General features: G+C 48.6%; 7 protein-coding genes and 1 long non-coding RNA gene across 8 annotated transcripts in view; 4 read left to right on the top strand and 4 right to left on the bottom strand.

Annotated features, from left to right (window-relative positions):
* Nucleotides 1-10,720: 10,720 nt before the first annotated feature.
* DKKL1 (dickkopf like acrosomal protein 1) lies at nt 10,721-110,151 on the bottom strand. Its single transcript, XM_030197938.1, has 5 exons — nt 109,918-110,151; nt 13,309-13,464; nt 12,628-12,765; nt 12,172-12,264; nt 10,721-11,110 (listed from the first exon to the last, which is right to left on the bottom strand). Exons 2-5 carry the CDS (start codon nt 13,438-13,440, stop codon nt 10,802-10,804), a joined length of 672 nt encoding a protein of 223 aa, XP_030053798.1. The 5' UTR covers nt 13,441-13,464; nt 109,918-110,151; the 3' UTR covers nt 10,721-10,801.
* TEAD2 (TEA domain transcription factor 2) lies at nt 19,656-29,686 on the top strand. Its single transcript, XM_030197926.1, has 11 exons — nt 19,656-20,003; nt 24,519-24,583; nt 25,288-25,350; nt 25,966-26,100; nt 26,337-26,395; nt 26,597-26,661; nt 26,838-26,971; nt 27,498-27,659; nt 27,827-27,967; nt 28,219-28,371; nt 28,921-29,686. The coding sequence occupies exons 1-11, from the start codon at nt 19,811-19,813 to the stop codon at nt 29,032-29,034; spliced, it is 1,284 nt and encodes a 427-aa protein (XP_030053786.1). The 5' UTR covers nt 19,656-19,810; the 3' UTR covers nt 29,035-29,686.
* On the top strand, nt 47,207-78,067 carry LOC115466601 (myosin-binding protein C, fast-type-like). Its single transcript, XM_030197947.1, is given in 33 exon segments — nt 47,207-47,269; nt 55,105-55,155; nt 59,719-59,796; nt 60,085-60,233; nt 60,592-60,709; nt 61,248-61,296; nt 61,556-61,615; nt 62,761-62,945; nt 63,950-64,082; nt 64,257-64,381; nt 64,510-64,615; nt 64,802-64,968; nt 65,470-65,635; nt 65,798-65,904; nt 66,559-66,588; nt 67,348-67,487; nt 67,735-67,894; nt 68,103-68,208; nt 68,497-68,597; nt 68,600-68,683; nt 69,520-69,654; nt 71,699-71,866; nt 72,120-72,208; nt 73,627-73,651; nt 73,654-73,821; nt 74,280-74,419; nt 75,320-75,341; nt 75,344-75,419; nt 75,421-75,476; nt 75,795-75,931; nt 76,844-77,030; nt 77,158-77,200; nt 77,345-78,067. Coding segments are annotated over 32 exon segments (3,357 nt in total). The 5' UTR covers nt 47,207-47,241; the 3' UTR covers nt 77,169-77,200; nt 77,345-78,067.
* LOC115464608 (ferritin heavy chain B-like) lies at nt 77,607-84,026 on the bottom strand. Its single transcript, XM_030194967.1, has 6 exons — nt 83,925-84,026; nt 83,244-83,390; nt 82,734-82,859; nt 81,912-82,063; nt 79,918-79,972; nt 77,607-77,684 (listed from the first exon to the last, which is right to left on the bottom strand). The coding sequence occupies exons 1-6, from the start codon at nt 84,024-84,026 to the stop codon at nt 77,607-77,609; spliced, it is 660 nt and encodes a 219-aa protein (XP_030050827.1).
* On the top strand, nt 99,914-102,508 carry LOC115466599 (ferritin heavy chain A). The gene is made up of 4 exons (XM_030197945.1): nt 99,914-100,174; nt 100,978-101,124; nt 101,606-101,731; nt 102,298-102,508. The coding sequence occupies exons 1-4, from the start codon at nt 100,073-100,075 to the stop codon at nt 102,451-102,453; spliced, it is 531 nt and encodes a 176-aa protein (XP_030053805.1). The 5' UTR covers nt 99,914-100,072; the 3' UTR covers nt 102,454-102,508.
* A 122-nt stretch (nt 110,152-110,273) lies between the features above and the next one.
* On the top strand, nt 110,274-112,232 carry LOC115466598 (ferritin light chain, oocyte isoform-like). The gene is made up of 4 exons (XM_030197943.1): nt 110,274-110,474; nt 111,345-111,491; nt 111,662-111,787; nt 111,961-112,232. The coding sequence occupies exons 1-4, from the start codon at nt 110,373-110,375 to the stop codon at nt 112,117-112,119; spliced, it is 534 nt and encodes a 177-aa protein (XP_030053803.1). The 5' UTR covers nt 110,274-110,372; the 3' UTR covers nt 112,120-112,232.
* Nucleotides 112,233-114,590: 2,358 nt separating this feature from the next.
* LOC115466603 lies at nt 114,591-115,493 on the bottom strand. Its single transcript, XR_003941562.1, has 3 exons — nt 115,403-115,493; nt 115,242-115,298; nt 114,591-114,792 (listed from the first exon to the last, which is right to left on the bottom strand). It is a non-coding gene; the product is annotated as an uncharacterized LOC115466603 (long non-coding RNA).
* An 8,628-nt stretch (nt 115,494-124,121) lies between these two features.
* Nucleotides 124,122-141,006, bottom strand: part of GYS1 (glycogen synthase 1) — a 19,106-nt gene continuing 2,221 nt past the window's right edge. The window contains 21 exon segments of the mRNA XM_030197918.1: nt 124,122-126,620; nt 127,994-128,074; nt 128,782-128,945; nt 133,931-134,026; nt 134,145-134,271; nt 134,347-134,460; nt 135,205-135,283; nt 135,827-135,845; nt 135,848-135,885; nt 136,344-136,450; nt 137,067-137,187; nt 137,316-137,413; nt 137,415-137,434; nt 138,363-138,440; nt 138,443-138,506; nt 139,019-139,032; nt 139,035-139,098; nt 139,101-139,208; nt 140,873-140,942; nt 140,944-140,983; nt 140,986-141,006. The exon segment at nt 140,986-141,006 is cut by the window's right edge and continues 55 nt beyond it. Of these exon segments, the coding sequence (XP_030053778.1) occupies nt 126,291-126,620; nt 127,994-128,074; nt 128,782-128,945; nt 133,931-134,026; nt 134,145-134,271; nt 134,347-134,460; nt 135,205-135,283; nt 135,827-135,845; nt 135,848-135,885; nt 136,344-136,450; nt 137,067-137,187; nt 137,316-137,413; nt 137,415-137,434; nt 138,363-138,440; nt 138,443-138,506; nt 139,019-139,032; nt 139,035-139,098; nt 139,101-139,208; nt 140,873-140,942; nt 140,944-140,983; nt 140,986-141,006 (1,853 nt within the window). The 3' untranslated portion in view covers nt 124,122-126,290.

Genomic DNA, 141,006 nt, shown 5'->3' on the forward strand with positions numbered 1-141,006 from the left:
ACTTGGCCCAGACATAAAATGAAGTCTGTCCCAAGCTGACACCCCCTTATGCACCTTTTGCCTTTCATACTTGTGCGGTTATTTAGTTATTGAGTTTCCTGTCAGTCGCTCCAACTTCCGGTCGCCATTACTCACCGTTTCCCGCCCACAACCGTCACCTCGTCCTCTTCAGGCCCCCGCCTGATGGACAAGGCTCGGCGGCCTATCACGGAGCGAGCGAGGAGGAAATGCGCTCCTACTGCAGCCAGTCACAGGGGGTGGGGCTTGAGCACGTGCGTGTGCCCGCCTCCCGACAACTCATCCAATGAGAGGGCAAGTATTTGGCAGGGGGAGAGAAAGTTGCGCGAGGACCAATTGCCGGGACAGGGGGGAGGAGCTTCAACTTCCGCGTCTGCGGTGGGATGGTCTAGGTGGGGGTGCGGCGCAGTGTTGCCACTAGGTGGGCGGTTTTTCCGCGACCCGCCGCGGGAAATTTTTGGGCTAGAAAAAAATTTTCCACGCGGCGGACAGGAGGTAGTCGGTGCAGCGTGTTGGGGTTGGAGGGGGTCTGTTTTTCTGGGAGGGGATGAGGGAGGGTGTTGAGGTTGAGTTTGGGGATAGAAGGGCAGTGTTGGGGTTTCATATAGGAGATTGGGGGAGAGTATTGGGATTGGTTTGGGGGATGGAGGGGAAAGTGGGGTGGGATTGGGGGAGAGTTGGTGTTGAGTTTGGAGCTAGATGGGCAGTGTTGGGGTTTGATATAGAGGATTGGGGGAGAGTTGTGATTCGATTTTGAGGAACGGAGGGGAAGTGGGGGTTGGATTTAGGGATTGGGGAGACTTGGGGTTGAGTTTGGGGATGGAGGGAGTTTGTTGAGATTTAGGGGATTGGTGGAGAGTTTTGGGTTTAGGGGATGGGGAGAGTGTTGGGGTTGGATTTAGGGATGAAGGAGTTGGGAAAGAAGGGGAGATTGTTGAGGCTGGGGATTGAAATGAATGTTGGGGTTGGGTTTAGGGATGAAGAGGGAGAGTGCTGTGAGAGGGAAAGAATGCTGGTGTCATTCCTGTTGGGAGAGGATGGGGAGCAGATAAGGGAAGATGGGTAGAAGAGAGCAAATTGATGAGTTCAAATCAGCAAACCTTCCACAGGTGTTAAAGGAGGTGATGTGGTGTGTGTCCCATATATTCATAAACCCTAATATTTCCATGAGCTCATCACACACACACACTCCTCCCCCCTCTCCCCTCAATCCTGGTTCTTCTGCATTCAAACTGGTGTTGGGTTTCCTCACCCCAGGTCAGCTTTCAGTCTTGGTGTTGCCTCATGGCATGACCAGATCAGTAGCTTTGATCTCACATAGAGAAGATAACTCTCGAAAGCTTGTCAAAGATGCTTCAAGTTAGTCTCACCTGCAACTTTGTTGTCCAAGTGGACTAACATGGCAATCACAGTTCTTTGCCTAAGAAAATCAGAACTACAGTTCCCTAGATGCCATGGAGCAAAACCAGGATCAGCCTGTACATCAGCGAGTATATATAAATGTAACTGCCATGTGCGAATCTTTCCTATAACCAACCACTACCTCTGCTTTATTGATTTATTGCAGATGTTTCTGAAGATGCCGTGACACTACACACTGGAATATCAGCACCTCTTTTCCCACCCCAAGGGTTGGTGTACAAATCGATGCCCTGGGTTAAGGTTTCCATTAGCCACTTCTCCCACGCTAGCTGGATGGATCTTATACTCCAAGATTGTCCCAAACGGGTAACACAGCACCTCCTAGCTTGCTGTCCTGGGCAGTTGTCATTCCTACCTACCCACTGCTGCAGCCCTGCCTAACCCCATCCCTCGGCTTCACCCCATTTTCCACTGAACTCCTCTCTTCTCCCATGTACCCTGCTACTGAGCTGTTTCAAATGTGTTTTTCAAAATGTCAGTTCCTGGAATCCAGCTATGTAGTCACACAAAATGCAGCTTATTGTGGAGGTGGTGGGTGGGGGGGAAGTTGAGGATCAAAATGTTGATGCACCTAGTGACCTGTACAGTCTGCTTGCATTTTTTAATGTAAGCTTAAAGCACGATTGTAGGACAGGAGCTTGAGATGCTTCTTTCCTGGTGCTCCAGTCTGTACTCTCTTGCCCAAGAGGAACTTCACGCATGCTGGAGTGAAACTGGCTGTGACTGAAAAATTCCCAAATGTGAAAACAAACGACATTCTCTGCTCACAAAAGCAAACGATCTATTGTGACATTCAGTGCGCACAAGACACAGTAATGAGACAATATGTGCCAAGAGGTGAAAACAATTCTAATAAGCGGGTTTGATGAGAAGAGACGCATTCACAGAAAATGAGACGTATGTTTTCAACAGCAAGGTAGTAAAAGAACGGAAAAACAGTGAAAACACCAAAAATGGCACAAACTGAAGGTGAACATGACCAAGGGGTGTCTTGGTATTTGGAAGAGGGCGTTGAAGACTTTTAACTTAAATCCAGGCTCAAAATATTGACCCATCTGACTGGCCAACTCCTTGAGTTGCCAGAAATCTAGCTGGGAAGAACCATTTTGGTCTCCTGCACTGTCATCCATTGAGAGGCTCTCGTCATCCCAGCCATCTACCAGCTTCGTGATCAGCCCTTGGCCAAAATCCCCAGTGTTGCTTTCACATTCTTCAGCAGCTCTGGGGAGATCTAGCATTGCAGGTGGCCATCTGCCAGTTGGCTAGGCAGTGAGTCGGGATCGTAGTCCAACTCCATGACTCTGCGCAGGATGGGTTGCAGAAAAGATGTTCGCTCAACCTCGGCAAAGTCCGGCCTCTGGCATGTGGAGACTGGATGAAACCTGGTTTAAAATGAAGACAAAATGCAAACGTGTCTCAGTAAAGGTTCAATGGCAGCAGTTCTCTGATAAATTAAAGGATGGCCTCCATAGAAACAGAAATATGGTGGCAGCTGAGACTGTAAGACTTAGTTCATCCTGATTAACTTCTTTTGTAATGCAACAGATCCCAACATTGATGCCTCAGAAGTACATGAGTCTGACCTATGGTTCATTGAGCCCAGCATCCTGTCTCCACTAATGGCCAATCAATTATTTGGAAGGGTCCAGCAGATCCCAATAGGGCATCCATTCCGTGACTGATACTAAATATTGAGTAACCCGATCCAGTCTAACTGCAGATCTGCTTTATTGCCTGTTTGAGAGTGTCTGCATTTTCATCTCGTAAGAATATAAGACCAACCAAAGGTCTATCAAGCCCAGTATCCTGTTTCCAACAGTGGTCAATCCAGGTCACAAATACCTGGCAAGATCCCAGAACAGTAAAACAGATTTTATGCTGCTTATCCTAGAAATAAGCAATGGATTTTCCCCAAGCTCAAATTAATAATGGCTTATGGACTTTTCTTTTAGGAAATTATCCTAGCCTTTTTAAAACCCTGCTAAGCTAACTGCTTTTATCACATACTCACCGAGTGGAGAAATATTTTCTCCAATTTTTTTTAAATTTACTACTTAGTAGCTTCATTGCATGCCCCCTAGTCCTAGTATTTTTGGAAAGAGTAAACAAGCGATTCATGTCTACCCGTTCCACTCCAATCATTATTTTATAGACCTCTATCATATCTCCCCTCAGCTGTCTTTTCTCCAATCTGAAGAGCCCTAGTTGCTTTAGCCTTTCCTCATAGGGAAGTCGTCCCATCCTCTTTATCATTTTCATTGCCCTTCTCTGTACCTTTTCTAATTCCACTATATCTTTTTTAGAGATGCAGTGGCCAGAATTGAACACAATATTCAAGGTGTGGTCACACCATGGACTGATACAAAGGCATTATAATGTCCTCATTTTTGTTTTCCATTTCTTTCCTAATAATACCTAACATTCTATTTGCTTTCTTAGCTGCCACCACAAACTGAGCTGAGGTTTTCAAAGTATCATCAACAATGACACCTAGATCCCTTTCCTGATCAGTGATTCCTAATGTGGAACCTTGCATTACGTAGCTATAGTTCGGGTTCCTCTTTCCCACATGCATCACTTTGCAATTGCTTGCATTAAACGTCATCTGTCATTGAGATGCCCAGTCTCCCAAGGTCCGCTTGTAATTTTTCACAATCCTCTTGCGATTTACAAACTTTGAATAACTTTGTGTCATCAGTAATTTAATTACCTCACTAGTTACTCCCATCTCTAGATCATTTATAAATGTTAAAAAGCAGCAGTCCCAGCACAGACCCCTGGGGAACCCCACTAACTACCCTTCTCCATTGAGAATACTGACCATTTAACCCTGCTCTCTGTTTTCTATCTTTTAACCAGTTTTTAATCCACAATAGGATCCTACCTCCTATCCCATGACTTTCCAATTTCCTCTGGAGTCTTTCATGAAGTATTTTGTCAAACGCCTTTTGAGACTCCAGGTACACAGTACACGGTCCCCTGTATTCCCTGGAGATTTCCCTTTCTGTATCTCTCAGCCTCTCCTTACCTGTTCTATGCACACACCATGCCTGCAGCACAATGAGAAGACTGCCACTATGCCCCTGCCACTGGTGCCCTGATGATCATTTCCAGCAGTCTAGAGCTCAGGCTCATGCACTCTTGTCCCTCTTCTACAGACTGGACGTGAAAGGACTGGGTGTGAACAAGCACAGAAGAGGAGAGTTTAAGAATTCAGCTCCCAATTCTGTCCCTTCCCTGGAAATAATCCCATACTGTCAATTCCCCCTTCCCATCCCCTCTAGATATTACATGAGTCCCGTCCTGTCCTGTCCCTCATGTGTATTCCCTGGAGATTTCCCTTTCTGTATCTCTTAGCCCCTCTCTCTATAAGGATGTTACAGGGGGCCTCTGTCCTGTCCTGTCCTGCACTGTCCCAGTCCCCGTGTGTGTATTCCCTGGAGGTTTCCTTTTCTATCCCTCTGTCTATAATGACATTTTAGAATCCTTCACTAATCTGGTAAAGGTGTTTTTTTCCCCCTGTGCCAATATGTACACAACATTAATAAAGACAGCACACAAAGGTGAGGAATGGATGGAAACTCACAGTTCCAGCTAGAACAGCAGAGTCCCTGAACATAAGTGTCTTGCAGCTCATCCTGTTCTCACCACGCCTCATGCCATCAGAGCACTTTCCCCATATGCACAGGGACCCCAGGCAACACTCCACATCAGTCCGGCACTCCTAATGCAAACAGCAGTACTGTTCTGTCTGATACAGGAAGGACGAGGCTGATTCTTGCCAGAGAGGGAAGCCTCATCAAAAATTGCTCCCACTCTGTCAAGAAGCAATGTTTCTAAGTAGCTGAAAGTGAGGATCCCGAATCCCCAAAGCCACTGGTTCCCCAACCTGGTCCTGGAGGTACCCCTGCGTCAGGTTTTCAGGATGTACACAATGAATATTCATGGGAGAGATTTGCATGCACCACCTCCACTGCATGCATATCCCTCCTATGAATATTCATTGTGGATATTCTGAAAACCTGCCCAAAGACAATGTCAGACTATTTCAGCAGAAATGAGCAGAATCCTGGGCTTTGTATCCTGATACCATCCCTGTGTCCTCTACCCAGAAAGACGTCTTGGACCAAAAGTGATTCATCTAAGATGTGGGTGAGGATCGCTGTCCAGCAATCTGGTATTGCAGGTTTCATTCTGACTCACCCCTTATCACCAAGGAGTTTATTTGACCCCCTGTCCTACACCCTCACCCTCCCCAAACTGGACAAAATTTGGGAAACAGCCCTGGTCCATTTTCTTCTCTCTGCTCATTGTTCTCATTGATCATCTACTGGTTTCTTAGCTCCAGAACTGTACACTGGACTCTAAAATGAGGTCTCACCAGACTTCTACTGAGACATCATCACCTCTTGTTTCCTCCTGGCCATTCTTCTCCCTTTGCACCCAAGCAACCTTCTAGCATGTGCCGTCACCTGTTCTACCTGTTTGATGGTCACATCAAGAGGCTATAGAAATGTGAGGAGAGCTCTTGTAACTTTACAGAAGGGTGAGTTGCTCTGTTGCTATTAGTGAGAAGAGAAACACCATCACTACTCCAACCCCAGAACTCTGGGAAGTGATACTAACTAGTCATGGCCCTTTTTCTGCTGCTGTACAATTGAAAGGGGTAACTAGTCTTGCCCCATTCTCTGCACTCCATACGAGAGCAAAAACCTGGTCCCCTCCTACACACACTCACCATGCTCTTGACTTTGCAATCTCGGCACTCGGAAGTGAAGAGGGAGGAATAGCAGTACTGGTTCCTCTCACAGTCATCAACATCCTGGCACCCCTGGAATGGGGAGGGTTGGGGTGAGGTTGGGAGGAGAGGACGGAGCATCATTGACAATGACATCACCCTGTTGACAGCACATGGTGCAAGTTTTGCTTCATGGGATGAGGAGTGGATCTAGGCATTCCGTGGAACCTTAAGCACCGCAAGGCTATTGTACAAAGCGGTGAGAGGTGATGCTGGCTGAATCGCAGTGTTAGACAAAAACCTGCTGAACACAACGGGTATCACAGAAAATATGTAAGCTGACACAATAAGAAGTGTTTTGTCCCTGGCTTATACTGTCTTGGATTGCAGTTCTCTAAAACCTGGTCTCAGCAAATTCCCTGGTTAGAATTAGGAGGCTGAGGGATTCTCTCTTGGAGGTGAGGACTGGTTTGGAAGAATTTCAGTGGCTCATGTGAAGATGAGGACTAACTTGGATGAATATCGGTGTGTTAGGTGATAATTTTGGTTAAGATGAAAGCTGTTTTGGGTGAAAATGGAGTTGCTGACCTGTAACGGAGAATCTCTGTAGACAGCAGAGGAATGCAGAGAAAGAGTATCTGCATCTCCTATGATTGTCTCTGGAGGACATCTATGTGTCTGATGATGGTTTTGGAGAAGATGAGGGCTGGTTTAGATGAATGATGTATTTCCTTTCATATTTTCTGTGTGATTTGGTTGATACTATTGTGAACAGCCCAGAAAGGCCTTTCTCAATGGGTGGTATATCAAGCCTTAAAAAACTTCAAACTTTTGAAGAAGATGAGGGCTGGTTTGGATGAATGTCTATGTGTGTGATGATGGTTTTGTTGAAGATGAGGGTTGGTTTTGATGAATGGCTACATGTTGATGATGGTTTTGGAGAAGGCGAGAGCTGGTTTTGATGAATGTCTACCTAGGTGTTGATGATGGTTTTACTGAAGATGAGGGCTGGTTTGGATGAATGTCTATGTGTGTGATGATGGTTTTTTTGAAGATGAGAGCTGGTTTGGATGAATGTCTTTGTGTCTGATGGTGGTTTTGTTGAAGATGAGGGTTGGTTTGGATGAATGTCTACATTTTGATGATGGTTTTATTGAAGACTAGTAAAAAAGGCCCGTTTCTGGCACAAATGAAATGGGTGCTAGCAAGGTTTTCCTCGGAGTGTGTATGTTTGAGAGAGAGTGTGTGTGTGTGTGAGAGAGAGAGAGAGAGTGAATGTGTGAGTGTGTGTGTGTGACAGAGAGTGAGTGTGGGTGCGATTGTGTCTGTGAGAGACAGAGTGTGTGAGAGACAGAGTGTGAGAGTATGTGTGCGATACACAGACTCTCTGTGAGACCGAGAGAGTGTATGAGATCGAGAGAGTGTTTGAGAGTGACTGTGTGACACATAGTGAGTGTGATACAGTGTGAGAGACAGTGTGTGAGAGTGAGAGAAAGACACTGACTGTGAGAGAGAGTGTGTGTGTGTGTGACAGATACCTCCCCCCCCTCCCTCTCTGGTCTCAGGACCCCCTCTCCCCCTCTCAGGTCTCTGGACCCCCTCCACTCTGGTCTCAGGCCCCTCTCCCCCTCTCTGATCTCAGGACCTCCTCCCCCTCTCTGTTCTCAGGACCCCCTCCCAATGTCTCTCCTCTTCATCCTTTTTTTCCGTACCCTTCCATCCAGCGTCTTCCCTCTTTCTCTCCCCATCCTTCCACCCATCTACCCTCTCTCCTGATCCTTCCATCTAATGTCTCTCTCCCCCTCCTTCTATCCAGTGTCTCTCTATCTCTCTACCCTTTTCTGTTCAGTGTCCCTTCTCTCTCCACATCCTTCCAGTCTCTCCCCTTTCTCTCTGCATCCATTCATCTCACGTCACTGTGCTCCTCCGGGGTCTGCTCCAGGGGCAGTGACGTGAGAGGCAAGAGGAGCGGCTGCAGAGCCGACAGCCAATGCCTGATGGCTGCCTGCATGCCGTGCTTGCTTTTTAAAAGCATTTTTGGTGCTTTAAATAGCTCGTTTTTTGTAGCAGCCGCTGCTGCTCAACAAGAGAAGCAGCAGTGGCCGGAAATGGGAGCTGGTGCCACGTGTTTCATGGGAGACTTGGCAGGTCTGTGTTGGGTGGGAGGGCCTGGATGGAAAGAAGGGGATAGAGAGAGAGACACGAGATGGAAGAATCGGGAGAGGGGGTAGATGGATGGAAGGATGGGGAGAGAAAGAGGGAAAACAGATGGAAGGATGGGGAGAGAAAGACACAATGGAAGGATGGGGACAGAAAGGGAGAGCTGGATGAATGGATGCAGAATGGATGTTTCGCGGGAGACTTGGCAGGTCTGTGTTGGGTGGGCGGGCCTGGAGGGAAAGTGGGTTGGGCCTGGGCAGTGACCTTGGGGGGGGGGGGGGTAGAGGGGGGAAGCAGTGGATGCGGCGACCTCGTGGAGGGGGGAGCGGTGGCGACCTCGGGGGGTGGTGGAGGGGGGAGCGATGGCAACCTTGGGGGGGGGGGGTAGAGGGGGGAGCGGCAACGGCGACCTTGGGGGAGGGGCATGGCGGCGAAAGTGGCAGGGGCGGGGCCTCATGCTGCTGTCATGCTGTTGGTCAGTGCTGCGTGTGACATCAGCCTGGGCTTCGGAGCCTAGCAGACCAACTCTGAAGAAAGCTACAGACACAGGCAGCCAGACGCATAGAACGTTGGAGGTGTGAATTATTATATAGGACTAGTAAAAAAAGGCCCGTTTCTAAAATAAATGAAATGGGCGCTAGCAAGGTTTTCCTCGGAGTGTGTATGTTTGAGAGAGTGACTGTGTGAGAGAGAGAGAGAGAGAGAGTGAATGTGTAAGTGTGTGTGTGTGTGACAGAGTGAGTGAGACTGGGTGCGAGTGTGTCTGTGAGAGAGAGAGTGTGTGTGTGTGAGATTGAGAGTGGGTGCCAGGGGCGCCCCCCTCCCTCCCAGTTCCAGGATCACCCCCTCCCTCCCTCCAAGTTCCAGGGTTGTCCCTCCCCCCCTCCTGCAGTTCCAGGGTCGTTCCCTCCCTCCCAGTTCCAGAGTCGTCCCCTCCCTCCGAGTTTCAGGGTCCCTCCCTCCCTCCGAGTTTCAGAGTCCATCCCCTCCCTCCAAGTTTCAGGGTCCCTCCCTCCCTCCGAGTTTCAGGGTCCCCCCCTCCGTCCGAGTTTCAGGCTCCCCCTCCCTTCCTCCCAGTTCCAGGGTCGTCATCGTCCCTCCCTCCCTTCCAGTTCCAGGCCCCCTCCCTACGAATTTTAAAAGTCATATTCACTTACCAAGTCAGGGTTACGGCGGATGGCAGCAGCGGTAAAAGGCGTGCAGGCTCGGCCCTTCTCTCTCTCTCAGCTGTGGTCCCGCCCTCATTTCCTGTTTCCGCAAGGGCGGGACCACAGCTGAGAGAGAGAGAAGGACCGAGCCTGCACGCCTTTTACTGCTGCTGCTGCCGTCCGCCGTAACCCTGACTTGGTAAGTGAAGATGACTTTTAAAAATCGGAGGGAGGGGGCCTGGAACTGGAAGGGAGGGAAGGATGGACAACGACACCCTTATGAATGTGACTTCGCATGTGACGAACCAGGAAGCACGCTAACGTAAGGACAGGAGATGGATAGCAGCATGAACCCTACAAACCCTTCACTGCCACGGAGTCAGCTACAGAACGTTGGAGGTGCTTTTTATTATAGTAGATGAGGGATGGTTTCGATGAATATCAGCGAGGCTGATGATAGTTTTGATGAAAATTAGGGCTGGTTTAAATGAATGTATGTGATGATGGTTTTGGTGAGGATGAGAGCTGGTTTGGATGAATGTCTTTTTGTCTGATGGTGGTTGTGGAGAAGATGAAGGTTGATTTTGATGAATATCTATGTGTCTGATGATGCTTTTGGTGAAGATGAGGGCTGGATTTGGATGAATGTCTATGTGTCTGATGATGGCTTTGATGAAGATGAGGACAGGTTTTCATGGTTTTCTCTTTCTTCCCACTCCTCAGTTGAGTTGCTTTATTTGCATGCCTTTTGAACCCTACACCAATACTTTGGAGTGCCTTGTGATTCTTCTGTGTTACTTGAGAGTAGAGTAGGTGTTGACGGATAGACGCAGTGTAACAATCATCTCTGTTTACAAAATCAGGCTTAAAGAGAATTTTTCCTATAGATGAAAGAAGATCGATGTGCTTCAGTTTAAATGGCCTGGACTGTAGTCTTCACCTTGTCTATGGATGTTGAGTTGCCTCCTTTCACTGCAATGTCATGGTGCAGTACTAGTTTTAATAAGGATTGAGGGTGCCTCCCTCGTTTTATCTTTAGAATTAAGCCACAGCCCTCTCGGAATACTCTCTACATTGAAAAATAGTTGTGTTTAATGGGAGACTCTCCTTCCAGGCCTAAATCTCTCTCTTACAGGATCCGAGATTAGGTTTAGTCTGTGGTTGGGTAAAATATGGTGTGTGTTTGTGTCTTTTAATCTGTGCTCCATGGTTCATATAATTTCAACTCATTGGCTCTCAGCCATTAACATCTTTATTTCAAGACCCCACTGTACTGTGTCACCTCATAGAAGAAAATACATACAATATAACTAGTTTATCTATCAAAGGTAAATGCTCTCCTGAGTAGGCCTATGAGACTTGGCCAACTTCTTTGGTATTCGTGCTGTGCTGGGGCTTGTGGGACCAGCCTTTGCTGGACCGGCTCTGCTGCCATACTTTGCCGGTGAAGTTCCCGCTTCAGCTCCAGGAACATGTCAGTATTGGGCAACTTGGCTCTTGTGGTTCGGGGGATCTGCATCATGACAAAAGCGAGTCGTGGGTGCACCAACCCTTGATGGGGCCTCAGAGGTCTTCTCAGAGCCTGAAGTCTATCGGAGCGGTTCCTCTCTCTCTCTTGACTCTTCTGGAAAACACACAAGCGTGTCCGGTGAAACGACCTGGCATCTCTGCTATCACTACCCACTATAATTTAACATAACTAAGCTGAGGTTGGCCAGTGAGAGGTCAGATGGTGGGATTATGGGAACCAAAGTGTTCAATTCTAAAATAGCTGTAGAAGGGAGTGTTACAACTCGGTTGGGTGGCCACCTGCCTGAGTATTTCTTTCTTTTCAAGGACACTTAGCCAACTGCCACTCCATCGTACAGGCTAATCTACCTGATTTCCTCTCACTGATGATGGGGTTTTTCTTCCACAGGGTGGCAGATGGTTGTGTTGACATTGGTAGACATGGAGTGACACGTTACTCTAGCTTCCTTTCTCTGTTGAACAGCCTGACTTATGTTCATTTCATGCCAGGTCAAGGTGCACCAGCTGGTATCTAGAGCAAATGGGTGAGGGCCACGTTGGGGAGGGGGGGGAGGGAGGCACATTTCCAGTGTAACATCTGAGGTGAAAGAGGTGAGATGGAAAAGGAGGGGCATGTGACTGTGGGTGAGTGAGTGAGATATCGCATGCTCTCTCTCCTGCCTCTTCTGCATATGCTGTTCCTCCTGGATCCTGGTTGCCAGGTGCTGTGTAAATCTTAGAAAGCTAAGTGATATGGAAACAGAGAGGCCTAAGCATAAAATATGACATTTCCATCACCTTCAGAGAAAAATATCTGCTTACGATGGACCAGGATATAATACTGAACACTGTTCTAAATGTCTGCTATCATTAGGAAATTTTTCTCATCCCTTCCGCTACTTCTTGTCGCTATCTCTGTCTGTCTGTTCCCTTACTGTAATACTGTCTAGTAGATCCATTTCCCCGCTTTATTAAATCCCCATCAGTGAAATGTAAACAGCCTTCAAGGACATTTCCACATCAAAAAATGAATTACATTACAAAAAGCTCGGAGAAGTGGAAAAGTGCAGTGTGTTAGATTCCACTTTTCCTTTCCTTTTCCAGAAGAAGGGACTCTCTAAACATCTGGAGGGGATGTAAGAGGTAAGGAAGGTCTCTCCGGCTCTCTGTACTAACCTTCCAGTGGTCCATCAGGCCTCGGTCCCCCTCTTCTATAGAGGTGAATGTCTTTTGGGAAATCACCATCTCCCCTGTCCTGTTATTAGTGACCTGCCGGACAAGAGAATGAAACGGTGGTCGTGGCAGTACTGTACAGACTTTATTCAAAAATTAAATTTCCTAATTCAGTGCCAGTGGTAGAAAAGTATTGCTTGAACGAGACCCTATGTAATAAAATCTTGGAACAAAGACATAACTGTTCCATATTTCTGGAGCAACTAGGGAAAGTGGGGGGTAGAGAACAGATAGGTCATTTTTACCCTTCACCTTCTCCATCTTTCAGCAACTAACTCTTTCTCTACCCATTCCATGTGTTGTCCATCTTCCTGCAGCCTTATCTGTTCCTTCCTCTGTCCCTCACCTTCTGCAGCTTCCTTCAACTCTATTCTCTCTCTCCCCCCCCCCCCCCCTCACCTTGTCAATCTTCCTGCGGCTGAAAATAGAGGCATTGCCCACTTTTCTCTCGTTCTGCTCCTCGTTGTGGTAGTTGGGGGGCAGCTGGCCAAAGTCCACTGAATAATCAAAGGTTTGCCCATTGTTGTCTGGTCCTTCCTGTAGACATTGAAAGGGGAAAGAGAACAGGCTGTAGCATCTTTCAGTAGCAATGCTCACTTCCCTTCCAGACAGATGTGATCCCCCACCCCCACCATCAAAGTGCTTCAGGATTTCTATTCACGTTTAGATTTATGCAAATAAAGCAGAGACTGTAATAGAAAACCTTTTCCTTTCCTGGGGGGCAAAGAGAACAGAGTGAACCCAGCAGAGCTGCCAGGCAGCAATTGAACAGGCCCCAGACTGGAAAACTGGAAGCATCGGCTTGGGTGTGGTGAGGGGGGAGGGGGGAAGAAGGGCTGCAGTCCGGGCTTAGGAGATGCAGGGGCATGGGCTCTCCCCCTCCCGGATTGCAGAGATGGAGCTGGGGGGGGGGGGGGTGCATGGGATGCCTTCCAGGTTGCAGAGTTTGAAAGGGGAGCGGGGCCTCCGATTTCCCTCAGGGGGTGCAGAGCTCATGCATGCATTGGTTCCTAGAGATTGAACTGGGGGTGCTTCACTTTCCTCAGGGCAGTGATCGGGGTCCAGGTCTGCCATCCTTACTTGTTCATCCTCCAGGAACTGTCCGAGGTCCCGAAACAGGTTCTCCATGTCCTGAATGGGCCGCGGCAGGAAAGCCGGGGAGCAGGACCGGGACAGGAGCAGCAGGAGCCCCAACGACGGCAGCGACAGCATCCCGGGAGGTGAGGGAGCCCAGAGCTGAGGAGAGGAGAGGAGTGAATGAGTGTATGGAGGAGCAGCAGGAGAACAATCCAGGGACGTCTGAGAGCAGCAACCTGCCTCCCTGCCGGGGGGGGCGGGGAATCACTCAGCCCCTCCCACCATGGGGTACCTCCTAGAGCCCTGCCGGGGGTTGGGGGATACTGAGTCCGTCCTTGACTGTAGCACTAGGATCCCCCTCCTCTCCTTGCTGGAGTACTTTTCACAGCCCCCTCCCCTTCTCTTTGCCGGGGAACCCCTCACAGCCCCCTCCCCTCTCTCCTTCTCGGGATACCCCTCAAAGCTCCCCTGCTCCCTTTACCCGATCACTCCCTGACTGGTTCAGCAGCTCCTCTGCCTCCTGCGCTCTCGCTGTTTTCTTTCAAGCCTCAACTGCCTCAGTTCTGACTCCAGAACCAGAACCCTGGACCGGGCATCACAGAGAGAGACCCACGTGGGTTCCCACCACGGGGGGGGGGGGGGGGGGGGAAGGAAGTCCCAGGGTCTTCCCCACTCTCTTCACCTGCCCCTCGCCCCTACATGTCTTTCTTGTCTCCCCTTCCTGTTTGCCAGTAAATATCCCCTGCCCCCTTCCCCGTCCTTTTCATCTGACCCCCCCCCCCCCCACCCACCCACCTTAACCCCATGGCAAGAGGGCCGAGGGGCTCCTTCCCTCCTTTTAGGGACTCGGGAGGGTGCCACAAATGGGGTCAGAGATGCAGTACTGCAATGTGCCGCATGAAGGCAGCATAAGACAAAATATCTACATTGGGACTGGGGCAGTTTCCTGGAGGGGACAAAGACTCCCGCATTTATCTGACCCAGCGAACCTTTGCAGCCTTCGGAAACGAAAGATTTTCCTCTTTTTGCCACACAGGGAGATTTCAGACATTGGGGTACAATGGGCCAGGGCACATTTTAAGATTTTTAAAGATCTGTGTCTAGTGTCTTATTAATTGAGCTTCCTCCCAGCGGTGCCCTGGGGGGGGGGGGGGGGCGGTGCTGATAGTGGCTCCAGCAGCATGAATTTCCTCCCAATTGTGTCCTAGTGGTGAGAGGGGGGATTTGGGGGGGCAATAGTGACCAACCCGTGTGAGCCCTAGTGGTGGGACAGGAGAGACCCTGATAGTGACTCCGGCCGTGTGAGCTTCCTCCTAGCAGTGGGTGGGGGAGGGAGCTGATAGCTCCACTCACGGGAACATTTGTTCTTGGAGGCGCCAGACAAAACTGCCCCCCCCCCCAAATATAGCTCAGCCCCTATCCTCTTGGCTCCGCCCCTGCGGGAGTGCCCCGCCCCTCAGTCACTGAATTCATTCCCATGGACGCTATCTCTCTCCATTCCTGGGATTCCTCGGAAAAGTTTTCACCTCTCCAAAATACCAGGCAGGAGCCGAGCACCCCCCACCCCTCCCCGATCCCCAGCAGAGAGCAGGGCGGACCCCTCCCTCACACCCTCTGCTGTCCTTCCACAGACATGTGAGCCCCCAAAGTGCAGCCCCCCCAACGCCAACCTCATTGTTGCTGCCCTCTCCTATCCCCCCCAAGGTAAGGCCAAAAATTTCTCATCTCTCTGAGCATCTCTTTCCCCCTCTCCTTTGGCACTGGGGGGGGGGGGGGGGATAGTGGGAACATTTTATCATTTTCCTGCTCTCCTCTGTCTTTCTCTGTGTTCGCGACCTCCAGCCTCTTTCCGGGGGGGGGGGGGGGGGGTCAGCCTCCGGACGTGGCTGGGAGAGGGAGGGAGTAGGGTGGCAGAGGAAGGACCTCCTGGCCTTTGTTGGCAGAGTACGAGCGAAGGGGGAGGGGAATGGTCTTCTTCCTGTTCTCCTTCTGCACAAGCCCGACCCGACCATGCTGCTGCCTCCTCTTCCCAGGGGGCAGATTCTGTCCTGCCCCAGACTGGAGCCTGCCAGAATCCTAAGGAGAAGGAAGGTTGCTCCCCCCCCCCCCCCCCCACCCGATCCAGGGGCAGAAAGTTGGGATCCAGCTGTAAGTAACTCACCCCCCCCCCCCCCCAGGTTCAGATATTATGGTATAGGTAATGTGTTTTAAGAAGACCCTCCTCCCCTTTCTAAAGGAGTTTTTAACCGGGGCTGGAATTTGATTTCTTTGGAAAAACTTTCCTTTGGGTTGCGGTCAGTGAATCTCATTTAAACCGTTTCCCTGTGTCGTGTTGAATTTATTTGCACGTTTTTAAAAGATGGAGTGTTAATACAACTTTCCCCGGCTGGTGTTGGGGGTGGGGAGATGGTCCTTTTTCCCTAAATCTTCCTCCTGTGGGGGAGGGGATGTCTTCCTGGATCCTTTCTTTGTCTCCTCTCTGAGAAGTGTGCAGCGGTGTCTGTCCTTTACGCGTGTACAGTCTGTCCCTGGGCTGAGAACTTGTACGTTTACAAATATTTCAAGTTTTGTTTATTCTTGAGATACTGCATCATGTCTGAGAGGTTTACAATGGCCAAAACTTTTAAATTAGAAAGGAACTACAATGGCAATAGGATAGAAAAAGAGGAAGAAAACGGGACAAAGAAACAAAGACCCCCCCCCCCCCCCCAGCTGGAGGTCACTCAGGGTCCGGATTGAGGCGAGAGATCCAAAAGCCAGCCTTACCGATCCGGATTCGTGTGTGTGTGTGTGTGGGGGGGGGGGGGGGGGGATAAAGTTTATTGTGCCTGAGAGAACCCCATGAAATAGAAACTTTCTCGTTTTACTGCTGATTCAAAATACCACTTCAAGACTAATCCTGGTCCACTCCAAGCTTAATTTTTTTTTTATCATTACTTAAAGCCTAGTTCTTTAGAAATTACGTTTGTTAATTAATGAATTAATGTATTTTTAATAACTCTTGCTGCTGTGTCTGTATTTTCTAAATCATGTAGAGCTGATATAAAAATTATGCATTTCTATTATTATTTCTACCTCCCTCCTTCCCTATTAATGGATAATTAATTGATGCTAATGAGAATTTCACAATCCCCACTGGGAGGACAACCCGGAGCCTGGCTGTCCGGATCGGTGTGTGGGGGTGAGGATCCCCCTGCACCCACCTAGACCCCAATTCACCTTTGGAGGAGACTGTGAGGGATTTAAACCGCTGGAGAAGGGGCAGGTGGGGTTCAAATGTCATAAATCCTCACGGAGGGGGAGGGAGGGGAGGGATTTTAGACTAAGCTCAGGCCTTTATCAGAATTTCAGGATGAGTTATATTCAGGGATGGGGGGGGGGGTTAATTTTGTACCTGTGGCAATGCAGCATTACAGATCATGGGAACCCCACATCTGGATTAAAGGGGCCAAATCCCCCCCCCCCCCCCGCATGAGAAACATGTTTATATGTCATTACCCCAAAGAGTTCCTAATCGCTCACTTGCCCAAGGTCACAAGACTGTTAATCTCAGGGGTACAGTTTGAACCCTGAACCCCTGTCATGTCACATGAGAACACTGTGACCCTCACTTGGAGGTTCTGCAACTGTCACAGGGAGATTCTGTCAAGTGTCACTGGGAAAAAAAAGGCTTTTAGTTTCCCTTTAAACTGTTTCAAAGAAGCCTCCGTATGCAAGTCCACTGGAAAGCGAGTCCACAAAACTGGCACCTGCCGAAAAAAAAGCCCTTTCTCTGGTAACCACCATTGGAATTATTGGGAACTACCTGATCTGAAAGTCCTCTGTGGGGCATTTCACTGAATCATAGAGGCTGGAGATCAATTTTATGATAGAAAGATACAGGAAGCTGATAATTCCTGTAAATATTTTAAGGAGTTAACTTGTACAGATAGCGTTATGCATATCTCCGAATCAGTGCTACCTTCTGATGAAAAACTTGCTTTGTATTTTCAATTGAAGGTAAATAATATTCAGAATTCATTCTTGTGAAGTCCCATGAATACCGATATAAGATTAACGGTAAGGATCTTGGATCAGGCATTGGGAATACCAGCTGAGAGATCTTGGAATTAATTTTCCTGTTACAGATTGTGAGGAGAGAATTGCAATGGAAGGATGCTCTCTGGATTCATGGCCATCTTTCTATTTAGGTACTATACCTACCAATATTTTAGGTTGGCTCACAGATTTTATTCATATCGTATTATCAGAAGCATAAGTACATAAGTAATGCCACACTGGGAAAAGACCAAGGGTCCATCGAGCCCAGCATCCTGTCCACGACAGCGGCCAATCCAGGCCAAGGGCACCTGGCGAGCTTCCCAATTTATCCAGAGGAAATATCTTCAACTGTATTGACACCAATTCCTAAGGCTGCAGGAGGTGACCTTGCACAAGTTGAAAATTGTAGAGCTGTCTAGCATCCCATGGATGGCAAAGCTCCTGGAGTTTCTTGTTAATATACAATTTTCATCATACTTGGAGGACTCCAGTCTCCATGTAGTTACATCCTTCACAACATGGACTCCATCCAAGGCCTGGCATGGAAACAATGCGCTGCCAGAGAATGTAGTAAAAGTTGTTAGCTTAGCAGGGTTTAAAAAAAGGTTTGGACGGCTTCCTAAAGAAAAAATCCATAGACCATTATTAAAATAGACTTGGGGAAAATCCACTGCTTATTTCTGGGATAAGCAGCATAAAATGTACTGTTTTGGGATCTTGCCAGGTCCTTGTGACCTGGATTGGCCACTGTTAGAAACAGGATACTGGGCTTGATGGTCTTTCAGCAAGTCTCTCCTTGTACGGTTTGCAGCGCAAATCCCATACCGTTTTTGTAGCTTTTCTTTGCACCGCTTCCAGTCTTTTTACATCTTTAGCAAGATACAGCCTCCAGAAGTGAACGCAATACTTCAAGTTGCGCCTCACCAACGTAGAGGGGCATCAACACCTCCTTTCTGGTTTGGGGACTAGCAAAGAGTTTCTTTTCAGACAATAATCCTTGCTTCAGGAACTTCTTTAAAATTTCTCCATGGCCATTTCGGTGAGGAGGCCTTACTGCCACCCATTGAGACGATGGTAAGGACTCCCCCCATGCTAACCTGGCAGTAACCGGGCAGCTCGCGGTGCTGTCCCATTACCGCCGGTTAAGTTCCGGCACTACAAAAATCTAGAAAATTACTGTAGCGCCAGAACTGGCATGCGCTGGGGGTGGGTAGCGTTTACCCATTATGATGTTTATTAACCCATTTGGGGGTTCTTTGGATTGTTAGATTAAAAGCGGAATAGAAATGGCATCAGTTTCTTGGATCTGGTGATCCTGTTTGACTTTTAAAGCTGATCGGGACTCCAGGGGGATAAACAGGCCTCCTCTAGCTCCCACCTGGGTTGTGGGTCCAGTTCTGGACAGCAGTCGGGGGGTGGACAGAGCAGGAATTTCACACCCAGCTTCAGAATCTGACACTCTTTCTGCACCCCCTGAGCTCTCCCCCTCCGTTTTCCTTCTCTCTGTCTTTCTCTCCCTGCTCCACCCTCTTTTTTTTTTTGGCAGGCTCTTTTACAGGGCCAGAAGGCCCCTCCAGCTTCTGCCCAGTTGCTCTAGCTTTCCCCTTCCCCTTTTCCTAGTTAAGGGTCTGTTTACACTTTCCAAAAATACTAGGACTAGGGGGCATGCGATGAAGCAACAAAGTTGTAAATTTAAAATGAATCAGAGAAAATTATTCTTCACTCAACGTGTAATTAAACTCTGGAATTCGTTGCCAGAGAATGTGGTAAAGGTGGTTAGCTTAGCGGAGTTTAAAAAAGGTTTGGCTGGCTTCCTAAAGGAAAAGTCCATAGACCATTATTAAATTGGACTTGGGGAAAATCCACTATTTATGGGATAAGCAGCATAAAATGTTTTGTACTTTTTTGGGATCTTGCCAGGTATTTGTGACCTGGATTGGCCACTGCTGGAAACAGGATGGTGGGCTTGATGGACCTTTGGTCTGTCCCAGTATGGCAATACTTATGTACGCGTGCCTCAGACTGGATTCGGTCACTGTTTTGCTGACCTTGTTGGAGTCACTCCATGCACCCGTCGCTCTTCTCAGAATACAACCGCAGCTGTTATTTCTGAGGCTGGAATGGAAGTCGTTCCTGCCTCAGTGGGATCTGGAAGTTACTAGGCCCATATCCAACTTTACTAGGCCCATATCCAACTCCTGAGTCATTGGTGGTCCCCTTGTCTCTTCTTCTTTCATCCCCCACTATCTTTCTCTTCCGATATTCGGGATGGGGAAGGGGTGGTCTCTTTGGTGGAGAGCTACCTCTGTAAGGGCAGGAACCCCGGCATCCCTCCTAAACTTTCATGCTCTCATCTTTGGATTTTCAGGATCTACCGTCTTCTCCCCCATCCTCGGAGGAACCCCTGCAGTAGCCGCACTGCCTCTCCACCCCCTCTCCCAACCACTTCCTTCTGGCTGGAGAAATGGATCCCAGCAGCTGGAGTGAGGGCGGCAGTTCCACGGAAAGCACTGGGGACTCCATGGAGAAGGGCCTGGACAGCGAAGCCGAGGGGGTCTGGAGTCCAGACATCGAGCAGAGTTTCCAGGAGGCACTGGCCATCTACCCACCCTGCGGCCGACGCAAAATTATCCTGTCGGATGAGGGCAAGATGTACGGTATGTGCGTGTAGGGATGTTTCTCCTTGGACCCTGTGTTATCTGCATGATTATTTCATTTGTATATTCAACTTATCTATCACTTATTATTGGGGCTGGGAGAGGATATATGAAGTGCGTAAATAATATACCATTTTTTTTGTTTCTATTCATATTTCTGCTGCTAATACTTGTACCTAGGGCTGTGGAGTCGGACTCAGACTCCTTTATTTTCCTACTACCCGACTCCTATATCAGGTGTTAAATATTTTTGTAATTTATGTACATCTGAATGTAAAATAATACATTTACCATATATTATGCTGTTTAATTTATTCAGTGCACATCAATGACAATAGATTTCCCTTATTGAAAAGGCTGCATTGGACTGCCTGTGGAGGCCTGGGTTTATTTTAAATTGTGTACTTTGTTTTTTTAATATAATTCATGGTCACTCAATATTTGACATCTTTGATATGCTTCTTAGGTATAACGAGACCAGATTCATTACAAAACTCTTTTACACTATGCTTTGCTCGTTGCAGGGCTGTTGCAAGGGATGGGAGGACAGGATAGCCGCTCTGGACACCAAGGAAGGGGAGAGGGAGGTTGGGCACTGCCCTTGTTCTATGAGCCAGCAAGCATGCATGCCTGAAAGGGAAAGGTGGGGGGGGGGGGGGGGGGGGGGTGACACTGAAAGCAGCCCTTGCTTAGGGAACTATTTTGGCCAATGAGTACCCAACCTCTGTTCCCTGAGTGCAGCTGATGGAACCCATGTACTCACATGCTTTCCATGCTCAGAAACAGAAAAGGAGATGGGGTGGGTGGATGGAGCAAAGCAGGGATTCATGGGTGGGTGGAGGTGTGGAGAATGCCAGTCATCAAAGGACTCTGCCATTTAACTCCCGTAAGCCCAGGAGGAGAGGCTGATTTGAAAGACCCAGAAGGCTTTAGGATGTAGCCTGTCTCTTGAGCCCTGGACTCCTGGTCCTCGAGCCTGGGGAGGATGGATTGGGGGCAGGGAGGGAGAGGCTGTGCTTGCTCTCTTGGGCTTATGTTTACTGAGGCAGCTTTGTTAAAGTCTAGCTTGATAGCAGCAGCTGGTCTACAAGTGGTCATTATGGGGAAGGGGGGAGTGTTATGGAGAAGAGAGAGAGTGTGTTAATGGAAGGGGTTTGCACAAAAAGCTCACATCTGGAGTCCTATCTCAGGATCTTACAGCTATTGCAGATATCATATTTCCTAGGGATGCAGGGAAAGTTGAAACCGGGCCCTGCCCTGACTGAGGGAGAACCTGGGGAGCCACTGTAAGAGGGCTTGAGGTATTAAGATTTTTACCACTGTGCGTGGATGAGAAGCCAACTCAGATCATGAGCTCTTTCCCCTCCAACTTGTCTTGAATGTCACACCCTTAAATTTAAAAAAAAATTCACTTCCCTAAGGGTTCAGGTCCAACTTAACCACAAGGAAGACAGGCGATCGCCTATGGTGGCAGCTTCTGAGGTTAACGAGAGCAGATGCAGTCGAAGAAAAACACTAGAGACCCTGGCAGTTCCCCCACACTTCAAGAAGTATCGATGTGTGCTATTACCAGCATGGAGAGTGAATGAGCACCTGGGGAGGGGGGCAGTGCTGGCTGAGGTTGTCATTGGGCGTTGCGTACCCTACCCTCTTTCATGTTGCCCTGTCTCCCCCGGGTGCCCAGGGTGAGGATTTACATCTATCTTGCAACTTCGGGGATTTCTAAGCACCCAAATGCCCCCCCCCCCCCCCCCACAACATGGCATTCACCACCCTTTAAGGAAAAATCTAACTGCCATCCACCCCTGCCCCCCCACAACGCCCTTCCCTCCCATTAGGATTACCAGATGGCTTCAGGTCATGGAGGACAGACTGAGCCAGTCCTTGTTTTACTTCCCAGTGGAGGTGAAACCTGGACTGGCTCAATTTATCCTCCGTGACCAGTGGAAGGTCTGACTGACCCCACACCATGCTGTGATGTGGACTTATTTGCTGTGCTCTATTTCTTTGGAGGGGGAGAGTGTGAGAGACCAACAGTGGTGTTCCTAGGGGGGACGGTCTGCCCTGGGTGCACACCGCTGGGGGGGTGCCGCGCGCGCCTGTCCATCGTTCATTCCATGCTCCCTTTGGTTACTTCCTGTCCGGGGCAGAGGGAGCATGGAACGAACGACGGACAGGCGCGCGCGGCACCCCCCCCCCCCCCCCAGTGGCGTGCACCCGGGTGGGGGGTTCTTTCGTGGGGGGGTGTCCTTTCGCCGGGGGGGGAGGGGTTGCGCTGCACCCGGGGGGCAGGGCGGGGCGCATCGGCAATCCGCCCTGGGTGGCAGCCCCCCTAGGAACGCCACTGGAGGCCAATGGAATATCTCAGTTCTGTTTCATTTAGGACTTTATGTGTTAGGGAGGAGGAGAATGTTTACAAGGCTTCTGATGTTGGTGAGACCACAGAAATATCTCTGTCCTGTCTCATCCACCCCCCCCCCACCCCCCGCCCATTCAGTTCCCCTCCCTGTCTTCTGTCTTTTCCATCTGCTTTCTGTCCCATAATCGTTCAGGCCTCTCCATCTTTCTCTCTCCTCCCTCCCTGTTCCCCCCTCCACCATCCTCTCTTGTTCCTCTTCATTGAGTGGCATCAAATAACAGACACCCAACAGGTGCAGCCTTCAGACAACTGGTCCCATGAAGTCATGAGCAATGACCTGTGACCCATGAAGCAGCTGCCAGGCCCCAAGGCATTTCCTGCCCTATCACTATCTTCTCTCCCCCCTCTCCCTCCCTGTTCCTTCCTCATTGACCCCTCCCCCCCTTGCCTTGCCTGCTTCATATGTGAAACCTTCTCCAAGTCTTCACTTGAGTTCTGTGAGCTCTGGGGCTCTCTTCACCACCTTTAGGGATCCCTGGTGGGATGGGGATGGGAATGGATTTTAGCCCAAATCAATAACATCCCGACATTTCCCCACTAGTCCCTCTCCCCAGAAAGAGCTTCTATGTGGGAAGGGAGGAGGGGGCTCAACAGGGAATCTTCTACCTCCCAGGGAAGCCTGGTGATGTATCAGTTCGCTGAATGTTGGAATTCTCTTCCTTTGTTATTAAGGTCTTGCCAACAGGATACACGTTTTAGGAAAAATCTTGAAAGCTTTTTTATTTCAGAAATCTGGTCTCATATCCTCTGATTAGATATATTTATATTATTGTGACTAGGGTCCTTCCAGTTCTATATTTTCTAGTTTTGTGGCTCCCAGATCTTCTGATCTTATTCTTAATTTGGAATCTGCCCTGTTCAGGTAGAGGCCGACTAGAAAACCCAACATAACATAACATAAGACAGGAGCTTCATTGATAAAATAGGAAAGGAGATGCCATTTAAGTAAATATCCCCTTTCATCTCCCCCACCCCCTCACTTCCTTTGTGCCTGTTCAGTTCCTGGTGACCTGGCTCCTTTTGCTGCCCCTCCTTTTTCATCCCTACCCAGGGAGGAAGACGTAACCCAGGGATGATGATGTGGAAACAAACCCTTTCTGAGGGTTTTCCTACAGAGACCTGACCCAGGACACAAAGATATAACACTCATTTCTACAAAACAGGCCTCATCCACCCATCCATCATTACCCTGCACAGCTGCAGGTCTCCCAGGACCTGGTCACCCTACTGAGCCACTAATCAGGACATTCACCAGACTTCCTCTGCTCATATTCATGGGGTGGGGGGGGGGGGGTGAATAAACATGCAGAAAACATAGGTTAAAGAAGGTGGCATTGTTTGAAGTCCATGGAGTGAATGAGGCAGAGAACAGATATCTAAGAGGTTGACACCATTGAAGTCCATGGGGGTGAATGATGTGGGGAAGAGATACTTAAGAAGGTGAAACCATTGAAGTCTATGGGGGCAGGGCCGCCAAGAGGGGGGGGGACAGGGGGGACAAAATTCCCTGGGCCCGGGCCTCCGGTGAGGGGCCCGGCGCCGCCGCCGCAGTCCGGCCCGCCCACCCGCCCTCTGTCTCTCCCTGGCATTGAGTTTAAGCGCCTTACCTTTGAAAGCACAGCAAGCAGCGGCAGACCACTCCTTCCTTCCATGTCCCGCCCTCGCCTGATGTAACTTTCGTGAGGGCGGGACACAGAAGGAAGGAGTGGTCTGCCGCTGCTTGCTGCGCCTTCGAAGGTGAGGCGCTTAAGGTCAGTCCAGAGGGCCCGGGGGTGGAGAGAGGGCCCGGTGGCGGGTGGAGGGGGGCCCGGCGACCTCGGGTGGGGGGGCCCCGGGGGTGGCCTTGTCCTGGGCCTGGCCCAGTCTCTCGGCAGCCCTGTATGGGGGGTGAATGATGTGGAGAAGAGATACTTAAGAGGGTGATACCAATGTAGTCTATGGGGGTGAATGATGTGGGGAAGAGATACTTAAGAAGGTGAAACCATTGAAGTCTATGGGGTGAATGATGCAGGGAAGAGATATTTAAGAGGGTGATGCCATTCAAGTTTCTCTTGATCCCTTTCTTTCTCTCTGTCTGTATCATTCTTCTTTTTCAGGCCGCAATGAATTGATAGCCCGGTATATTAAGCTCCGGACAGGGAAGACACGCACAAGAAAACAGGTATGAGAGCGTAGACTGGAGTTGCCTGGGGTTCCTTTCTCCGCCTTCCTCCTGCCTCACCCAAATTGGCTGACAGAGTCGGGACACCATTCCTGGGTCTTCCTGTCAGTGAGTCTTCTCCACCATGGCTTGTGGTGATCTTTCATTCTTAGACCATCAGTATTGGGAAAGTCTTAACATGGGGAGATATAAGAGGCATTACAAGTGAACTCTCAGACAAAAGGTGGGGTCCTGGGGTATCATGGGGACAGGGAGGACACTACACTGGCTACAAGTGCACTGTGCATTAACCGGTGTTGGTCCTGGAAAGTCCCAGAGCCTGATGTCTATGTTGATATGTATGCCTGAGCAATGTTGACAGTTTCAGTTCCTTGGTCTGGAGCAGAGGTTCTCAACCCAGTGCTCAGGACATACCCAGGCACAATAAATATGCATGAGATAAATTTGCATAGAGTGGAGGTAGGGCATGCAAATCTATCTCATGCATATTCATTGCAGGTACCCCGAAAACCTAACTAGCTAGGTGTGTCTGATGACTAGGTTGAAAAACCCTGGTCTGGAGCCCTGAATCATTGTGAGAAACCAACGGAGGGGTGGATGGGGAGGGGGAGGACTGTAACCCTTGTGATACCTGCTGTCTTGATTAATTCTTTCTCTCTCTCTGTTCCCCCCCCCCCCCCCCCCCCCCCCCACTTCCCTCTAAGGTCTCCAGTCACATCCAGGTTTTGGTTCGCAGGAAGTCACGGGAGATTCAATCCAAGCTGAAGGTCGGTAGCTCTTGGGGTCCTGCTGCAGCTGCTGTCCCTGCTCAGCTCCTGTCCGTCTACGCTGCTTGGGCCTGGGGAGGAATTGGCAAAGTTGGGCCACAAAGGAATTATACCAAAACCTGGCAGACACAGCCATAACGCTTATGTTTTTTTATGTTTATTGATACTTGACGTTAGGGTTGGGTGGTCGTTTGTAATGGCACGGAAACTTTCAACGAGGTATCCATATGTTGTTAATGACCGAAAACAAGCATAAACAACACAACAGTTTGTGTCTTGTCTGTTGCTGATACTGGGGGCACCCTCTTTGCAAATAGTGACCTCTGTTAACGACGCTACCCCTAAAACGAAAATGAAGACTAACCAAGAAAAAACGAACCATGCCGCCAACGACAAGGGGATTGAAACAAAATGAATATTTTGGGGCTGCCCATCCCTGCTGTGATTACGCCTCTGGTGTATTTTTCTCCTCTGGCCTCGGAAGCCCCTCTGAGTCTGGGTCTGAAGATACAGGGGCTCCGGGGCTTAGATCCTGGATGTCTCAGCTACCCGTTAGAAGCTGTCAATGATACCACTAAGCCCGTCCATGTAACATTCATTCTCTCTGTCTTTCAGGACCAGGCTGTTAAAGATACAGTTCTCCAGAGCATGACAACCATACCCTCTGCCCATCTGGTCTCTGCCACTGGTGTCCAGAACAAACTGGGAGTATCCACCCTTGCCAAGCCCCCATTCCCTTCCGCCGCCGGAGTAAGCCAAAGTACCTGTCTGCACCAGCACCCCCTTCCCTCATCCCTTCAGAGATCAAATGCACTGGGCCTGGAGAAGGAGAGGTCCATTTGCCACCTGTCACCTTTTAGCCTCGTAACGCTCCAGTCCCCGTCCCCCTCCCCATTATCCTCCTGTCTGTTAATTACCCTCCCCACAGTTCCTGGCACTGTCTGTCTGTGATAAACACCAAACTAATCCACGGATTTCCATTGCAGTCCACGGAGTTCTTTCCCTTCTGGCAAGGAGGTGTCATGCAGCCCCCTCTCACGCAGGAGTAAGTAAACCCCCCCTCCATCGCTGCCTCTTCCTGCCTGCTGTGAGCACATGTAGGCTCCCCTTGCCTGATCTCCCCCTTCCTGCTGTGCCACGCTTCTTCTCATAAGCTCTACTGACTGGTGATGGTGGCTGCATGGCACTGACAGGGGAAGAGCTGGATCGCCGCTGACATCCCTCTCTTGGTTTTGTTTTCCTGCAGCGTGAAGCCATTTGCTCAGACGCCCTATCCCTTGCAGCCTCCTGTAGCCCCTTCTGCTGTTCCAGGTATACCGTGGACACTGCTTGCTCTTTCCTGCTGTCGTCTCTTTCCATGGATTAAATTATCAATGCCACTGGGGGGGGGGGGGGGGCATCCCACACTGGGTGTACTGGAAGTCAGTGGGTTGGTGAAGGCTCTGGGGTTGTGAGTGTTGATCAGGATGGATCTGTTTTACCCACAGGGTATGATACCGCTCCTGCCAGCCTCTCTCCTGTGCCCAGTGGCCCCGTGTGGCAAGGATGCTCTATTGGCACAGCCAAGCTGCACTTGCTTGAGTTTTCTGCCTTCATGGAGCAGCAAGGAGAAACCAACACAGTGAGTGACCCCTTGCCCCCCCCCCCTCTGGTGTAGTGAGTGACTCCTTGCCCCCTCTGTCCGGTGCAGTGAGTGTCCCCTTGCCTCCGGTGTAGTGAGTGACCAATTGCCCCCCTCTGGTGTAATGAGTGACCCCTCTGTCCGATGTAGTCAGTGAACCCTTGAACTCTTCATCTGGTGCAGTGAGTGACCCCTTGCCTCCTCTGTCTGGTGTAGTGAATGAGCCCTTGCCCCCCCAGTTTAGTGAGTGACCCCTCTGGTGTAGTAAGTGACCCCTTGACCCCTTTGTCCAGTGTAGTGAGTGACCCCTTGCCCTCTCTGTCCAGTGCAGTCAGTTACCCCTTGCCCCCCCCCCATGTAGTGACCTCTTGACCCCTTCATCCGGTGTAGTGAGTGACCCGTTGCCCGTCTGTCCAGTGCAATGAGCGACCACTGTTCCTTGCACTAACACAGTAACTCCCTGCCCTTTCTGTGACACCCTCCCTCCACCCCCACCCCACTCATGTGCTCTTTTCCTCCTCTGTAGTACAACCGACACCTCTTTGTCCACATCAGCCAGGGCAGCCCCACAGCGCTAGAGTCCGTGGATGTTCGGCAGATCTATGATAAGTTCCCTGAAAAAAAGGGGGGGCTGAAGGACCTGTACGAGAGGGGGCCCCCTGGCGCATTCTTCCTTGTCAAGTTCTGGGTGAGTTCTGTGATAACATTCCTGCCTGTTTCTCCGTTTCTGCTCTCTACATGCGTAGACATGGCTGCAGCGGTTATTTGCCGGGATGACGTTCTTGGAAGTTGCTGCTGTCAGCGAGACAGAGCGGATGAGACCTTATTTTTCATGTGCTCTCTCTGTTAAAATAGGCTGACTTGAACACAGGAGTTCCAGATGAGCCTGGGGTCTTCTATGGGGTGACCAGCCAGTATGAGGGTCCCGAGAATATGACCATAACCTGCTCCTCCAAAGTCTGCTCATTCGGAAAGCAAGTGGTAGAGAAGGTGGAGGTGAGCAAGCGCTAGGGCCAAGCGGCTTCCCAAAAGCCTGGGACGGGGAAGCTCTGATACCTAGGAGAAAGGGGGGAGGGTGATTGCTTACTTAATAACTGGGAGGAAATTGGCCAGAACTCTTGGGGCTCATCTCCTCTCCTCCCCCATTTTCTACCCCATTTCCCCTGTCCTCATTCCGTCTTTGCCACCAGTTCTCCCTCTTACCCTAGGCGTCCCAGTCCTCATACTCCCGTGTGTCTCTCTTACAGACGGAGTACGCACGGTTTGAGAATGGACGCTTCATGTACCGTATGCATCGCTCCCCCATGTGCGAATACCTCATCAATTTCATCCACAAGCTGAAGCAGCTGCCTGAGAAATACATGATGAATAGTGTCCTGGAAAACTTCACTATCCTGCAGGTACCCACCCTCCATCCTTCCTCTCTAACACCTGTCCTACACCTTACACCCTTCCCATCACCCATTCCCTACCCTCCATCCTTCCTCTCTGACACCCCTCTCTCCACTCTCCATCCTCTTCACCACCCTCCATCTCACCTACACTTCACCTTCCATCCTTTCTCTTTCACCCACTCTCCATTATCCATCCTTCCTTTCTGACAAGTGTTCTCCACCCTTAATGCTTTCTCCTCCCCACCTTCCAACCCTTTCTCCTCTCGAAATACTCCTAGACCCACCCTCCATGCCACCTGCTGTTCACACACACCTTTTACTCTGCTCCTGCAAGATGCCCCCCCCCCTTCTCTATATGACCCCTCTCCTCCTCAGACACAGAAAAAAACCCTTCTTTCATCTGTCCACTCTCCCCTCAGATATAAGTACATAAGTATTGCCATACTGGGAAAGACCAAAGGTCCATCAAGCCCAGCATCCTGTTTCCAACAGATACCACTGCCCTCTCTCTTTCCCCACAGTCAGAGAATAAATCCTTCTCTCCTCTCTCCACAGGTGGTCACAAATCGAGATACACAAGAGCTTTTGCTGTGTGTGGCTTATGTCTTTGAGATCTCCACCAGTGAGCGTGGAACGCAGTATCACATCTACCGGCTGGTGAAGGAGTGAACTCCATGCCCTGGAGAGCCAGACCCCACCCCCACACGTTCCCAACTCTCTTCTCTAGAGAGAAGAGCCATAGACCTCCCTCCAGCAGAACTGATACAGAGATAAACTGGTGTGAATTTCAGAGCAGAAGGAGAGCCAGCAGCCTGTGTTTGAGGGGAAAAGGTTTAGCATCTTCCTAACATGTGCTACTCCATGTGCCCTCGCTAGAGGCCTAGCTCAACCCCAAAAACAGTTTACAGTTTATTTTCAGCTTGATATCCTGCATAGTGTGGCGAGCGGGTTCCGTCTGTCGAAGCTACCATAGTAGCCAGGGCCACTCGCTGTGGGTTCACCAGTTCTCTGGGAAAGGATCAGTTTCTATGTGCTCGGATGCCTCTTTCTCAAGACATGGTGTTTGCATGGGGCGGGACTCGCTGTGCTTGTGCAGCAGGGCGTGAGCAAGTGACAAGGTGCACGCAGAGTGCATGCATGGGCAGGGGTCCCTGGGCCTGTGTGAGAAGATCACTGGGCTCCCTGGGCACATAACCCACCAGGCACAGTAGGTATGGTATTAACACGCCAAGATTCACCATGAAGGAGCCTCATGTCCGTATGCCGTCCGCAGTGCACTTAGAGTGATTTACTACCAAATAATAAATTGTTTTTTTAAGAACCCTAGAAATGTCTTGTTTAAGGCTTTGTCTACTGATATATCCAGTTACTCTCATTCCAGGAGGGAGACTTCAGTCTTATTCCAGTATAGAAACATGGATCAGGACTGCCCCAGGGAGAGATCCACAGCAAGACAGGAGAGGGTGAAAGGGGAAGATGCGGGATTTGGGAACAGATTATATAATAATGCTGCCAACTGGATCCAGATTCGCAGGACAGGGTTGATCAAGTCCTGAGTTTACCCCAGTGCATGCTGGGACTTGTAGTCTTGCTTCTTGTAGGGCATGCCGCGGGTTAAACCCAGGACTGGATCAACCCTGTCCCGATAATCTGGATCCAGGGCTTGGCTCTTCCAGGCCAGGAACCGATTATATAATAACTAGTAAAAGAGGCCTCCCCCTCCCCCCTCATCTCAGGACCCCCCCCCCCCCCTTCGATTTCCACCACCCAGCACCTCCCTCCCTCTGTCTCTGTGGCCTCCAAGTGAAAGGAGGACATGTGCGGGTGCCCCAGCCCTTCGTACGTGGCAGCTGCTGTTTAAAATGTTTTACCTCCTGCTCGGCCGGCAACACTCAAGTCTACCAAGTACAGACGCCGCTTCATAGAGTCTGTGGTTCGCTGTTCCTCTGGTCCCGCCCTCATTTCCTGTTTGCAGAAGGGTGGGACCAGAGGAACAGTGAACCACAGCCTGTCTGAAGCGGCATCTGTACTTGGTGGACTTAGGTGTTGCCGGCCGAGCAGGAGGTAAAACTTTTTAAACAGCAGCTGCCATGTACGAAGACAGAGGGAGGGAGGCGCTGAGCGGCGGAAATGGGAGGAGAGGGGGGCGTGGAACTCGAACGGCAGTTGGGCCGTCATGGCCCATGGAACTCGGACGATGGGAGTGGAAGGAGGAGGGAGGGTGCTTGGGGATCATGGAACGGGGGGGGGGGGGGGGCGTTTGGTTACTCACCTCCGGTGGCTGCTGCTGGGTTCCCTTCCCTCTCACTTCCCAATAGGAACTTGGTTACGAACCCAGGCAGCCAGATGGAAGTGCAGAGGTCCAAATGATTACATAGGATACTGCCAACTGGATCCAGATTTGCAGGACAGGGGTGATCCAGTCCTGTGTTTACCCAAGTGCATGCTGGGACTCATGGAGGCATATTTTCAAAGCACTTTGGGAGGCTAAGTTCCATAGGTTTCTATGGAACTTTGGGAGGCTAAGTGCTTTGAAAATGAGCCCCCTAGTCTTGTTTCTAGGGCATGCAACGTGTTAAACCCAGGACTGGATCAACCCTGTCCCGAGAATCGATCCGGGGCTCAGCTCTTCCAGTCCAGTGCCTAAGGGGCTAGAGATTGGGTCCAAGCTTCCAAGTTATCCAGGTAAGAAGAACGAGGGAGTTATTGGCCAGTCCTGCATTTGAACTTATATCCCGAAACGATGTGTGATTTGTAGTCCCGGATTCTGCCCTTTGAAATCCATGCTTTACGTCCCAATGTATCGATAGAGTTGTCCGAAAGCCAGGACTGCAGCTGGGTATCTTGGCAGCTCTGGGATTTCAGAGCTGGGGCCTCAGAGGCAGGATGGAAAGGTTAGGGTAGCCATCCAGCCCTGGAGTCTGAAGGTGGACAGGCCTATAGTAAGTGGGAGACAGCTCCTGTTTGTTCTGGATCCTTGGAGCATTCAACATTTGGCAGCCCCTAGGCCATTTTACTGCTTCATCCAGGCCTCCCCCTGGGCCTTTTCACTACTTTTATTATTGCTGTAAGTGAATTGCTTACTTGAAGGACTGAATCCTTTGTGTGTGGCTTAATTCCTCCTCATGCTGGTTTCTTTCCTAATACCGCCTAGGGTGTTTCCTAACTGCCCTGTTACCCGGTTCCAGCAGGCAGATTTGAGACCATTCTTGGATTTCGAACAGCCCCATCCCGGTGCGTTATGGGAGCTGCAGCACTGGTTGTGATGGATAAAATCATGGACTACAAAGCAGAGTGAACTGAAGATACAATTTCAAAACCTGGTCTGGCCAAAATATCCCTCCTGGAGTAGGGTAATTATTGCTAGACCACTGGGGCTACGTCCCTGAGCCACTACTTGGGTGGGAGGAGGGCAAAATAAATGGCTGATGGTTTCTTGGTGTATGGGTCAGCTGGCATGCTTTTCCCTCACATTCTCTTAAGATGGGGGGGGGGGTTAGGACAGTCCCCCCCACACACATCATCTCCACCACCCAGCCCCTCAGGACAGACAGGGAAGAGGGTGAACCCCAGAGGGGCTGTGAGTTCAGATCCTTTCAGTGAATAAATGTCTTTATTTATTTGGAAAATCAAAAGAAATGAGAGGTATAAGGTGTTGGAAATTCAACCAACTCACTGTCAAGATAGTGGTAGTCTAGTGGTACATACACCCACTTTTGGAACAAAGGGTTGGGAGATAAATATCTTCATTTATTGGGAAAAATCAAAATAAATGAGTGTTAATGAGGTGTTGGAAACTCAACCAACCCACTGTCAAGTTAGTGGTGGCCTAGTGGGACATACACCTGTTTTTGGAACAAAGGGTTGTGAGTTCAAATCCTTTCAGTAAATACATATCTTTATTTATTGGGAAAAATGAAAATAAATGAGCAATATAAGGTGTTGGAAACTCAATGGCAAAAAAAATAGAAAGTCAGTTTTTCTTGGCTTACACTTAACATGTGTTGCTAACCCAGTCACCCTTGCTGGGACTTAAACTAACCACTTCTGGATCACAGGCCTTTGAGCCACTTCTCTGCTTTGGTCCCACCTGGCTCTGGCTGGGCTAGAGCCCTTGACCTTCTGGATCACAACCCTTTGGACACTTGTCTGCTCTGGTGGTCCCACCTAGCTCTGGCTCAGCTAGGCTAGAACCCATGCCCTCCTTGGATCACAGCCCTTTAGCTTCTGTCACCACTCAGCCAACTACTGAGGTGTTCTCAAACCAGCCACCTTGGTATTACTAACCCAGCACCCAACCCTTGGGCCAGCCAGGCTTTCACACTACTAACTTTTCTGAACTTATATTTCACCTTCTCTTGGCTGAAAGCCCTCAAGAAGACACAAGAACATCAGGACAGAGAGGATCTAGCAGGGGCTGCAGGTGGCTACCAGACAGTTGCCTCATTCTTAAAACCAAAGAGCAACATTTAGATTCATGGTTTCTCTGCTCTGGTCCCTAGATTCATGGTTTCTCTGCTCTGGTTCCACTAAGCTAGGCTAGAACCTTGACCTTTTGGATCACAGCCCTTTACTGAATCACCACTCAGCCAGCTAAGCTACTTAGGTGTTCGTGAACCAGCCACCTTGGTGTTACTATCCCAGCACCCAACCCTTGGGCCAGCCAGGCTTTCACACTAATAAATTTTCAGAACTTATATTTCACCTTCTGTTGGCTGAAAGCCCTGCAGAACACACAAGAACATCAGGGTAGAGGCACAGAGCTAAGAAGAGACCACTTATTCTCAGGCTGGAAGTTCAAACCCCAATGCCAATTTTATTTTTAAATTTGTTGGCTGTGATCTTTATAGGCAGAAATCAATAAAATTAATGCTTCTCCCTCAGGAGTATCAGAGACTCCTCAGAAAATTAAAAAGTCATGGGATAGGAAGCAACATCCTTTTGTGAATTAGGAGTTGGGGTTACTGGACAGAAAACAGAGGGTGAATAGTGGAGTGCTGCAGGGATCTGTACTGGGACTGGTGCTATTTAACATATTTATAAATGATCTTAAAAACAGAACGACGACTGAGATGATTAAATTTGCAGATGATGCAAAACTATTCAAAGTTGTCAAAACACATGCAAACTGTGTAAAATTACAGGAAGACCTTAGAAAACTGGAAGACTGGGCATCCAAATGGCAGATGAAATTTAATGTGCACAAAGCAAAGAGATGCACTTGGAAAAAATAACCCAAATCATAGTTACCTGATGCTCAGGTCCACCTTGGGGGTCAGCACTCAAGAAAAAGATCTAGCTATCATTGTAGACAATACGCTGAAATCTTCTACACAGTGTGCGGCGGTGGACAAAAAAACAAACAGGATGCTAGGAATTATTAGGAAAAGGATGCAAAATAAGACCAAGAATATTATAATGCCTTTGTGTGACCTCTTAAGTATTGCGTTCCATTCTGGTCACCGTATCCCAAAAAAGAAATAGTGGAATTAGAAAACGTTCAAAGAAGAGACGGCTGAAAGGAGATATGATTGAGGTCTACAAAATCCTGAGTGGTGTAGAATGAGTAGAAGTAAATCGATTTTTTACTCATTCCAAAAGTACAAAGACTACGGGACACTCGAGGGAGTTACATGGAAATACTTTTAAAACAAATAGGAGGAAATATTTTTTCACTCAAAGAATAGTTAAAGCTTGTTGCTGGAGGATGTGGTAACAGCAGTTTGCATATCTGGGTTTAAAAAAGGTTTGAATAAGTTCCTGGAGGAAAAGCCCATAGTCTGTTATTGAGATGAACATGGGGAAGCCACTACTTGTCCTGGGAATGGCAGCATGGACTGTTGCTACAGATTGTGGATGCTGGAACCCAGGAGGGAAGGGTCGATGCTGGATCTATTGCTCACGAATGAAGTGTTTCCAATATCCGGGTCAGTGCCCACCTATGTAATAGTGATCATCACACCATATGGTTTGAAATAAGGGCGAAGGCGGAGTGCATATGCACAAAACTCAAAGTACTGGATTTCAGACGTACTGATTTTGATAAAATGGGGGAATACCTGAAGAAGGAGCTGTTGGTGTGGGAAGGCATACGAGAAGTGGAAAATCAGTGGTCAAAGCTAAAGGCTGCTATAAATATGGTGACTGATCTTTATGCGAGGAAAGTAAACAAAAACAAGAGAAGCAGGAAGCCCCATGTGGTTCTCCAAACAAGTAGCTGAAAAAATAAGAGCAAAAGAGACTTTGTTCAAGAAATACAAAAGAACTCAATGATAGGATCACGGAAAAGATTATTGGATTAAAAGAGATGCAAAGAGGGAAATATGGCTAGCGAAAGTGCGAGCGGGAAGAAAAAATGGCTAAAGATATAAAGAGAGGTGACAAGACATTTTTCAGATATTTTGAAGAAAGGAGAAGAGATAGGAATGGAATTGCGAGACTGAAAGATAATGAGAATGGTTATGTGGAGAATGAGGATAAAGCGAATGTGCTAAACAATTATTTCTGTTCAGTGTTCACAGAGGAAAATCCTGAAGAAGGACCACGGTTGGCTGCCGAGGGAATGTCTGGGAATGGAGTGGATACTGCGCCATTTACGGAAGAATTTATAAACAGCTGGAGAATCTGAAGGTGGACAAAGCTATGGAGCAGGATGGGATACATCCCAGGATACTGAGCACTGCATATTAAAAAACAAAAAATTATATATTGTGTTCATGATTAAGTAAGAGAAACGAGTGTACTGGTGGAAATTGTATCTATACCCCAGCTGGAAATACTGGAACCCTACTAGTACTATATTAGTTAAAATTTAATGCCAAGAAGTGCAGAGTGATGCACTTATATGTACATAAGTATTGCCATACTGAGAAAGACCAAAGGTCCATCAAGCCCAGCATCCTGTTTCCAACAATGGCCAATCCAGGTCACAAATACCTGGCAAGATCCCAAAAAAGTACAAAACATTTTATACTGCTTATCCCAGGAATAGTGGATTTTCCCCAAGTCCATTTAATAACGGTCTATGGACTTTTCCTTTAGGAAGCCGTCCAAACCTTTTTAAAACTCCGCTAAGCTAACCGCCTTTACCACATTCTCTGACAACAAATTCCAGAGTTTAATTACACGTTGAGTGAAGAAAAATTTTCTCTGATTCGTTTTAAATTTACTACATTGTAGCTTGATCGCATGCCCCCTAGTCCTAGTATTTTTGGAAAGCGTAAACAGACGCTTCACATCTACCCGTTCAACTCCACTCATTATTTTATAGACCTCTATCATATCTCCCCTCAGCCGCCTTTTCTCCAAGCTGAAGAGCCCTAGCCGCTTTAGCCTTTCCTCATAGGGAAGTCGTCCCATCCCCTTTATCATTTTCGTCGCCCTTCTCTGCACCTTTTCTAATTCCACTATATCTTTTTTGAGATAAGGCGACCAGAATTGAACACAATATTCAAGGTGCAGTCGCACCATGGAGCGATACAAAGGCATTATAACATTCTCATTTTTGTTTTCTGTTCCTTTCCTAATAATACCTAACATGCTATTTGCTTTCTTAGCCACAGCAGCACACTGAGCAGAAGGTTTCAACGTACCATCAACGACGACACCTAGATCCCTTTCTTGGTCCGTGACTCCTAACGTGGAACCTTGCATGACGTAGCTATAATTCGGGTTCCTCTTTCCCACATGCATCACTTTGCACTTGCTCACATTAAACGTCATCAGCCATTTAGATGCCCAGTCTCCCAGTCTCGTAAGGTCCTCTTGTAATTTTTCACAATCCTCCAGCGATTTAACGACTTTGAATAACTTTGTGTCATCAGTAAATTTAATTACCTCACTAGTTACTCCCATCTCTAGGTCATTTATAAATATGTTAAAAAGCAGCGGCCCCAGAACAGACCCCTGGGGAACCCCACTAACTACCCTTCTCCATTGAGAATACTGACCATTTAACCCTACTCTCTGTTTTCTATCTTTTAACCAGTTTTTAATCCACAATAGAACACTACCTCCTATCCTATGACTCTCCAATTTCCTCTGGAGTCTTTCATGAGGTACTTTGTCAAATGCCTTCTGAAAATCCAGATACACAATATCAACCATCTCCCCTTTATCCACATGTTTGTTCACCCCTTCAAAGAAATGTAGTAGATTGGTGAGGCAAGATTTCCCTTCACTAAATCCATGTTGACTTTGTCTCATTAATCCATGCTTTTGAATATGCTCTGTAATTTTGTTCTTAATAATAGTCTGTACCATTTTGCCCGGCACCGACGTCAAACTCACCGGTCTGTAATTTCCTGGATCTCCTCTGGAACCTTTTTTAAAAATCGGCGTTACATTGGCCACCCTCCAGTCTTCCGGTACCACACTCGATTTTAAGGATAAATTACATATTTCCAACAATAGCTCTGCAAGCTCATTTTTCAGTTCTATCAGTACTCTGGGATGAATACCATCCGGTCCAGGAGATTTGCTACTCTTCAGTTTGTAGAACTGCCCCAGTACATCCTCCAGGTTTACAAAGAATTCATTAAGTTTCTCCGACTCATCAGCTTCGAATACCATTTCTGGCACCGGTATCACTCCCAAATCTTCCTTGGTGAAGACCGAAGCAAAGAATTCATTTAATCTCTCCGCTACGGCTTTGTCTTCCCTGATCGCCCCTTTTACTCCTCAGTCATCTAGCGGTCCAACCGATTCTTTTGCCGGCTTCCTGCTTTTAATATACCTAAAAAAAATTTACTATGTGTTTTTGCCTCCAACGCAATCTTCTTTTCGAAGTCCCTCTTAGCCTTCCTTATCAGCGCTTTGCATTTGACTTGACATTTCTTATGCCTTTTCAGTCGGTTCCTTCTTCCATTTTCTGAAGGATTTTCTTTTAGCTCTAATAGCTTCCTTCACCTCACTTTTTAACCACGCCGGCTGTCGTTTGGTCTTCCGTCCCCCTTTTTTAATATGCGGAATATATTTGGCCTGGGTTTCCAGGATGGTGTTTTTGAACAGCATCCACGCCTGATGTAAATTTTTGACCCTCGCAGTCGCTCCTCTAAGTTTTCTTTTCACTGTTCTTCTCATTTTATCATAGTCTCCTTTTTTAAAGTTAAATGCTAACGTATTTGATTTCCTATGTATACTTACTTCAAAGCTAATATCAAATCTGATCATATTATGATCACTGTTATCAAGCGGCCCCAGCACCATTACCTCCCGCACCAGATCATGCACTCCACTAAGGACTAGGTCTAGAAGTTTTGCTTCTCTCGTCGGTTCCTGTACCAGCTGCTCCATAAAGCTGTCCTTGATTTCATCAAGGAATTTTACCTCCCTAGCGTGTCCCGATGTTACATTTACCCAGTCAATATTGGGGTAATTGAAATCACCCATTATTATTGTGTTCCCCAGTTTGTTAGCCTCCCTAATTTCCTTTAACATTTCTGCATCCGTCTGTTCATCCTGGCCAGGCGGACGGTAGTACACTCCTATCACTGTCCTTTTCCCCTTTACACATGGAATTTCAATCCACAGTGATTCCAAGATGTGTTTTGTTTCCTGCAGAATTTTCAATCTATTTGATTCAAGGCTCTTGTTAATATACAATGCTACCCCTCCACCAATTCACTCCACCCTATCACTGCTTGCTTTTCCCTCTCTCTCTCTCTTTTTATTCCCCCTTAATACTAAACTGGCGTTCACTTACCAGAGAAATGTCCTCTTCTCTCGGAACCTCTCAGGTTTCTGCACTTGGGGTGCAGAAATCTAAAACAGAGATACCAAATAGGAGGGGAGAGATTAGTAAGCTCGACTCAGGACAGAGACCTTGGGATGTTGGTGTCGGAGGATCTGAAGGTGAAGAAACAATGTGACAAGGTGACGGCCGTGGCCAGAAGGATGCTAGGCTGCGTAGAGAGAAGGAAGAAGAAGAGAGCAGAAGAAAGGAGGTGTTGATGCCCCTCTTGAGTCCCCACTTGGAGTATTGTGTTCAGTTTTGGAGGCCGTATCTTGCTAAAGATGTAAAAAGATTGGAAGTGGTGCAAAGAAAAGCTACAAAAGTGGCATGGGATTTGCGTTGCAAACCGTACAAGAGACTTGCTGACCTGAACATGTGTACCTAGGAGGAAAGGAGAAACAGGGGTGATATGATACAGACGTTCAAATATTTGAAAGGTATTAATCCACATACAAATCTCTTCCAGAGACTGGAAGGTGATAGAACTAGAGGACATGAATTGAGGCTGAAGGGGGGGGCAGACTCAGGACTAATGTCAGGAAGTATTTTTTCACAGACAGGGTAGTGGATATGTGGAATGCCCTCCCGCGGGAGGTGGTGGAGATAAAAATGGTAATGGAATTCAAACCTGCGGTGGATAAGCATTAAAAAGGGCAGTGGTTCACCCTCTGCTGAAGAAAAACAACCTTGACCAGGACAAACTTGAAAGTCACAGGCCAGTATCCAACATCCCATTTCTAGGGAAACTCATAGAACAAACAGTCTGTGTTCATCTTAATGAATGGCTAGATCCATGTCAATCTGGATTCAGATCTGGTTATGGAACAGAAACGGTCCTCGTTTCCCTGCTATATGATCTTCACAGAAACCGAGACAAGGGATTTGCCTCAATGTTAGTACTGCTAGATTTCTCAGCAGCTTTTGACACTGTGGATCATGATATCTTGCTAGCACGACTGACAGAAACAGGTATCAATGGAACAGTTCTTGCCTGGTTCAGATCCTATCTATCAGACAGGCAACAATCCATAATGATTGGCAGCAACTCATCACCACCATGGACACTGACCTGCACGGTACCACAAGGATCAATACTGTCACCTCTTCTGTTCAATTTCTACCTCAAATCACTAGCTCAGCTGATTCGGTCAATGGACACTCAGTTCTACATCTATGCGGATGATGTGCAGCTACTCATACCCATTGAACCTGACCTACCTACAACCTTGAATAAACTGATCACTTGTCTAACATCAATTCAAGAATGGGCTAAACACAACAAGCTTTGCCTGAACCCAAGTAAAACCGAGCTTCTCTGGGTCCCTAACACAAGTGGATACATACCTGACATCAAAATCCCTTTTGGGAAGTATGAACTCCCCCTCAAATCACAAGTAAGGAACCTTGGAATACAGTTAGATTCAACACTTACTCTGATTCCCCAAATCCAAGCAACCTTCAAGAGCTGCTTCTACTATTTGCGACATCGAGAAGGTAAATCTTATCCCAGTTGTGCATGCCACGGTAACATCAAGACTGGATTACTGCAATGCACTATACAATGGTCTGACTACAAAGGGCCTGCACCAGCTCCAGTTGATTCAGAATGCAGCAGCAAGACTCATAGAAGGTTGCAAGCGACGTGACCACATCACACCATCTTTGCAAAAACTTCATTGGCTACCAGTACAATACAGGGCTAAATTTAAAACTCTATGTCTGATCTTCAAGGCCCTGAAAGGAAATGGCTCCGAGTATCTGAAGAATAGGATGATCCTCCACACACCACCAAGGACACTAAGGTCCTCCCAAGGACTTTCACTAACTACACCCTCTCCAAAACACATTACACGATGTGATACCCGCAAGCGAGCCTTCTCCGGAGTAGCCCCCACACTCTGGAATGCATTGCCTGAAAGGCTCCACTTAACACAAGACTACCTCTACTTCAGTAAGCAGGTGAAAGCTTGGCTCTTCAACCAAGCCTTTAACAGAAGAAGTAACTAACTTGTTAGTCTCACTCACACACACAAGGATTGACTCGGGCTGCACATACTGAAGTGGGACATGTTTATCCACTCCTACCCTAGCTGAGATGATATTTAACCATCTCTCTGACCTCATGTGCAACTTTCTTCAAAACAGTCACCTTACTTTCAAATTCTTCCTACTTTCTTACTCATCTATATGTTACAACTTTGCCTTACCCTTCACTACCAATTATAATGTTCTATTACATATTGTGTTGTCATTGCAAGTAGTATACCATGCCATACTTTGTATTGTTGTTCGAATATTTTTACTGCTCTAATTGCCTCCCGCTCATATTTGATCTATTCTTCCTGTACACAGCCTTGAGCGAATTCCTTCAAAAAGGCGGTAAATAAATCCTAATAAATAAATAAAATAAACACAAAGGATTCCTGTTTAGAAGGAATGGCTCTATGGAATCTTAGCAGAGATTGGGTGGTGGCAACACTAGTAATTGGGAAGCAAAACCGGTGCTGGGCAGACTTCTATGGTCTATGCCCTGATCATGACTGAATAGATATGGATGGTATGGAGTGTAAATTTTAAGGGGCTTCAACGTTAGCTTCAGAATTTAGTACAAGAACAGTGTTGGGCAGACTTCTACAGTCTGTGCCCTGAGAATGGCATGGACAAATCAAACTCAGGTATACATATAAAGTATCACGTACCATGTAAAATGAGTTTATCTTGTTGGGCTGACTGGATGGACTGTATCAGGGGCGTAGCTACGGGCGGGCCTGGGTGGGCCCAGGCCCACCCAATTCCAGCCCAGGCCCGCCCAGCACCAGCTCCCATTGCCGGCCACTGCTGCTTTTCCTGATGAGCAGCAGGGCCGGCGCTACAAAAAGAAGAAGCGCTCAGCTGACTGAGCTGAGCGCCAACGCGTTGCTAAGGACAAGAAAAAATGTTTTTAAAAAAATGCGGCACCGCAGGCAGCCTCGAAGCATTGGCTGCTGGCTCTGTGCAGGCTCCTCCCATCTCTTACATCACTGCCCCTGTAGCGAAGCAGGGGCAGTGACGTAAGAGACGGAAGGAGCCTGCAGAGCCAGCAGCCAATGCTTCGAGGCTGCCTGCAGTGCCGCGTTTTTTTAAAAACATTTTTTCTCGTCGGGTTAGCGATGCGTTGGCGCTCAGCTCAGTCAGCTGAGCGCTTCTTCTTTTTGTAGCGCCGGCCCTGCTGCTCATCAGGAAAAGCAGCAGTGGCCGGCAATGGGAGCTGGGGCTGGTGGGCCTGAATGTGGGAGAGGGAAAATGGATGGCAGGATGGGGAGAAAGAGGAAAAATGGAAGGATGGGGAGAGAAAGAGGGAAAATGGAAGGATGGGGAGAGAAAGAGAGGAAAACAGATGGGAGGATGGCAGAGAAAGAGGGAAAATGGAAGGATGGGGAGAGAAAGAGGGAAAATGGAAGGATGGGGAGAGAAAGAGGGAAAATGGAAGGATGGGGAGAGAAAGAGGGAAAACAGATGGGAGGATGGCAGAGAAAGAGGGAAAATGGAAGGATGGGGAGAGAAAGAGGGAAAACAGATGGGAGGATGGCAGAGAAAGAGGGAAAATGGAAGGATAGGGAGAGAAAGAGGGAAAACAGATGGCAGGATGGGGAGAAAGAGGGAAAATGGAAGGATGGGGAGAGAAAGAGGGAAAATGGAAGGATGGGGAGAGAAAGAGGGAAAACAGATGGGAGGATGGCAGAGAAAGAGGGAAAATGGAAGGATGTGGAGAGAAAGAGGGAAAACAGATGGGAGGATGGCAGAGAAAGAGGGAAAACGGAGGATGGGGAGAGAAAGAGGGAAAATAGATGGCAGAGAAAGAGGGGAGATGGATGAAAGGATGCAGAGAAAAAGGGGAGAGTGGAAGGATGTGGAGAGAGAAGGGACACTGAACAGAAAAGGGTAGAGAGATAGACACTGGTTAGAAGGAGGGAGAGAGACATTAGATGGAAGGATCAGGAGAGAGGGTAGATGGGTGGAAGGATGGGGAGAGAAAGAGGGAAGACGCTGGATGGAAGGGTAGGGAGAAAGAGGTGACACTGGATGGAAGGATGCAGAAAGAAAGAGGGGAGACTATTGGAAGGATGGGGAGAGAGAGAGGGGAGACACTGGAAGGATGGGGAGAGAAAGAGGAGAGCTGCTGCATGGAAAGGGGGAATAGTGAAAGATTGGAGAATAAGAGGAAGGGGCATGGGGAGAACAAGGGTGAGAAAAAGATGAAAAGCCATAAGTAGATGAAGGAAATTAAAGAATGGATAGTAAGAATGAATTAAATCTGGACAGAGAGAGAGGCAGAAAAATATTGAAGAAAGCAAAGAAAAAGGAGTGAAAAATGACAAATGGCCAGGAAACCCTGGCAGAAGAGTCAAGCGAAAACGAAGGAAAGCAGAATCTAGAGACTGGGAGCAACACAATGAGAAAAAGTAAATGGCCATACAACAAAGGTAAAGAAAATAATTTTATTTTTAATTTAGGATAAAGTAATATGGTGTTAATAAAGTTTCAGAGACCAATACTTCCTTCCTTAGGTCAGGCGAGGATACCGTAACAGCATTATACTGACCTGAGGCAGGAGGTTTTGGCCTCTGAAAGCTCACTGAAAAGGGTGTTAGGCTATTAAATAAATTGTCTGAAATCGGATGCACTGAAAAGCAGCACTTTACCCTGTGTGACAAATGCATCTGAGTGTGACTACATTTTGCTGGGGGGGGGGGGGGGTAAAGAGAGAATTTTGTGCCCACCCACTTTGGGTTCAGGCCCACCCAAAATTGGCAGTCTGGCTACGCCACTGGACTGTACAGGCCTTTATCTGCCATCATTTACTATGTTACTATGCCAGGTACTTGTGACCTGAATTGGCCACTGCTGGAAGAAGGATAATGTATGGCTATTCTTATGAGGAATAGGAGATTCCACCCCACCCCCCTTACAAAAATAATGATCTCTCACCTTGCAGTACTCCGAACTCCTGGTTCAGACGTGTTAAGGAAGAGATCAGCCTCATCCACTGCTTCACTTTACCTCCATTCTGATCTTGTCCACAAGAGGACAGCACTGAATAGGTCTGATGTTAATACCGTGCTTCCTAGAACAATTGCGCCCTCTTGTGGTCAAAGATAATCATAGCGGAATGAAAAAGTAAACGAAATGAACTAACTAGAGGAAAACTCGTATATGGGGAAGGAAATTTCAACCTTTAATATTGGCTTGGCTATAACCAAATTCAGCACCCAACACCTGGCCCACAGAGGTTTCTTTTATCGATCATTCAACAATAACCTTGCACAAATCCTAGCACAAGGTAGAAGCGGCAGCAGAGAGCTCAGAGATCCAGACAGTTTTTGGGTGACACAATAGTGGGGAAGAGGCATGAAGGGGTTAAACAGAATAGCCCAACAGGTCCATTTGTAGCCATTGGGTTCAAAGTTATTCAATGTTATTGCATTTTATTTAAGAAAACTTGGCATACCATGAAACTACGCAAAGTGCCCCTAGGTGGTTAGAGAATAAAATATATCCTAAAACATATCATATAGATTCACTTTTCCTATCCTGCAAACTTTTGGCTGACCACAGACTGTAGGTGGGAACCCCGAATGGTCTCAAGAAAACCGGCCACAAAAAGGTTGACTGCACTGCCGTAGGGTAAAAAGGAAAACAAAACAAAAAAAGCCTCCACGCTCAAAACCAAGGATGAAGAGAAACTAGCTGCTTGCTATCCCACCAGTGACCACAGGAGGACGGCACTTCTATAAGAATCAGTGCTGCCCTCCGGTGACCATTAATGAGCAGGAGCAACTCAAACAAAAATCACCCTTAACTCACATCCTCAACACCCCACTGCCAGTGACCAAACATAAACGCTGCAAATCAGAATTGCATGGCCGCGAATTAGGGAGGGCAAATCAGTTTCCTTATCGTTCCTCTAGTTGTAGTACCTCAAAAAGCCACCAGATGGCAGCACGGCTCCACGGATCACCGACACTGTTCAGTGCTGCCTCCCTGTGGCAGTTTGTAAATGGCAATTCGCATTTATCTCCTGGCAGGGGCCCCTGAAACCCCTAAATTTCAAGGTTGCCTGTACATATCAGGGGGTGTGGGGCGGGGATGGGGGTCAATAACTCAGGTACAGAGGCTACCTCCCAATTCCATCTGCTTACCCTGGGGTGTCAGATGGGAGATTCTTTAACTTATGGCAACAGGTGCAAAGCCCTTCTATTCTAAATATACAGCCTAAGAAATTTTAGCTGCAGTTTAAGCACTCTGCAGGGCCATTGCCCCGTCTGCACTATGCCATTAAACGATGGATACTGAGTAAAGAGAAGCCCTTCCTGATAACACAGTCCTGGGCTAGCACTGGATAGCACAGGAAGGTCTGGTGTGTGTGTCTTTAAACATGATATTCTTTGTGTGTTCCCTACAGAGTGATAATGGGAATGCTAAGCTCAAGCAGTGTTTTTGTACTGATATAATCAATGACCAAAACTTGTGTGATAGCCACAGTTACATCATTGAGTTACATCAGAGTCAGTGTGTGACAGCTGCCCTAGATTGAGGTTCCCTGATAGGACATGGCCCCTATAGGTGATTTTGCTCCTGTAACTTAGCTGTACCAGCCAGGACACAAAGCCTTAGACTAGAGGCCAGCCAAAACTAAGATTGCCACCAAAAGTGTGTGAAGGCTTTTGGCCGAAACTGCAGCCAAAACTCATCACCTGGTTTTGGCAGAAATCAAAACCTCAAGTTTGGTTGTGTGAATGTGAACCAGTGAGGGCTGCTGGGGATTGTCAGAATCTGCAGTCTGCCTCTTTCTGCTAAACCCACAGTATCCAAGTCAGAATATAATAATTTAAATAATGAAAGACCATATTTTACCTCCAAGCAAAATAGCTTTTGCACACAGGGTGTTTTTACAGTAGCTGATTTTGCACCACACTCAGCATGACAGCTGACATCATTACTTCACAGACAGGCTAATTCCTAAGGAGCTGATCATCCCAAATTTACAAATTCCTGCTAAACTTTTCTATCAAAAGTATTTACAGTATTTGGGGCACTCGATTTACTATATACATTATTGTGCAAGATCCTAACTGCATTACTTGCAATCACAGTACAAAAAAAAGACTGCAAAGAGCAGCCCCCACCCCCTCGGACTACCTTACAATCCATGATGGTCTAGTGATGTAGTCAGGGCAGGAGCGATGCCCCAGTTGCAGCAGCCATTTTCAGAGCAGAGCTGGAATGGGCAGGATTGCTCCTGACCCACCTACACCCCCAGGGATTGTAAAATAGGCCCAAGGGTGGGGGTGGGTGGGAGACAAATGGGACAAAGCACAAATTTTCAGCTTCCACTTTAAACACATGGCCATTTTTGGCTGAAAAAAAAAAGTGTACAATGCACAAAGTACTCCAGTATTGATATTAAATTTCACAAACACCTTTATTGATGTTCATCCATTAATTACCAATCCATACACAAAGCACTCACGCAACTCACATTGAAATGTCTTACACACCATACTCTACAGGACAAACTTATCATATTGGTTTGCACCTTTACATAGGCTTTAGATACTAATCTTGTCTATACCATTGATCAATATTTATGCATTAGTCTATAATGTCCAACCAACTTGAAACGCGCTATTAAAATCAATCCTCTTAGGCTGTATAGCTGCCTCCAATCATCATAGGTCAGCTGTTTCCATTCCAAAGTTGTGACGTTTAATAGCGCGTTTCAAGTTGGTTGGACATTATAGACTCATGCATAAATATTGATCAATGGTATAGACAAGATTAGTATCTAAAGCCTATGTAAAGGTGCAAACCAATACGATAAGTTTGTCCTCTGGAGTATGGTGTGTAAGATATTTCAATGTGAGTTGCGTGAGTGCTTTGTGTATGGATTGGTAATTAATGGATGACCATCAATAAAGGTGTTTGTGAAATTTAATATCAATACTGGAGTACTTTGTGTATTGTATAATTAGCATTGGGGTACTCCCGTAATAAGGTGTTTCCCTCTATTTATATTTAGATTTGAAAAAAAAAAAGGCCAAAAATTAAAGTAACCTTTCAGCCAAAGCCGAAACTAGGCAGAAAAAGGATTTGGGGCTTCACCATATGAAACTGAAATTTGGTCTGCCTCTACCCCAGACCCCACTGGACAATCTGACCTCAGTCTCCCCTCAGAACTGGCAGGACCTGCAGAGCAGCACCATCCCAAATGTCACCCACCCACCCACCCACCAGACTTCTCTAAATGTGGCACAAAACTCTTTAAGCATCACTGGTTCCCAGTCAAAGACTTCTGTAAGTGTCCTTTCAGGCTCTCACTCAGTCAGTCACTTCCACAGGAAAGAACATATTCTGGTCTCTTTCTGTCATGCTTTTGCTCAGGTGAGACACCACGTTTTACTCCCAGAGCAGGCAGGGAGGTGGCAGATACCACGGAAAATAGATGGGATCACCCCCCTTACCCAACCAAACCTTGGATAGGACTAGACTCCCCTCGCACAGAGAGAGCCGGACGTGTACAAACATAAAATCAAAAGCATCAAAGAGTGACAGGGAGGGGAATGGAAAGGTGTACTGTAGCAGTGCCAAGGGAGGTGGTAATATCATGAAAAGGGGGGCCTGGCAGTGCCCAGGGAGGGGGGAGAGTTGGCAGTGCTGAGGTTTCCCTTCTAGACACCCTTCATCTGTGTTCATTGTCCATTTGACTAGATTGTAAGCTCCCCTGAGCAGGGACTCCTCGCCACACCCTGATTTTATGGGTGACAAGATTCCCATGCCTTGGCAGAGGAGGGAAGGGGTGGAAGGAAGAGTACCCTTTACTCTTGCCCTGCTGGAGAAGCATCTGTACCCAGCACATGCCTGGCAGCCCCTCTCTCCAATCCTTGCTCCTGCTAAAATTAAGACAGAGAGATGCTTCCTTCACCCCCTCCCCCCCCCCCCCCCCCATGTTTTAAGTAAGGTTATGGAAGAGCTCAGGAATGTGGCAGAGGGCCAGGGGTCAGGTGACTCTCTGGAGACCCACACACGTCTTTAAAGAGTCCCAGCCATTTCTGAAGAAGAGAGTGCATGCCAGCACCCGAGGAGCGAGGGTGACGCAGCCAGCCATGCCTGTTCCGGCGCCCAGCAAACCCGGTAGGTCTCATCTTGTAATATATAGAAAGGATGAATGTCTTCCCAGTGCATCTCATCAGGGGCTCCCCTTCAGTTCTGCATGGGAGTGTGTGGGAATATGTTACACAGCATCACTCGTCCCAACTAGCCCTCAGTTCTTGTATCAGCATTTCCTCTCTACCTGCCTTATTCTGTCCTGCAGGGGTATCCCTAGATTATGGAGACCTGTCACATCTCCTCAGGGGCTGCGGAGCTCTACAGGGGCAAATTTTAACCGAGGACATAGATATGCATGCTTGGTTCTCAGACATTATGCCAGAGACTGCTCCAAAATACCGAAAGCAAGGGGACTGAAAATACCAGAGATGCCAGTACAGTATAACCTATAGATCTCAGAGGGGACTGAAATTACCAGACACTGCAGCACAACATAGAGTGCACAGGGGACTGAAAATACCAGAGACCCCAGCATAATGCAACAAGCACAGGAGACTGAAAATACCAGAGACTTCAGCACAACAAAGAGAGCACAGGGCACTGAAAATACCAAAGACTGCAGCATAATGCAACAAGCACAGGGAACTGAAAATACCAGAGACCACAGGACAATACAGAGAGCACAGGGCACTGACAATACCAAAGGCTGCAGCATACAGGGAGATGTCATTCTGATGGAAACTGAGAACCCATGATACATCACATCATGCACTGTGGTAAAAACCAGGCATGGATCAGTCTATCTGACTGGAACACTTTATGAAATAGAAATACCACAAAACCCCACTTCTGCATTTTTTCTTCTATTTTTAATTCCACGTGGAACCTGCACAAAGATTTTCTATTTGCCCCCATATTGCTGCTTTAATTTTCAATCACTTTCCTTTACCTCCCCAACCCCAAATCAGGCTTTTTCCCCACATCACCCGGTTCCAGGAGGAGGGTTTTTTCGGCCAGTCCTGGTTTTGAACTCACATCCCAAAGCACTGTGGGATTTGTAGTCCCCGATTCTGCCCATTGAAATCAGTGCTGCAAGTCCCACAATACACTAGGATGGGGTATCAGAAACCTAGGATTGGCCTCAAATTTCCCTCCTGGAACAGGGTCACTTGGCAGGTCTGCCCCAGTGTATTGTGGGTAATAGACTCACTCTGATGATGTCACTGTGCTCAGGCATTTGTGTCTTTGTCAGTCTCTTGCTCTACCTTTCTACTCATGCTTTTTTTTGGGAGGGGGGAGTCTTGGATCTTTTTTACTGTGTCATCTTTATTATATAGTGTTTTGTATTTTTGTAGAATTATTATTTTCTTGTAATCCTTTCAATAATTGACTGAGTTAATATTCCACCTTGTATTACAACCTTATCATCACCTCATCCAGGTCACCCCAAAAAGGCTGATCCAGGCTTGGTTTGGCCCCCAGTGCTTGCTGGAGACTGTATTTTCCTACTTTCTTGAAGGGAAACCAAAAATGCAATGAGGCAAAATCAGGAGTGGATGAGCATTTCAAGACTGACCTGGATGGGAGGATGCTCATACCTGCCCTCTCCTTGTGACACTCGGTTCTGATGCATCTGATCTGCTCTCCCAGTATTTTCAGAATTCTTTTTCAGGACTTCAGCTCTTCCTCCCTAAAACCAGAGACGCCAAGTTCCCCAGTTCCAGGCTGGAGACGTTTTGGCCAATCCTAGTTTGAGACTTACATACCAAAGCAATCCCTGATCCTGCCCATTGAAATCAGTGCTGCAAATCCCATAATGCACCAGGATAGGGTGGTCAGAAATCCAGGACTGTCCCAAAATCTGCAGCCTGCAACTGGGTAATTTGGCATCTCTGTAAAACCATCTGGTCCTGTGGCTTTCCCTTACCCTCTATTTACATCTAGGCAGCGGTGCCTGCAGTGGCTCACCTTTCTGTCACAATAAATGCAAATCTCTGACTGGCTGCCGGGTCACCAGGATAGGACTGGGAAGCCGAGTGCTATCATTTCTTAACCTTTCTGTAGTGGTACAAGACGAACACAGTGCTGCACAGACACTTAATATAGAGACGGCCCCAGAGCTTATGCGCAGAATGATGGCAGCCTATGACGCTGGCAGGAAAGACAGAAACAATACAAAAAATCTCCCCAAAAATTTTTTTGGTGAAAAACCACTAATAAACAACAAAACCAAAGATACTGAACAATAGTACGCGCTAATAGTACTACATACACTCTATGAAGATGTTATTTCTTAATATTCTTTTTTTTTCTTTTTTCTTTACTAATAAAGAGAATCCTCAGGAGTCACCACTGTTTAAGGCAATATCATTAATTTTTGCCAAGTGGCATAGCACCTCTTCATAGGGCTATCTCTTGAATGTGAGTGTAAGTGCTATTGCAAACATACAAGAGTGCTAATATTCAATGTGCTCAAAAATAGGCAAAAAATAAACATAACTTATCTTAGATACATGCAAACTTATTTGTTTTTTCTTTTGTTATGGAGTCGCTCCTGAGGGTTCTCTTTATTAGTAAAGAAAAAATAGAATATTAAGAAATAACATCTTTATAGAGTGTATGTAGTACTATTAGCGCGTACTATTGTCCAGTGTCTTTGGTTTTGTAGTTTATTATTGGCAGGAAAGACAGAGCAGAGGGGCTCTGCATGTGGGACTGTGCACACCTGGATGGAAAAGGAGAGGAGCTGGTATATCAGAAAGAGAGAGCGTGAGAGAGCTGAGTATCAGAGAATCAGCTGTATATAGAGGGAGAGAGTTGTGTGCAAGAAAAGCTGTATATCAGAGAGAGATAGAGCTGTATAACAGAGAGAGAGAGAGGGCACTGTGTATCAGAGGAGCAGAGGTGTCTGAACTCAGCTTTTGTGTTGGTCTACACCATTGGATGGGTCATTAACGACCAAGGGGTTAGTGTGCCACCGCTAAAGCCAGGCTCCGGGCAGTTTGCCATCATGGGCAGATGTGGTCCAGACTCCGGGCAGTGCCATCTTGGGGCAGCTACGGTCCGAGTCCTGGGAAGTGAAAGCTATGTGGGCAGAAATTATGGGATGCCAGCATTTGAAGCAGAGCTGGACATAGATCTGGATTTTAGACCGCTTCATGACACCTGACTCTGTAAACAGCACTAATGACCTGAACCTGCCAAGATCAGTTATGGGACAGACAAGACTCGAGCAGATGCTTTAAAGCAACCTTCGTTCCAGCTCCGAGTGCCCACCATCCAGTTCCTCACCCTGATGAAACACGGCTCCCGCGTGCCCACCCACACAGCCTCCCTGCAACTCCCTCCCCTCTTCACATCACAGCCCCTCCATAACACAGGTGTTCAAGGACATCAAGGTGTGTCTGTAACATTAGCAGGGGAGAGACAATGGCTAAAAAAGCAAACAGGATGCTAGGAATTATTAGGAAAGGGATGGTAAATTCATGTATTTAAAAAATATATATTCCTTTCGATCCATGGTTCTTAGTGGATTACATAGGTACATACAAAATATTGTCCAAATTTAACTGACAAGAAAAAAATTACACACAAACAGATAAATTAAAACCAAGAATATTACAATGCCTTTGTATTGCTCCATGCTGCGACCGCACCTTGAGTATTGCATTCAATTCTGGTCACCGTATCTCAAAAAAGATAGAGCGAAATCAGAAAAGCTTCAAAGAAGAGCGACCAAAATGATAAAGGGGATGGAACTTCTCTCGTATGAGGAAAGGCTAAGGAGGTTAGGGCTCCTCAGCTTGGAAAAGAGACAGATGAGGGGAGGTATGATTGAGGTCTACAAAATCCTGAGCGGTGTAGAATGAGAAGTAAATCGATTTTTTTACTCGTTCCAAAAGTACAAAGACTAGGGGACACTCAAGGAAGTTACATGGAAATATTTTTAAAACAAATAGGAGAAAATATTTAAGCTCTGGAACTCGCTGCTGGAGGATGTGCTAACAACAGTTAACATATCTGGGTCTAAAAAAGGTTTGGACAAGTTCCTGGAGGAAAAGTCTGTAGTCTGCTATTGAGATAGACATGGGGAAGCCACTGCTTGCCCCGGGGATCAATGGAATGTTGCCACTATTTGGGTTTCTGCCAGGTACTATTTGGAAAACAGGATACTGAGCTAGATGGACCATTAGTCTGACCCAGTATATGGCTACTCTTATGTTCCTCTGGAAATTCTATTCACAGCTCCTGCATTCACAGCCTCTCCCGGTAGATGGCACTGTAGGGAATGGTGTAGGAGATCTGGGTGTGGGAGGGCTCGCAGCGTCTTCAGTCCCAGCCTCTCCCAGCAGGAGGCGCTGTTGGGAATAGTGCAGGAGCACTGGGGAGTGGCTCATGGTTCCTGCACAGGTTTTGCTCAGAATGGTGCAGGAATGCTGCCAATGCACCTCACTCATGCCTTGCATCACCCCTGCTATTCCAGTACACATCCACAGTTCTCTTAATGCACCCTATTCCCATACAACCAGCAAAACCTTTGACCACAGTTATCTAATCTCTTCATTGTTCCTAGACCTACAGGCATTGTCCGAAGCCAGTGGTCAGGCCCTGCAGGAGCAGGAACAGGATGACCTGAGTCCTAGGGGTTAAGTGCTGAGCTTTTCGGGGGGGGGGGGGGGATTAAGACTCCATGGTGTAGGGTTACAATAGGTGTGTGTGTGTGTTTATAGAACTGAACTGGGTCTACTAAGGTTCCTGGGCACTGCTGCTAATTATATCATCGTCCCCTGCTCTCCGTGTCCCTAATAGGAGAGACCCCTGAACAGGCAGCAATGTGAGCACAGGATGGAAAGGTCAGGGAGCTCAGGCAATGAGCCAAGGGTGTATCGTGCGGAGATGATGGTGTGTGCTGTCTCAGGGCTTCAGGCAGCTGATTGCATCGGCTTCTTGAGACATTTCCAGTATATTTAACTGTGGGCAGAGAGAGGGAGACACGGGGTCCTTCCGCTGAACTCCCCAAGGATAAAAGATCCTTCCATTGCACCTGCTAGAGGTGACAACCTCTTTCATTGGACTTCCCAGGGACCTGGACCAGCCATTGGTTCTAGGCTTGACAGACCCTTGATCTGATCGAGGATAGTCATACTTTGTCTCTCCTTGAACCTTTCACCACACTGTCTAAAGAGGCAGATGAAAACCTGGGGTAAAAAGTATTCTAAAGTGGTGAGCAGGTGCACAGAGTGCAGCGGATGCTCGAGAACCCTCATTATTTGACAATTATTCTCACATTATTCTCTGTGTCCAAGGGAGGGTAATCTTTTTGAGGAGTATAGTGCACCCAATCATTCTGAAAAGTTGAATCCAGTGGGTAGATGTATGTACAGAGAGGTTTGAATAAAACCATCAAAACTGAAAGAGGGGGAAAGCCCCAGGGTCGGATGGGTTACATTGACAGATATTAAAGGAGCTTGCGATTCCACTGAAGGACAAGTTCAGTTCATCTTTGGAGGCTGAAGTGGTCCCACAGAACTGGTGAAAGGTGAATGATGTCCTTCTGCACCAGGAGTTCTGAACTCAGTCCTCAGGACATACCCAGCCAGTCTAGTTTTCAAGATATCCACAATGAATATACATGAGATAAATTCGCATGCACTGCCTCCATTGTATGCAAATATGCGTATTCATCATGGCTATCCTGCAAAGTTGAGTGGATGGGTGTCTCAGGCTGCAGAAGGCATAACCTACAGGCCTACTCCCTAGTTCCTGCCCTGGGTCACTGAATGTCTAACACCAGCCCGTGTATTGTGGTAGACGTTATTGTAACTGGTCTGCAGTGGTGATTCGGAAGGGGCAGAATATTCATTTTTACAGAGTTCATGAAAGCCTGAGAAATAGTAACATAGTAGATGACGGCAGATAAAGACCTGCACGGTCCATCCAGTCAGCCCAAGGAGATAAACTCATTACATAACGTATGATGTGATACTTCATATGTATACCTGATCTTGATTATCTTTGCCATTTTTAGGGCATAGACCATAGAAGTCTGCCCAGCACTGGTCTTGTTCTAAACTTCTGAAGTTGTAATCGAAGCCCCTGATAAGCTCCACTGCAACCCATCCAAATCTATTCAGCCTCGATCAAGGCACAGACCGTAGAAGTCAGCCCAGCACTTCAAAGGGAAAGATACTTGGCTGGGCTGGGATGGGACAGGTCTGCAACCACTCAATGTCCCCAACACCTACACTCACCCAATAATAAATGTAGCAACCTGAGTATAGGCAGGAATGTCCATCCCTCCTTCCCACACTCTTGCACTCCCAGACCCTCCAAAGGGAAGATGCCTGGTATCTGTTAGTGACTAGAATGATCAGAGACCACACAAGCTCACTCTAAGGGTGGCTGAGCCTGGCTTTTTGGTATGGGGAGAAGAGGTCTTTTCCAGAACAGTGCAGGACCAGAGAGATCTCTTTTCATTTCTGAAGAGACACCACTAGCCCTGAACCAGCTGCTTCTTTCTTGGGGTATGAGTGGCAGGGACAGGTCCTGCTTCCATCCATGTATCCGGAGGCAGAAGGGAAAGCAGGAGCAGCAGGGATGAGAAAAGTGCACTCTTGTGCAAGCCATACACGCACAGATTACTGTTCTGTGTTGCACACTGGTCTCCCCTCTCAGTAGATCCAGTGCGTGACAGCACAGAACATGCACAAGGGGCGTACTGTAGTTTACGACAAGATGTAATTCGCCAATAACAAGTGAGCACTTTTCTTAAAGACTACGCAGTAAGTGAAAGGAGGGAGCACTCTTTCCCGATTGTGCATGCATGCTCACACGATCGTGAAATGAGTGCGCATTCTGAACAACATTAGTTGTAAAACAAAAATATAAATAAATTAAAATCTGGAATAAAACGACACAAAAATTTCTGAGCTGCCCGTCCCTACCCTGCCCCACAGCGAGGAGAGAAAAAGGGAAAGCATACATGTCCCATTTTGACACTTGTTATATCTGCTGAAACCACACTCCTCCAGCCTGGTAACGCGAGCTGGGCTGGCGTTCATGTGGTAATGAAAACCGGTTTCTAAACTGAACCTCAGGATGCTGACAGAGGCTCCCTTATGGTGCCATCTCTGATATTATCAGTCCCTGCACTCTCTGCATTGTGCCACAGTCTCTGGTATTTTCAGCTCCCTCCTCTCTGCATTATGTTGCAGTCTCTGGTATTTTCAGTTGTGCCTCATTCTTTGGTATTTTCAGTCCCTGCACTCCCTGCATTGTGCCACAGTCTCTGGTATTTTCAGCTCCCTCCTCTCTGCGTTATGTTGCAGTCTCTGGTATTTTCAGTTGTGCTTCATTCTTTTGTATTTTCAGTCCCTGCACTCTCTGCATTGTGCCTCAGTCTCTGGTATTTTCAGCTCCCTGCACTCTCTTTGTGGGTCACAGTTCTGGTATTTTTAGTCTCCTGTGCCATAGTATCTGTGATTTTCTGCTCCCTGTGCTCTCTGCATTGTGCCACAGTCTCCGGTATTTTCAGCTCCCTCCTCTCTCCATTATGTTGCAGTCTCTGGTATTTTCAGTCCCCGTGCTTTCTGCATTGTGCCTCATTCTTTGGTATTTTCAGTCCCTGCACACTCTGCATTGTGCCACAGTCTCTGGTATTTTCAGCTCCCTGCAATCTCTGCACTATGCTACGGTCTCCGGTATTTTCGGTCCCTGCAGTCTCTGCATTGTGCCAGTCTCTGGTATTTTCAGTTCCTGTGATTCTTTCTCACGCTCCTGTGTCCCCAGAGGGGACCCATGTTCACAGGATCACTAGTAGAAAATTCTGAAAGGCAGTAGCAGAGCTGAGAATTTACACAGTAGTGACCCAGTTCCCTCTCTCGCTCCTAACCAAAATCTCTCCATCTCTGTCTCTTCAGCAGCTAAAAAGGGAGCAGCTCCTGCCTCAGCCCCAGCCCCCCCAGGAAAAGGTAAGAAGCTGTCTTGAATGAATGAGATCTCAATGTTCAGGATGACGGCTACATCTCGTAAGCACCTATGTCTTTATAAAGTAAACAGACGTTTTCCACCTATACTTGTTAAGCATGTGAGTAGATTAATGCATTACATACTTTATGCAGGTCAAGAGATCTAGGGAAGGGCACAAACCCTTGATCCTAGGTCAGGGGAAGATCTAGGGGTGAGGGAGGACCTTCTATTCATGGATTGGGGAGGGGACTCTCCTTTCCAGGTTAGAAGGTCCAAAATGGGCCTAGTCTTACTTCATAGGCCAGACAAAGGTCCCAGTATGTAGTTGACCTTCCTTCCTAAGTCAAGAGAGGACTAAGTCAAGGGGCTACTTTCCAGGTCTGATGAGGGTTTAGGATGAGAGTCAGTCATCCTTCCTGGGCCAAGGTCTGGGGTTTGGGGCTAGCTCAGCTGTCCTTTCCAGAAGATCCTGGGCCCTCCTTTTCTGGTCAGGAGAAGATCCAGAGATGGGGCCCTTCCATCCTTGCACCTTCACCTCGTATCTGCTCAGGCTCCTCCTACATTCCAGTAGTCTAGTACCAGCCTGAGACTGGTCTGTCATTTGGGTCTAACGTTTCTCCTCAGCACAATATTGTTCTGTCACGTGTCTTGTCTGCATCACATGTGTCTCATGTTTGTTCTCAACCCAGTATCACCCTGTCACGTGTGTTTTGTCAGGAAGGTACCAGTCTGTCATTTATCTCTCATGTATCTTTACAGTCTGGTACCATTCTGTCACGTGTCTCATGTTCCTGTCACTTGTGTCATGTCAACATGGTACCGATCCATCACATTGGTCTCATGTTTCTCCACAGTCTGGTACCGGTTTATCATGTATGTCTTTCACCTGTGTCATGTCAGCACGGTACCAGGCCATCACGTGTGTCTCGTGTTTTTCCACAGTTTGGTACCATCCCGTGATGTGTGTCTTTCACCTGTGTCATGTCAGCCTGGTACCGGTCCATCACATGACTCATGTTTCTCCACAATCTGGTACCATCCAGTCATGTGTGTCTTTCACATGTATCATGTCAGCCTGGTACTGGCCTATCACATGGGTCTCATGTTTCTCCTGTCACATATGTCATGTCAGCCTGTACCGGGTTCATCACATGTCTCGTGTTTCTCTTGGCATGTGTGTCCCATGTAGAGGAAACGCTCCATGCACAGCTCTAGGTGGTATCAGAGAGGATGAAAGCATCTACCAGAGAACAGGAAACCTTTTTTCAACTCAGCAAGTTATTTTTCTGGACCTGGATTCCTTCATTTTCATCCTCCACACACCCCCTTATTTTTAGAAAGGCCAAACTCTTCTTACAGACTCAAGATTCACCATTTGAGGTCTCAGATCTGGATCTGTGATTTCAAAATTACCCCACTTTCACAGCCCTAAGACATCACACTGACTCCCATCTCACAAAGCCTGTGATGTCACACTCCCACCTTTCACAGACCCTGTGACATTACACTGATTCCTACCTCACAAAGCCTGTGACATCACACTGACTCCCACCTTTCACAGACCCTGTGATGTCACGCTGTGCCTGGGATCCCTAATTTCTCAGGGGCTCCATGATGTCACTCTATCTCCACAATCCCCTGCCTTCCACAGCTGCTGTGATGTCACATTATCCTCTCATAAAATCTATGACATCACGCTTTTCCTCACGTCTTGCAGGATGCTGTGATGCCACACCGTCTCCCACCTCTCTCAGACCCTGTGATATATCTCTGTCCCTAGGGTCTCCTCCCTCCCACAGTCTCTCTCATATTATCCTCCGAGCTTCACAGATCCCATGTTCTCACATTCTCCCCAAAATTCCTCCTGTGGCCGCCACATGGGACTTCCGCCGCAACCGTGACAGCAGAACTGGTTTCAGACTGGGAAGAGAAGAGACACCACACTTTACCTAACTGCTTATCTCCCTTTTCCTTATCTGATCTGCAGGAGCCCGGCATGAGGAACTGCCCGTGGATGGTAAGTTCTGTGCGTGTGAATATGAGAGATTTTTAAAAAGTATTGCTGAGCAATGTTAAATATATCATGAGAGAAAACAGGGTAGTGACCCCTCAGCATCTTCAACAGAAATTATCCTGCCATCAAAACCCAAAATGTGAAGATCTCAACCACTGCGGGAAGAAGCAAGAAATACAAACTCTCTACAGAAAAATGGAGGAGAATTTCATTCCCTGCCCTCCCCAAAACCCAGGGTGGGAAAAGCCTTAAACAGAAAAGCTCTTTTAGGAATCTAAAAACAGGAACTGCAGGTTCAGCAGACACTCCAGGAGCAAGGGACAGATGCCTGGGGCATTTTTAAGGGATCAGGTTCCCAGAAATATTTCTTCCCCCTGCTAATTGAGAAGACACCTTAAAGGGAAAAGGAGGAAGAAACTGTGGCCTTCGCTTTGAAGACCCAGGAATAATTTCTGTTCCCTCTGGCTCAGCAAAATTGGGAAAAGTCTGAGACTCAAGAACATCAAACCACTGCTACAAAAACAGAGAAAATAAAGTACAGGAACCGCCACATTTTCAAGAAATATCCCACTGTCCACAAGCCTCGCTGAGCCCCCTCAGAGCTCAGCCTTAATGGCCTCTGTGCTAGTCTGAAAATGTTCTTTTTATTGCAATTTTTTTTATTTATGCAATTTGAACAATATTTTTATATAAACACCTTGCCGAGAAACATTCAAATAAAGTAACAATCTACCCTGAAATTCAAGTCCACAATATTAGAGGAGACGAAACGTTATTAAGAAGAAAATACAAGAAAAATGTAGTCCGAAAACTTTCTCTGGTATGTCTGAAATACCTCTTTGAAATATTACTGGAGTAACCGAATAGCCAGGAAAATGTAATATGCAAAGGTTATATCTTCTCTGGCAACTCTCCAGGCCTTCAAATTTAGGCCTGAGAATCAAAGTGTCTTTAACAAGAATTTTGTTCACCTTTGAAATGGTGAAAACCAACTCCTCTGTCATCTCCAGTTTACCAGGACGTCCCAGACGGACGTTATTCAACGGCAAAATCTTTTGTCCTTGGATAATATCCATCATCTCATCAAACCCATTGGTAATTTCTCTCACTAAGGCCTCAGTAGCCAACCAACTGCAGTCAAACGTCACCACACTCAGTAATACTGTCCCAATCTGACTTCCAGAGGTCCCTCCTATCAACGACACTGTCTCCAGTCTGCGGATGACACCCCAACATCCTTCCTCTGTCACTGCCCCTGGGACAGACGATCAGGGTTTCCAGCACACACCAAACCTCAGTGTTCCCCCTCCATCCAGCTGGTGAGGCTTTTTGACATATGCCCCCTGCAGTGGTCCACCATGAGCTACAAATGGAGAGTCACCCATGCTGTCCTGAGCCACAGATTGACCAATAGATCCCACTGGAGGGACTGGGGAGGATAGGTAAGTATTCAGCCTACCTTTCTTCTTGGTCATCACAGCAGCTGACTCCTAGAAAGGAGAAAGGGGTTTTGTCTCTCCCTTAAATCTCAAATATGATGCAAGAGTTTACCCCTGTATAGGAATTCACAAAGGAGTAAGAAGCACTTCAAAAATAAGAGCAATGAGAGCTGAAAGCTGAAACACAACTGTGTTACCATCATTGTATCACTGTACCCAAGGATCTCTAGTGTCGAAACATGATTGCATTACCTATACCGATTCACTGCACCTGGGAATCTCCAGTGATGAGACAATGACTGCATTACCTACACTGTATTACTGCACCTGGGAATCTCCAGTGATGAGACAATGACTGCATTACCTACACTGTATCACTGCACCTGAGAATCTCCAGTGATGAGACAATGACTGCATTATCTACCCTGATTCACTGCACCTGGGAATCTCCAGTGATGAGACAATGACTGCATTACCTACACTGTATCACTGTACCTGGGAATCTCCAGTGATGAGACAATGACTGCATTACCTACCCTGATTCACTGCACCTGGGAATCTCCAGTGATGAGACAATGACAGAATTACCTACCCTGATTCACTGCACCTGGGAATCTCCAGTAATGAGACATGACTGCATTACCTACACTGTATCACTGTACCTGGGAATCTCCAGTGATGAGACAATGACTGCATTACCTACCCTGATTCACTGCACCTGGGAATCTCCAGTGATGAGACATGACTGCATTACCTACATTGTATCACTGCACCTGGGAATCTCCAGTGATGAGACAATGACTGCATTACCTACCCTGATTCACTGCACCTGGGAATCTCCAATGATGAGACATGACTGCATTACCAATTGATTTCTTTTTCTCTGCCAGGACACCTGATCTTTCCCCTTTTGCCCTGTATCCCAGAGCTTTCTCCCCTTTCTGTCTCAGAGATAAGTGCATCTTTAACCTCCGGCGATACTGCTGTATTTTTTGCATGGGGATATGGTGGGAGAATCAGTTCTGGCCTGTCTGTTTTTATTTTGCTCATATTTTCTAAGGGATCTTTGGGGTGTGTATAGTTAACACATTGCCCTCTTGGTGTCTCTACAGACTCGAACCCTGAGGAAGAGAGACGAGAACTAATAGGAATTATTGTACAGAAGCCAGAAGATGTCTCTCTAGATGTTGGTAAGTTCCTGCAGTGAGTAGGGAGGGGAAAGAGGATCCAGATGGTTTAGGGATAGTTCTGTGCAGAAAAAGGGAGGGAGAGGTGTCTACATGACTCAGAGTTAGCTTGGTTCTGTGACGTAGTTGGAAAGGGGAGATGATGTGGCTTGTTGTGGCTCAGGGCTAGCTCTGTGCAGGACATGGGGAGTGGAAAGTGGTACAGATGGATCAGGCATGGGTCTGGGTAGGAGATTGTGAGGGGGCTTCATAGCTCAGTGAAAGGTTCACAGCTCTTTTCTTTCTGTTCAGGAAATGACATCATCCTCCATGCGCAGGTGGACACCAGCCAGCTGACTGTGAAGCCCACCATGAAATGGTTCAAGGGGAAGTGGTTAGAACTGGGGATCAAGAGTGGAGCCCGCTTCCAGTTCAACGAAACGTACGATAAGGAAAAGAAGGTATGAGACACTAGGGCAGATTCTGCCCTTCTCCCTGAGAGACACAGAGGCACGAGGAGAGAAGCTCTGCAGCGCCCTCTACAGGGAGGTTCAGGGAAGGCAAAAACATCTCTTGCTTCTCAAGCCAGCAGGTCTGGAAGCAGGTGACTAAAAAAAATTATTTCCTTATCACAGCTGAACAGTACAAAGACAATAGAGAGGAACAATTTAGCAAAATGTTTCCTTAAGCCTAAGTACAACTGTTAAGGACTCATCAGATATACAGACACAGGCTAATACCGCCACTAGGATCCATGACATCCCTGCAAAGATGAAGCATTCCAGGTCTCAATCATTGCCCCCACCCTTCTCCCCACAGATATACACCTATGAGATGAAGATCAGCAAGGCAGTGCTAGGGGACTCTGGTGGCTACAGATGTGAAGTGTCAGCCAAGGACAAATATGACAGCTCTAACTTTAGAATTGATGTTCACGGTAAGCTGGGGTCTGGGGAGGGAGGAGAGGAGAGGAGGGAAGAAAGGAGGGGAGAGGAGAGAACAGGTAGGGAGAGGGGAGGGGAGGGAGTCCTGGTATCTATCTGAAGGGATGGGGGGGGGGGGTTTCTCTATATCTCATCTGGAAATAGGCTGGGGTTGGGACTCAAATGGGGGGGGAAGTACCCCAGGGAAGCTTGGGAAACCTATATCCTATCTGGAGTTAAGTGGAAGCTCGGGGGGGGGGGGGGGTCTTTATATCTTCTCTGTAGCTGAGTTGTTCTAGCTCAGACTCAGTGGTCGTCTCTCCACTTCTACCATGGACAGCGACTCCTCCACTCCCAGAATTTCAGTTCCCCTCCTCTCCTCTGTGCACTTACCAGGACACACATAATCCTTATTTATTTATTTATTGCATTTGTATCCCACATTTCCCCACCTATTTGCAGGCTCAATATGGCTTACAGAGTCCTGTTATGGCTTTGAAAGGAGTTACACGAACATGTTTAATGAAAGGGGTTTCTCTGCTTCCTTTCCAGGAACAATAACAGAGGAGAAAGGAGGCATTTTAGACAGTTTCAAACGAACGTGAGCACCAAGTATCCTATCTACTTCTCCCCAACCAACGTCCATTCATGATCAATGACTCCCTACAGCACCTTCTACTGGGAGAAGCTGGGACAGCAGGAGCTGTGAGCTCTCCCCATACTCAGCACTCCTACACCATTTTCAATAGTTCATCCTGCTGGGAGAGGCTCAGACTCTTTCAAGCTCCTCTACAGACAGTGCTTCTACACCATTTCCTCTAGTGACACCTGCCTGACACTCTTCTCTCTGCTCATTTCAGGGCAGAAGCCAAGGATGAAACGGCTGGAGAACTGGATTTCAGTGCTTTACTGAAGAAAAGGTGGGTATCAACCCCTTTGTGTAGGGTTATCAACCGGGTGAGTAGGTTCCTGACTACATTTTACAGCCCGAAGTCGCCAATGGGTTGAGGGATCGTGCAGCTTCTTCAGTTACAGATCAGATGAGAATAGCAGCTCTGTTTCCCCGCTGCCGTCACAGCCATGGCCTCAGTGAGACGTTGCCATATGGCCAAGAGTTCAGTCACTTTGATTAAAGTCCTTCATTCTCTTCAGAATTGGTGAAGAGATCAGACTGATTTGCTGTATCTTAGATGCTGGTCAGTAGTCACCGTTAGGGATGTGCATTCATTTGAGAGGATGTAGGAAATGGACATTTCCCAAGTAATTTCATTGATGAAACAAAAAAGTGAGGAGAATGGATGAGGATACCAACTGTTTTATATTTATTCACTTAAAAAATTCACTTAAAAAATTACATGTGCATAAACAGCGACCCGACACGGCCGTGTTTCGGCACAATGGCCTGCTTCAGGGGTCTTTATAACCTTGAATGATGTAGTTTAGAATGTTTGTTCCAAGGGAAATAACAGGAAACAAATCTCTCTGGTCTCCTCTCTTCAAAAATAATATATATGAGATATATATATTTTTTTAAAAACGAGCATCTAAATACTCCTCTCCTAAGAGTTATCGGCAAATTGTGAAAAAGCTTTTTCACAATTTGCCGATAACTCTTAGGAGAGGAGTATTTAGATGCTCGTTTTAAAAAAATATATATATCTCATATATATTATTTTTGAAGAGAGGAGACCAGAGAGATTTGTTTCCTGTTATTTCCCTTGGAACAAACATTCTAAACTACATCATTCAAGGTTATAAAGACCCCTGAAGCAGGCCATTGTGCCGAAACACGGCCGTGTCGGGTCGCTGTTTATGCACATGTAATTTTTTAAGTGAATTTTTTAAGTGAATAAATATAAAACAGTTGGTATCCTCATCCATTCTCCTCACTTTTTTGTTTCATCTTCACGGTGTCGTGAGGATTTTTTACCTCCTTTTTTGCCTTCGCCAAGTAATTTCATGCCATTGACGAACAAAAACAAGCAGAAAAAACTCCCCAACAACATTTCATCTTTTCTCGTGTGCACCGTTTCGAAAGTATGCCTCTGCCTCTTCCTTACTGCAGAGAGGTGGAGAAGAAGAAAAAGGAGGAGGAAGGAATTGAAGGGATCCCCCCAGATGTCTGGGAGATGCTGAAGAATGCCAAACCCAGCGAGTTCGAGCGCATCGCCTTCCAGTATGGTGTTACTGACCTCCGGGGCATGCTAAAGCGACTCAAGAAGGTCAAGGTTGTGGTGAAGAAGAGCGACGGTGAGTGGGCAGGAAGGACACTTTCAGGGCACCAGAAAGTCTGTAGAAATATCATTCCCATGGGGGGAGAGAGAGCCACGAAAGGGATTGAATGGCTGGAACCTTGACAGGGTTTGCATACCTATGATGAGATTTCTTAGGTACTAAGACAGGGACAAAGTAAGTTGCCCGATCTGGCCATTCCCAGCACGTGCTAACACTGGCCACCATCTTCCTTGTGATTAACATGGCCCTTGTTTAGCCAACTATTTCTGTTTCATTCACCTCAAGTTCAATGTGAAGACGGGGGGGGGGGGGGGGGGGGGGTAAGATTAAGTGCCAGAAGTATGGTTGGTGGGTCTCTAAAAGGCAGAGACCACACTTGGTAGCCCCAGTCATGCTTGTAGGAAGCAGAAATCTTACACTCAGGCCCACCCAAAATTGTGGCACTGTTACTGTGGCTGACCGGGATCCCTAAACCTTGCCAGCTGAAGATTGCCTCCTCCTTGGGCAGCCAGCAGCACTTGCCTCGAGCTGACGCTGCATGTGCTCAGTGTTCATGCATGCATAGCCTGCTGGCGGCAGCTCAAGACAAATGCTGCCAGCTGCCGTTTAGCACAGCATTGGCTGCCCGAAGAGGAGGAAATTTTCAGCTGCTGGGGTTTGGGGATCCCTACCATCTCAGGTATTTAATATTTTACAATGGCAGGCGGGCAGATGGGAATGGGTGGAGAGTGGAGCCGGGGAGGAAGGGGAGACAAATTCCAAGCCCACTCAAAATTGGTCATCTGTGTATGCCCCTGCCTCACAGGCTTTTCATTAGCACCAAGTGTTAAGTAGTCTAATTACTCCTGCAGTACAAGGGGCTACTGACGGAAAGAGCCAATATATGTTAAAAATTGGGACCCTAAGCTAACTGTTAGGGGTGGTCACCAGTTTCATATTGATGGTAGCTGGAAGAGGAAGGGGGTGCGAGGGGAGAGGTGACACAGGATTGATATGTGCACTGCCGTTTCCCCCCACAGCCTTCACTAAGAGATTAGATACCTGCTACCAAGTGGACAAAGGTCAAAAGATTAAGATGTCCGTGGAGATTAGTAACCCAGATGCCCATGTGAAATGGTTCAGAAATGGACAGGAGATCAAGCCCAGTGCCAGGTAAGAGAAATATTGTGTTGGAATGACTGGGGTCAGAGATAGATGCAATGAGTGAGACTCCATCGCGGTGTCTGGTGAGTGTGTGCTGGTGAGGATCCAGTGAATTAATTAAGTTTAGGGTTTGCTTTTCTTCCTCTCTCTCTCTCCACTGCTCTGCTCTTTAACCCCTCTCAGGTTCATCTTTGAGAACGTGGGCCTGAAGCGTATCTTAACCATTAATAAATGTACCCTGGCGGACGACGCTGCATATGAATGTCAGTGTGCAGATGAAAAATGTAACACTGAGCTCTTCGTGAGAGGTAGGCAAGGAGGTTTGGAAGGGGAAGGGGGTGCTGAGGGACTGCCCAATGCCACCGTCCAGAGGGAGGGAACAGAAAGGGGGCCAGGGGTGGTCAGCTGCATGAGTGACCCTCTCTGTCTCCCCCAGAGCCGCCTGTCGTGATTGAGAAACCCCTGGATGATCAGCAGGTGTTTGTGGGAGACAGGCTAGAAATGGAGGTGATCGTGTCAGAAGAGGGAGCGCACGTTATGTGGTGAGTGTTGCACCCCATGGTCACGGTTCCTCTGGGTTTTGACCGCTGTAGTGTGGTGTCTCTGTGAAAATACATGAAAATGTGGTATTCAGTAATGTATTGTTCGACACATCCAGCCTTTGTTTAACGTGAACCACTCTCCGCCCTTCTGTTTCTAATCCTCCCCCCGCCCCCCCCCCCCCCCAGGATGAAAGATGGTGTAGAACTAACTCGGGAGGAAACCTTCAAATACCGGTTCAAGAAGGACGGTAAGAGACACATCTTGATCATTAACGAAGCCACCCTGGAGGACAGCGGACGCTACAAAGTGATGACCAATGGCGGAGAGTGTGAAGCAGACGTAGTGGTGGAAGGTAGGTCACACACACCGGGGTTGGAGATCTTCTTCAGCCTAAAATACATGAAAGGGGGCACTGTGCAGGAGTATTAAGGATATCGGTGGATCAAGTGAACCTTCACACCATGGCACTCACAATGGCTACAATTACATATGTGTATTTCACATGTCTGCATGTGTTAATGTCAAGCCGAAAACCTCTCCTGATGCAGTAAAGTCCAGCTGGGAGAATCAGGCCCAGAACAGGTCATTTTCAACTTTTTTCTCTTCCTGGCTCCCCCACCTGTCTCCTGCCCTGCTGTGTCTCTCCTTATGCCCTTCTGTCCCTCTTGCCTCCTTGACTGTCTGCCCTGCTCTCTCTCTCTCTCTCTCTGCTCTTTATATCTGTTTCCCCCTTTCTGTCCCTCTTCCCCTCTCTCTCCTCTTTCCCTTCTCTGCCTCTCACCCTGTCCCCCCTCTCACCACCTGTCTCTTTCCCCCTCCCTCCATCTTCCTCCCTCACCTTTTCTACCTGCAGAGAAACAGCTGGAAGTGTTGCAGGACATCGCTGACCTGACAGTGAAGGCCGCAGAAAGGGCCGTGTTTAAGTGTGAAGTGTCCGATGAGAAAGTGACCGGCAAATGGTACAGGAACGGCATAGAGATCAAACCCAGCAAAAGGATCACGATGACTCACAAGGGCAGGTACAAGGCAACCAGCACACCTCACTATACATTGCTGGGGACTCCTCTCCCCCAACACTGGCAGGGCACTGCTGGGAGGTAGCTCACACCGCCTGAGACATGTTGAATGCAGATGTCAGATTCTGGGTTTTTTCAATGACACTGTCATGGGCTTTGCTGTAGGATTCACATGCTGGTGATCGATGACGTGAGACCCGATGATGAAGCGGACTACACATTTATCCCTGATGGCTACGCACTGTCTCTGTCTGCCAAACTCAACTTCCTGGGTAAGTATCTCATCAGACTTGGAACCAATTCTGCCAAAGTTCATCACACCTAGATCCAATCCCATTATACCTTGCTACACCTACTCCAAATCCCATGGTGCCTCATCATGGCTGGAACCAATCCCGCTGCACTTCACTGTGACTGGAACCAATCCCACTGTACCTCACTGTGACTAGAACCAACCTCACTGCATCTAGAACCAATCCCACCGCACCTCACTGTACCTAGAACCAATCCCGCTGCACTTCACTGTGCCTAGAACCAATCTCAATATACCTTACTGTGCCTAGAACTGATTCCACTGCACCTCACTGTACCTAGAACCAATGTAACTGTATCTTACTGTGCCTAGAACTGATCCCACTGTACCTCAATGTACCTAGAACCAATCCCACACTGTACTTCACTGTGACTAGAACCAACCCCACTGCATGTCACTGCATCTAGAACCAATCCCACTGCACGTCACTGTACCTAGAACCAATCCCAGTGCAGTTCACTGTACCTAGAACCAATTCCACTGTGTTCAACATTCTTAACTGTGTGTAAAACCAATTCTGCCATTTGCATTTTTGTTCTGTAAATTGTAGTACTCATTCTTTTTCTGTTTGGGTAAATATCTAACACTCACTTTGTTTCTCTCCTTTCTGCAGAGGTTAAAATTGACTATGTCCCCCGTCAAGGTGAGAAACTAGTCCATGTTGCTTTTCATTTCACCTTTCCCCCTCACTGCATGGTATTTCAGGAAACAAATAAATCCTTATGGAGCACTGGAGTTGAGACAGCACCAAGGTCTGTTCCCTCTGTCAGGCTTTCCCCCCCACATCTGAAAACCCCCGTGTCCATCCCAGGATTTCAATACTGTAACTGTGTTTTGGCTTCAGCGAGTTAAGGGGCTCTAAGGTATATTTTGGGTGCAGTCAGTGGCTATGGAATGAGACCTACCCTGGTCATCACCTACCAAATGACCTTCTCCAAAGCTTGAGCCACAGAGAAGTATGAATGTAAAGAGACATACAGAGCCTGTCTCCAAAGAAACTTCTTGCTCTCTATTGAATAAAGACTACAGTCTGTAAAGAAAATCCTGTGACGAAATCTTCACTATCAGCAGATGTGGCCCTGAGCTACAGACTGGAGCTCTGTCTTGTCACCACAGGCAGGAACTGACTCCTGAGATCATATCTGGGGCAGGGGCTCTCTCCTGAGACTGTAGCCTGGTCAGAAACTCTCTCAAGACCATACCTTCGACAGGAGGTCTTTCCCAACACTGTGTCTGAGTGGGAGCTTGGGTGTGATATTTTTCCGTGTGGTGGGGTGGGGTGAAGAAGAACAGTGAACAGTTGCTGAGGGCCTCCTCTAAGAATTCAGGCTGTAGACTACTCCCATATCTTTGATCAACAAATTCTAAATTTTCCACCTTCACTCCATCTCCTAAAATCTAGAGCCTCCAAAAATCCATCTGGACTGCTCAGGCAGCAGTCACGTCAATACCATTGTGGTGGTAGCTGGCAACAAGTTGCGTCTAGATGTTCCCATCTCCGGAGAACCTGCTCCCACTGTCCAGTGGTTTAAGGACAGTAAGGTAGGCTGCAGCCCTTGTCCCTCATGGCTGTCCACTTCTCACTCCCTGTCCAATGCTCTCCTGCTCCTCGTCCCTCATGCTCCTCCACTCTATCCCTTCCAATGAGGCTCTTCAAGTCCTTCATCCCTACCCCAATGCAACCCCATTCTTCATTCCCGCTACTCCCATGATGCTCCTCTGTCAGTACACTCTGTAGGAAGACCTCACATCTCCTTCCATCTCATCTCATTCTCCCTTCCTCTGCCAGGAATTTACAGACATTGAGGGTCGGGTGCGGGTGGAGCTCAAGAAGGAGTTGAGCAGTTTTATAATCGAGGGAGCAATAAGATCAGATGAAGGGAGTTACAATATCGTGGTGACCAACCCTGTCGGAGAAGACAAAGCTACTATCATCGTCAAAGTTGTGGGTAAGTGTGAAAGGGTCAGTAGGGTTCTACACAAATCTTAATATGTTGCAGTTTGGAGAACTGGATCTAGAGACCCTCCCAAACTCTAAATGGAGACCTTAATACTCGGTATGATGGAGCAGCAGGTGAAGGCAGATCTGTGGAGCTCACCAAGGAGTGACTATTACCCAAAAGAAGTTCCTCACCTTTTTTTCCCATTACATTTCAGATGTTCCTGATCCCCCCGAGGCTGTGCGCATCACCAGCATTGGTGAGGACTGGGCCAATGTTGTCTGGGACCTGCCAAAATATGATGGTGGACGGCCAGTAACAGGTAAGCTTATCCCATAGGACCTCACTCCTCTGATTTGCCAGATGGTGTTTTCTGTAGAGACAGCAAGGGGACAGACCACAGAGAGAATCTCACTGTGCTTCCAGTCAAGAAACCTTCACTACTCACTTATAAAGCAGTTTGACTCATCAAATTGTTCATCAGTGGAGCATCTGAGTGTGCCAGGTTATGCCAGCTCCTGAAAGGCATTGATAAACTGAGTCAATGGGTTAAGGGTAGGGTGGAAAGGCTTAGATAAGAGAGATAACTTCCTTCCTTCTCTTCCACAGGTTAATCTGATAGAGAGGAAGAAGAAGGGCAGCCATCGATGGATGAAAATGAACTTGAGGTCTATCCCGGAGACAACGTACGAATCCACAAAGATGATTGAAGGATTATGTATGAGATTCGAGTATTTGCTGTCAATGCTATTGGCATTTCTCAGCATGGCCAGACGTCCAAGCCCTTCATGCCAATTGGTGAGTTAGGGCAGCTGCCAGAAATAGACTACATGATGGATGCATTTGGGGAGGGGGGCAGTGGAACTCTTTTGCTAGTTACTGAGTGGGAGTGGGCACACCCAGAACCATCAGATCAAGGATCTGGTCACTAGTGGAACCAGATGAGGTCTCCACATCACATGTCCCTCACTCTGGAAGAAATCATTTAGAGTTGGGGTGGAGAAAGTAACAGTAGAAGTCCGTAAGTGACAACAGGGAAGGATGGTCATGGTGTATCAGTGTAACCCCCACTCAGAAACCATTTTGTTGCCATGAAATATCAAAGTACGGCAGTCTCCTCTGGGCCTGGGAAAGTCCAGAAGATGTAGGGAGACTGAGAACTTCAGGGCAGGAGTATCTCTGTTTGAGATATAAGGAGACAGCGGGTGTGGAGTGGGACCCTCTCTGTTAGAGATGTGGTGAGGCTGTGGGTGATGGGTGGGCACCTCTCATTTGAAGATGTGAAAAAGCTGTAGGAATGGAGCGGAATCCTCTCTGTCGGGGATGTGGTGAGGCTATAGATGTGTTGGGTAAGATCCTCTCTGTTGGGAACGTGGGGAGACCGGGTTTGTTGGGTAAGATCTTTTCTTTTGGAAATGTGGTGAGGCTCTAATGTGTTTGGTAAAATCCTCTCTGCTACAGATATAGGAGGCTGTAGGTGTGTTGGGTGAGATCCTTGGTGTTGAAGAAGTAGGGAGGGAGGTGGTGGGTGTGGGTGGGATCCTCGGGGTTGGAGAAGTAGGGAGGTGGTGGGTGTCGAGTAGAAGCCTCACTACTGAGGGGTAGGTCTCTGTTCATGGCATTTTGTCTTACAGCCCCCACTAGTGCACCCCAGCACCTAGTAGTGGATGATGTTACCGATACCACCTGCACCCTTAAGTGGAGACCCCCAGACCGCATCGGAGCCGGAGGCATTGACGGTTATCTTATTGAGTACTGCGTGGAGGGATGTGAGTACAGACCATGTTTTATTCATGCTAAAATAGTAAGTAGCAGCAGTGAACAAGGTCTGCTAGCTTTTCTCTGTTAAGGGTATGTCGCAGTCACAGCTATCACAACGGCTGACCAAGAAAAGCGGAGGGGGTGGGAGGGCATCATGAATTAATCTGCCAGTAAGCAAGCCCAAAAGGCAAAAGGGATACTGAAAGCGACTCATGCCAGCAAGATACTGTCTGTTATGACTCCAGAGGTCAGCTTGGCTGTACCCACCTTTAACAGCATGGGGGTTTAGAACTGAAATATATTCAGCGAGAGGGTTGTTAGAGGATTAAAGTTAGTCAGAGAATCAGTTCCAGCAAACCCTGAGCATGCCTTCACCAGATACATACTGATCCAAAAAATAAGAAATAAAAAGTTTATAGTGACAGTACATTAAGTTGGGTTACCAGGGAAAGATGTGTGCTGTATTAAATTAGGGACTGTTTTCACCACGTACCACTTGCAAAACAAAGTTGGAAAATGCATCAGTCTTTTCTTAACAGCTCAAACACTAGACACAATTATTGTGACTTTTAATCCACTTTAACAAGCCTATAAATACATATCAGAAGATGAAGCCACCACATGTAACATCACTAGGTAAAAACAAAAACAAAATCAAGGATTATTACAGAGCAGGGGCGTATCTGCGTGGGGCCACAGGGGCCTGGGCCCCCGCAGATTTCGCCCTGGCCCCCTCCCCCGCCGTCAACCCTCCCCCGCTGCTTACTTTTGCTGGCGGGGGGGCCCCAACACCCCGCCAGCCGAGGTCCGACCCGCAATCTCCATATTTCGTCTTCCTCCGTGGCCATGTGCTTCAAGGAAGTAACGCTGCAGTGCTGATTGGTTGAATCCAGTTCAGCGTCTGACGTCGCTGCGAAAAATGTGCCCCCCCTCTCTGGCTCTGGCCCCCCCTACCGCCGGATTCCAGATACGCCCCTGTTACAGTGCCCTTTGACTATGAAAACCTCATCTTGACTAAACCCACACTGCAAAGGTATCACTGGAGCTTTTCACTAGCTAGTCTCAATACAGAGACTTTTCACCAGAATAAGTGTCATCCAAACTTTTAAGAGGTTCACAAAGTCTGTTGATTTTTCTGTCTCCCCCTGTCTGTAATCCACATCTACAAGGACAGGGACTCTTGATGATATAATCTCACCCTGTCTAAGCAGCAAACAGTACGCCTAGTGTACAAAATGACAACAAGAAAGTGTACTTACCCATCTGGAGACCCCCTAAGAAACTGAAACGATGCCCTAAAGCCCCAGAGGTCAGCTTTGGCTTGAATTCTTTTCCCAGGCCTGTGGTATAATTTGGTTAGTTTTACCAATGGGGTGTGAATTCCTGTAAAGGCACAGTTTATGGAGACAGTAGTTTATTTCTATTCTTTTTCCTGAGTGTTGGTTCTGGTTTGTTTTATTGCTTGGGCGTTCTGTCTTACACTGACGTTCCCAGGGATCAGACTAGGAGGGGAAGAGGGAATGTCCGAGCTGCTGTCCCAGAGGTCTTTGGCTGACACACAGTAGGCCCTAAAGCCTCAGTTAGGCTAATGCTGACAGATACCACCCCCTATCCACAGCAGCTTCCCCTGTGGAAGTGCCAGACACATTGGGCTTGAAACTCTATTTCCACAGCCTGTCCACGTCCCGACCTCATCTCCATGGCAAGAAACAAGTTCAGATATTCTCCATCGAATTCTGAGTTACTTGGAGAGGTCACGGGGGGGGGGGGGGGGGGGGGGGGGAGGGCGCTTGATTTTACACCAAGCTCTCCCTCACTCTAGTGCTTGGGAAAGTGGGGGAGCAGAATTTCCTCCATTGCCCTGGTTTTAGTATGAGATACCCGGGGAGGTGAAGGGCAGAATCTTCCCCTGACATCACCCTAGTTCTAGTGCTGAGATACTGAGGTACTTGCAGGGGGGGGGGGGAGGATTTCCCCCTGACATCTCTCTCTCTCTCTCTTTCTGTCTCTGTCTTCCTGTTTCTCTCTCATTATCTGTCTCTGTTTGTGCAGCCGATGAGTGGATCCAGGCTAATGACCAGCTGGTGGAGCGTTGTGGCTACACTGTGAAGGGGTTACCCACAGGGCAGAAGATTACTTTCCGCGTACGGACAGTGAATATCGCGGGGAAGAGTGAACCAGTCTCCCTAGCCCAGCCCGTGACCATACGAGAGATCCTTGGCGAGTGCCTCTACCATTGCACCTTCTCCCATCCCTCTGTCTATCCATCTCTCTCTCTCACTGCTTCATCTCGGTCTGTCTCCATCCCCTACACCCCCATCTGCCTATCTCGCTCTTGTCTATCTGGCTCTCTCACACTCTCTGGGTCTATCTCCCTCTCTTGTTCTGTGGGGGTCTCTCTTGATGCTTTGCTCATTCTGTGTCTGTCCGTCTGTCTCCGCTTATTTTATTATTTCTCTACTTTGAATTTCAGAACAACCCAAGATTCGTCTGCCCCGGCACCTCCGGCAAACCTACATCAGGAAAGTTGGGGAGCAAATAAATCTCCTTATCCCGTTCCAGGTAATGGGAAGCTCTAACAGGGCACTGCTGAGAGGAAGCTCGCCCTGCTGGGGCCCCTCCCCCACTCACAGGGCACTGCTGAGAGGAAGCTCATGTTGCCAGGCCCCCCTCCCCCCACACCACTGACAGAACACTACTGGGCCCCCTCCCCTACACTACTCAAGGCACTGCTGAGAGGAAGCTTGCACTGCTGGGGTTCTCTCCCCCACACTGCTCAGGGCACTGCTAAGAGGAAGCTCACACTGCTGGGACCCTGTCCCCCACACCACTCATAGGGCACTGCTGGGAAGAAGCTCACACTGCTGGAGACATCTCAGGGAAAATGGGAAGACTTCGAGGGAGGGGGGGGGAGTTCAAGGGCAGGACCAGCGTAACTATTAAGAATGACTAGGCAGCCGCATAGGGTGTCAGCTTCTGTGGAGTAGCAAAGAACAGTTGTAGTGTAAGCAAACTGTTAACAGCTTTCACATAGTTCATGTGCCTGGGTAAAATTACCAGAATTTGCAGAATAGCAGTTAAGCAGCCTGATTGCACTTACGAGTAATGTGTGTGTGTGCATAACGCATGACACTTATAGTATTCTAAACGCTTATGCACGTAATGTGCATGGAAATGTGGCTGCCTAGGTACAGGACTGCCCTTAGTCACCTGCTGGACACCATCGGCTTTCCTAGTCTGTTGTTCAAGGAGCCAGAGACCTGAGTAGTAAACAAGATACCGGCACTATTTATGGTGTGCAAAGGATTGGGCCACAGTCAAGAATCCTCGCGCATGTGAAGCAAAACCTCGTAAGGATAAGAGGAAAAATTTAACTTAGCAAGCTCCTGAAGCTTCAGCTGAGGCATCGGCTATTGCAGGGAACAGCGACATCCGACTTGAAAACGTGCAGCGAGGGTTGGGCTTTGGGGATCACAGGATACAGGCACTGGGGGTGGCCTAGAGACCTCTCTGGAACTTGCACCAGGGGATCAGTCAATGCCCAAAACTGCCCATGCAAGGGGGAAAAAAAATCTCCAAATGGCTCTTTCTGGAGGTTTGGCCACACATTACACTTCTAGGACAATATATGGAACATTTAGACGGGACTAAGGGGAAGGATTAAGGACAGCCCCACTTTCCAACTATTATTTGCCAAAGTGGCTTTAATTCCAGCTTGTAACTGAGGGTTATTGTCCTCTTCTCTGTCTAAAAAAAAACTCATTCCAAAGGGTAATGCCAAGTGGAGATTCAAAGTGGTGGAATGCAACACATTTGATGTAGAATTAGCAAGTGGAAAATGTAACAGAGATATACATTTAGAAGGTTTGGACAGGTGTAGCTCATCCTGCATCCCAGGGCTGCATGGATATTTCCATACCCCCATCATGCTTGTTTTGGGAAACTATAAGAAGCCATCACATGCATTTGTTGAACTGCAGGGGAAGCCGAGGCCAAAGGTCACCTGGCAAAGGACGGGCAGCCAGTGGACCTTCAGCAGGTCAACATCAGGACTGCAGATACTGACACCATTCTGTTCATCAGGTCCGCCGAGCGGTCACATTCCGGAAAGTACCAGCTCTCTGTGCAGATCGAGAATATGTTGGACGAGGCCACCGTGAACATCAGAGTGGTGGGTGAGTGTTGGCCACGTGGTGGTGGTGGGGAGGAGGTGTGAATGCAAACCGGGGTAAAGGGAAATTCTGAGAGGACAAGGGCAGCTAGTCCCTGGAGATTTCCCGTTCTGTATTTCTCAGTCCCTCTCTCTATATGTACAGGGGTCCCATCCTGTCCTGCACTATCCAGCCCCCCTTCCTCCCCAGCAAGTATTCCCTGGAGATTTCCCTCTCTGTATCTCTCAGCCCCTCTATAAGGATGTCACAGGGGTCCTGTCCTGTCCTGTCCTGCCCAGCTCCCTTCCACCCCCATGTGTATTCCCTGGAGATTTCCCTTTCTGTAACCTCTCAGCTCTCTCCCTATAAGGAGGGTACGGGAGTCCTGTTTTGCCCCACTCTGTATCCCCTTCTCTCTCGTAGCCACTCTGCTCCATCCTCCACACCTCACCCTAGTTTCTCTCTTCTTCTTCTTCTCACAGAGAAAGCTGGCCCTCCAGTGGGAGTTACAGTGAAAGAGGTTTGGGGCTTCAATGCATTGATTGAGTGGCAGCCTCCAAGGGATAATGGCAACTCAGAGATCACCGGTTATGTAATTCAGAAAGCAGACAAGAAAACCATGGTAAGGGACAGCAGGGAAGGGCCATATGGCTAGACGGGGAGGGGGAATTTTCACAGTTTTTCCTTCCCAGGAGGTCTTCATGTTACCCAACATGTGCTGATATGAACAGGGTAAAGATGGGAGCAGATGACCAAACTCCCAGTGCATTCTTCTAGTTAACGGCAGTGGTATTCATTGGGCCTACATTTTAATTGGCAGCTCCTACAGGACTGACGTGCATGAGATCACAGCAGATCCTTCTCCACTGTGGCTGCAGGAGTGAAGAGTGATGGGCCATTAGGAGGTATAGATGGAGCTCAGTATCCATGAGAGAGAATTAGCTGGAGATGCCATGAAGCTGGGAAGCGCAAACATCACCCAACCGTTGAGCACTGGGGTCTACCCTCTCCATTGCTGGGAACATCCTAAGATGTTGGAGAGAACGAGGTGCTTCCTCTGAGACAGGAGGAAGCACCACCAGATGCTATTCCTGAACCCACCAACCCTCTCCCACTCAGGGTCACCCCATCATCAGCTTATCCAGTACTTTCCAAGCCCATGTGACCTATGAACAGCAGGCTCTTGCAAGCTTCACCCTTCAAGCGGGATTCATCTCAACACCTCCTGACCCTGCACAGATCTTCACTTGGGTAGAAAACCTTCCTGCCTTTTAACTCTCAGCCACGGCGAAAGAAGGAACCTGTGCGATCTCCAAAATTTGGTCATAAAATATCTTTAAGACATATCACAGCCTGCCTAGTATCCGAATTTTCTCCAGACTGGGATTTCAAAAAGAAGGGCGTGGGCTCACCTGTAACCTTTGACCTGTTCAGCACTGGGACAAGCTGTTCTCATATTTGGTCAATGCCCCCCCTCACCTCACTCTCCCTCCCTTCTTCTCTCTTCACTCCTCTCGTTAAGGAATGGTTCACCGTCTATGAGCACATCGTCAAACCCGCTGCACCGTCTCGGACCTCATCTTGGGCAACGAATATTATTTCCGGGTGTACAGCGAGAATATTTGGCCTCAGCGATGTGCAGGGGGTCTCCAAGAACACTGCCTACATTCAGAAGACAGGTGAGGAGTGGGAGACCTTGGCAGGGGGGGGGGGATCCTTGCAGTTAGCGACCAGAGTCAGGAGATAAAGTGACTCATTCCGGGGTCACAGTTGATGGAACTGGGGATTAGAGCTCGGACACAGAGAGATAGTGACTCTTTCCAGGGTCACACACAGAGACAGTGCCAGAGTCGGGGATTAGTGTTGAAGCACAGGGAGGTAAGGTGACTCACCCCAGGTTCACACTTAAAGTCAGTGACAGAGGCGGGGATTAGAGCTGTGAGACAGGAGATAAAGTGACTCTTCCAAGACTGATAAGAGCTTATATCTTCTTCCAGGTCTCAGGTATAAGCCAGCGGACTTCCAGGAACATGATTTTAGCATGGCTCCCAAATTCCTGACGCCCCTGGTAGATCGCTCTGTAGTTGCCGGATATTCTACTGCCCTAAACTGCGCAGTCCGAGGTCACCCAAAGGTGAGCATCTCCTTTCTTCCCCTAAACCACTGTGAATGAGTTTGTGATCTGTGCCCCCCCTCACCAGCTTTGGGGTGCAGGTGATAACCGGTAAAGAGTCGATGACCATCCGATACAGAGGGGGGACATGAGGAAAAGCTGAGTGTTGTATGCAGTGACTGCCTCTCTTCCCACATCCTCCATCGGGAGGTGACAGCAAGTGTAGTCAATGAGAAAGGACAGATCCCAACAGACAGGCAAACTCAAAGAACCATCGGTACGAACTTATCTGCAGGGAGGGGGGCAATTTATAAAACTCTACCCACATTTAATGGCTATTTTCTAAAATGGACAATGCAGACCCATGTAAGAAGTACATGCAAAAAACTGTGCCCACTCTTATGCAGTCTGCATGGACAGCTTCTTGGAGGCACAGTTTGGTACAGTGAGGTAGGAGTCAGAGGGATCTAGCGTAGCCGGAGAAGAGACAGATGATGCTGGGAAGATGGTGGTGAGGGGGTCATGGGGATCCAGGGCAGGAGAGGGAGAGACTGAGGATGCTGGGAAGATGGTGGGGAGGGGGATCAGAGGAATCCAGGGCAGGAGATGGAGAGACAGAGGATGTTGGGAAGATGGTGGGGAGGGGGGTCAGAGGGATCCAGGGCAAGAGGGAGAGATAGAGGATGCTGGGAACTCAGAGGGTGGAGTATTTAGTAAACATTGTGGTTCAGGTTACTTCCTGAAAGGGTTGAGAGGTTCTGCTCTAGATTAGTGGGGGGGGGGGGGGGGGGGGCGGGTCATGAGATGAGGCTTCGTGGCTGGCAGTAGGGATATATCCTGTCAGCATGGACAGTAACTGGACAGACTGGATCTCTTCCACACACTACCTGTCTCTCTGCCTCTCCCTCCCCTTCTCACATCCTACCCTTCCAGCCCCGTGTTACCTGGATGAAGAACAAAATGGAGATCAAAGATGACCCCAAGTACCTGATGAAGCACAACCAAGGGGTTCTGACCCTCAACATTCGCAAGCCCAGTCCCTTCGATGGGGGCACCTACACCTGCAAAGCTGTGAATGACCTGGGGGAGGCAGAGGTGGACTGTCGGTTGGAAGTCAGAGGTAGGCCACGCCTGGGGGAGGGAGGGGGTATATAAGTCTCATTAAACACTACCTGTGGAGGGATGGAGGGGACACAGACTGCACCCTACTCTCTCTCCCCATCTCATGCTCTTTCTTCCCTCAACAGTGCCCCAGTAACACTTGCTGACCTCAGCTGAGACCTGAGAGAGGTAAGTAACCAAAATATCCCAATAAACCGAAACCCAGCACTGACTTCAAACCCTCCACATCCTCACTCCTCTCCCCTCTCCATGCTGTGCACACTACACCCTCAATCTGAGTCTGCATTTACCCTGTTTCTTGTCTTTTGGCAGAAATCCCAGACTGGATTGTTTCAGCCGAAGCTCTCGCCACCTCAGCAGCAAAGGACTGTGGGAGGACCAAGCCCACAACTCAGTCTGGACAAGTGATGTTATTATCAGAATAAGATGTCTTGTGTTGTGTTACTCTTCCCAACCTCTCACTTCTGGGTGGGGGGAAGGCTAATTGTTTGGTTTGTGTTGAAATGTTGGCACAATGCTCTCAGAGAAAGTAGGTGTGTAACGGGAGGAGTCCATGTGGCAGATCCCAGCACTTTCACAGAAGAACCCCACTTGGCGTCAGCCTGAGGGACCCACAACCTGCCTTTTGTGGATCACCCTCTTCTGCTCCTCCCTGCATTAGAAGAGCAGGAAGTACCTCCTGGGGAACACAAACCCCCTCCACTGCTGCAAGAAATGGAGAGCTCTCGTTCAAAGAGGTAGTTAGCAGAAGAGAGGTGGTGTTCAAGAAACAAAGAAAATGACACAGATAAAGACCATAAGGCCTATCCAGTCTGTCCATCCGCCCAAACAATAATCGCTACAATTCCTTCCTCTTCCTCAGAGATCCTCTGTACCTATGTACACCATCCACCCACCTACTAATCTCTACACTCCCTTCCTCTCCCTCAGAGATTCTCTGTACATAGAAACTGACACAAAGACCATACGGCCTATCCAGTCTGTCCATCCGTCCAACTAGTAATCTCTACAATCCCTTCCTCAGGGATCCTTTGTACATAGAAACAGAGAAAATGACACAGATAAAGACCAAATGACCTATCAGTCTGTCCATCCACCCAACTACTAATCTCTACATCCCTTCCTCTCCCTCCGAGAGCCTCTGAGCTTGTCCCATGTTTTCTTGAATTCAGATACATCCTTCAGTAGAAAGATGTGGTAGCCATGTTAGTCCATAAGAGATGAGAGATGCTGAGGAGCTGCAGAGTGAATGTTCTTTTAAGTCAGTAAGAGGAGTTTGAACTGTATAAGAAACTGAATAGGGAGCCAAGGAAGTGACTTGAACAAAGGGATTATGTGCGTTTAGTGACAGTGGCAAAAGATAAGTCATGCAGCAGTCTCTTCTCTTTCACCTTCATCCTATGCCCCCTCCTTCCAAAAGACTTGCCTCCTGTACATTTATGCTGTGTAGGTATTTAAATGTCTCTATCATATTTCCCCTCTCCCACCTGTCTTCCAAAGTATACATATTGAGATTTTTAAGTCTGTCCCCATATGCTTTATGACAAAGACCACTGACCATTTTAGTAGCCGCCCTCTGGACCGACTCCATCCTGTTTCTAGCTTCTTGAAGGTTCGGTCTCCAGAATTGTACAGAATATTCTAAATGAGGTCTCACCAGAGTCTTATACAGGGGCATCATCACCTCCTTTTTCCTACCGGCCATTCCTCTCTCTATGCACCAAAGCATCCTTCTAGGTTTCACCTTCGCCTTTTCTACCTCTTTGGCCACCTTAAGATCATCACATATGATCACACCCATACACAAAATTTCTTCACCCACTAAACTGCACCACTCCCTTGGATTTCTGTTGCCCAAATGCACGATTCTGTATTTTTTGTAACCATTCCTTAAGCTTTGCTACAGAGTTTGATATTATTCAGAAAAAGACCAGGCTTCCCCGATACCCCTCACCAATATTTCTCACAAAACTATTGTAAAATAATCAGACCAAAGACTGATCCCTTTGGTACATCCTGACAACCTTCACCTTATCACAGAAAGGAGGCTGAACAGGTCTCAGCACTGGGCAGGGTCTATAACACTATCCCCCCCCCCCCCCCAACCCCAAAGCACTCCACGGTACCCTTGCCATGATTTCTGCACCGCACAAGACCCTGCTGTGAACTGTGCATAGAGCTTGCCCCTGAGACCCTCTGTGTCACCTTCTCCCATCCCTCCATTTTCACCAAAGTCTGAGAGCAGCTGCCAGGCTGACGGGAGAATCCCACTGCATCCTGGAACTTGTAGTGATGTTTTATAGCACACAGAGTGAGTGCATGCTGGGCCTGGAAGGTGTCCTGTCCATATGTATAAATAAAGAAATGTATTCTGGGAGTTGTAGTGTTACTTTCAGTGTGTAAAGCCAGTAGCTGTGAATAGTAGGAACGCCCCCTCCACATCTCAGAGCCCCAGAGATATCCTAACACCACACCCCAGAGACACCCCATTACCAGTGCTCCCAGGATCACTTAATCTAGGCCACTTTCAAAGGCTGGAACTCGTAGCACTGATTCCCCCCTTCCTACTACAAACCAGGACAGAGACTCCATCTCCCAGCATGTGTAGGATAAAAGGACAAGCTTAGCCTGGGAACATTCAGTCAGTGGCAGCTGTACCCCCCCCCCCCCCCCCCCCCCCCCCCCCCACACACACACACACACCCTCAAGGTTCATGTTATGCAGGTATTTATATACTGCCTTTCAAAAAGAAAGTCAAAGTGGTTTACAATTTTAAGTGGAAACAGAAAAGAATTACAAAATTGGATAGAACAGCGGAAAATCAATCCAACAACTAAAGAGAGGGATGGAAAGCGAAACCCCCCCCCCACACACACACACACACTGTGGCTGCTTCCACTGCTACTGCCACCAGCAGACCCATCTCAGCCAGGAAACACCTGAGAAAATTAATAAAAAAAAGGCTCTGAAACCAGAGATATGACATCTCAGAAGGGATTTGCAAAGGAAGAGAATTCCAGCAAAAAGGCTGAATGGTGCATGGACGCCAGTGGAGGAGAGGCGAGTTGATGACCCAGAGAAGAACCGAGTGCTGATAAGGAGGATGAGACAACAAGCCAGAGAGAGCGGAGACCCGTGGTAAAGGGTCTTAAAAGCCAGAGAGAGTGAGAATCTCATGAATTATAAGAAACTTGAGTGGCAGCCAACAATGAGAGATTTGCATGCACTTCCTCCACTGATCTGGTAAGTGGCCATCAGAGGGCAGCACTGCAATTGCTCTTTCCCAATAACATACATTTGGGGCAGGGGAAAGGGACTTGATACACTGCCTTTCTGTGGTTTTTGCAACTACATTCAAAGCGGTTTACACAGTATATACGGGTATTTTTTTGTACCTGGGGCAATGGAGGGTTAAGTGACTTGCCCAGAGTCACAAATCGAAACCCAGTTCCCCAGGATCAAAATCCACTGCACTAACCACTAGGCTATTAAATTTAGATTTGAGTGTGTGTGTGTGTGTGTGTGGGGGGGGGGGGGGGGGGGAGGGTTAACTCGGGGCCCACTGCTGGCTCAGTAGTGCTGCTCTGCAGAACAGCCCAGGGTTCCTGGCCTAGCTGAGGCTGTGAATGGGAATGAAATTACCTATTACAGGGCGCTCCTGAATTCGGGGTCCAACCTGACCGGAGCCTCTCAAGGGCATGCTCAATTTCACTAAAAGAAGCATGCAGGGCATGAGGGGAAGACAGAGCAGGGCAGGCAAAATGGTGGTGCCGGAGACCGACGCTGGATAACGCTTCAGCTGACGGGGGTTGGGGAGCAGCAAGGAGGCAGATCAATATGTGCCCCCCCACCTCGGGCTCTGGCCCCCTCCCACCACGAGGTCTGGTTACGCCCCTGGAGAACAGTATCTGAATGCAGGAGAGCTTGGGCCAAATACAATATCCTAAAGGGAGTGATCAGTGTTTCCCCAACTTCCAGTCAGATTTTCAGGATACCTACAATGAATATGCAAGAAAGATTTGAATACAAAATGGAGGCAGTATGTACAGATCAAGTTCATGCATATTCATTGTAGATATCCTGAAAGCCTGCCTGGTAAGAGGTACTCAAGGCCTGCACTTGGGAAACACTGGCATAGGATGGCAAGCCTGGAGAGACAGGATAGGCGGATAATGGACTATATTTTTCTCTGTTGCTTAAACCAGTGGTTCCCAAACCAGGTGCTGGACCTACTGGCTTAAACTATTACATTTAAAAACAAAACAAAAAAAAAGGCAGAAGTGCTAATTTGGTTGGAGGAAGCTGCCCTGTGTGGGATGCACCTGAAGAGACAGCCGATTTCCGAGATTAACACTGCAAAACACTGCCCTTGCACTTCTCCCAGTGGACAGAAGAGGGCAGCATAGTTCTTCTTATCACCAGATGAACTGTCATGTTCCATTGGGGGGTGGGGAAGCATGAGCTCCAAGCTCACACTGGCCATGAGCCTTCTCCAACACAACTTCCTGGTCCCAGGGACAGGAAGCAGCGTTAGAGGGAAGGCTTGGGGAAGTGGAGTTAGGAGGAAGAGTTGCCAGACCTCTTTAGCTGGTGGGTCTTGGGGGATCCCTGCCAGCCACATCACAGCTGTGCCATTGCTGGGTAGGCCTGAGCCCACGGTATAGTAGAAGAAAAAGGCTACAGGTATTGTACCAGCTTCTGTCAACCCCCCCCCAAACACATGCAAAATAAAAAAAAAAACAAGACATTGTGAATGGCAAAGTGTTTATTTGAAGCCTTCAGCACCAGCGTTAGATTCAGCAGTCGGACAGCTTTGCTCCCCTCTTCTCCCCCACCCCTGCAGCAGTCTGCCCCCCCCCCCCCCCCCAGCACATGTACTTGTCAAACAGGTACTCACCCATGCCGTTCTGGGGCAGCCCCAGGCGCTTCAGGTTGGTGATGTAGCCCCCCCCCCCCCCCCCCCCCCCCCCGAGGTCCTTGATGGCTTTCACCTGCTCCTCCAGGTATTCGGACTCCAGGAAATCACAGAGCTGCAGTGGAGAATGGGAATGACACAGGTTAAGCCCCAGCCCCACATTAAGCCTGGTTTAATAGATGCACTAATAGAAGGTCTTTTGTCACCACCCCCCCCCCCCCCCCCACTCCACTCCCAGGGCTTCTCCTGTGCCAATGCTTTCTGGACCCTTACAGTACAGCTTATTCTGACTGCACGGGGAGGAGGGTTACCAACTGGCTCCAGATTCACCTGAGGTGAAGCCAGTCCTGGATTTACCTATTGCATGAAGGACTTGTAACCTTGCTTAGAGAGTCCAGTTTGGAAATCGGAACTACAAGTCCCTGCATGCAATGTGGTTAAACCCATGACTGGATCAACCCTCTCAGATAATCATGGAGCCACTGGCAACCCTAACTGGGAATGCTAGACAGACTCGTGCCTTAAGCACAGACATCTGGACCTAGGACTAGTTGAACATTTCCTTCAACAGAAATCAGGTGCTTTGCTCTCTGGAAACTGCTGCCCCCCCCCCCCCCCCCCCCCAAATTCAAGCCTATTGAAAGAAGGGTCTGTCCTGGGTTAGACTAGCTCTTCCTTAAAATGCAGCCAACATGAGGCTTGGAGAAGGGCTGCTCCCATCTTAAGCTTCCTCATGGCTGGCAGCAACCACTATCCTCAAGCACCTTCTTCTGACCAATACTCACATGAGGGTCGTTCCTGTCCATGGCCAGCTTGTGAAGGTCCAGTAGGGTCTGATTGACAGACTTCTCCAGGTGAAGGGCAGTCTGCATGGCCTCCAGGGTGTTACCCCACTCATTATGATCTGGTTTCTGAAAGATTGGAGGGAGTGGATAGGTCAGATTATAAAAGTGATGTTTTCTCTTAGCTGTCTTCTGCTTCATGGTTCTAACATACCCACTGGCACAGCATTGCTACTCCCCCAAGTCCCAGTTAGTCATGAGAATAGGGTTACCATATGGCTCCAGAAAAAGGAGGACGGATTAAGCCAGCCGGGTTTTACTTCCATTGCTTTCAATGGAAGTAATTGAGCCAGCCGGGTTTTACTTCCATTGCTTTTCCATTGAAAGCAATGGAAGTAAAACCCGGCTGGCTCAATCCATCCTCCTTTTTCTGGAGCCATATGGTAACCCTACATGAGAAGGCTGAGTGGCTTCTTTAAACCCATCATGGTATGTCCCACCATCTTCCCTCACCTTGATGTCCTGAAGCACAGCCCGACCTCCTCTCTTGTTCTGGTACTTGAGGAACTTCTCACCATGCTTCCGCTCCTCGTGGCTCTGCTCCTTGAAAAACTTGGCCACGTGCTGAAGAGTCACATCATCCCTGTCAAAGTAGTAGGACTGGGGGGGGGGGGAGAGAGAGAAAGATTACAGGAATTTAATCACCAGTGGAAAAGAGACAGAACATGTAGCTTCTTCCCCCAAGGCAGCTCACCTTGGAGAGAAAGGTGTGTCACATACATCCCTCAGCAAACACATATACAAAGGAGAAATGGGAGGGGAAGCCACAGGACCCTCAGCAGGAGAAGACATGGGACAGCTGAGTACAGATTCCTCAGCCAGGAAGGGGCAAGACAAGGGAGGAGCAGCCAGAGAGAGGATCCAGGCTCACAGGGAGGAGCAGCCAGAGAGAAGATCCAGGCTCACAGAGGAGGACTACAAGGTTCTCAACACAGAAGGTCCAGCCACAGGATCATCAGCATCAGAGGAGCAGTCTCAAGAGAGACAGCAGGGAAGGGGCAAGATGTGGGAGGACCTCTCAAAGGGTTCTCACCACAGGAGACCCACCAAGGAAGAGGGGTAGCCAGAGGATCCAGACATATTCAGAAGGTCCACAGGGATCTCACCACAGAAAGGGCAGCCACCAGTATTCACCATAGACATATAAACATAGGAGGCATAAAGCTCCAGGTTCACCAGCCTGTTGATAGCTGCCTCACAGTCATGGCTAAAGTTCTGGCACACCAGAGACTCCATGTTAGCAGATAATCAAACACGGACTTATCATATTAAGGAATATAAACGCTTCTGAGCTCAAACACTCTCAATAGCAAAAGACTAGAAAACAACCTTCACAAGACTCTAATATATACCTGGGTGTCGGTTCTGATAGACACCAGCATCCTCCAATTACGGCCACCAGGAGGCGGGAGTATGAAGAGAGAGCCAAGTGTCAGGGCAGGGGATGGAGCTGGGGGGGGGGGGGGGGTCTGCTGACTCACCTACCCCAGGTGAGCTCAAGACAGCTATCCTGGATACGTCAGCTAGTATGGGAGAGGGGAAGCTACCTGAATAGATCCCAGGGCATGTATGGACTTGACTTGTGGTCCTGCTTTATCCACTGAAACTGGAATTACAGCTCCAAAATCAGGACTGGCTCAGCTGGCCATCCTAGGGGTAACTATGCCTAACCTAGATGGCCTCCCCCAGCCTTCTTGTTCTGCTTTAGAGAAATGTCGACACATGGGCATGGGCCCTCATCTCCAGGTCCCAGGATAGGAAGTGTATCTGCTATGAATAACTAGAATACAGCCTGAGCTTCAGCAGCCACTGCCACTTCACAGGGTCAGAGAGTAACAAGGAGATCCAGATGTTCAGAAAGGGGCAGATAGGACCTAGGAGCCCTGGACAAAGGGCAAAAATGGAGCCCAAATAAAAGTCTTTCCCACAGGATGCCCGTGGTGTAGAGACAGCCCTCGCTAGCTGTGTCAGGAGTTTCAGTGAAAAGAAACTTGAGAAGCAAAGGGATGGGTGGAGGTCCTATGGAATTTCAAATTCTCCCCCTCTTCCTCCTCCCCAGAATTTCTAAGAAAACATATGACTGCCTGTGTAAGTGGAGAAGAGACTCACCCCGCTTACCTGCTCAGGGGTCAGGCCTGTGCTTACCTCAGGGTTTCATCAGCCTGCATCTGCCTCTCCTCAACTGTGACAGCATCTTCTCTGTGTCCTGTTTATGGCAGGCATGTACTTCACCTGACAGCAGGAGAATAAGATCAGATCTGATTTGCTGCTGCTTCTCCCATCATATAGATTAATAGTTAATAACATTTGATATAGCAGGTCTTCTTATCGTCCAGAGTGGTGTACAGTATCAACAAAGGGAGAAAAAGAAGCCAAAAACATACCAGAAAGGTCCAAAACTAACATGTTCAGACCCAATTCAGCAGATAAACAAATACTCACCATCAGATCACCAAATGACCTCATGCAGGGTCAGCCGCATGAAGAAATTTGATTTCAATTTGGATTTAAATATGCTCAAGGTTTTTTTCAATCCTTAGTGAACTAGGCAAGTGATTCCAGCAATATGCAAAGCCAGTTGTGACAGAAAGACAGGTTTGCTGCGTAAAGCAGAATCAGTAGACCGCAATGGGCAAAAGGTAAAAGGTGGATACAGCAGGATCCTCCCGGATCCCCCAAAACTGAAGGATAGGAACCAAATAAGCTGGCTCACCCCCATGGAGCACTTTATGAGTTAATAAAAACATTTTTTATATTGAGGCCTAAACTCAAAAGGCAGCCATTGGTATCGAACTGGATCCCGCACGCAGCCCTAGACCAGCATCCTGCAAAGTACTCAGATAGCCAGATACACCTAAATAGACAGCATTACCACAGTCTAATTTACAAATAATGAATACAAAAAGGGGAAAGGGAATGGGACTTGATATACCGCCTTTCTGTGGTTTTTGCAACTACATTCAATGCAGTTTACATAGAGGAGCATTTTCGACCGGGGACGCCCATCTCTAAGGGCGCCCGAGGATGGCGCCGTGAAGGGGTGGGGCCGACCGTATTATCAAACGAGATGGGTGTCCATCTTTCATTTCGATAATACGATTGGGGGCGCCCAAATCTCAACATTTAGGTCAACATTAAAGATGGTCGGCCTAAATGCTGAGATTGCCGGATTTAGAGATGGGCACCCTTGGTTTTTGCCGATAATGGAAACTGATGGCGTCCATCTCAAAAATGAACAAATCCAAGGCATTTGGCCGTGGGAGGGGCCAGGATTCGTAGTGCACTGGTCCCCCTCACATGCCAGGGCACCAACCGGGCACCCTAGGGGGCACTACAGTGGACTTTGCAAATTGGTCCCTGGTGCATAGCTCCCTTACCTTGGGTGCTGAGCCCACGACCCCCCCCCCCCCCAACACCCACTCCCCACAACTATACACCACTATCATAGCCCTAAGGGATGAAGGAGGGCACCTACATGTGGGTACAGTGGGTTTCGGGTGGGTTTTGAAGGGCTCCCATTTTCCACCACAAGTGTAACAGGTGGGGGGGGGGATGGGCCTGGGTCCGCCTACCTGAAGTCCACTGCACCCACTAAAACTGCTCCAGGGACCTGTATACCGCTGTGATGGACCTGAGTATGACATTCGAGGCTGGCATAGGGGCTGACAAAAAAAGATTTTAAAGTTGTTTTTTTTAGGGTGGGAGGGGGTTAGTTACCACTGAGGGAGACAGGGGAGGTGATCCCTAATTGGTGGTCATCTGGTCAGTTCAGGTATTTTTTGGGGACTTGGACCTGAAAAAAAGGGACCAAATAAAGTGGACCAAATTCTCGCCAGGGAAGCCCTTCTTTTTTCCATTATTGGCCAAGGGCGCCCATCTCTTAGGCATGCCCCTGTCCCACCTTCGCTACCCTTCTGACATGCCCCCGGTAACTTTGGCCATCCCAGCGACGGAAAGCAGTTGGGGACACAAAAAATCGGCTTTTGATTATGCTAATTTGGGCGCCCCTGAGAGAAGGACGCCCATCTCCCGATTTGTGTCGAAAGATGGGCACCCTTCTCTTTCGAAAATAAGCTGGATAGTAACATAGTAGATGACAGCAGAGAAAGACCTGTATGGTCCATCCAGTCTGTCCAACAAGATAAACTCATAAGTGCTACTTTATATGTATGCCTGACCTTGATTTGTATCTGCCATTTTCAGGGCACAGACTGTAGAAGTCTGCCCAGTACTAGCCCCGCCTCCCAACCACTAGCCCCGCCTCCCACCACTGGCTCTGCCACCCAATCTCGGCTAAGCTTCTGAGGATCCATTCCTTCTGAACAGGATTCCTTTATATTTATCCCACGCATTTTTGAAGTCCGTTATTGTTTTCATCTCCACCACCTCCCGCCAGAGGGCATTCCAAGTATCCACCACTCTCTCCGTGAAAAAATACTTCCTGACATTTTTCTTGAGTCTGTCCCCCTTCAACCTCATTTCATGTCCTCTAGTTCTACCGTCTGTATAAGTATATACAGGTACTTATTTGTACCTGGGCAATGGAAGGGAAAGGGAAATGGGACTTGATATACTGCCTTTCTGAGGTTTTTGCAACTACATTCAAAGCGGTTTACATATATTCAGGTACTTATTTTGTACCAGTGGCAACGGAAGGTTAAGTGACTTTCCCAGAGTCACAGGGAGCTCCAGTGGGAGTTGAGCCTGGGTCCCCAGGATCAAGGTCTGCTGCACTAACCACTAGGCTACTCCTGCAAAATCCCTTCATGAAAGTATAGATGCACCTGCCACAGTTTACAGGACACACAACTTGCAGTTGCCTAGCCACTCCCAACTAGTGGAAGGAATCACCTAAGGCCACTTTGCCATCCGTATACCAGAGATTGCCACAGTGATATTACAAAATCAAAGCACACAATGCTTTTCCATCAGGGTGCAGAGGACTGAAATTCCAGGCAGACAGATGGTGGCATTTCTGAAAGTGAGCGCCTCCTTATGGACGCTTTCATGCCATGCAGGGAGTGCCTATTTCACAATGGCAGCCAGAGCAGGCAGTACTCTAGAAGTTGCATATGGGATTGGGAGACTCCACCCATGTCCCGCCCAGTGTGCTCCCCTGTTGCTCTAGCACTCCTGCACCCTTACAGAATCATGCTTATGCAGGTCAGCTGCTTTTCACACACTGCTGGGTGAATGTGATCATCCCAGAGTGCTTTTACCACCCCTCACCTCCTACTATCTCCACAGCACATGCACTGGGAGGGGGAGTCCTCTGGGTTTGGTAGCCAGTGGTCACTGTTGTGGCCTGCAGCTTCAGGAATGGGGCAAGCAGTGCCAGCTTTGATCCCCGGTGACCTGCAGAGCTGCTGTCACCCAGTTCCATCCAGGAGATTTGAAGCCAGTCCTGGATTTCAGACAGCTCCCATCCAGTGCATTAAGAGAGCTGCAGTGCTGATTTCATTCATGGGCTACAAATCCCACACTGCTTTGAGAGGTGAGTTCAAAACCTGGACTGGCCACCGATGTCCCTACTGGAGCTGGGTTACACCCCCTTATCGTAGACACTGCACCCTCCCTCCCTGCCAGAATTCTTCGGCATGTTGCCTGATTTTTCTGGCACGACCTCTTCTTCTTCAGACCCCGGGTCCAAGACGGCACCCCAACGATCTTCACACCGGCACCCACAATTTCTGACTCCTTGGGATGCTGTGGTCAACCTCAGAGGTGAGGAACATGCACTGGAAGGCTCGAACTAGCATCAGGAGCAGTCTCTCGGAGCTAGGAAGACTGCAGGCTGTCTCTTCCTGTGTGTACACAAGCCCTACTTCCCACCAGTGCACAACCAGCAGAGATGGAAAAGTATTGCGTGCTCAGATTTTTAAATAAATGCGGTATATCAAATGCATTTAAAATGGAAAATCAACCCGCGAATGGCGCGCTTGGTACTGTATCAGGATAGGAAGATAGGTGGGTTGGGAGTGCCCAATCTGGCCTGGTATTATAGAGCAGTCCAGGCGCACGCAGCAGTGGAATGGTTTCAAGACTACCCAGATCGGCAATGGGTACAGAGATAGAACAATACACTCTGGGTGCAAGACCACTGGGGGCTCTTATGTGGCTCACAAGTTCGTTCAGGTCTCTGGAAGGGGGTTTGTGTCCTTCTATTTATGTCACCCTCTCAAATTGGGATAGTATGTTTCCACATCGACACACTACACTCTCTCGTCTTTCCCCCATAGCCTATAACCCACTGTTTTTTCTGGGCATGACAAACGGAATATTCACAAGTTGGTACGCAGGAGGCTTACGCATGTGGGGTCAACTGTATGAGGGAGAGAAGCTATTGTCCTACTCAGAGGCTCTTGAGAGATTTCCGATAGTGGGGGCTAACCAGTATGCCTATTGTCAACTAACTTCTTTCCTTCAGACATGGGCAGTTCGGGAGGTAGTGTCCAGAGAACAATCAACACTAGAGGCCATCTGTGAGGGCCCACCCAAGACCAGTGGTCTGATATCGCGCCTTTATCACATTGTTAATAGGCAGTCACCGATCCACACACTCTAGGAAGAGTTGGCAGAGAGAGCTCGGCATGGAACTGGAGGAGGCGATGTGGGAGAGAATGGAGCGGGCCGCGGTGGGAGTGTCGCCTCATGTACCGTTTAAGGAGAATGCGGTGAAGGTGTTATATCAGTGGTATTTGACTCCTGAGCGTCTTCAGCGCATTTATCCCACAACGACGGGGCTGTGTTGGAGGGGCTGTGGGGTAAAGGGTACAGCGGGACACTTGTGGTGGACATGTAGGAGGGTTGGTGCTTATTGGAGATCGATACGTAGCAGACTGCAGACGTGGATGGGATGCCAGATACCCTGGAGCCCGACCGTCTTCTTGTTCTCTGCAGGTGTTGCGGGTCTTTCTTGCGTCCAGCAAATCTTCCTGAAGCAGGCCATAAGCGCTGCCAGAGTTGTAATTGCTGCTCACTGGAAGCAGTGGTGTAGGAAGGGGGGGCGGTGGAGCGGTCCGCCCTGGGTGCACGCTGCTGGGGGGGTGTCGTCTCCGTTGGTTCCTTGCTCCCTCTGCCCCGGAACAGGTTACTTCCTGTTCCGGGGCAGAGAGAGCAAGGAACCAATGGAGCCGACGCAGCTCCCAGCGATATGGGCTTGGGGGCGGATCGGCCCTCCCACCCGCCCCGCGCTGCCAAAGTAAGGTAAAATGCGCTCCAAAGGGGGGTGCGCGCTGGAGGATGGGGGTGCCGCGTTGCACCCAGGGGGGGTGCGCGGCGGCGACCCGCCCCGGGTGCCAGCCGCCCCCGCTACGGCACTGACGAAGCATTCTAAAACTCCACCGATAACTTGGTGGATTCAAAAAGTGAGGCATGTTTGCGAGATGGAAAGATTATTAGCAGAAAGACGCAACCAATTGTGTAGATGGCATAAGATCTGGGATCCTTTCACCCTTCATGTATAAATTCATTGATGTCTCTGGTTAAGGTGGTGTTAGATAGGGGGGGAGGGGAGAGCAGGAAGGGGGATGGTATAAGGTTCTTTGGGGTAGGGGAAGGGGGGGGAGTTAGGGAATATTAAAAAATTATAAAGACTGAAGTTTTGGTATGGTTATCCTGATTAGTTCTATAATCGCACTAATGCAGTAAGTTGTGTTCCTTAGGTTCGCAGTGGGAGTATTACCATGTTTAGTACAATTTGTTCGCAACATTCCCAGAGACTGGTAATCTGCCTAAATGGAATGGAATGTGATCTGCATGATATGTTATGTTATGTTTTCGATTTTGTGTAATATTTATCAATAAAGACTTCATGAAAAAAAAAAAAAAAGGAAAATCAAACATCTTCAGAATTTGACTGTCTCGCACACTTCATATCATGCTGGTAAGAGGGTCTCTTTGTGTATAAGGACAGCTTGTCTTGGGTTATTTGAGGGCATCAGATAGCAAGCTGCAAAATGCCCCCCCCCCCCTCCCCGCACAACACACACATTTGTAGCTTTTTCCCATCTCACACTATAGGAAAAAGCTTCCTCACTCTTGAAGGGCTGTGATTTGGCCTCCTTTTGGGGAGGATACAAACTTTATACATAATCATACATATCACCCCCTCCCACCCCTTCATCTCTTTAAACAAAGAAAAATCCTGCTGAAAGAACACAATGAACAAAGACCTCCTTCAGATCCCCCTCCCCTGCCCCAGATCAGGAGATACCACACAGCCCCTGGCCTCAACCTGTCTCTTACAATAGGGACTGCAGTGCCCCCTCCCTTCACAGGAGCCACAGAAAAGCCTCTCAGCCCCAAAGACCCCCAGCCCCCTGGTCCTTGACATAGCCGTGCTGAGAAATGTCCCCCTTGTGTACAAGTCTGAAAGGGAAGTATACCAGAGACTACAACACAACACAAAGGGAACATGAGTACATAAGCATTGCCATACTGGGACAGACCAAAGGTCCATCAATTCAAGCCCAGCACCCTGTTTCCAACAGTTGCCAATCCAGGTCACAAATACCTGGCAAGATCCCCAAAAAGTACAAGACATTTTATGCTGCTTATCCTAGAAATAAGCAGTGGATTTTCCCCAAGTCAATTTTCTTAGGAAGCTAGCCAAACCTTTTTTAAACCCCGCTAAGGTAACCTAAAGAGCACAGGGGACTGAAACTGGGACACAACACAGAGAGAACAGGGGACTAAAAATAACAGGGACTGCAACATAACCCATAGAGCACAGGGGACTGAAAATACTGGAGAGTGCAACACAACACAGAGGGCACAGGAAACTGAAAATACCAGCTGTATTCCCAGGAAGAGACCAAATCCTGGTTGTTGGATGTCTCTGGCCCCTTGGGAGCTGCTGGACACTTCCCTTCCCCGCACCAATGTCTCCAGTCACTCGCTGAGTCATGCTGGGCTTGCACTGGCCATTCTGGGCTTCTCATATTTCTGCTATCTCATTGTGACTTTCTATCTGCTGATGTGTTCACTGTGCAGGAGTGTCACCCACACCCTTCCTCCAGAGCCTGCGGGACAAGGCAAAAGTCAAGTCACATGCTGGAATCCCAGTGCTGAGGGCAGCATAAATGTTTCCAAAATACAAAAGGGACTGGTGGGGGGGGGGGGGGGGGGGGAGATTCACAATCCAGGGAGAAAGGGGTAGGGAGAGAGGGTTCACTCTCTACTATCCACCATCTGCCACCTGCAATAGGGAAAAGGCAGCAGGAACAACTCACAAAGGCTTAGCTAAGTGACAAAAGATTTCAGTTCCATGACCTGGAGCAAAGCGGCAGAAAATCAACACCCACCAGATGGCAGACTTCGGATAGTCACCCCAAAATACAGCAGGGACATGCAGGACAGATAGGTTCAAAGGATTCTCAGCAGTAGAGGAAGGAGGAGTAAAGCCTGGAAGGGGCACAGAGGATCCTCAGTGGTGGGGGAGTGAGGGGTAAAGCCTGGGAGGGGCACAGAAGATCCTCAGTGGTGGGGGAGTGAGGGGGTAAAGCCTGGGATGGGCACAGAGGATCCTCAGTGGTGGGGAAGTGAGGGGGTAAAGCCTGGAAGGGGCACAGAGGATCCTCAGTGGTGGGGGAGTGAGGGGTAAAGCCTGGGAGGGGCACAGAAGATCCTCAGTGGTGGGGGGGGGGTGAGGAGTAAAGCCTGGAAGGGGCACAGATCCTCAGTGGTGGGGGGGAGTAAAGCCTGGGATGGGCACAGAAGATCCTCAGTGGTGGGGGGGGGATTAAAGCCTGGGATGGGCACAGACGATCCTCAGTGGTGGGGAAGTGAGGGGGTAAAGCCTGGAAGGAGCACAGAAGATCCTCAGTGGTGGGGGAGTGAGGGGTAAAGCCTGGGATGGACACAGAAGATCCTCAGTGGTGGGGAAGTGAGGGGGTAAAGCCTGGAAGGGGCACAGAAGATCCTCAGTGGTGGGGGAGTGAGGGGTAAAGCCTGGGATGGGCACAGAAGATCCTCAGTGGTGGGGAAGTGAGGGGGTAAAGCCTGGAAGGGGTGCAGAGGATCCTCAGTGGTGGGGGAGTGAGGGGGTAAAGCCTGGGATGGGCCCAGAAGATCCTCAGCGGTGGGGGTGGGGTGGGGAGTAAAGCCTGGAAGGGGCACAGGATCCTCAGTGGTGGGGGAGGGTGGGGGGTAAAGCCTAGGATGGGCCCAGAAGATCCTCAGTGGTGGGGGAGTGAGGGGTAAAGCCTGGGAGGGGCATAGAGGATCCTCAGTGGTGGGAGGTGGGGAGTAAAGCCTGGAAGGGGCACAGAGGATCCTCAGTGGTGGGGGTGGGGTGGGGAGTAAAGCCTGGGATGGGCACAGAAGATCCTCAGTGGTGGGGGGGTGGGGAGTAAAGCCTGGAAGGGGCACAGAGGATCCTCAGTGGTGGGGGAGTGAGGGGTAAAGCCTGGGATGGGCACAGAAGATCCTCAGTGGTGGGGGTGGGGTGGGGAGTAAAGCCTGGAAGGGGCACAGAGGATCCTCAGTGGTGGGGGAGGGTGGGGGGTAAAGCCTGGGATGGGCCCAGAAGATCCTCAGTGGTGGGGGAGTGAGGGGTAAAGCCTGGGAGGGGCATAGAGGATCCTCAATGGTGGGAGGTGGGGAGTAAAGCCTGGAAGGGGCACAGAGGATCATCAGTGGTGGGGGGGGGGTGTAAAGCCTGGAAGGGGTACAGAAGATCCTCAGTGGTGGGGGGGTGGGGAGTAAAGCCTGGGATGGGCCCAGAAGATCCTCAGTGGTGGGGGTGGGGTGGGGAGTAAAGCCTGGAAGGGGCACAGAGGATCCTCAGTGGTGGGGGGGGGTGGGGGGTGGGGAGTAAAGCCTGGGATGGGCCCAGAAGATCCTCAGTGGTGGGGGTGGGGTGGGGAGTAAAGCCTGGAAGGGGCACAGAGGATCCTCAGTGGTGGGGGGGGGGGGGGGGGGGTGGGGAGTAAAGCCTGGGATGGGCCCAGAAGATCCTCAGTGGTGGGGGGGTGGGGAGTAAAGCCTGGGATGGGCACAGAGGATCCTCAGTGGTGGGGGTGGGGTGGGGAGTAAAGCCTGGAAGGGGCACAGAGGATCCTCAGTGGTGGGGGGGTGGGGAGTAAAGCCTGGGATGGGCCCAGAAGATCCTCAGTGGTGGGGGTGGGGTGGGGAGTAAAGCCTGGAAGGGGCACAGAGGATCCTCAGGGTGGGGGGGGGTGGGGAGTAAAGCTGGGATGGGCACAGAGGATCCTCAGTGGTGGGGGTGGGGTGGGGAGTAAAGCCTGGAAGGGGCACAGAGGATCCTCAGTGGTGGGGGGGGGGGGGGAGTAAAGCCTGGGATGGGCCCAGAAGATCCTCAGTGGTGGGGGGGGGGTGGGGAGTAAAGCCTGGGATGGGCACAGAGGATCCTCAGTGGTGGGGGGGGGGTGGGGAGTAAAGCCTGGAAGGGGCACAGAGGATCCTCAGTGGTGGGGGGGTGGGGAGTAAAAGCCTGGGATGGGCCAGAGAGATCCTCATGGTGGGGGGGGGGGGGTGGGGAGTAAAGCCTGGGATGGGCACAGAGGATCCTCAGTGGTGGGGGTGGGGGGGGGAGTAAAGCCTGGAAGGGGCACAGAGGATCCTCAGTGGTGGGGGGGGGGGAGTAAGCCTGGGATGGGCCCAGAAGATCCTCAGTGGGGGGGGGGGGGGGGTGGGGAGTAAAGCCTGGGATGGGCACAGAGGATCCTCAGTGGTGGGGGTGGGGTGGGGAGTAAAGCCTGGAAGGGGCACAGAGGATCCTCAGTGGTGGGGGTGGGGGGGGGGAGTAAAGCCTGGGATGGGCCCAGAAGATCCTCAGTGGTGGGGGTGGGGTGGGGAGTAAAGCCTGGAAGGGGCACAGAGGATCCTCAGTGGTGGGGGGGGGTGGGGAGTAAAGCCTGGGATGGGCCCAGAAGATCCTCAGTGGTGGGGGGGGGGGGGTGGGGAGTAAAGCCTGGGATGGGCACAGAGGATCCTCAGTGGTGGGGGTGGGGTGGGGAGTAAAGCCTGGAAGGGGCACAGAGGATCCTCAGTGGTGGGGGTGGGGTGGGGAGTAAAGCCTGGAAGGGGCACAGAGGATCCTCAGTGGTGGGGGGGGGTGGGGAGTAAAGCCTGGGATGGGCCCAGAAGAGCCTCAGTGGTGGGGGGGGGGGGGTGGGGAGTAAAGCCTGGGATGGGCACAGAGGATCCTCAGTGGTGGGGGTGGGGTGGGGACTAAAGCCTGGAAGGGGCACAGAGGATCCTCAGTGGTGGGGGGGGTGGGGAGTAAAGCCTGGGATGGGCCCAGAAGATCCTCAGTGGTGGGGGTGGGGTGGGGAGTAAAGCCTGGAAGGGGCACAGAGGATCCTCAGTGGTGGGGGGGTGGGGAGTAAAGCCTGGAAGGGGCACAGAGGATCCTCAGTGGTGGGGGGGGGGGTGGGGAGTAAAGCCTGGGATGGGCACAGAGGATCCTCAGTGGTGGGGGTGGGGTGGGGAGTAAAGCCTGGAAGGGGCACAGAGGATCCTCAGTGGTGGGGGTGGGGTGGGGAGTAAAGCCTGGAAGGGGCACAGAGGATCCTCAGTGGTGGGGGGGGGGTGGGGAGTAAGCCTGGGATGGGCCCAGAAGAGCCTCAGTGGTGGGGGGGGGGGGGGGGGTGGGGAGTAAAGCCTGGGATGGGCACAGAGGATCCTCAGTGGTGGGGGTGGGGTGGGGAGTAAAGCCTGGAAGGGGCACAGAGGATCCTCAGTGGTGGGGGGCTGGGGAGTAAAGCCTGGGATGGGCCCAGAAGATCCTCAGTGGTGGGGGTGGGGTGGGGAGTAAAGCCTGGAAGGGGCACAGAGGATCCTCAGTGGTGGGGGGGTGGGGAGTAAAGCCTGGAAGGGGCACAGAGGATCCTCAGTGGTGGGGGGGGGGGGGGTGGGGAGTAAAGCCTGGGATGGGCCCAGAAGATCCTCAGTGGTGGGGGTGGGGTGGGGAGTAAAGCCTGGGATGGGCACAGAGGATCCTCAGTGGTGGGGGTGGGGTGGGGAGTAAAGCCTGGAAGGGGCACAGAGGATCCTCAGTGGTGGGGGAGGGTGGGGGGTAAAGCCTGGGATGGGCCCAGAAGATCCTCAGTGGTGGGGGAGTGAGGGGTAAAGCCTGGGAGGGGCATAGAGGATCCTCAATGGTGGGAGGTGGGGAGTAAAGCCTGGAAGGGGCACAGAGGATCCTCAGTGGTGGGGGGGGGGGGGGTGTAAAGCCTGGAAGGGGTACAGAGGATCCTCAGTGGTGGGGGTGGGGTGGGGAGTAAAGCCTGGAAGGGGCACAGAGGATCCTCAGTGGTGGGGGGGGTGGGGAGTAAAGCCTGGGATGGGCCCAGAAGATCCTCAGTGGTGGGGGTGGGGTGGGGAGTAAAGCCTGGAAGGGGCACAGAGGATCCTCAGTGGTGGGGGGGGTGGGGAGTAAAGCCTGGAAGGGGCACAGAGGATCCTCAGTGGTGGGGGGGGGGTGGGGAGTAAAGCCTGGGATGGGCCCAGAAGATCCTCAGTGGTGGGAGTGGGGTGGGGAGTAAAGCCTGGGATGGGCACAGAGGATCCTCAGTGGTGGGGGTGGGGTGGGGAGTAAAGCCTGGGATGGGCACAGAGGATCCTCAGTGGTGGGGGGGGGGTGGGGAGTAAAGCCTGGAAGGGGCACAGAGGATCCTCAGTGGTGGGGGGGGGGGGTGGGGAGTAAAGCCTGGGATGGGCCCAGAAGATCCTCAGTGGTGGGGGTGGGGTGGGGAGTAAAGCCTAGGATGGGCACAGAGGATCCTCAGTGGTGGGGGTGGGGTGGGGAGTAAAGCCTGGAAGGGGCACAGAGGATCCTCAGTGGTGGGGGAGGGTGGGGGGTAAAGCCTGGGATGGGCCCAGAAGATCCTCAGTGGTGGGGGAGTGAGGGGTAAAGCCTGGGAGGGGCATAGAGGATCCTCAATGGTGGGAGGTGGGGAGTAAAGCCTGGAAGGGGCACAGAGGATCCTCAGTGGTGGGGGGGGGGTGTAAAGCCTGGAAGGGGTACAGAGGATCCTCAGTGTTGGGGGTGGGGTGGGGAGTAAAGCCTGGAAGGGGCACAGAGGATCCTCAGTGGTGGGGGGGTGGGGAGTAAAGCCTGGGATGGGCCCAGAAGATCCTCAGTGGTGGGGGTGGGGTGGGGAGTAAAGCCTGGAAGGGGCACAGAGGATCCTCAGTGGTGGGGGGGTGGGGAGTAAAGCCTGGAAGGGGCACAGAGGATCCTCAGTGGTGGGGGGGGGGTGGGGAGTAAAGCCTGGGATGGGCCCAGAAGATCCTCAGTGGTGGGGGTGGGGTGGGGAGTAAAGCCTGGGATGGGCACAGAGGATCCTCAGTGGTGGGGGTGGGGTGGGGAGTAAAGCCTGGAAGGGGCACAGAGGATCCTCAGTGGTGGGGGTGGGGTGGGGAGTAAAGCCTGGGATGGGCACAGAGGATCCTCAGTGGTGGGGGTGGGGTGGGGAGTAAAGCCTGGGATGGGCACAGAGGATCTTCATTGGGATGGGGAGTGAAGGGTAAAGCCTGGAAGGGGCACAGAGGATCCTCCGCGGTAGGGGAGTGAGGGGTGATCTTGAGCTTTAATAACTAGGGTTGAATGCTCTGGTACTTCTAGCTGTGAGATTTTACTCTTTGTAGGTCCTACCACGTTTCTCTCATTTCTCCCTTCTGGACTGATGGCAACAGCTTTGCCATCACCCCCTATTCCTCTGCCCCCAGACATCTCTCTTGCCACACACCCAGTGCTCCCCAGTGACCCAGGGCCCCTTTGAGTAGTCCTTGATTTTAAGGGTATATCTAGCAGGAGGAGGCCCTGCCTGACCAATGCACCAATAATGTGAAATGTCCAGGAGTTTTTTTAAACTCTGTTTCATCCTTTGGGACAGACTGGTTTGAGACTCTTCCCTGGTAAAGCAGGGGCAGCGGAACAGCTTTTTGTTTGGAAGGGTCCAATCTCTGCCCCCACCCCCAGGTTCTCCTTGTACCTGTGCTGTGCTGGAGAAAATATTGGCGAGGCCATGACTCCAGTGGGCCACCTCGTTCCACTATATATGCCAAGAGGTTGTGCGAGACAAGAAACAGCCACGACAAAAGTGCATCTCGAACATACCAAAACCTCCACTACCCAAACTGCAAAGGAGTCAGATACAAAGCAACCTATGCATCCAGCTTCTCCTATATAAGCACACAACTATGGAACACATTGCCAAAAGCTGTGAAAACAACCTATGACCACCTAAACTTCAGGAAATCACTAAAAACCAACCTGTTAAAAAAGGCATACTCCACCGACCCAACATAAATACCTACACTCTGCAACACAGCAAAACAAAAGCTCGCAATGGACACTATATAACCTTCCCTCTCCTCGATCCCCATTGTACCTAAAACACATGTACCTTTATTCGACCACTATATCACTTTGTATTTGAGTGGGAGTAGCCTAGTGGTTAGTGTAGCAGACTCTGATCCTGGGGAATTGGGTTTGATTCCCACTGCAGCTCCTTATGACTCTGGGCAAGTCACTTAACCCTCCATTGGCCCAGGTACAAATAAGTACCTGTATATAACATGTAAACTGCTTTGAATGTAGTTGGAAAAACCACAGAAAGGTGGTATATAAGTCCCATTCCTCTTCCCTTTCCCTACCAGCTGGGCTGGCACACACATACCACAGTTTAAAAGGGGCGATATGATAGAGGTCTATAAAATAATGAGAGTGGAACAGGTAGATGTGAATCACTTGTTTACTCTTTCCAAAAATACTAGGACTAGGGGGGCACACGATAAAGCTACAAAGTAGTACATTTAAAACGAATCAGAGAAAATATTTCTTCACTCAATGTGTAATTAAACTCTGGAATTCATTGCAAAAGAATGTAGTAAAAGCAGTTAGTTTAGCGGGGTTTAATAAAGGTTTGGATAGCTTCCTAAAAGAAAAGCCCATAAGCCACTATTAAGATGGACTTGGGGAAAATTCACTGCTTATTTCTAGGATAAGCAGCATAAAATGTATTGTACTGTTTTGGGATCTTGCCAGGTACTTGTGTACTGAGAGCTGTAGTAAAGGATCATAGGTTGTGATAAAAATGGCCTTATCACACAGGAAAAACTGGCATAAGGGTGTGGAGGACACTTTTTACTGTGGCTGAATAAAAGGACCTCTGAGAGTTCTATTAAAGGATCATGGATTTAATATACTGTGGTTTACATATTATATGCAGGTATTTATTTTGCACCTGGGGCAATGGAGGGTTTGGTGCCTTGCCCAGGGTCACAGGGAGTGGCAGTGGGAGCTGAGCCCATTTCCCCATCTTTTCAGGCCACAGCACTAACCACTGGGCTACCCCCCCCAGCACACCACACTCTGCTCCAATTATCCAAATAGCACCAGGGTTACCTCCATATTTTCCCCTCACACTGATGACTTATTCTTTCTAAAAGCAGAGCCGGTGGGGGGAGGCGGGGCTAGTGGTTGGGAGGCAGGGCTAGTGCTGGGCAGACTTCTACAGTCCATGCCCTGAAAATGGCAGATACAAATCAAGGTAAGGTATACACAAAAAGTAGCACATATGAGTTTATCTTATTCGGCAGACTGGATGGACCGTGCAGGTCTTTTTCTGCCATCATCTACTATGTTACTATATTATGCTTTCTCATTAATAATGTTTTATGTATACAAAAAACTGCATCCTTTCTGATATTTTCCCGTTTATTTATATTGTTTCTTATTCTGTTTGCTGACCTTTTCATATTGGTTTATAAACATCACTAAAAGAAGCAGTGATAGGACACCACAGATTCTGCAGCTCCTCTTTCTCCTTGGGATTACACCCATTTTCACTGCTCATTCTTAGATATTTCTTTTCTTTCTCTGTCTAGATTTTGCACAGTGCAAGAGGAAATACATTTCTGCTTTCTTTAGCAAATGTGTCTGATATCTTGGGATGTTGCACTTTGCACAGGAAGAAATGGCTTGAGGGGAAGTGGCTGCAGGAGGGGGGGAGGAGAGGCACAGAGATGGAAGAGCCGTGAGCTCACCCCGTGGAGGAAGAAGCGTTTGATGGGGTTGGGTGGGGCAGGGGGGCTGTGATTGGCAGGCGCTGTGGCCCCGCCTGCCCCATAGGGTATATAAGCGCTGGCCCTCTTTGTTTCGTTAGTTACATAGGCTCTAAGCTGTGTTCTTGCTTCAACAGTGTTTGAACGGAACCTCTTGGAGTCTGCGTGCTGCTCGGCATTATCTTTGTCTACTCTGCACTCTTTGCTGTCTTTTTCTGCCACCCCGAACCACCGAATAAATCGTGATGGAGTCCCAGGTGCGCCAGAACTTCCACCGAGACTGTGAGGCTGCTATTAACCGGATGGTTAACCTGGAGCTGTATGCCTCCTACGTCTACCTCTCCATGGTGAGTTCCCCTGGGTGCATGCACGCTTCTTATTTCAACCACCTCGAACTACGCTTCCTACGTCTTTCTCACTGATGAGTCTCCCGCTTTTATCTGTATCGTAGGGTGGAGCCTCCTTTCTTTTTTGCCTTGGCTTGCTTTTTCTTGCCATGATGGTGGGGTCATTCTCCCACCGACCCGTCTGTACCTTGAGCTGACCTGGTTCTCCTTCTCTTTCTCTGGATTGGTTCTTTGTCCTGGCTCTGCAGGCTGTCTGCTCTTTGTTCCCTTGGGCTGGGAAGTTCCTGCTATGCTTTTAGGCTATCCTCTAAATTGTGACAAACCCCTGTTGCCCTGGAGATAATAGCCTGTACCCCCCTCCCTTCCCCTTTCTCTTTAAGGGGGGGGGGGGGGGTAAGGAATCGGCTTGTCTGTTTTTCCAGAGACAGAGGTGAAGGTTAATAACTGAGGGTGGGACGCTTGTGTGAGATGTAATTACTGTTGTTACAGAACCTGCCTGAACCTGTCCTGGATTTTCCTTCGAAAACCACCTTTTACCTAAAGTGTAGCTGTCTTCCCCCCCCCCCCCCCCCCCCAACTTCCTGGCTGTTCTGATCTTGTGATCAAGCTGTCCTTCCTGTATCATAAACAACCATAACCCACCGGGAGGGGCTGGTTCTGCTTCTCCCTCTCTTTACAAGACTGGGCTGGGGGGGAAAGGGGAACTGGGCTCTGGATCTTTTATGGGGGAGGGAGCTCACTAGTCCTTGGCTTCTCAGATGTGAGTATAAAATCAGCCACTAATGCTTCTCCTTTTCCCTTAGTCCTACTACTTTGACCGGGATGATGTGGCTCTTCACCATGTGTCCAAGTTCTTCAAGGAGCAGAGCCACGAGGAGCGGGAGCATAGTGAGAAGTTCCTCAAATACCAGAACAAGAGAGGAGGCCGGGCTGTGCTTCAGGACATCAAGGTGAGGGGGGACCATCTGGCTTCACTAGCATCAGGCTAATGGGCACTTAACTGGTTTCCATTAGAGCTGCACAGGAATGGGATTGCAGGAATCCTGTAGAACCTGTGGAGATGGAAGTTGCAGTGGGAGTGTAGCCAAAACCTATAGTCATTCCAGGATTAGGCCTGGAAAATAGAAAGCATAAGGTCTGGAATACCCAGAGGCAGCCAGAACACCAGAGTGGTTGAATAGTGAATACATCCAAAAAAGTAGGAGGCTGTTTGGGATTGGATGAAAATGGGGCTATGAGCAAGTAAATGTTTTGGGGGGGGGGGGGGGGGGGGAAAGGAAATTAATTGTGGGTGTGGGATGGATGAAATTTGTCCCCATGCAACTCAAATGAGCAAGATACCACTCGCATCTAAAGGGGTGGCATCTTGCTCATTGGGCTGGTGGTTACCTAGATCTTCAGCTGACTTTTGCATGTTCTCCTACCTGACAGAAGCCGGACCGTGATGAGTGGGGTAACACCCTGGAGGCCATGCAAGCTGCCCTTCAGTTGGAGAAGACGGTGAACCAGGCCCTGCTGGACCTGCACAAGGTGGCATCTGAGAAGAATGATGCTCATGTGAGTATAAGGAGGAGATTTGGCACACCATGATTCTTGAGGATGGGGGGGGGGGGGGGGGTGGTGGTTTCAGGATCTCTCATGTATATCCTTGGTCCCTGCTCCCAGACCTCAAAGGGTCACCAGCCAAACAGGTTATTAGAAGACCCCCTAATGAATATGCATGAGTTTTTCATGCCGGTTATCTTCAATGTATGCAATTTAGGCCCTGAATAACCTGTTGGGGGGGGGGGGGGGGGGGTGGCCCTTGGACTGGATGTGAAGACCACTGACCTAGATGAGAGCTAGGCTCACAACTAGGGGCTTCCCTGGATTTTGGGGGTAGCTGGTTGAGCTGATCTCAAAGGGGAAGGGGGGTAGGAGTCACATGATGGGTGAAATGGGAAGTCATCCTCGGTGCACTGTAAACAACAAAACATCCCCATGTGCTGTCTTGGTCAAGTTGCAGGATCTCCCTAATGAATATGTGATACTATTCTTCTTGTGATAAAGGTAGTCCATTGGGGGCTAGGTCATGTCTTAACTCCCCATCTGATTTACTAACCCGCTTCCTTTCTCTGCTGCAGCTCTGTGACTTCCTGGAGTCTGAATACCTGGAGGAGCAGGTGAAGGCCATCAAACAGCTTAGCGACTACATCACCAACCTGAAGCGCCTGGGGCTACCCCAGAACGGCATGGGCGAGTACCTGTTTGACAAGCACACCCTGGGGGAGAGCAGCTAAAGCTACCTTGGGGAAGGCAGCCTGCCTTGTCTTGGCTTCCCTGGGTATAGGGTGATGCCCAAGGTCTCCAGCTGTGATATCATGGGGGCGAGGGGTGTGGGAAGTCATCCGAGTGCAGTGCTGGTGGTGTCTTGTCAACATGATTTCCAATAAAGCTTGGATTTTCAGCATTAAAGATGGCTTGTGTTTCTCTCTCTGCTTTCAACCTTGGGGGGGGGGGGGGGGGGTAAAGTTGCTGTATTTGAAGAGAGTACAGTAGTCCTTTTGAACTAAGACTGGGAGAGGGGAAAAGACCTATATTGGATCTCTCATGCTAGTTGTATGGGTCACAGGATTTTTGTGTGGGGGTACCTTGGACAGTTTTCATGCACCCATTTCTCTTGCTAATGTGGCAGTGTTCTTCCCCAGGGAGCGGTTGGTTAGACATATGGTGGTTAATAGCTGCCCAGGGATCAGATGTAAGTGACTTCAGGAAGCCCACATGGGTTATTAACACTTTATGTATTTAATCTGGGTCTCTGCTTCCCCCCCCCCCCCTTAAAACAAGCCAGTCTGCACCCTAGGCCCTCCCTTTACAAGTAAGAATGTGAAGAACCTTGTTTGTTACACTAACAGTAGCTCAGTGCAGTCTGGTGTTACATTGTACCATTACCTTTCCTGTTTGGGGTTTGTAGTGTCTTTGTAACAGGCCTTCAGGTGTTGAAGTTGCAGGCAGGGCCTCCCAAGTAGCCTGGTCAAGTACTGAAGACCCCCCGACCCCCCCCCCCCCCCCGGGCAGGAGCATCTCTAGAGGGAAATCTTAAGGTGAAGGGGGTTTGTAGCAACCCCCACCCCCAAATACATTTAGCTGTTACCTACTGCCACTGGGGGGGGGGAGACAATTCACATCTTTGGGTCCAGAAATTCCCTTGCCTTGGTGCTTTCTCTTACTCTTTTTGGTATTGTGACCTTCATTTATAATTGTTAGCTTATTAAAAAAAAAAAAAAAACCTCCTGATTGAAGGCTCAGCCCATCAAAACACAGCCTGGGTTGGGCTTGATGTGTCAGCACATTAAGAAAAAAATACTGGTTATCTTGGGACCTAGGTTTGGCTCATTCCACTGCTGTGCAGTTGGTTTGGACTATGTCCCCACCAGAGTAACTACAGGAATGATTCAAATCACTTCTACTGTGCACATAGTTCCTTGTCCAATGGCGTCAGCCTTCACATTCTGGGGTGTGGAAATACTTTGCCCTTATCTTAAACACTTGTTAACAACCTGGCTGGGATAATTTCCATCCCCACGGTTAGCAGAGCGAAAGTGTCTGCTTCAGATCAGCTTTCTTAATTTCACTAAATCAAACCCCTGGGACTGAGGGAGGAAAAAGATCAACATGCAATTGTGTCTTGTCTTAAATCTCACCACTGGACCTGACCAGAGGCTACAAACTGGCTGTTCACCCCTAATGGCCACTAGTGATTCTAGATTTCTGAAGAGGATGAAAATGGAATTCAATGAGGTGTGTGTGGGGTGGGGGGGGTCTCTTAAAAAAAAAAAAAAAAAAAAAAAAAGCCCAAATGTAGGTGCAGATGGGGTATACACATACTAATTTCCCTTCCAAAAAAAAAGGCACAAACATCCCCTTAACCCCTGACATATACACCCCCCCCCCCCCAAAAAAAAAAAAAAAAATCTTTTCCAGGTCCAATATACACACAAACCCCTCACCACCCCCCCCCCCCCCCCAAGACCAGGCTTTTGTAAAACAAACAGTTTAAGACTGAAGGACCGAGAGAGAAGAAGGGAGGGTTCAAATCCTCATACACCTATGTGGTCTGTGACTAGTTGGGGTGGGGCTAGTTAAAATCCTCAGGACGGGGGCCCTTCAGTGTGAATCTGGTGCATATACAGCAGCTATTTAACCCTAGTACCTCTATTACTGGTGTTATTATGCCCACTGAATAATACTCCAAATAACGTACCACAATAATACAAATGATAGAACAGTATTCTAGAAATATAAGCAGGTACTTTTCCAGCATCTTCCTGTTGGCTACGTGAACAGTGATATTCTGTGGTTACTGGCAACCATAAAATGGCCTATCAGATTTTTTTTGGTAAGTTGCCAAATGGACCCCAGGCTTTAGATCTGCTGCTCTTTAGTTTACTGTAGATCTACCAAACATGTTTGGAAAAAGTATTAGCTATATCTAATGGTTAGATAAGTTGGACTGAGAACCAGGGGTCAAATCCCACTGCTGCTCCTTGAGAGCTTGGGCAAGTCACTTAACTCACCAATGCCTCCATTACAAACTTATAAGCTTCCAGGGACAGAAAAACACCAGCTGTACCAGAGGTAGGAGGAGCTAAATACAAATCCGACATCCAGTACCAGGCATATTGTGAAGTAATATAAAAACCTACAAAAGGTCACTCAGGAACTACAGAGCGACTCTAGCACTAATATCTAGGAATCACAGAACAAGGGCCTACCTAGGAAAAAGCAGCACCATAAATATTGTAGGGAGCACTTGAACATCAATACACCTAGCAAAAAAAAATAAACAAGTCGGATTAATACGGATTGATCCTACACAGATATTCAGTGCTTAACAGAATACCTGGCCTCTTTGACACATAGACCCTCATCAAATACAGAATAAGTAACCATAACCTAAAAATATAGGCAAAAATTAATCTGAACCCCCAAGAAGCCAGACTCTGCACACACTGCAACACCAGAGAAAAAGAAATTGATGTGTGTCCTCCTGTACTGTGCAAAACAAAGAAATTAAATGCAAACAGAACATACGGTGATACCTTTTTATTGCACTAACTTCATACATTTTTTTGATTAGCTTTCAAAAGAGCAAAACCTCTTTCCTCAGGCCACGGTAGAATAGTGCTTTTATACTGTCCTGACCTGAGGAAGGTGGTTTTGGCCTCTGAAAGCTGGTCAAAACATGTATTAAATTGGTGCACTTAATTTTCCATTTTTTGTTTTATTTGTATCTAACATGGCTACCACGCTAATTTATCCTGAATTACAAATAAAATTAATTTCCTACTTTTCTTGTCTGGCTATTTAGTTTCTCTGGTTTCTGCTTTCTTCTGTCTTAACTCTTGTCAATGTTTACTGTCCATTTCTTCTTTTCTTTCCTGTCTTTTACGCTTCCTCCACCACATCCATCTCTGATGCTCATCTTTCTCGTTCAGCTTTCTTCTGTTTTTCTGCCTCGCTATCCATTTAGATTTTATTCATTCTATCCAGTCTTTAAGCTCCCTTTTTCTCACTGAATCTACCTACAGTTTTTCATATGTTTGCCTCACCCAGGCCCATCCCCCATCCATTCCCCTTTCAAGAGAAAGAATTCCCCATCTTTCATTCACTCTTTGCTCTTTCACTTTGTCATATAACATCTGTTTCTATTCTTTCTCTCCCCCTCCCCCACTATGCAGCATCTCCTCTTAGTATCACTCTCTCTTCCCTACCTGACTACCGTACAGCATCTCCACTCTGCTTCTATCTCTTTCTCCTCCTGCCAACCAGCATCATCCCATCTTTCTCTTTCTTCCCCGTTATCCAGAACTACCCCATCTCTCTCTCCTCTCCATTCAGCATACACTGTCTTTCTCTCCTTCCCCTATCCAGCATCATAACCTGTCTTTCTTCCACCCAATTCGGCATCACCCCATCTATCTCTCATCCCATTCACCATCTCCCTGTCTCTCTCTTCCCCCATCCAGCATCTCTCCCTCTTCCTTCCTATTCAGAATCACCCTTTCTTTCTTTCATTCTGTCTCTCTCCTCCTTCATAAATATAGCATCACCCTGTCTCTCTCCCCCTCCCCCCACCCAGCATTGTTCTGTCTCCCTTTCATCCCCCCAATCCATCTCATTCCATCCACCATCACCCTGTCTCTCTTCCCCATCCAGCACCACCCCATCTCTCTCTTCTCCGCTTCCATCATCATCCTGTCTCTCTCTCCCCCATCCAGCATCACTCTGTATCTCTCTCCCCAGTATCACTCTACCTTTCTCTCCCCCATCCAGCATAACTAGATCTCTCTCCCCAGCACCACTTTCTCTCTCTTCTCCCCATCCAGCATAACTCTCTGTCTCTCTTTGCTACCCCATCCAGCATCATGCTCTGTCTCCACGCCCCTCCCAATCAAGCATCTCCCTATCTCTATATATATCTTTCTTCCCCCATCCAGCATTAATCCATCTCCCTCTCTCTCTCTGCTACCCCATCCAGCATGGTGCAGTCTCTCTCTCTCTCCCACTCCCCCAATCAAGCATCACCCCAGCTCTCTTTCTTCCCCCATCCAGCATCACCTCATTTCTGAATCTTTCGCATCCCTATCCAGCATGGCCACCTTTGTCTCTGTCTCTTCACCCCAAAATCCGGCGTCATCCCCATCCCAATCATCTTCTTACAACATTTCAAGTTCGGCAGGAGAGCAGCGCAATATTAGCAATAAAAATACAGTGAAGCATGTGCAGGTCCATTTTCCTGCATTCACCGCTGCTGCTCTGCCAGTCACATCCCTCTGACCCAGAAAGTTTATCTGCCCCCATACAGATCAGCGATTCATACTATGGCTGCATGTGATTCCTGAGAGAGAACACTAAGCCCCTCTCTGTCCTATACCGCTCAGTAATTCAGACTATGGCTGCATTTGATTTCTGGAGGAAAAGTCCATAGTTGGCTATTGAGATAGACATGGGGGAAGCCACTACTTGCCCTGGGATTGGTAGCATGGAATGCTGCTAATGTTTGGGTTTCTGCCAGGTACTTAAGACCTGGATTGGCCATTCTTGGAAGCAGGATACTGGGCTAGAAGGACCACTAGTCTGACCCAGTATGGCTGTTCTTATGTTATGCTCTTATGGTGTAGGGCCCAAAGGAGCTTAGCACCCTCAACCATAGCCTGGGCTCAGATGTTTTTCACCCCCATCCTCAGGAGTCCCTCACAGCCACTTCTTGTGCAACCTAGGATCTGCTTTTCTTTGCAAATCAAATGTGAAGACACCTCTCCCAGGTCCTTTCATGTGGTTAACAAATGAAAACGAGCAGAAAAACACCAGGTTTTGTGTCGTTTTGGTTTTGGTCGCTGATAATAGTGTGTGTTCTTTCCTGATAGTACGTGCATGGTAGAAGACTTTGGGGGCAGAATTAGGGGTGTTGCTGGGAGGGAGAAAGAACTGAAGTTGGAATGAGAGATGGAAACGAGGGGGGGGGGGGGGAGGCTGGAGACCGAGGAGAGAAATGGATTTTCAAATACTGTGCACATAAGTTTTAGACATGTTGCTTGGAATATTAAACTTTTATTTTGTGTAGAATTTCCCCAGGAGTCCACTTTCTATAGGCAGGATATGAAATATAAGTGAACAGAGGCTTCACAAGTCCCTCTGATCTGCTTCAGCCCCTCCCTTGGCATTCCTCAGCCCCTCCCTTGGCTGTGACCTTGTGCACAGCCAGACCTGTCTTGAAACAAGAAGTTTTTATTGGAATCAGCACCTTAGGTGTGAAAAGACTAAGTCAGCAGATTCACCCTGTACTCCCCGTGACTAGCAGCCATTTCACTTCTGCTTTCTAGAAAAACAGGATGGAGGGGAGGGACAGCAACCCTGAGCCACTCTGGGCCTGCAGATCTCTCAATCCCCCATGCACTAGGCAGGAGAGCAAATCCCAGGTCTGCCTGTAGCCCAGGCAAACCAAATTCTCCTGCCATTTCAAATATGGATGAAATGCCCTCTGCCAGGCAACAAGGGGGGCCAGGTTCACCCCCTCAGTCAAATGCATTTTCCCTGAGGGAGGCAGAAAACACAAGTCCACAGAGGCACTAGGACGAAGGTCATACCTTGAATGGAAATCAGCAGCTCTGCAGGACAGGGTCCCTCTCCTCTACCAGGGAAAAGAGAGGCTGGCAGTGGCTAGAATCTGAGATCTGGTTGATGACCTTGGGTAAAGAATGTGCCCATCTCCCTTGTGCCTAGGGTGCAGCAGTGGCAGCCAAAAAAAGCAAACAGGATGCTAGGAATTGTTAGGAAAGGGATGGTAAGTAAGGCTGAAAATACTATAATGCCTCTGTATCGCTCCATGGTGTGACCTCACCTTGAGTAAGCTCTTCTGAGCAGGGACCGTCCTTAGTTATTAATTTGTACAGCGCTGCGTAACCCTAGTAGCGCTCTAGAAATGTTAAGTAGTAGTAGTAGTAGAGTACTGCATTCAATTCTGTTTGTCATATCTCAAAGAAGATATAGCGGAATTAGAAAAGTTTCAAAGAAGAGCAACCAAAATGATAAAGGGGATGGAACTCCTCTCATATGAGGAAAGGCTAGAGAGGTTAGGGCTCTTCAGCTTGGAAAAGAGACGGATGAGGGGAGACATAAATGAGGTCTACAAAATCCTGACTGGTGTAGAACGAGTAGAAGTAAATCAATTTTTTACTCGTTCCAAAAGTACAAAGACCAGGGGACACCTGATGAAATTACATGGAAATACTTTTAAAACAAATAGGAGGAAATGTTTTTATTTTTCATTAAGCTTTGGAACTTGTTGCCAGAGGATGTAGTATCAGCAGTTAGCATATCTGGGTTTAAAAAAGGTTTGGACAAGTTCCTGGAGGAAAAGTCCATAGTCTGTTATTGAGATGGTCATGGGGGAAGCCACTACTTGTCCTGGGATTGGTAGCACGGAATGTTGCCACAATTTGGGTTTCTGCCAAGTACTTGTAACCTGGCTTGGCCACTGTTGGAAACAGGATACTGGGCTAGATGGACCATTGTTTTGACCCAGTATGGTTATTCTTATGTGCCCAGGCCATTGGCACCCCTCATCCATAGCGTGTCCTTGTTAGCTTGTGCACCCAGTGTATCCCTGCCCTACCTTCAGTGACTCAGTACGGAGTGAGGCAGGGACTGAGTGATGCCACAAGGAATGATCTCAATTTACTCAGTGACTGGGCAGGTGAATCATATTCCCACCTCCTGTGTCAGCAGCAGAATTATGGCTGTGGGTCTGTCTGTCCCTCTCTCTTATTAATTTAGAGCCCAGGTTGGGTTGGAACTCAGAGGAACAGGGGATTTCATCTCTCTCCCAGGCAGGGTCTGACTGTCACAGCTCTCTTCCGTCATCTGATCATGTTCTCCTCTGATTTGGGGTGACCCTCCTCGAACTTACCCAGACCTAAGACACGCTTTGAACTGTCAGCCAGGTACCATTCATCTTCTTCCCATGACTGCCGAAGCCCGGGCTGTTCTCCTGGCGCCACCCTCCCGCCTGCTGCTAGAGCATGACTCAGCAAAGAGTGTGGTCAGGAGGCGGGGTGGGGCGAGGAAGCCCAACCCCCCCCCCCCCCCCCCCTTCTGCAAGAAGGGAGATTGTAAACAATGCCATTTGAAGCAATGGTAATGTGACCAAGAAAAGACACCTTCACCCCCTCCCCCCACACGCGGCACCCATGGGGGTTCACCTTTGGGCTGTGGCTCTGCTCGTTTCTGTTCGGTTTGCAATGTCAGCTGCAGTGAGGAAATGGAAGCGGAAGCGCAGGCGGTGTGAATTTTTTTTTTTTTTAAGCTGCAGCAGAGAGAGAATGATCTTTCTCTTGATCTGGACTAGTATCAAGAACGTGCAATAACTCGTGCGCAGGTACCCTTGCCCCCTCCCAGCTTGTGAGACAGGCGGGGTCTGTCTGTGTTTGTCTGAGGTGGGGGATCGGGGGCGGGGTCTGTGTTTCACTCTTAGGGATCTGATTGGCTCTCACAGTAAGGGGGGAGGTGCTGATGGATGCTGGCTATAAATTGGACCCAGGCGGGGCTGGGCCTGGAACCCAAAGTACAACTAGAACCCTACAGAGAGCGGAGTGTCCTCGAGTCTTGCTTCAACAGTGCTTGAACGGACCAGGTCCTTTTGCCTAACTGATCCATCATGAGCTCCCAGATCCGCCAGAACTATCACCAGGACAGCGAGGCCGGAGTGAACCGGGTGGTGAACCAGCAGCTGGAGATCTCCTACACCTACCTATCCTTGGTGAGTGTAGGGAGGGGATGGTGAACAGCGAGTTCCTACTAGTGAGAGTGGTGAGAAGAGGGGCATATTCTACTTAAATGAGAGGGAAGGCTAGGTATTCAGACCCCCCCCCCCCCCCCAGGGCAGTGAGAGTGGGAGCCCCACTTTGGGTCTTCTGGTGACAGCAGAGTGTGAGTGTGGGGTAGGTAGAATTACTCCCCCCCTCCCACCACACACATACTCACTCACTCATTCTCTGCTGGTCCCACCCTTACTGCAGTTTCAGTATTAGACCCTGGGTAGTGTTAGAAGAACCTCCCTTCCATGTTGGGGGGGGGGGGGGATATAGAAGGTCTTCAGAGTGAAAACTTTGCCACTCCTTTAACTAACAGCTGTGTGTAATGAAATGAGGGTGAGGCTGTAATTATGGGGTGGGGTATAACCTGGCCCCTTTCTGATCTCCCATTTGCTGGCTGGTTTTGTTAACCTACTGGTGCAGCCTGTGCTAAAGGTCCTACTGTTTACTTGACAGTAGAGAGGGGAGGGGGGGGGCCCTGGTGATTGGGGTAACATCATGAGCTTCCTGGAGGCCAGATGAGGGTGTGATGATGGGAGTTTCAGTTCCAGACTCCACTATCTCATTCCACTATGGAGGGGAACTTCCCCCTTGTCCAGCCCACCTTCAATATAAGGTATGGGGCAGAGAGCTATGCAGGCTCCTCCCCTATTAGCTGTGAACTCCTTGAGCCCTCCTTCAGTATAAGGTGTAGGGGTAGGGAGGTCTCCAGGCCCCTCCCCCTCATCCTATAAGCTGTGTCTCCCTGACTTGGGGCTACAAGATTGGGGTCTCCTGGGCTGTTAATGATGCCAGCGCTCTGCTGACTTTCTCAGGGACATTACTTTGACCGAGATGATGTGGCCCTGGCTAAGTTCTCCAAGTTCTTCTGGATGCTGTCAGAGGAGAAGCGGGAGCAGTCAGAACACCTGCTGAAGTTCCAGAACAAGCGTGGTGGGCATGCGGTCTTCCAGGATGTGAAGGTAAGTCTGGGGTGGGGGAGAGAACTGGAACCTGCCCATCCCTCCTACTCCCTTACCCTTTCCATGTAGGACGAAGCCTGAGGTGTTCAGTGTCCATCACCTCTGTTTCTACAACTGTAGTTCACAAGATGCTTTCATGGGACAGGCTAACAGATGCTCTTGTGTTGCAGAAACCAGAATCAGATGAGTGGGGAAACGGGACCCAGGCCATGGAGTATGCGCTGAAACTGGAGAAGACCCTGAACCAGGCTCTGTTGGACCTGCACAAGATAGCCATGGACCATGCTGATCCTCACGTACGTATTTCTCTGGGGATGGAGAGTTGGGGTAACGGGGCTCCCTCCACATCCTCACTCCCTCTCTTGCTTTAATGTCTAAGTGCCCTACCTTTACCTCATTCTTTATCTGCACATCATGTCTTGCGCTCTCCCATGATACCCAATAACCTTGCTGTGTTTGCTCTGAACAGATGTGTGACTTTCTGGAGCGTCAATTCCTGGAGGAAGAGGTGAAACTGATCAAGAAACTGGGAGACCACGTGACCAACCTGCGGTGGCTGAAGGCAGCAGAGGTGGGCATGGGTGTGTACCTCTTCGACAAGCTGACCCTGGGTGAGGACAGTGACTAGCCAGCGAGGGATGTGGCTGCTGCACTTTTCCTGGTAGTGGGGGTGAGGAGGCTGCTGACCAGAATGGGGCAGTAACATGTAACTAAGCTGCAATAAAGAGATCTTGCATCCTTGAACTGTCTTGTTCTGTCTTCGGGGTTGTCTCAGGGTCTCTAGCTATAGATCTAAAGAATGGGTCAAACTTGGCAGTGCATGAGGCATCTCATTTTTAAAGGGAATGTTTCTAGCCTTTATCTGGGTTTATTGTAAACCCATCTTTCAGAATGCACTGATCATTGCTGCACTAGATCTGGAAGAAAATTTTCTCCCCACTAAGTAAGGAGTAGCACAGCAGGATTTTTCAACATCAGGTGTAGAAATCACTATTTTTTTTTGGCCATTATTTCAATGCAGTTGAGTGGAATATTTTTTGCTTAGATTTCAGTTGTCCTAAGCTGAGTTTGATGCTCTAGACTGGGGTCTAAAAGCTGCTGAGGTGCTTTGCTTGCTCCTAAAAAGGGGTCAGCAGGTAAACCATGGGCCCAAGCCGTGGGGGCGGGGGCATGGTTCTTCCACATGCCTTGGCTTTGGAACTTGTCCTGCTAAATCTGTGGTAAATTATTTTCTATGGTGCAAAAGCTGCATAAGGGGAGGGGTGGTCTGTGCTCAAAGCTAGGCCTGGCCTCAGCACTACAGCTGGAGCAGGAGAAGGTTCACTTTTTAAGCAGGACCTATATTTCAGCCATTCTGCGGTGGATTTCTTCAGGGTGTGTGGGAAGTTTGAAGTGGGTTCTCAAATCTGGTTAGTGTTTGAGGTGAATGGCTTCCCCAGGAAGGAGATTTGTGACTTTCTGCCTTCCTGAGGAAATCCCCCCCACTATCTAAAGACAACTGCAGACTTCCCAGCACCCCCCTGAAGAAAGAAGTAGCAGGACCTTTGAAAGGTCGGTACCAGTTAAACAAGGCAAAGCCCAGACAACTCAACACACATATCTGTCCTGGAAGCTTTTATTTCTACCACCACAATCCAAAAATTTAAAACTGGCTTCTCACAAATCATAGGGGAAAAAAAAACAGGCGCAGTCTAATTATAACTTGGTATTATCCAAAAGGCTATATTTTCAAGATGTAACTCCTGTAATTTTCTTGGGTGCAGGCTAAGCAAATTGAATTCAACTACCCCTGCCATTGGTTCACAAGGGCCAGATCCCCCTGCAGCCAATTTCAGAATCTAGGGTGCATTACCTCTGTTAAAGGCTGGCAAATGGAGCAATTACCCTGGCTCCCAAGCCTGCCTCCTGAAGGGGTCAGAGCCTGAAGGCCAGCTCTTGGGCCCCCTCCCCAGTTTCTGCCCTGGGCCCCTGCTAGGAAGAGGCAGAGAGCGTGGCCTCTTTAGAGCATCTGGCTTTGTTTTAGCAGGCAGTGGCCAAAGCCCTGCTACTGTGACTAGATTCTGCTACTCTTGGTTACAGAAGGATGAGGAAACTAACATCCTGTGTGGGGTTAAGGATCTTACACACTTCCCAAAACAAGTTTGTCTTTACCTTTTCTAGCAGCTCTGTTACTATAATACAAACTGTCTTGTGGAGATAAACAGCCTTCCAGCAACTCTGGGTTGTGACCTCCACAGACATGGCAGAGACTGGGAGTAAGGAATGCAGATTTATCTCATGTGTAGTGGGTGGGGAGACTGGGCTGCTCTCTAGTGGCCACAGTTTGGTGCTGTAGGACTTTGCTCACACTCAAGACCTTAAGACCCCCATTTCCTAAGGTGTGCTAACATTTTTAGTGTATGCTAACCATGTAGATGCCCCAAGGAATGTTATGGGCCATCCACACAGCATATGTTAAAAGCATGGCTTAGTAGACAAAAAGGAAGTGGAACTGTGGTGGTTGGGGAGGGCCAGGGTTAGGAACATGAGGAAGCAGAGAGCCTGTCTGCTTGAGGCTCGCTCCCTTCCCTGCAAGGGAGGGCTGCAACCCAAGCCATTCCCCCCCCCCCCCCCCCCCCCCCAATTAAGCCCTGCTATCATAAAATGGAGGTGGTACATGCAAATTTCTCATGCATATGCAGTGTGGCTATCCTACAAGTGGAGGAATGGATTGTGATGATGCCCAAGAGCTCAGCCCCAGCTGCTCTCTAGTGGCCACAGTGTGGTACTGCAGAAGCTGGAGGATCTTCCTTTCACTTCCAGCCTTCAAAGGCCACCTTAATAAACATGTAGGTATGAGAGAGATGTGCAAGTCACTTAACCTTCCATTAAGTACCTGTAACTAATGTGTAACCACAGAAAGACGGTATATCAAGTCCCTTCCCCCCCCATTAGAATGGAGGTAGCTGGCATGCAAATCTCTCCCTTATACATAGTCATAGGGATTTCCTAAAACCCCAGCCCGATAGCAGGCCTTTCACCAGTACCCAAGCTTAGTTAAAATTAACTACAGCAAGTTGTCACATTGGCAAGAATGCCTGACTGGAGTTCAGAGGGTCATTGAGGTACAGGTACACATAGGACGTGTCAGTAGCATAACCTTTAAAGGTATTAAATGCTATGGCCTTCTCTTGGAGAGGAATTCCCAATCCCATCGTCTGTTTCACTACTGGTCCATCTCTCAGGAGTGTCTCAACTGCTGGAAGACGGTCTGTTTGGCCTGCTTCAATAGGAACATGACATTGGCCAGATGATCTGGGAACTGGGGGAGACACGAAGCACAAAGAGTTGAGATCGATCCAGGTTCTCGCTTCCAGCTTAGTGTCCCTAACGGTGGTGCTGGTAAAGGGGGGGGGGGGGGGCTATGAAATGTGGTGAGGACATCATGAAGTCTGGGTGCTGCTACCGATTGTGTGATGTCTAACAGCCTGCTGTGGGGGGGGGGGGGGAGGAGGGGGTTTCCAGAGATTGGATTGGATTTATTCATTTAGTACACTGTCTTATATCTTAGTGTTAAAGAGTTAACAAAAAAATATATAAAAGAAAATAAACTATGTGATGCAATGGGGGACTTGGGTGGTGTCAGAGCATGTGAGAGGAGGGGGGGGGGGGGGGGTGGGGATTCCAGGGATAATGTGATGCAATGGAGCACAACTTTCCCTCATACATTCTTCTAGGAGAATTTCAAGAGGGAATCTCAGGACCACTTACCTTCACTATAGAGTCAGCTGCAGAATACCCCTCAGCACTGCCATTCTTGCTACTAGGCTGAAAACAGAAACACAAGGCCATAACCTAAAAGCTATCACAGTAGGCTGTCTGTAGCCAGACCTCTGAAAACAAATGAAATCCCCCCTTAGACTCCTCCTCACCTTAATGTACTCCTGCAGTTCTTCATAAATGGGGGGCATATCGCTCTCCGACTCAACGTAAGCAGCCTCCTGGCTCTCATCCTTCTGCCGATTCCACCTGGGAAGAAAGATGGAGATAGAAAATACATTAAACATGCATCCCATTCCTCCGTGTGAAGTACAAGGTGTGGAGGAGTCACCGTCTCCATAGGAATGTTGAAACCCTAGCAGGAGCTAGTAAGCAAAAAAACACTGTAGCCTGGAGGTGAGGCAACCTATGTTGACAGAAGAAAGCCAGTGGTCTGAAGGTACTGTAGAGGGGATACACTGTCCATATCTGTTTGTATGCATAAGGCCTGTATTACCCAAGTGAGGCCTATGAACCAAACTCTGACTAGGCCAGGAACCATTCTTTTTAGGCCAGTACTATCATGGCTGTTACAAAACTTCCTGCAGCAATGGACAGGACATTCCAACATCTGCATTTTCTTTCCCTGGTGTGAAGCTGCAGGAATGTGATTTACATTGAGGCTAGTATGCTGTAATCTTTGCTGACCATCTTGCAAGGCACCAGACTGCCAGCTGTGATAGGGGGCCATCACCAAGGCCAGAGGCCTCATATTTGCAGAACAGGAATTCTGTACCAAGCTAACAACAATTACCATCTGGTTAGCTCAGTGATCCCACAGGACCAAAGTTTTACCATCTACTGTCCATTAGTCTCTGTGCATCTGAGAGACTAAAGTCCTTAGTTTCTACTAAGAACAGCTGTGTGTGTTCCAGTTTCCTTGCTGACGACCTCCTACAACCAACACAGATTGATGCAGTGGAACAGTGGCAGCATATCTACATGACCTTGTCCAGGAGCCGTTGGGAAAACTTCAGCTTGGAGTCCGAAAGGGAAAGGAGAGACCTGCCACACAGAGAGAGCCGAAGGACTTTTCCAGGCAGCATACAAGGCAAGATCAGTTTTATCCTTCCTGTGGTCCAGAAAGCATTGCCAAGTTCCAAGTGAGTAAGGACCTTTTGGCATGTGGTTTCTTGTTAGCATCAGTAGTTATGTCTCAGGAATAAATAAGGGTGGGATAAAAATAATAAATCTAAATATTAGTTGACCTGACATTGCTATCTCACTGATCTCCGATGTACTGATAAGTCTTGCTGCTAAGTTTAGCTTTGCCCTACTAATATATCTATCCTTCTTTGTTATATACTAGTAAAAAAGGCCCGTTTCTGGAAGAAATGAAAGGGGCGCTAGCAAGGGTTTCCTCGGAGTGTGTATGTTTGAGAGAGTGTGTATGAGAGTGACTGTGAGAGAGAGAGAGTGAATGTGCAACTGTGTGACAGAGAGTGAGACTGGTGGCGAGTGTGTCTGTGAGAGAGAGAGAGTGTGTGTGTGAGATTAAGAGTGTGTGCCAGGGGCGCCCCCCTCCCTCCCAGTTCCAGGGTCCCCCCTTCCTCCCTCTGAGTTCCAGGGTCATCCCCCCCTTCGAGTTCCAGGGTCGTCCCCTCCCTCCGAGTTTCAGAGTCCCCCCTCCTTCCCTCCCTTCTTCCGAGTTTCAGGGTTCCCCCCCCCCCTCCGTCTGAGTTCCAGGGTCCCCCCTCCATCCCTCCCTCCCAGTTCCAGGTTCTTCATCCCTCCCTCCCTTCCAGTTCCAGGCCCCCTCCCTACGAATTTTAAAAGTCATCTTCACTTACCTCGGGGTTACGTCGGCTGCCAGCCACGGTAAAAGGCGTGCAGGCTTGGCCCTTCTCTCTCTCTCAGCTGTGGTCCCGCCCTCATTTCCTGTTTCCGCAAGGGCGGCACCACAGCTGAGAGAGAGAGAAGGGCCGAGCCTGCACACGTTTTACTGCTGCTGTCGTCCGCCGTAAACCTGACTTGGTAAGTGAAGATGACTTTTAAAAATCGGAGGGAGGGGAACTGGAAGGGAGGGATGACACCCTCATGTGTGTGACGTTGCGTGTGACAAGCCAAGAAGTACGCTAACGTCACAACAGGAGATGGATACAGCGTTACAGGCAGCACGAACCCTACAACCCTTCACTGCCACGGAGTCAGCTTCAGAACGTTGTAGGTGCTTTTTATTATAGTAGATATACATATATAAATATATATTTTTATATTACCAATAAACTGTAACATGGTTCTTGTCAGATCATTATTACCAGCGTGATAGATGCAGACATACCCCTAGCAAACATGTCCAAAGGATTTAATAATCTAAGTGATTTTCTTTAGCGTTTATTCAGTTGTCCTTCAGCGGATGAGTTGGCTTTCTATTTTTCAGACAACATTTCCTTTAGATCTGGTAACTGGTTTTTCACCTTGTAATGAAATGCTATGTTATCCAGCTGATACATTACAGTCTCCTTATTACAGTAGACGAAGCCAAAACTTTGTTAAAGAAAATCTAAATCTGATTGCTAGAGGGGGAGAGGAAAGAGCGGGAATGATTCACAGAGGAAGGCCTGGAAGGACATTATACTAGGGCAGAAGCTGCAGCATATGGGCAATGGGCTTTGTGGTGTCTGACTGCATTTTGTACCTTCTTGTCTGGCCACGCGCTGAGCCCTGATAAAGCTGCTGAACAACAGGAACAGAACCCGGGATCCTCACTGTTTGTATCTCCTGTGGAGAGAAGGGGAGGACTTAGTACCCTAAACCCCAGGCCACTGATGGTCCAGTGACATGTGGCTCCTGGTGACGCATGATCTTACCTGTGGAAAGGATCAGTGGCCCCACATTCAGCACTACTACTTATCATTTCTAAAGCGCTACTAGACATACGCAGTGCTGTACACTTGAACATGAAGAGACAGGCCCTGCTTGACAGAGCTTACAATCTAATTAGGACAGACAAACAGGACAAACAAGAGATAAGGGAATATTAAAGTGAGGATGATAAAATAAGGGTTCTGAACAAGTGAATAAGGATTAGGAGTTAAAAGCAGCATCAAAAAGGTGGGCTTTTAGCTTAGATTTGAAGACGGCCAGAGATGGAGCTTGACATACGGTCTCAGGAAGTCTATTCCAGGCATATGGTGCAGCAAGATAAAAGGACCGGAGTCTGGAGTTAGTGGTGGAGGAGAAGGGTGCAGATAAGAGAGATTTACCCAGTGAACGGAGTTCCCGGGAAGGAATGTAGGGAGAGCTGAGTGGAGAGGTACTGAGGAGCTGCAGAGTGAATGCACTTATAGATCAATAAGAGGAGTTTGAACTGTATGCTCGACAGAGCTTACTATCTAATTAGGACAGACAAACAGGACAAATAAGTGATAAGGGAATATTAAAGTGAGGATGATAAAATAATTTATGTTATTTATCTGTAGCATTTATACCCCGCTCAATAGCAGGTTCAGTGCGGCTTACAATGTACTACAGTGGTGTGCTGGAGCCGGCGTTGTTAAATTTTCTTCCAGCTTGCGAGCCGGTTGTTGAAAATTGCAAGCCGGCTCTGGCTCTCCTCCCTCCCTCCGGATCCGCCTCACCGCCAGCTTGTTTTTTGAATTCTTCGGGGCAGGCAGTCTTGCCTGCCCGCTTCCAGCACTGACTGTCCTCCCCTGCCGGTTCGCGCTTTAAAAATGGCCGCCGAGACTTCCAGAGACGGCCTCGCAAGACCTGCTGAAGTCTCGGCGGCCATTTTGAAGCGCGAATCGGCAGCGGGGAACAGTCAGCGCTGGAAGCGGCAGGCAAGACTGCCTGCCCCGAAGAATTCAAAGAACAAGCGGGCGGTGAGGGACCAGATCGGGAGGGAGGAGAAGAATTCGCCAAACAACTCGGGAGGGGGTGGCAGGGGGGAAAAGGGAGTCGCTGCTGGGCATGGGTGGATGGAGGGGGTCGCTGGACATGGGTGCATGCAGGGCAGGGGAGAGGAGGGTCACTACTGGACATGGGTGCATGCAGGGCAGGGGAGAGGAGGGACACTGCTGGACATGGGTGGATGGAGCCTGGAGGACAGGGGAAAGGAGGGTCACTGCTGAACATGGGTGCATGCAGGGGAGAGGAGGGTCACTGCTGGACATGGGTGCATGCAGGGCAGGGGAAAGGAGGGTCACTGCTGGACATTGGGTGCATGCAGGGCAGGGGAGAGGAGGGTCACTGCTGGACATGGGTGCATGCAGGGGAGAGGAGGGGAGAGAGAAATGCTGGACATGGATGGAGGGAAGAGAAGAGTGAGGAAGGAGATGAGATGAGCGAAAAGGAAGAGAGGAGAAAAACTACACATGGATGAAGAAAATAGGCAGAAGCTGAGGACCAGAAATGAAGAAGAAAGGAGGAAAGGAAAGAAATAAATAGAAAGGAAGCCCTGGAAACGGAGTTAAGAGAACAGATAGCAGCAGAATCGGATACTGGGCCAGCATGATCAGAAAAACAGTCACCAGACAACAAAGGTAGAAAAAAAATCATTTTATTTTCATTATAGTGTTTGGAATATGTTCACTTTGAGAATCGGGTGTGCAACATTAAAAGTTTATATTTATTTACTTATTTATGGCATTTTATCCCACAATAAACATGAATTAGATTGGAACCTGGGATCATTTAATTTTTTTTTCCTGGAGAGAGTAATGCATTGCCCCCCCCCCCCCCCCTCCGGCTATAGCCAGCTCTGCAATGTTTTTTTGGGGGGGGGGGCGCAGAGGTGGGCCGGGGGCGCGGATGTGGACGGGGGGGGGGGGGGGCGCCTGTTGTTAAAAATTTACCAGCACACCACTAAATGTACAGTACAAAGTATAACAGAGATGATGGCTTACAATGTATGGTATAAAATATAGCAGAGATAACACAATTGTATAGAGTGGGACAAGAGGAAGAGATGTGGGGGGAGGGATTATGGTAAGGGTAGTGTTAGTGGTGTGTGTTGGTTCGTGAGTTATGTTGGGTGATTTGGATAGGCTTGTTTGAAGAGGTAAGTTTTCAGCAGCTTTCGGAAGGGTAAGTGCTCATTGGTTGTTCTGAACAAGTGAATAAGGGTTAGGAGTTAAAAGCAGCATCAAAAAGGTGGGCTTTTAGCTTAGATTTGAAGACGGCCAGAGATGGAGCTTGACGTACGGCTCAGGAAGTCTATTCCAGGCATAAGGTGCAGCAAGATAAAAGGAACGGAGTCTGGAGTTAGCGGTGGAGGAGAAGGGTGCAGATAAGAGAGGTTTACCCAGTGAACGGAGTTCCCGGGGAGGAATGTAGGGAGAGATAAGAGTGGAGAGGTACTGAGGAGCTGCAGAGTGAATGCACTTATAGGTCAATAAGAGGAGTTTGAACTGTATAAGAAACGGATAGGAAGCCAGTGAAGTGACTTGAGGAGAGGGCTAATATGAGCATAACGACACTGGCGGAATATTAGTCGTGCAGCAGAATTTTGAACAGATTGAAGAGGAGAGAGATGGCTAAGTGGGAGACCTGTGCTTATCCCACATTTTACCCCTCACATCTAAGGCTGGAGCATAGTATCCTCTGGGGAGAGGCAGGTAATGATGCCAAGTTACCCGGTTCCAGACTGGAACCTTTTTGGTCTGTTCTGGTTTTGAACTTACATCCCAGACCAATGTGGGATCTGTAGTGCCTGATCCTGACCATTGAAACCAGTCTTGCTAGTAAGGTGGTCTTAAATCCAGGACTGTCCCGCATTTTGAGCCTGAAACTGGCTAACTGGAAAGGGGAGGGACAGGTTGCCTAGCACAGGCCCTTCCATCATCAGATGCCCTTGGCTTAGGTGGATTACAGGTCTCTACATTTTCCTGCTCAGCACTGCACAAGGAAAATCTCTTCAGAACCTGAAATGTGTCACAGGGGAAAAGAGACCTTGGGCAGTGAAAAAGACCTCAAGGACAGGGATATTTATTTTAAGAAGCACCGAGTTAGGAGCTTAGGGATTAGAATTGAGGAACAGGGTGATAAAGTGACTCATCCCAGGGTCACAACAGAGTCAGGGATTAGAGCCGAGGCACAAGGAGATAAAGCAAGTCACCCCAGGGTCACAACATCTTCATTAGAAAAGCTGAGGATTAAAACTTATAACCTGTATTCTCGTTATCAGCCAGTTTAACCATTTGGCAAGACTATGCCGACAGGCTAGGGGCTTGAAAATTGATTAAGGGAGCCCCTGTCCCCAATACTCTCTCTCATAAAACCAGCACCTCCTCCTCCCTGTTTACAAGTATTCCCTCTTTGCCAGTCCCTCCCCCCCCTCCCATTTACTCACCTGTTCTCTTTACTCTAGGCAGTGGCTGGAAGATTCCTCCCTTGCCCACAAACGCAGATGGCTGTGCTAAGCACGCACGAGCTGGATCAGGGATGTAAAAATAGCGACATCCAAATTCCATCTCAGGTGTTCCACGCCTTTCCGCTCTCAGAACCCGACATCCAAAGCCAGCCTTGTCAACAGATGATGAGATCACAAAGGCCACTGATTGATGACATCACCATGCAGCTTTGTTTAGTGGATGACATCACAAAACTCCTCACTCACTACTGTCAGGACAAAGTTGTTTATCTCATTGATGACATCACAAAGCATTGTGCCATCATCTTAAAGCAGCTGCTCCACTAATGATAGCACAGATCACATTTGACATCATAATAACAGTATCTGCACCTGTCAAACCTACTACAGTAAGGCAGATCATACAGCTACCACCCTCCCTTTTTTAAGCATCTGTCTACCCTGCTAACACCCCTCTATTACACCCAGCAGGTTAAGATGGCCAACTGGCTACAGCTTCACCCAAGAGAGTTGATTTGGTCTTGGGTTTACCTTATTGGAAGCAGGGACTTGTAGTCTTATTTTTCATGGCCAATTTACATAAGAGTAGAAATACCAATGGTCCATCTAGCCCAGTATCCTGTTTTCCTAACAGTGGCCAAGCCAGGTCACAAGTACCTGGCAGAAACCCAAATCGTGGCAACACTCCATACTACAAATCCAAGGGCAAGCAGTTGCTTCCCATGTCTGTCTCAATAGCAGACTACAGACTTTTCCTCCAGGAATTTGTCCAAACCTTTTTAAAACCCAGATACACTAACCACTGTTACTACATCCTCCAGCAAAGAGTTCAAGTATTCGTTGAGTGAAAAAATATTTCCTTCTACCTGTTTTAAAAGTATTTCTATGTAACTCCCACAAGTGTCCCCTAGTCTTTGTGATTTGGAACGAGTAAAAAATTGATTTACTTCTACTTGTTCTACACCACTCAGGACTTTGTAGACCTCAATCATATCCCCTCATCTGTCTCTTTTCCAAGCTGAAGAACCCTAACCCGTTTAGCCTTTCCTCATACGAGAGGAGTTCAATCCCCTTTATCATTTTGGTCACTCTTCTTTGAACCTTTTCTAATTCCGCTATATCTTTTTAAAGATACGGCAACCAGAACAATACTCATGGTGCAGACACATCATGGAGCGATAGAAAGGCATTATAATATTTTCGGTCTTATTCACCATCCATTTCCTATTAATTCCTAGCATCCTGTTTGTTTTTTTGGCCGCCGCCACACACTGAGCAGAAGATTTTGGCGTATTATCTACGACACCCAGATCTTTTTCTTGAGCGCTGACCCCCAAGGTGGACCCTAGCATCAGGTAACTGTGATTCAGATTATTCTTTCCAATGTGCATCACCTTGCATTTGTCCACATTAAATTTCATCTGCCATTTGGACGCCCAGTCTTCCAATTTTGTGAGGTCTTCCTGCAATATTTCACAGTCCGCACATGTTTTAACAACCTTGAATAGTTTGGTATCATCTGCAAATTTGATCTTTTCACTCATTGTTCCAATTTCCATATCATTTATAAATATGTTAAACAGTCCCAGTCCCAGTACAGATCCCTGTGGCACTCCACTGTGCACCCTCCTCCATTGAGAGAAATTACCATTTAACCCTACCTCTGTTTTCTGTCCAATAACTATTCCTAATCCCCACCAGATCCTTGCCTCCTATCCAATGACTCTTTAATTTTCTCAGGAGTTTCTCATGAGGAACTTTATCAAAAGCTTTCTGAAAATCTAGATACACTACATCAACCGTGTAGTGGGATATGAAAATTACAAGTCTCTGCATACAGGGGTGGACTGAGAGTGGTCTGGGCCCCTTGTCCGGCCGCTGCCCGACACCCCCCCCTACCGCCGCACTGCTACCCCCCTACAGCCACAGCCAACGCCCCTGCTGCTCCGGTCCTACCTGAAGGGCCCATGAGGTCTTAGTGGTCTCTGCGGGGGGCAGGGAAGCATGTTCTTTCCTGCCCGCTGCACCACCACTATTCCCCCACCTACCGGCGCTGGCATGTTTTCAAAATGGCGGTTGAGACTTCCGCAGGGGGAATAGCAGCAGCACAATGGGCAGGAAAGAAAAAGTGCCCCTCCTCCCGCCCGCAGAGGCCACTGGATCACCAGCGGCACACCTTTAAAGGTAGGACCGGAAAGGGCTGTAGTGTGCGTCGGGCATTCGGATAGAGCCTCTGGGCCCTCAGGCACTGCCTGCTTGCCCGAATGGTCAGTCCACCCCAAGCCCAGCATCCTTGTTTCCAACAGTGGCCAATCCAGAATCCTGGGTTTGATGGACCTTCGGTCTATCCCAGCATAGCGGTGCTTATGATTTTTATAATCTGAGGAAAGGAGGTGGTATACAGCCAAGGATAAAATCAGGACAGATATCTACAGGAAATAAGCCAGTGCATCTCTGGCAAGTCTCTTTACTCTCCATTGTCTCAGCTACAGCTTTGTCAGTAAGCACAACAGGACAGGCAGCTCGATTTGGTCACTCTTCTTTGAACCTTTTCTTTAATTCCACTGTTTGGTTTTTTGAGATATGGTGACCAGATTTACACACGATACTCAAAGGTGAGGTCATACCACAGAGCAACACGCCATAGGCAGTGCTGTTTATAGGATTATTACAATGAATTTAGAATGAAGGCTCAGCTCATGCAGACCTCTCTCATACCTATTCATGGTGGTAATGCAGAAATCCCCAATTTTCCTGGTGCGCCTCCAGGAGAGGGCTGTGCTAAAGTGAGAAAGTTTATTTCATACTGTTCTGCATCTACTTCTGCTGCGTATTCTGCTCCTCCCGCTCATTAACCCCCAGAGCTGTGCGACCTGTTTCTGCCTTTCCTGAAACTGCGACAGCCGGAGTCCAGGAAACCGAAAAGCACTTTTCAAACACAAATGTACTGCTAGCCAAATTTGGGTAAGCACTGCCCTTCTCCTTGCTCAGAGGACTGATGAGCTGCTGAACTGAACCAGACCTAAGGTACATGAAACCCAGGATCCTGCTTCCACTAGTGGCCAGTCCAGCTCATGGTGGTTTTCCTCACCCCCCCCCCCCCCCCCCCCCCCATTAACACTGCTATTCTCTACAGAAAGGAATGGAGGAGTGACCTTGTAACAGATTCCTATGACCAACGATGGTCTTCCCTCTGGCCAGTCTGATCCTTCCTCACGCTGTGGGTACATGCCTGAGTGAAGGATGCTTAGAAATAGGTATTTGCTTGCATCTCACTGCTGTTGAACCCCTGGGGACAGAGACCACCCTCTTGAGCTAGTCCTCCCCAAATCGAGGGCAAAAATTAACTCCATCTCTTCGTTCTATGGTTAACGCTGACCTCCTGTCCTCCACCTCTCAGGTACTGATCAGGTGTCACCCTGTCCTTTAGCAATCCAGAGCCCTGCCCCCTGCACCTGTGGTAGAAAGGTTAAAGTGAACAGGAAGGGAAGAGGAGTGGGTGTGTCAGCCTTTCCTATTGCCAGTTCCAAAGTAAATCTGAACTCCGGTGCCTTCAGCCAGGGAGGGAAGTGCAGGTGAAGTTTTGCTTTTTCAGCCACTGTGCCCTCCAGCACTGGCGGATGGAAGAAGCAGGGATTGGACAGCTCAGTACACTCGAGCCACAAAGTGCGACACTGAGAGCCTATCCCGAGCTCTTCATCAGCCTGATGCACCTGGACTGGGGGGTGGAGAGAAGCAGACACGAGCCGCAGTCGCTTTTTCATGTTTATTTTTTAAATATAAAGATATAATAAATTTAATATATGTTCTTTCCATGTCTGCCCTACCCCAGAGTTCTAGTTCACTCTGCCATGGTGGTGGGGGGGGGGTGGGGGGGGTGGGGAGCAGTATGTCACCTCTCCCTGGGCTGCTCCCCACCCTCCCCAGCTCACAACGAGGGGTGATCACACAGCAGCAAGTGGGGGTCAGTTCAGCCTATCATGAGACCAGAACGAGACCAGCACAGTCAGCATAGGTTATGCACAGCATTCACCCTCACCACCACCCCTGGCGCTTGTGCAAAAGCCAGAATAAAACTTCACACCAGCCACATGTCCAGGCAGCCTCCGGGCCCATCTGTTCTCAGCACCTCTGACCCATCTGCCACCAGCCACGTTTGAAATGTAAGGATGGTGATTGCGGAGGTGCCCCAGCTCTCTGGGGGCCAGGCTGCATCACCGAGTCCATAACCCAGGTGGGGATGGGGAGGAGGAGGGGGGTGTGCCCTTCTGGTGCTCTCCTTTTGGGACCGCCCCCCACCCTTCCAGTGCTAGCCTCTTACACCCCACCCCCACCCCACTCATGTCTGCAAGTGGGGAGCTCCTTCCCCTCTGCCAAGCCCTACTTAAAAGCCCCTTACCCTTCCCAAAGAGTTTGGGGCCACACAGGCACAGCAGAATGACTGTGAGCAAGAGGAGAGTCACATATTACAGCAGAGCAGGCCGAGGGAGGCAGAGGTCTCTTGTCCACACTGTTATCCTTTTTAACACAGCTCCGCTGACCCAAGAACCAAGGCCGCAGCCTAGGTACAGTTCCAAAGGCTGTGGAGAGGGGGAAAAGGTGGAAGGACCAGGAGGAATGGGGCAAAACCCAAGCAGCAGGGGACAGTAGAGGGGGGGCAGGAACTCTCTCAACCCTGACGCCGAGGCCTAATTGCGTTCTTCCGTGATGGAGCTGGCAGGGCTGCTGAGATCGGTAGGGCTGCTGGGGTTCGTCGGGGTGCTGGCATTACTGGTGTTACTGGCATTACTGGAGATGCTGGCATCGATGGAGCCTTTCTTCGAGCGCTTACGCCACTCGGGCACAGTGCCCACAGCCATGGCGGCGGGCTTGATGTTTTGCCGATCTTTTTCAGCCTCCTCTTCCTCGTCATAACGTTCGTCATCTTCTTCTGTCTCGCTGTGGTGGGGGCTGGAGTGACGGGAGAGGGAGGGAGAAGGAGGGACAGAGGCTGGGCGGGGGTAGCGGAAACCCTGGACCTAGAAATATACAGAACAAAAAAAAGACAGAGACAGAGATTAGAACTGACGTACAGATAAACGAGAGGCTGGGCACACGATCGTGTCCCCACGCTAGCAGAGACCATGTTTTTATTTCTGCACGTTTTAAAGATTTGAAATCGATCAGGAGGCCAAAGGTCCTGTTTCCTCTCGAAAGCCACAGACCTTCTCCACAAGCTTTCGAATATAACACAGAAATGACGACAGCTTAAGCCCAGTATGACCCGTGCAGGTGGCCATCAGCTGCTTAGGGTTGCAGCAGTGTAGGTTCCCCCCCACCCTCCCCAATGCCTTTATTTAGGGTTCCAACTGCTGCTCTTGGAAGGACACCCAGCACTGCCCCCCTCCCCACACACACTTTTTAAAGGGGAAAGACATTTGTTTTGCTTCGAGTAGAAATAAACTATTATTCTTATTCCATCCTCACTGTACATAAGGGAGGGGGGAGGGGGGCAGCTTCAGTGGTGTAGCCAGACCTAGTAGCCCCTCAACAACCCCCCTCCCCCACTAGATAAATAAAAAAAGGTTGTTTTTTTAAACCTTCCCCTCAAGCTCGCTCCCCCCATCCAAAATCCTTCCAGCAGCAGTCTGGTATTTGCCCCCATCTGCCCTTTCTCCCCAAATGTACCTCAGAGGTGGTCACAGTGATTAATTTTCTCTGCCTACGCCGGCCTGACAGGCTTCCCTCTGCCGCATCTGTCCTCACCGATATCACTTCCTGTTTCCTTACTAGTGGAACGCAGCAAAGGAAGGCAAAGGCAGCGAACATTAATCGCTGCGGCCGCTTCCGAAGTACACCAGGGAGAGGGTTCAGAGATAGGGGCCGAGAGAGCGGGCCGCTGGTGGAGGAGAGGGAGAGAGAGAGGAGAGTGTGGTGCCTGCGCCCACCCAGACCCACCGCTACACCACTGCACAGGCCACAGCCCAGACAGGTTTAAGACTTCCACCAGGAGGTTTATTTACAGCTAGACTCGCTGATCAAGCCATCTCAAAATACATTCCTGGTGGAAATCTTGAAAACTCAACTGGGTTGCGGCCCTCGAGGACCGTAGCTGGCCACACCGGATTAGAGAGATTCTTTCATTGCGGATTTTGTCCCTACCACGTCCACTGGAAGGATGTTCCAGTCCCCTTTTCCATGAAAAACTACTTCCTGATGATACAGTGTGGGGAAGGAACTCGAAAAACAACAAACTGTCAGGGGACACCTGTGTGAAACCAGCATCTCTGGCCCCCATTGCAATAGGCCCATCCTAAGACCTGCTGCAGGATCAGCCGAGAAGCCCAATCATCCAAGCATTTACCTCACCTCCCATGTCCAAACATTCACCAGGAAAGACTATGGTACTTACCGCCGTGGGTTCGGGAGGTTCGTAGGTGAAATTATCCGGGAAGGCTTTGGCCAGTGCCATGTGGCGGGCGTACATGTAATACTGCAAGAAGAAAAGGCACTGGGTTACCGCACCGAGTGACCACACTCCCTTCCTATCCTCAATGGGCCTAGTGGAGCCATCACACACTCCAGCAAGGATGTCATGGAAGCTGCCAGAGCGGACCGGTCCGCAGGCTTCTTACTGCCCGGCCTGCACCTAACAGGGTGGCAATGAGTTCATGTGTTATTCTGAATTTGATTTTTGAAGGAGCACCGAGTCGTGCCAATAAAGTCTAATTCTGTTTATGCTACTGCAAGTTTGTACCTAATGGATACAGAGAGCTTTGTGACTGTTACAAATCTCAAAAAAAATCTGGCAGGACAACAGCCGAGCCATCAGGTCTCGTTGTTGCTGAAGTCCTGATAAAGACCACTGATGATTTAAACGATTGTGGATGTTACAGGTGTTGCATGAGAAAGGCCAGGCCAGCATATGTACCCAGGCACTAGGGGGAGACAGAGAGCATTGCCGATTCCTGGGGAGGGTAGAAAGAACCAGATGAAGAGACCCCTGTTACGCATCCTGTCAGAAGAGTTGAGGCTCTGTCAGGGGGAAGTGACTGGATACAGGAAATGTTAGTTAGGGCATTGCTGTATCTGGTGATTAATAAGGGGGCGGGGGGAAGGGATAGTTTCAGTGTTTACTGGAAATAAATAAAGTGAAGCTCAAGAATGAAAGCAGTGCAGCTAGGAGCTGTGTCCACTCACCCTGCCTAGGTACTTCCAGTCCAGAAGGTCCGAGAGACGCTCTGTCCGGTTGCGCTGGATGATACGTTGACGCCTCGACTGCTGGCAGAAGCTGTACATGAAAGATGTGAGCTGTGTGCAGGAGTCATCGAGCCCTCGGAAGCGTCGGTCTAAGATGTAGATTCCTGCCAAGAGGAAGGACAGCGAGAAAGAACCAGAGACCATCAGCTTCAGAAGAGACCACACCGAACCAGTCATTTAAAGGAGTACAAAAGTATTGCCGTACTCGGAAAGACCAAAGTCCATCAAGCCCAGCATCCTGTTTCCAACAGTGGCCAATCCAGGTCACAAATACCTGGCAAGATCCCCAAAAAGTACAAAACATTTTATACTGCTTATCCCAGAAATAGTGGATTTTCCCCTATAATGGCCTATGGACTTCTCCTTTAGGAAGCCGGCCAAACCTTTTTTAAACTCCGCTAAGCTAACCGCCTTTACCACATTCTCTGGCAACAAATTCCAGAGTTTAAATACACGTTGAGTGAAGAAACATTTTCTCTGATTCGTTTTAAATTTACTACATTGTAGCTTCATCGCATGCCCCCTAGTCCTAGTATTTTTGGAAAGCGTAAACAGACGCTTCACGTCTACTCGTTCAATTCCACTCATTATTTTATAGACCTCTATCATATCTCCCCTCATCCGCCTTTTCTCCAAGCTGAAGAGCCATAGCCACTTTAGCCTTTCCTCATAGGGAAGTTGTCCCATCCCTTTTATCATTTTCGTTGCCCTTCTCTGCACCTTTTTTAATTCCACTATATCTTTTTTGAAATGCGATGACCAGAATTGAACACAATATTCGAGGTGCGGAGTTTGGAGGGCAGAATCGGTTCAGAGTGTCAAGGCTGCATTTCTGCTACATGGTCACTGCTGCCCTCTAGTGGCTGCAGGCTCAAAAGTCTATGAAATAAATTTAACTGATTATCCATCTTAAGTAGAGGAGTGTGGTAGCCGTGTTAGTCCACTCTTAAGGTTATCAATAGAAATCAAACAAAATAAAACATGGAAAAGAAAATAAGATGATACCTTTTTTATTGGACATAACTTAATATATTTCTTGATTAGCTTTCGAAGGTTGCCCTTCTTCGTCAGATCGGAAATAAGCAAATGTGCTAGCTGACAGTGTATATAAGTGGAAACATTCAGGCATTACTATGACAGTCTGACAGGGTGGGAGGATGGGGGTGGGTAGGAGGTATGCATGGGGACATCAAAGCATATCATTGATATTCTAACAGGATGGGTGTGGATAGGTGAGGGGTGGGGTGATCAACAGAGAAATACAGCTTTATGGTTTAAAATGGGCTAGGAACCCCAGATCCTTGTTAAGTCCTTTCTGTTGGGTGTTAAAATATTCAATCATTCTGACTTCAAAGGTCTTACGTTCTTGTATGGTTTTAAAGTTACCTTTCAGGATTCTCACTGTGAAGTCACTGGTACAGTGTCCTGGTCCTGTAAAATGCTGACCAACAGAGGTGGGAGCCCTACTGGCACCAGTATTGTTCATGTGATGTCTATGTAAATTGAATCTTGTCTTAAGCATCTGGCCTGTTTCTCCAATATAGCATCCTTCGTTACATTTTTTACACTGAATGATATATACCACATTGGAAGATGAGCAAGTGAAAGATTCCTTTATGTTGAATATCTTTCCTTTGTGGATGACTGTGGGGTCCTGTGAAATATTTTGGCATAGTTTGCAACTGGATAAATTACAGGAAGTGTGCCCTTCTGTTCCTTTTCAGTCTGTGATGGAAGTTTACTTCTGATTAGCTTGTGTTTTAAGTTGGGTGGCTGTCGGAAGGCCAGTACTGGTGGGGATGGGAATATCTCTTTCAGTAATTCATCCTCCTGGAGTATAGGTTGTAGATCTCTTATGATTTTCCTCAGTTTTTCCAGCTCTGGATTGTATGTCACTACAAGGGGGATTCTGTCTGTGGACTTTTTCTCCTTGTACTGTAGCAGATTCTCCCTGGGTGTTTTGAGGGAGGAGGCAATATTCTTGGAGATTATTTTGGGGTTGTAGCCTTTCTGTTTGAAGGATGCAGTCAGGCTTTTAAGGTGTCTGTCTCTGTTCCCTGGGTCAGAGCAGATACGGTGGTATCTTGTGGCTTGGCTGTAAATGATGGATCTTTTTGTATGTGAAGGATGGAAGCTGGAGTTGTGGAGGTAGCTGCATCTGTCTGTGGGTTTCTTGTATATAGATGTTTGTATACAGCCATCACTGATTGAGACCGTGGTGTCCAAAAAATTGACCTTTTCTGGGGAGTAGTCAATTTTGAATCTGATTGTAGGATGGTATGTATTGAAGGCAGAATAAAATTGTTTCAGAGTTTCTTCACCCTCCGTCCAAATCATAAAAATGTAATCGATGTACCGGTAGTATTTTAGAGGTTTGGTCTGTGTGTATTCAGAAATGTCTCTTCCAGCTCAGCCATAAAAAGGTTGGCATATTGGGGTGCTGTCCTGGTGCCCATCGCAGTGCCCATTATTTGTAGATAGATATCATTGTTAAAGCGGAAGTAGTTGTGAGTTAAAATGAATTTGATTAATTTGTAATAGTTTCTGGTGAGTATTGATGGTCCAGTGTGGATTTTTTTAGGAGTCTTCCACATGCAGCTATGCCATCCACATGTGGAATGTTGCTGTATAGTGATTCTACATCCATCGTGACCAGAAGGGTGTTAGGTGGTAGTTGCTTGATATTTTTCAATTTATTCAGAAAGTCTGTGGTGTCTTGTATGAAGCTGTTAGTTTTGTGTACGAGAGGTTTCAGAATTCCCTCTATGAATCCAGATATTTCTTCCGTGAGTGTGCCAATACCTGATATGATTGGTCTGCCAGGGTTTCCCGGTTTGTGGATCTTGGGTAGCATGTAGAATGTGCCGACAGAAGGCTGGTTTGGTATGAGTTTCTTCAGGTGAGGTTGCGCTTGTGTAGGAAATGTTTTGATAAGGTCTTTCAGCTGTTTTGTGTAATCCTGTGTGGGGTCCTCAGTTAGTTTCCTGTAGTATTTATTGTCTGAGAGCTGTCTGTGCCCCTCTTCAATGTATTTTTGTATGTCCATAATTACCACTGCGCCTCCTTTGTCTGCGGGTTTGATGATAATGCGTCGTTAGTTTGTAGGGTTCTTATGGCTGCTCTTTCTGGTGGAGTAAGATTGTATAGGATTCTCTTTTGTTTGTTGTAAAGTTGGGATTTCACCCTATGTCTGAAACTTTCTATGTAATTATCCAGCTTGTAGTTTTGTCCCTCCTGTGGGGTGAAATAAGTGTTCTTTTGTTTAAGACTGTATTCGGTCTGTTGGTGTCCCTTTATTATAGAAATGTGTTTTAAGGCGCATTTTTCTAAAGAATTCTTCTAGGTCTGAATATAGTTGGATTTCATCTAGTTTACTGGATGGGCAAAATGAGAGCCCTTTGGAGAGCACAGAGACCTCATGCTGTGATAATTGATGGTTCGAGAGGTTTATTATCCCCATTTGGTTTGCATCTGTAAAGGTGTGATCAGTATTCCCTGGTTTGTTTGGGCTCTGATTTTCACATGCCTCAGATGTGTATCCAAGTGTCTCCAAGGTGTCTGGGGATGTTGGTTCTGCAGAGCTGTAGCTATTCAAGGATAAGCAGTTTCTCTCTCTTTGATTTTGCAGGAGAGGATATAGCTTTATAGACTATTTTACAGTAGTGACATACAATCCAGAGCTGGAAAAACTGAGGAAAATCATAAGAGATCTACAACCTATACTCCAGGAGGATGAATTACTGAAAGAGATATTCCCATCCCCACCAGTACTGGCCTTCCGACAGCCACCCAACTTAAAACACAAGCTAATCAGAAGTAAACTTCCATCACAGACTGAAAAGGAACAGAAGGGCACACTTCCCTGTAATTTATCCAGTTGCAAACTATGCCAAAATATTTCACAGGACCCCACAGTCATCCACAAAGGAAAGATATTCAACATAAAGGAATCTTTCACTTGCTCATCTTCCAATGTGGTATATTTTTGTTTTTATTTTTGTTACATTTGTACCCCGCGCTTTCCCACTCATGGCAGGCTCAATGCGGCTTACATGGGGCAATGGAGGGTTAAGTGACTTGCCCAGAGTCACAAGGAGCTGCCTGTGCCTGAAGTGGGAATCGAACTCAGTTCCTCAGTTCCCCAGGACCAAAGTCCACCACCCTAACCACTAGGCCACTCCTCTACTCCATTCAGTGTAAAAAATGTAAGGAAGGATGCTATATTGGAGAAACAGGCCAGATGCTTAAGACAAGATTCAATTTACATAGACATCACATGAACAATACTGGTGCCAGTAGGGCTCCCACCCCTGTTGGTCAGCATTTTACAGGACCAGGACACTGTACCAGTGACTTCACAGTGAGAATCCTGAAAGGTAACTTTAAAACCATACAAGAACGTAAGACCTTTGAAGTCAGAATGATTGAATATTTTAACACCCAACAGAAAGGACTTAACAAGGATCTGGGGTTCCTAGCCCATTATAAACCATAAAGCTGTATTTCTCTGTTGATCACCCCACCCCTCACCTATCCACACCCATCCTGTTAGAATATCAATGATATGCTTTGATGTCCCCATGCATACCTCCTACCCACCCCCATCCTCCCACCCTGTCAGACTGTCATAGTAATGCTTGAATGTTTTCACTTATATACACTGTCAGCTAGCACATTTGCTTATTTCCGATCTGACGAAGAAGGGCAACCTTTGAAAGCTAATCAAGAAATGTATTAAGTTATGTCCAATAAAAAAGGTATCATCTTATTTTCTTTTCCATGTTTTATTTTGTTTGATTTCTATTGATAACCGATTATCCGTCACTTCGATCAAGGGCTGAAGGTGCGAGACAGGGAAACGCCTAACCTACTACTGAAAGGAATGAGAAAATAACGGAAAATTGTGATTTGCCTGTAAAACACAAAGGGTAGCGCAGAGAACTCCCCCACCCCACCCTCATGCTTTCTCTAACACATGCTGTAACCAACACATTCCCGATATGATTAATCCACATTAACTGGGACCTACAGGGAGTCAGCAATCAGTGACCTGAACCTCAGTGTGTCCTCAGGACCTGCTGACACTCACCGTAGGCAGAGGGGTCAGCAATGTGCTCCTCCATGAAACAGCCGAAGCCAGACAGGTTGGTGGAGATGCTGGGGATGCCCATCACAGTGCACTCAGCTGGACGGTGGGAGGGAGGGGGGGGAGAGAGAAAGAGAAAAAGAGGTCCCATCACATTCAGCACAGGAAGGAAGCGCGTTAAGGGTTAATGACCTAAGGAGCTAAGGGGAGATCTTACCTGGAGTATAACCCCAGGGTTCATAGTAGGAAGGGAAGACGCCCAGGTGACATCCCCGTACAAACTCCTCATAATCCACAGGCAGAAGCGGACTGGTGGATGAGAGGAACTCAGGGTGGAAGATAACCTATTCAAGAGAGAACAGGTTGAGCCTCTGAATGAGAAGAAACCTGCCCCCTGCCCTGTTCCCCTCCCCTTGTACCTTGATCCTGTCAGCGCTGCTGTTAAACAGACCGATCCTCCGAATGGTTGTAAGGATGGAGTCCGTAGAGTCGTCCAACATATTGTGGGTACAGACGGGAGGGAAAGAGTGCCGCTGGGAAAGGAAAGGGCGAGTCACAGGGTCATTCTCTCCCCAGAATGGGACTCCATATACCACTTTTCTACAGTTTTTGCAACCACATCCAAAGCGTTTTATCTGGGGTGACGGAGGGTTAAGTGACTTTACCCAGAGTCACAAGGAGCTGCAGCGGGAATCGATCCCAGTTCCCCAGGACCGAAGTCCACTGCACTAACCACTAGGCTACACCTCCACTCCACAGAAAAGAAACCTGTCCCATCATTAAGTAGAAACTAGGTCTGTCGTATTCTTTTTCAGCACATAAACAGACACTTTCCAAAGGAGATACCCCATCGGAAGTTGGACTGCACTACCTGGCCGACAGGAAAGAACAGATCCCCATCAGCCAGATGCAGAGAGTCGGATCATGAAACCAGAATCATCCATTTAGTCACCCAACCAACTAAACATTTACCAAACAACCCACACATATGGCCAACAATACAACCAACCACCAAGCCAGTCACTTGACAAGTCGCACACTGTGTCACTTAACTAAACAGCCAAACACTCGGTCATGCAACCAGTCACCCATCCAACCCACTACCAAACCATTAACCAATAACCTATATACCTGGCCATCCAAATACCAACCACCCTTCCACACAGCCCCCTAATCTCTCTAGCATGTGGTACCCGATTCAGAGCTAGAAGGAGAAAATCTGCAGTGAGGAAAATTGCCCGCTTTCTCCCTCTTTCTCTTAGTAAGATAGACCGCACCTGGGTTGCAAAGATAGCCCTCTTCATCATAGTGAAATCTTCCTTGTCCAACATCTTGTTCATATCTGGCAAGTTGCCACTGTAAGAGACCAGAACAGCCAAAGAGTCATGTTTTCTTCTTGACATTTTACGGATGGATCTGGAGGTCTTCCAAGACAGAACTGTCCTGCCTCCATGTTGCTTCAGAGTGGGAATGGAAGTCCCTGGGATGAGACAGTGGGTCCCAGTTGAGGAACGGCGTCTGATAAGGGAATCTTTACAAGACACAACTGGAATCGGGGAGTGGGGGGGGGGGGGGGGGGATTCATGGTTTCTTTCGGGACCCAAAGCTGGGGCAGTGTATGTTTCTCTCACATATATACCAGGTAATACTAGAGACTCAGAAGCATCTCTCGTGCCAGTCTCTTAAGCCTGAGCTTACGTTGCCATCCCACACGGTTCATCCGAGAAGGCAAGACGAGAGGACAGAGGACCCTTCCCCCCTCCTGGGATACAGAGCTGGAAAAGTGAGGACAACGGGCAACATGAAAACGTATGTGTTGGCAGGAGGGAGAGAGAGCAGCACAGAATTTTAAATCTGCGTGCAGACCCTCGTCCAGCAGGGGCACAGGCCGACACTCACACCAGAAGGGATTCATAAGCTTCTTCCCAAACTTCTCTTTCACTGTATTGGCTGTGTCCCTGGAGAAAGAGAAGAGGCATTTTATTAATGAGGTGCTGGGGGGGGGGGGGGGGGGTTAGGGAGTGCGCCATACTGATGAGAGCAGAGGAGAGAAGGGCAGGCGCACAGTTATCTGAATGCCAGAGGCAAAGGATGAAAGGACAGACATCATTACAGAGCGGAAACTGTCTCCTCAAGAACCCTCTACTTTCCAAGAGTGCAGGGTGGGCATTACTCAGGCCTGACTTTGTTTACAGCCAGCCAGCCTGCTGCTCACCTCTCTCTAGAGAATGTGGCCATGGCATCTTCCTTGGCTTCCACACAGGCCTACAGGAAGGGCATTGAGCAAGGTCTCTCCCCACCCCCACCAGAAAGCCCCTTCTCCTCTCCCACAAGAAAGCGCTGGTAGGTTATTGCTTGAGTCCCGTCCCCCCTCCCACCTCAGAGTACATGAGTTCAGTGCCACCTGGGTACTCACCAGAGCTGTTTCCTCACAGCTTGTCCCTTCAGGGTCTCCACGTTGAAATTATTGGTTCTGGCTGGCATGATGAAGAATGCCACAACAGTGATATCGCTCTGATTCACCTACACAACGGGGACAGAATAAATCATAAGTATTGTGATGCTGAGACAGACCAAAAATCCATCAAGCCCAGCAACCTGTTTCCAACAGTGGCCAATCCAGGTCACAAATACCTGGCAAGATCCCCAAAAAGTACAAAACATTTTATACTGCTTATCCCAGAAATAGTGGATTTTCCTAAGTCCAATTTAATAATGGTCTATGGACTTTCCTTTAGGAAGTTGTCCAAACCTTTTTTAAACTCTGCTAAGCTAACTACCGTTACCACATTTTCTGGCAATGAATTCCAAAGTTTAATTACACGTTGAGTGAAGAAAAATTTTCTCCGATTCATTTTAAATTTACTACTTTGTAGCTTCATCACATGCCCCCTAGTCCTAGTATTTTTGGAAAGCGGGAGCCTTATGACATGGGAGAAGGAGTACAGAGCATCAAAGCAACCTTACATCCTGGAGGAACTGAGATATCAGGGGAGCCTTAGGTCCTGGGGTGGATAAGAAGGGTGGGGGTGGCACCATCCATCTCGCCCCAACGGGCACATCTGTCTCTCTACCCTTCCCCCCACCAAAACGTCTCAGGACCTGGAAGCACAAAGTACTTGGTGTGTATGTTCCTCACCCTCAGCAAGTAATTCAGTCGAGCGAGAGCCTCCAGGAAGATATCTGCGCCTTTATTTGAGAACTCGTAACGTCCAGCTATGAAGAAAAACAGCGTCTTATCGAGATTGAAGTCCAGGTGCCTGTGGAAGGGAGATAGCAGAAGCTGTCAGACCCCACAATCCGTCCACCGTGCCCCATCTCCTCCCCAGTGCAGGATACCAGCACAAGCTAATGTCCCGTGCGGCAAGACCTGGCAGAGAGGCCTCACCCGTAGAAGTGGCCGCGGATGAACTCCTGGATACGAGCTTTGCTCTGCGCGTGAAGATTCTGGAACTCATGCATGGCAGAGAACTTTTTCACATTCAGGACCGTTCGGTGTGACCACATCTGAAGAGAGACAAACGCACAGAGGGTTAACAGATCCCTGACTCTGCGGCTTACTCAAGGCCACAAGTTTCTCTTGTTTGGCCAGCAGGAAGCGCAGGTGCCTCTGGTGCCAGGGGGACTGTGACTCGATGGGTGAGGGCAGCCCCCTGGGGACGGGGGGTGAGGTTCCATGCCTGGAAGAGCACAGGACAGGCAGAGTCCAAGATTCAGAGGCAAACCCGGAGATCACATTCTTTAAGGAATCAAAACAAAAATCACGTATTCAATTATGAGATTTCTTCTATTTTACGTATACAGGGAAAATACTGAAAACACCAGGCAATAAAAGAACCATAACCGTACTAGAAAATAGGGAGGGTTAAGGAGACCCCTTCTCCTGGGATTCTCCTCTTCCAACACAAACCTTACTAGAGATCTTTTCCCTTGGGACATCACCCTCTCCCCTTCCAACACATTACTGGAAATCCCTTCCTCTGGGACCCCTCTCTCCCCCTTCCCCTGACACTGCCCTCCCCCCTTCCAACCCTTTACTGGAAACCTTTCCTCCAGGATACCCCTCTCTCCCCCTTCCTCAGCCACTGCCCTCTCCCCTGCCACCACAGTCATATTGGAGACCCCTCTCCCCTGGGATGCCCATTCCGACACATTATTGGAAACCAATTTCTCAAAGGCAACCCATCTCTCCCTTCAAACAGAAAGGGAACATTTAATTCTGAACCTTTTCCCCGAATGTTCCCATCAGTATTTTACACTCTAGATGCTCATGTTTGTGGAGACCTGGAAAACATCCCTTTAACTCAGGAAATGCTCAATTGAGCATCCGTCAAGTGCCACCAAGCTCTCCCCCTCCCCCAGACCATCAAAATCTCCTGTCCTATCTGTGGACCCCCTCCTCACATCAATGTAATCCCCCCACACTGACGCTCACCAGGCTTGCGTTTCAACAGGTACTCGGCCTCAACAGCGGTGATCTGTGACACAGTGGTGAAAACGTGGGCACACTGACAGCAGCCCGCTCCATGCAGTATCGATGATAGATCTGACGGTCTCCCGCCTCCTTATCCACATTAAACTGTGAGGGGAGAACAGAAAGCGTCATCAGCAAAGACTATGCCGCAAATGCGCTCTCCCCCACCCACAGATCACTAGGACCACAGGTGAACCACCCTCCCCCACCCACCATAAGTACATGCCACACTGGGACAGACCAAAGGTCCATCAAGACCAGTATCCTGTTTCCAACACTGGCCAATCCAGGTCACAAATACCTGGCAAGATCCCAGAAAAGCTCAATACATTTATGCTGCCTTATCCCAGAAATAAGCAGTGGATTTTCCCAAGTCAATTTAATAATGGTCTAATGGACTTTTCCTTTAGGAAGACGTCCAGACCCTTTTTAAACACCGCTAAGCTAACCGCCTTTACTACATTCTCTGGCAACGAATTCCAGAGTTTAATTATACGTTGAATAAAAAAAAATTTCTCCGATTCGTAATAAATTTACTACTTTGTGCAGATCCCAAATATACAGAATTCTGACTTCCTGCTGAGGGACCAGGCAGCGCCTGCTGGTGCCGGACTTACATTTTGCAGGGTATGTAAAAGTCAACACTGCCAGCACACAGGTAGCGTCCCAGAAGCGTGGCATGGGTGGTGAAAATCGTGGGCCACTGGGAGCTGTACGGATCCGACAGAGGCAGAGGCCCACACCGGCCAGCCACTCGTGAAAGTGAGCCACGATGAAGGGCTTCTCGTCTTCACACTGAGCTGCGTACTGAAACACAAAAAGAAAACATACACAGTCACCATCACATTATATCCTGCTAACACCTCCCAGCGGGTTACAAATCTCAAGAAAACCAGAACGTAACTCTGAGTTATCAAATTAGTTGAAAAGAAAAATTAATTACGCCCACAAAGTTTCTAAATAAAAAAGGTTTATGTTTTTCCTGAGGAGAAATACGATTGAGGAAAAGACAACGTTCCCGCAATAGCTTTCCGTAGAAACGCTGCTTGAAATGCGTCAAAAAACAAAAGTCTTTTCTTCCCCTTAAACTGATGGGAATGTGAAAAACTGTCAGCGTCGCATCTCCTAACTCTGAGGTGGTGTAAAGCAGAAATGAGTGAGTAAATATTTGGGGAATCTGGCCTTGCGGTGTTTAAAAAAGAAAAACAAGCTAACTTAAAAAGGTGAATCTAGCTCAGCAGTTCCCTGTGCGCCACAGTGAACTCTCAGGGGTGCCATGGCAACATCGCTCCCTACTTTTCTCCTCCCACAGGTCCGGCATCTGCTGCCACAGTGCTTTGCAGTTTACATTTTCGGGCGTCTGCGATTCGCACAGGCAACTGCGAGGGACTTCCCTCTGCTGTGCGGCTGGCCCCATAACAGGAAAGTTGCATCAGAGAGGGCCGGACGCAGCAGACTGGGAAGGCACTGGACTGCCCGTGTGAATTTGCGGACGGCCTGAAAACGTAAGCTGCAAGCACTGCAGCGGCGGTGGGGGAAGGAGAAGGAAGCAGCAGCGATCCTGACCTGCAGGAAGGAAGGTAGGAGCGATGCTGGATTTGGGGAAGGTGTGCTGGTGTGAGAGGAGGGAGCTGCAGGGAAAGGAAGACCTATGTAGTGGGGGAGGAGGGGGTGCCACAAACCGAAAAGTTTGGGAACCCCTGCTCTAGCTTCAATGGGCAACCAATGGAGCTTAATATAATAGGAGAAAACACTGAAACTTGGTTTGACCAAAAATCAATCTAACTGCCGTATTCTGTATTGTTTGAATCTTCCAAAATGATCCCTTGTACAGCCTCAGTAGATCATGTTACAATAATCAAGTGTTGAGACTATTAGCGAATACACCAGTCGCTCAAATTGAGCGAGTTCAAAACATTTCCTAACGGTTCGCTATTTTTTCATCACAGAATTAAATTTGTGGCTCTAATGAAATGGAACAGTCTAATTGAACCCTCAAAATCTTTATGATTGGAGAAAGTATAAAATCTACATTATCCATAGTAATCATCCATGACCAGAGCACCTACACTGGGAGGGTAGGAACAACATTCCTGCCATGGGGGGGGGGGGGGGGGGGGGGGGGAAGAGAACCAGCCCTTGAAAGCAGCCACATGCTGGGGGGGCAAAGGAGGTGGCTACTAGTATCACCCGGAAGATCACAATCCCACTTCCTGTGGCAACACTTCAACAGCTGCTGTGCAAACTTCCCGTCTGAGAAAGATTAATGCCACAGTGCTGCTGACAGCAAGAATCCTGCTAAGGAGGAGTGCAGAGCGGAGGTATGAGAAGCATGAGAAAGAAACACTGAAGATGGACGGCAGGGAGAGGAGAACTCAACATGGCCTGGGAACTCAACGTCCCAGACAATAGGTCATGAGGCAAAGAAGTGAAAGAGAGCGCGAGACAGACAGACGGAGCCCAATACCCACCTCTCCTAGGAACCAGGCCGTCAGGAACCCAAAGAGCACGGCATCGTTGGCTTCACGGTCATACCAGGGATGCCAATGGTACAGCTGTCCAGAACTCCGTCTTCCAGTGGCCAGGTTCCAGGCTGTGGCTCCGA

Source organism: Microcaecilia unicolor, chromosome 3 (assembly GCF_901765095.1).
Source record: "Microcaecilia unicolor chromosome 3, aMicUni1.1, whole genome shotgun sequence".
Taxonomy (NCBI): domain Eukaryota; kingdom Metazoa; phylum Chordata; class Amphibia; order Gymnophiona; family Siphonopidae; genus Microcaecilia; species Microcaecilia unicolor.

Bases quoted from the DNA above. Each gene is read 5' to 3' on its own strand.
- DKKL1 (XM_030197938.1), bottom strand. From the start codon at position 13,440: ATGCTGTCGCTGCCGTCGTTGGGGCTCCTGCTGCTCCTGTCCCGGTCC. The intron at 12,766-13,308 runs GTAAGGATGGCA...CAATGTCTACAG, and splicing joins AGTTCCTGGAGGATGAACAA to GAAGGACCAGACAACAATGG. The intron at 12,265-12,627 runs GTGAGGGGGGGG...CTTGTCCGGCAG, and splicing joins GCCGCAGGAAGATTGACAAG to GTCACTAATAACAGGACAGG.
- TEAD2 (XM_030197926.1), top strand. From the start codon at position 19,811: ATGGATCCCAGCAGCTGGAGTGAGGGCGGCAGTTCCACGGAAAGCACT. The intron at 24,584-25,287 runs GTATGAGAGCGT...CTTCCCTCTAAG, and splicing joins AGACACGCACAAGAAAACAG to GTCTCCAGTCACATCCAGGT. The intron at 26,101-26,336 runs GTAAGCCAAAGT...TTTCCATTGCAG, and splicing joins CATTCCCTTCCGCCGCCGGA to TCCACGGAGTTCTTTCCCTT.
- LOC115464608 (XM_030194967.1), bottom strand. From the start codon at position 84,026: ATGGAGTCTCTGGTGTGCCAGAACTTTAGCCATGACTGTGAGGCAGCT. The intron at 79,973-81,911 runs GTACATGTGCTG...TAATTTTCTCAG, and splicing joins GGTGAGTACCTGTTTGACAA to GTGTTTCCTGGCTGAGATGG. The intron at 77,685-79,917 runs GTGTGTGTGTGT...CTTCTAATGCAG, and splicing joins TAGCAGTGGAAGCAGCCACA to GGAGGAGCAGAAGAGGGTGA.
- LOC115466599 (XM_030197945.1), top strand. From the start codon at position 100,073: ATGGAGTCCCAGGTGCGCCAGAACTTCCACCGAGACTGTGAGGCTGCT. The intron at 101,125-101,605 runs GTGAGGGGGGAC...CCTACCTGACAG, and splicing joins CTGTGCTTCAGGACATCAAG to AAGCCGGACCGTGATGAGTG. The intron at 101,732-102,297 runs GTGAGTATAAGG...TCTCTGCTGCAG, and splicing joins CTGAGAAGAATGATGCTCAT to CTCTGTGACTTCCTGGAGTC.
- LOC115466598 (XM_030197943.1), top strand. From the start codon at position 110,373: ATGAGCTCCCAGATCCGCCAGAACTATCACCAGGACAGCGAGGCCGGA. The intron at 110,475-111,344 runs GTGAGTGTAGGG...TGACTTTCTCAG, and splicing joins CCTACACCTACCTATCCTTG to GGACATTACTTTGACCGAGA. The intron at 111,788-111,960 runs GTACGTATTTCT...TGCTCTGAACAG, and splicing joins TGGACCATGCTGATCCTCAC to ATGTGTGACTTTCTGGAGCG.